Source organism: Stegodyphus dumicola, chromosome 5 (assembly GCF_044657685.1).
Source record: "Stegodyphus dumicola isolate Sdum_Otavi_A_Nest chromosome 5, ASM4465768v1".
In the NCBI taxonomy this organism is placed as follows: domain Eukaryota; kingdom Metazoa; phylum Arthropoda; class Arachnida; order Araneae; family Eresidae; genus Stegodyphus; species Stegodyphus dumicola.
Genome location: NC_140772.1, coordinates 35,393,753 through 35,523,143, shown reverse-complemented (window position 1 = coordinate 35,523,143; position 129,391 = coordinate 35,393,753). Strand labels below are relative to the sequence as shown.

Here is a 129,391-nt window from a genome sequence, read left to right as displayed (position 1 = left end):
CAGAGCTTGATTTTGCTAGCCAGCGCACGTTACTATTTTGTCCTTCTTGTTATTATGCGGAGTTGATGATATGCCTTTTTGGCCATTTAATAAATATATCGGCGGGCAGGTTGTTGAGTCAGCCTATATGATTTGTGTACACTATTAATACCAGAACTCATTTATCTCAGAAAGTCCTCTCAAGTGGTTAATGGTAAAAAAAGAGGGGCGGGAGAACCTCGGACCACCCCCCCCGGGGTGTTCTCCCTCAAAATTGGGGTGGAAAGTTTAACAGTTAGCTAGGTTCAGCAATACTTCAATCACCTGTGGTACTACGGAGGTGCTGGCCTAGCTTCTACCTGTACCTGTTGAGTTAGCCCAGTTAGCCTCAAATTGTTACTCCAGCATGACTAATCATCTTTGAATTGATTGTTAAATTATTCTTAAGCTACATCGCAAGTCGTCGGTGTTATTGTAAGTACGAACTACGTGCATTTATATTAAGAGTTTGACAGATAATAAAGGTTTTATTTTACCCTTCTTCTGTACTGGTATTACTCACACCTGTGCGAGATGTCGCCAGGTTTACTAGTGAGATCAGTTTACTTTACGATAGCGAAGAAAGATCTTACAAGTTTGAATAACAAAAGTGGTCCGGCATCCGATAGTTCGGCATATCCCATTAATCCGCACCCCTTTCAGAAACATTTCCATCTTCAGACACTTCTTCTAGTACAATTCAAATTCAGGCAATAGTACAATTCCATTCGGCAATGTTCAGAAACGTTCGGAGTTAGTTCCTTTGCGTCATTTGTATTCGCGGCTTCTATTGAAAATTTCTCGTTTTTATATAGATTTCTTTCATTATTTATGTAGAAGGGTTTCCGAAACTTCATAGAAATGTAGATGAGGGAGTACAATGAAAAAGTGTGAAAATGCACCAGAAGCTGGATAATAGTAATTCAAACAATGGATCAATGAGTTTTCAAAACTTTTATATAAATATAGTTGACCGTTATCACGAAATTTATTAAATTTTGATTATAGTGTCAAGGGTGTCTGATCTCAGGTTCAATTCAGTACAAAGATTTCATGGCTGCTGTTGTTTGGAAACACATAAACAAGACAAGTTTAGAAAAAGCTTGGCGAAAATTGGTCAAATGCCATGAAGCAAAATTCTGCCGAAGGTCAAAATATTACATGTCCTATGACCAATCACTCAGAATTATTCAAAACTCTTTCTTCGGACGATTCATTAATACCGTTTTTAGAAGATGAAGTTATTGATGGAGCAGAGAGTGGTAGAAAAGAACCCACTGGGAAATAATTAAATGAAAATTCCATAATTCAATATATATTGAGTCCACATATAGTAAACTAAATGGAAAATATCGAATGAGATGGACATTCCACAAAGATTACTTGGCGTGACCAAAGACAGGCAAAGCATTAAACACATTTGTAAAGTTCGCCGAAAAATCCAGTATCACAAAAGTGGAATTCTTTTCTGAAGGAGAGGAAATTTTCTGAAGCAAATAGACATTTGAATTCTATATGGAAAGCCTTCACTTATTGGTACTATTGATGACTTCATAGTAAAAAATTGAATAGATATAATTAAACTATAAGTAATTTACAAATATGTTTGAAGAGTCACTAGATGCATTTTTTCCATTTCTCAGTACATTCAGTAGTGGGAAAAAATCGTTTTAGAGCATTCTGCAGGTTTAGCCAAATAATTCGGCATTGTTACAGTCCCAAAGTGTCGGGATTTTTAACGTTTGTTTGCATGCTGCTGCGAGCTGAGTCTGTAAAGATCTTAATGGCTGTGCCAGATGTACAGAAAGACACTTTATTGAAATAAATGCAGCTCTAACAGCAAGGTAAACAACTATAAATAGCTCAAGAGGGAAAAAAACAAATGTAAATATTCCCTAAAGGGACTCGCACACCTTAAATATACATAAATTATATAAGAAGAATATTTTAACTTGTAAGAATAAGGATAACTTATGTGTTTTAAAAGCAACTACTTACACGCACTCACAGATTAACAGCTAGATAGCCTTCATATACTTTGATAACTTGACCACAAAATAATAAGCCTTCACAACAAACTATGATTTTAAAGTTTATCCTAAATCGAACTAGGGCACTACTCCTAAAGCTGTTATTACAGCTAAAAGTATTTGGAAAACACAATTCTTTCAGGCAATTGTTGCGCTTTGCCGTCTCATCATAAAAAAAAAGGCAACCACTGCGGAGTTAGAGTGTGAAGAAAAGAGCAAGGGCGTAGCTAGTTTCCAGCGCCCGGGGACAACTGAAGAATTTGCGCCCCTTTCTGGTGCCAAGAATGGAAAACGTTTCATTAAAAAATTTCGTAGCATGAATTTGGCGCCCATTGGATGCTGCGCCCGGGGACAGATACCCCCTTTGCCCCACCCTAGCTACGCCACTGGAAAAGAGGGTACTCTATAATAGCTACAGAGATGGAGCTTTTAGTCAGATAGTTGAATGGTTAAACACGAACATCTCTGCAACTTTTCGCAAAAAGGGAAAAATGTCGCGCGTCTTCCAGTTCGATCACACGTTGGAGCGGAAAGAGGTAACTAATCAGAAATGAGTTCAGAGACGATACGTCGGCCGGAGTCAGTTTTTTTCCCCCTTTTTTCCTTTTTAAAAGATTCCTAAACTCTCGATACTTGTCATAAGTCGGTAAACATTATCAACGTATTAAAAGAAAGCATACCTTAGCAATTTAAAATGCAAATTTTAATTATGAGATAGGGTTACGTGATACATTAAAAAAATAAAACAATTATATACTTCTTCAAATCCTTCGGCAATTTTTTTTTTTTTTTTTTCTCGTTATTCTTCACTCGAAGTATACAGCGATCTGTTTTCGCTTTAAAAACATCGCAGAATTACGAGAACTCGACTTCGTACAATCTTCGGCAACATCGGCTATCGAGAAAAGCAAAATTCTGTATTCTCACAGAAATTTTGCAGCAGTTTTTTCCATTGCTGGCAAATTCTACAAGCTTATATTTTAAAACTAAACACAGCACTAAAGTACAGCTCCCTACTCGGTCCGCTCAAGACACTGAACTTAGCTTACTGTCGATACTCTCCATGATACAACTCAAGATACACTCGACGGTACATTCATGATAGACTCGACGATGCGTTAACTCGATATACTCTGACGAGACACTTCGATACTAGACTGCTACTCCACTTACAGGCAGGGTTTATATAGCTTTTGGCCTGCCTTCGAGAACATTCTGGACCAAACCGGTAAGAATTCGTTCTAGAATCTTCTGTCTCCGTCCATGGGGTATCGCCAATTTTGTCGCCAAATGTGTGATTTCGGCCAAATATGGCAACCCTGCCTTTTCTTGCCATTTTCTTGCAACCTAAGCCTGCCTTGCGGTGAAGCTATCTTACGCGGCTGGACATTTCATAACGATGTATTTTTTATTATATCAATTAAACCAATTTCATTACAAGAGTAGATATATTATGCAAAAATTTTAGGGTATTCTACCCCATGAAAAAAAACTCTTTTTGAAATAAAAGTATGAAATTACGAATGTTTATTTATCATTCAAAAAATTCATAAGTAAATAAAATAAAATAGATGTACACAATGATCTTTTTCTGAGATATATTTTTCCTAATCCCTTAGACGAATCCTTTTTTAGAACATTCTGTTGAAAATTAGTGTTCTCCTTTTTTAAAAACAGTTCAACGAGAGCTAGAAATTCATCGAATTAATGAGGCATCATGCGAAAGTAATCAAATTCTTTGCATGTCGTTCAAGCGCGTTTCTTCAATTAAATTGCTTGCACCTCCTTGCTGCCTGCATCCATCGCTCACATATTAATATAACCCTTCTCACTCTCCTTGTACGTAAAGCACCAAGTGAAATAACTTTTGAATATAACAGAAATTGCATCCATTTTGCTATAGAAATGTAGATCTAGAAAGTCAAATACCTCACAAACTCGCACGTCCCTCTCCAAAAAGTTTCTGATATGAACAGCCGTAGTGAGCGCCCATGGTAACATTTCGAGGGAAAGTTTCCGCCCTAGTGGTGAACTGACCTACGTCGAAGGCACTTTTTCCGCGTTTCCTACTTTGGCGCCGAAGCCAGAATGAAAGCAGCTTTAGTGGTAAATCCCGTACTAAATTGTTCGTAACAGGTTGGTTGTCTGAAACAGAAAGATGTATGATAACGGTTTTAAGGGCAGTAAAGATTTTCTTTTCTGAAGGCAAAAGTTGCAAAGTAACATCAGCCGCTCATAACAACGTCAGAAATAGCGGTCATATTCGTCTGTCAAAAAAGATACGCAATCTAAAACTGTTATCAGACCTGCAAGCTATCCGTGACAGCGCGTCGAAAGAAACTTTTTCAGAAACGTTTTCTTGGTATCTGGTTGAGTTACGCGAAAATTTGAGCAAGACAGAACTAAAAGCGAGACAGTTCCGCCGGCGTCGCTAAATATTCCACGTAAATAGCAGGGACATAGCTTCCACTGGAACTATTTTGGCTAGTAACTCTCCCATTGAAATCAGTGTCTAGAGAAACTCGTTTCTCGAAAACGTTTCTTCTATCGTCACGCATCGCTAGATACAGTGTCTCACAAAAGTGATGGGACACTTGTGCTTTACAAAAGAAAACTGTAGTAAAATAAATTAAGAAAACATGTATACATTTTTTGTGGGTGTGTTTCATACTTAAATTTAGTAACAATTATTGCATAACATACATTTTCTCAAAATATTAAAATATTAATTTAATAAAAATATAATTGTTTAGAATGGAGCAAAAAATGGCTCACATAAGTGATGGGACACTTACTTTTCCATCAAATATTTATCCAAAAATTTTACTTTTTAAAAGGTTTTAATATTTTGTTGGATTTCCTTTTACTTTTAAAACATGATTTAATGTTCTTGGAATGGATTTCTGGAGTGATTTTACCCCATTCTTCTTGAAGCACCGATTTTAATTGTTGTTTTGAAGAAATGGTGTGTTTGCGAATTCTTGATTCCAATTCTTGTCAAATATTCTCTATGGGATTTAAGTCTGGAGATTGTGGTGGTGTTTTTATTATTTCAGGATAGTTATACAGCGGCCAGAGTCTAACGTTCAAAGCAATGTGATTGGGGTCATTGTCCTGGTAGAATTTAAAATCGTTATGAAGGTTCAATTTTCGTGCTGAAGATTTCAAATTTTGATTTAAAATGTCAATATACTTGTACCGATCCATTATACTGTCAATAAAAGCAAGATTACCAACTCCAGCGGACGACATACACCCCCACATCATAACTCCTCCTCCACCATGTTTTACTGTTGGCACTAAGTTCTGGTTACGAAATTCTTCCCTGGGTTTTCTCCACACCAAGATTCTACCGTCAGAACCAAATACGAGTATTAAATTTACTCTCATCAGCAAATATAACTTCATTCCAGTAATCAGAATTCTTATTTAAGTTGGATTTTGCGAAAGCCAGTCTGAGTTTTCTATTCTTTTCACTTACGAAGAATTTTTTCCTGGCTGCTCTACCGTGATATCCAGCAGATCGAATTACTCTTCTAATAGTCTCAGGATTAACAATTACTCCATATAATGCTTGTAAATCAGCAGCAACTTTAGGAGCACTCATTCTTGGAATTTTTTTTAATATTTCGAACGATAATTCGCTTTATTCCATTGGATAGCTTTGATGATCGGCCAGGTCTTCTTTTATCCTGAATCATATGATTCTTTTTATATCGTTTAATGATCTTGAAAACTGTTGAATGACTCAAGTTAACTGTTTCAGCAGTTTTTCTTATAGATTTTCCACGTTCAATATGTAAATTAATAACTAATTTTCGAACTTCAGGCAAAGTTTCATTTCGTTTAGTATTCATGGCTGCACAGAGCTAAAAAACACAAAAATTCCAAAACAAACTGGAGAAAAATACTGCAGACAATTTTATAAATTATTGCCAATTGCTTTTGAGTAAAAATAGAAACCCCCAAAATAATTTTATTGTAGTACGTAGTAGTATCTAATGGTGTCCCATCACTTATGTGAGACATTTTTTGCTCCGTTCTAAACAATTGTATTTTTATTAAATTAATATTTTAATATTTTGAGAAAATGTATGTTATGTAATAATTGTTACTAAATTTAAGTATGAAACACACCCACAAAAAATTTTTACATGTTTTTTTAATTTATTTTATTACAGTTTCTTTTTGTAAAGCACAAGTGTCCCATCACTTTTGTGAGACACTGTATAGTAACCCTGTCAGCCGTTGTGTGCTACTGTCTGCGAAACGTAAAATTTAAAATTCAGAAATTTTCAATCTATGCTCCAGAGTTTTGTTCCAGAATACTTTGGCTTATTACTTTCCTCGCATATTCACCCCTCTCCCCTTTCTTTTTACTACCTTTATGTTAGAAAATTGAGAGGAGAAATCAATTTCCTGGTCACAGAAAGAACATAATGAAACGTAGTCGCGGAGAAACTACAAGTAACTATTCCAGTATCATTTCTTTAAAAGAAACCTACATTCCAATAAGAATACATAATAATGCTAAAATTACAATATCTAATAAGATATCTTCGTTTCTGCTTCCATGTAACTTAAACCTCTGTCGTTCTTGTTGTTGTCTCTGTTACATCTTACACTTAAAATCATCCAATGAAATGAATGAATGGTGAATGTGTAGCTGACTGAAAGAAATCGTACACTGAATGTCAGTTCGTGCTTGCTTTTCTGTGATTCTTCGGTTCTTGCATTAGGTTGGTATGAAGTTCAATAGTTAGAAGGTAAAGGTTCCGCATGCCTTACCTAGAGAGTTTGCGAGAGTTTATCTTTGTTTGAGAGTAAGACGAAAATAATCACTTCCATTTTAAATGGACAAATCCAATTTTTTTTTTTTTTTTTTTTTTTTTTTTTTTTTTTTTTTTTTATTATTATTATTATTATTTAAAAATGGAAAAATCTATTTTAAAATTTAGGCAAGCTCGTTCTATGAATGCGTTGAGGAAGGAAAACTTACGCAATATTTTTAAAATTTTCAGAACTTGGCGATAAAAACCTACGGGGGTGGAATACACAAGGAAACGCGATATAATGAACGATCGTCATTTTAAAAGAATACGCCATTAATGTGACGATTTCGTTTATGAATGAAATGGTTTCACATGAATCGTCATTTTAACAGAATAATGTCGTATACTCAGCCATGATATATGTCGTATACTCAGCAATATGTCGTATACTCAGCAATGGTTTCATATGAAACCATTTCAATCATATGCCATTTCATTCGTTATGAATGAAATGGCATATGATGAACGAATGAAATGGAAATGGTTTATTTCATTTGTTCTTAAGCATTGTTTTATATGTTTACGACGCAGTTCCTGAATTGGAAGTGTGCCTTCGAATCCGTTTGTATTTTAATCTAAGAGACAGCAATCTTAGTGCTGTCTCTGACAGTACATTCAGTGGATTAAATTATAAAGCAACGAAACAGAAAATCATGACGTGAGATTTCATTTTTTCTGTTATTTCCTCCCACAACAATGGAACTTATGAAGGTAGACAAACTTAAATACTAGAATGAATATTTACAAGCAAAAGTCGGCATCCAGTTATTTTAGTCTTGCACTGAACTAAGCAAAATAAAAAAACAAAAGTGCTTCATATGTATAAAAAAGAAAACTGATTCATTTCCAAAACAGCCTTTTATAGAAATTAACAGAGTTTGAAATAGCCCCAAACAGAAAAAAATTTAAAAAAAAAAAAAAAGAGCAGGTTTTTTTTTTTTTTTTTTTTTTAGAAGCATAGTTGGCAGACGATAAAACAAGTTTCTCGTTTGGAACAATCGCTGAAAACAGCAGCAGGGGGGGCATAGATTCCGACAATTTTGCTCTTTCATGCCTGAGTATACGACATTATGACGTCAATATGAAAAGAGTGTTTATAAATAGATGTTCAGAACACGCTTTTTCCCTCACCTTCCTATTTCCATTTCGAAACAGTAAGCTTAGGGGGCACCTAGATCACAAGGTTAAGGGGGGAGGGAAACTGGAGCTAGGGAGGGTTTTTTAACCCCTAGTGGTTACACCGCTTCGCTATTGTTATTTTGTTTGTTCTTAAGCATTGTTTTAGCTGTTTACGACGCAGTTCCTGCATTGGAAGTGTGCCTTCGAAACCGTTTGTATTTTAATCTAAGAGACAGCAATCTTTCTAACAGCTGTTACAAAAATAATATCTATGAAAAATTGTTTGTAACAGCTTAGTGAATTAAAAGCTGTACGGAAAATACTATTAATATAATTTTCGTTGAAAATTATATAACGAAAATTATATAACGAATAATAAATTATATTCGTTACATAAATTATATAACGAATCATTCTGAACTGAGTTTTCATTTTAGATCGATCGCATTTTCGCTTTTACTTTTCTCGTGCCAGTTTCCTGACGCCTACTGCTCTTTTAACCGTTGAAATTATTGTTATAAAGATGCAGTAAAGGTATAAAAGTGATAAAAAAGGAGAGAATATTGTTCTTTATACTGTGAAATTCATATTAAAAATGCACTCTCAAGAGTAAGAAGTGTTAAACTAACCAAAAATGCACTCTCAAGAGTAAGAAGTGTTAAACTAACCATTTCGTTATATAATTTATTATTGATATGAAAATACTATTAATATAATTTTCGTAATGCATGAAGAAGACTTGTCTTGTGTTGCTTAGGATTCAGAATATTGTTTTGAATCATAATAACACAGAGCAATTCAGGCTCATTTTATTGATAAGAAATGCACTCAGCAACACTAATTGAAAATAAGATTTTTTAAGTTTTTCCTTTTTCTTTTCCCAGATAAAATTAGTTACTGACTGAATGTTAATTGATTCCATGAAAGAAAAGCTGCAATTGTTTTTTGGAAAGAATGTGTAACCCGACTGCACGAAAAAAGGGTAAAAATGATCCATCTGCAAGACGAATTTTATGACATCATAAAGCGAACTGTACGAAAAAAGTTATACTCACCCTTCAAATACCACAGAGGTCTTCACACTTACCGACGCAGACATCTAACAAACTCCTCTTCCCTTACAAAAATTTGAAGTGTTACTACTAAATTCTGCATTTCGATAAAAAAAAAAAAAAAAAAAAAAAAAAAAAAAAAATAGTACCCAAAATGAGTAAAACGGATGAAGAAAAACAAAGAAATAGAATTATTGGCAAATAAAAACAAAAACAATTAAGGAAAACAGAATATATAAAATAAACAAAACAGAATTTCCGTATTACATATATAACAGCTAGAGATATTAGCATAACTTAGCATCCATCTGTTTTCACAGATAATTTTATTGAAACATCAGATTAGATTGGAAAATAAGCTGCATACTACAGAGCGAGCTGCATGATTAGTGGGATGAAATTATATCTGATGTGCAACCAGTGGGGAAATTCTGGTGTTCCGCCCTCTCATATATGTATCTGTAGACGGCCTGCAAATCGCAATATGAAAATGTATGGTCTATACCGGTATTCTTCAAACTGTGTTTTGCAGAACGTTGGCGTTCAAAGCAACTCTTTTAGGCGTTCCTAATATTAAAATCAAAATTAGAAAGAATGTTTGAACAGCACATGGACTGCAAAAATTAACTATCTAAAACAATTAATTAAATAATGTTTTTTTATTCTATTTTTACCCGAAGTAATATGAAGTATTACGTGTATAATGAGATACATTCCGCAAGAGAAGAGGAAGATCCATCCATCCATCCATCCATGTTGCTATGGCCGGTGTGCAGCTAGTAGATGTCGCTTTACCGGCTCCTGATAAGTGGTGGCACCTGAAAACAGTCGTTCTTGCAGGTAGGTGGTGGTAACTAAAGGTCAAGAGAGAAGGGGGTGACCCTGCGTCACAGTATGCGAATCAGACTAATTTGGAGAGCGCGGTGGTGAGAAAGCGTTATCCATTCCTGATAACTGGGCAAGGATTGCAGAGAAAATACGTAGAATAAAGCATATGAATAAATCAAATAAAATAATAAATAAACATAAATACATGCATATAATAATAATTCTGGGATATATAAGAATACAGCAAACATAATAAAATAGAGTTCCTAAAAATAAAAGAAAATTAAATATAATACATATGTACAACACAATGAAAAGAAATACTTGACAAGTAATAATAAACGAATAAAAAAGCTGGAATAAATGCATAAATCTGGATTAGTATATAAGGATACAGTTGCAAAAAATATAATATATACAGATATGTACAAGTAAAGTTAAGTTGGAAAATTTTGGTCACAGAGGTGGGCCGCCCAGGGTCTCAGATCTCTGTCCTCAGATAATGCTGTATAGTTGAATACTTGGAAGTGACTCATGAAGGGGCAGTTTAGTGCTTTGTTGAAAAATGTATCATTAGTCTTCAAGATGTAGTCTTTAATATAGTCAATTTTTAAGTCTTTATGAAGAGTTGTATTCGAAACATAGAAGTGTGCGTCAGTGATGAGTCTTAGAAACTTGTTTTGCACTATTTGAATTTTCTTAATATCCTTATTTTTGACAGTAGCCCAGGCAGGTGAAGCGTAACAGAGGGTGGGTCTGATGATGGCCGTGTAGAAGAGGAAGAATGACCTTGCTTGTTTGCATTAGCTGTACATAAGTCACGTGATCTCTGAGGTCAGCTGCATTGTTTGTTTATAAAAGGTATACATAAGTCACGTGATGAATGAGGTCATCGAAATGTATCTCATTATAATCAAACAATTATTTTCCTTTTACTTTCCACATAAATAATACGCAGCATTGAAATATTTTAATTCTTGTTTTTTAATTTATTTTTCTGGGGATTATAAGCGCTCCTTAAAAGAAAATAAAACTTGAAGAGTGTCACGAGAGTATAGTTTTTAATAGGTCCTTAAAAAGAAAATTATGGTTTCAGGCGTTCGCATAATCGACAAAATTTGAACACCACTGATCTGTACTTTAAGTCAACCTTTTTAATCGCACTTTCTTCCCTTCTGTTATATTATCAGGGCATTTATCACTCATGAGGAATGTGATTTGTCACTTCTACACTAAATTTTATAATTTATCACCAAGCCGATTGAGCAAAAGCCAACTCTCAGCTGTTTCATTTAACGTGGTATTTCTTTGTCTTTTAATACCATTGCTTTAATACCGCTGCTCTACATTAATTGACAACTCTTAGAACCCAGAAAATTGTTTGAGGCTCTAGGCACTTAAAAGAGTTTGATTCCTCCTTCCATATTTACATCAGTATAACGCCTCTTCTCCCTCCATTTCTTCCCTCTCGGTCTTGGTTTAGCTGCACCATACAATCCACCGCAAAACTGGCACTGAGGAATATTTGTTGGGTCCTTTTCTTTGAGTATATAGGCACCTTTTTGTGATGTCATCTGTCTTTGGCCCTAAGCACGTGCTTAATCCAGCTCTGCCTAGAACCGTAAAGACAGACCGCGATATAAATGTGAATGATATAGAAAATAACTACATATCTACATTATCATTCAAATGTTGATACGTGATTACGTAGTGACGGAGTTCGGTGCCTGAGATAGTATGTTACAGTCGAAATGGTTAGTTTAACACTTCTTACTCTTGAGAGTGCATTCTTAACATGAATTTCACAGTATAAAGAACAATATTCTCTCCTTTTTTATCATTTTTATACCTTTACTGCATCTTTATAACAATAATTTCAACGGTTAAAAGAGCAGTAGGCGTCAGGAAACTGGTACGAGAAACGTAAAAGAGAAAATGCGACCGATCTAAGATGAAAACCCAGTTCAGAATGATTTAGTTTTGGTTAAACTTCATTTGAAATGATTAATTCTAAGTTTCGGTTCCCAAATTTGATATTGTTATTCGCTGATGCATTATGTATATGTGCCTGCGTCATTAACATTATGCAAGATTGTATGATATAAGTTAATTCTGAAATGACGCAGTTAACAGAAAATTAAAAGTTCTAATTGTAATTATTTTATACACTAACGTCTGCACTCGAAATTAAATCTAAGTGAAACGATAAAATTTTGCGGCAACATCTACATATTGCAAGCCTCTTTGTAATTACTTCTTTTAATTGTGTTCAAATGCCAACACATGTTTTTCTAATATTTTAATATTCTTTCGTTCATATTATTCTACGTTCAGAAAAAGAAGTGCAGAAACAGGACTTGGGAGCTTTGAAAACTGAAATTCTTTTCAAGAATTTGAAAACTGAAATTCAATTAACAGCAGTAAAAATTAGATATATAAGTTGAGGGCATTAGATATTATTTTTATTTAAGAAAAGAAACAAAATATTTTCATAATTTAGCTGTATTTTTAAAGTTTAAAAATATCTTTATTGTTTATATGAAATTTTCAGATTTCGAGTCAATTTTTTAAAAATTATTTACTGAAAAATACAGATCACTTCCAGAGATGGTCGTCTTAGAGAGATCATTGCTGTGAGATATACGTATATTCTCTGTCAGTTTTTTTATTCATAGTTTACATTATTTTAAATAATGCATAGTAAATAAAGACTAGAGTACTAGACCGATCATTATTACTTCATCAAAATTTCAAACGTAACTTAATAGTCCACGCTGTGTGATAGCTATTCCGCTTCGTTTAAATTCAACTGTCACGTATACTGCCTCTTTCTAATTTTATATTATACAAATTCTAAATCTTTGATACAGCAGATAATCGTCAGTATAAATTTTATTGGCAAATTTATCAGGTTGAAAAGAATTTTTTCTAAAAAATCAGACATCTTAACTACTCGTATTTTTAGAATATTTAAAATTAAAAATTAAAAACTGGAGTTTTAAAACTCTGAAATATTTTAACATGTGGAAATTTTCTGAAAAAACGCGATTTTTTTAATATAACGTTAATTACAAGCTCACCAAATAATTTTTTGGAGGGAACGCCATGTTGAAAATTAGCGCCAAGTTATAAATGTAATATCTCCGAAATGGCTTGTATGATTTTTATAAATGTTGGTAATTATGGTCTACTATGAGGAGGAGAGTTAAAATATGAAAAATGTTTGGTATGTCATTTGAGGAAAAAAAATCATTATTGTGACCAAATAATGCATTGCTATAGGTTAAGACGCATATACAGGGGTTGGACAAAAATGTGGAAACACCTTTAAAAAACACGTTTCTTTGCTTAATATGGTGTAGGAAACCCGTTGGCATCCAAAACAGCTTGCAGTCTTCTCGGAATGGATAAATACAGTTCCTGTATGTTTGCCAAGGGAATATTATACCATTCTTCCTGCAAAACGGTGGCAAGTTCAGATAACGATGTTGGCGGGGGATAACGAGAACGCACTTTCCGTTCCAATGTAGACCACAAAGGTTCGATAATATTTCAGGTCTGGTGACTGTGGTGGCCAGGGGAGATGGAACAACTCATGCTCAGAAAACCAGTCCTGGACAATGTGAGCTGTGTGAACAGGGGCTTTGTCGTCTTGGAAGACACCATCACTATCGGGGAACAAAGTTTGTACCATGGGATGAACTTGATCGGCCAAAATGTTCACATAAGTCTTGGCAGTCATGTGCTCTGACACAGTTATCATGGGGCTAGCAGAGAACCACGATATGGCTGCCCAAACCATAACAGAACCCCCGCCATGTTTCACTCTTGGCAACAAGCAGTCTGTATTATAGGCTTGAGACGGCGTTCTCCAGACATAAACTCGGCCAGAAGTGGGAAACAATGTGAAAGAAGACTCGTCAGACCATATTACTCGCTTCCACTGCTCTATAGTCCAGGCTTTATGACTTAAACACCACCTTTTCCTGTTACGGGCATTAGCATCACTGATGAGTGGCTTCTCAATTGCAGCACGGCCAGCAATTCCATGTTTATGAAGCTCCCTTCTAATTGTTTTGGTACTCACAGGGTTCGGTAACACAACATTCATTTCAGCAGTAACTTTTGGAGCTGTGGTCTTCTTATTTTTCGTCACAATTGCCCTTAATGATCGTCTGTCACGATCACTCAGGGCACACTTTCGTCCGCGCTGTGATTTAGCAGATGATGTTTTTCCGATTTTCAAATATGCGGAATAAATCTTCGATACAGTACCTCTTGAAACACTAAACACCTCGGCTACCTTGCTTACGGAAGCACCTACCATACGTGCTCCAACAATTTGCCCACGTTCGAAGTCTGTTAACTCTGACATAATGCAATGACAACCTCACATAACAGTATTCCGACAACAACTGAACTGTTTAGCACATTTACGAAGTTGTATAGGTGGCGTCAGTAGTCAGAAATGCCAGCGCCACCTATTTCATATTTCATTAAAATCAATCTTTCTTTTCAAACATGCATTTCACAAGGTGTTTCCATATTTTTGTCCATCCACTGTAAATGCGATGCCATGTATTAAGAGGGGCCAAACTTCATGTCGATAAGAGCCGCACGTTGGAATTCAATAACCTCGAGAGCCGTAACTAGATTTTCCAAAAGCCACAAACCCATATTTGCATCATTGTAGTGAAAAACGTTTCAAAGGGAAATGTCTGATTGTAAACAGTCATTCAATTACTTCATGTGTTGATGCGTCGAAGACAACGTGTAGTCTTGTGACATCTTGTTTTCTCTAATTACACCTTAATGCGGTGAAAAGTACCTCTTTTAAAGTTTTTAAATATTCCGATTCTTCCACGATACCTTCTTGTACATGATGATCTATCATAAGTTTGTTATGCTCATGGAACTTCGCATTCTTCTTAAATCTCCTCCACAGTGACTTGAATCGTTTATCTGCTGTGCCAAAATTATCCTATGATTCGCCTGCATTCTCATTCTGCGACAAGCCGTATATATGTTGTTTTCAAGTTTTATGGATTCTCGAAATTTTCTAAAGGTAACGTTATCTTTTAAGCTGGGATTATCATCAGATTGATTAGAAATTCCCGAAGCTTCCAGTTGTTATAAATTTCGCATTGATTCAGACGTCAACTGAGCTTCTAGATTATTTTGAACTTCTAGCCAGTTCTGTAGGATTTTAAATATTTCTGATGCAATACACGCGTTTTCCTTTCCTCTTACAAACCACCCTAATTTAGTTTCTACCGCTATTTATGACTCAGAAACTCGGTAGACCCTTCCTGTAAAACATCCACAAGCAAATCTAATTTTTAAAGATTTTCTTTCAAATTTGTTTAATAAAATCAGTGCAAACTATTTATTGTTTTAATGTCTTTGAATAACATTATTCTTAAATAACAAGGAATGAAATAAAGTAAATTACATTATTGATCAGTTTATATTTGATATAAAATATTGATCAGTTTACCACGAAGTGAAACAAATAAATTACTTTGTTTTGGACACTGAGTAGTTTTAGCTTTTGTATAAGAGCCGCACCACTAGCCGAGAACAGGGTTACGGCCACATGACATATCCACGGAAGGATCTCCTACTTTGAAATTAAAGCATACTTCAATGATAAATTCATGTCGGATTTCAACCAAAACTATATTCGGTTAGATTTACCATTTGCAAAATTAATTAACAGTAAATAATACGGAAATAATAACCGCCGACGAAATTAGTTCAAGGTTGGTTGCGCTACAGCATACGTTTTTCTCACCCTTACCTTCAAAAACCTGCCTCGACCTAGTTACAGTTATAAAACATTCGCGGACTGAAAGAGTTGAAATAATTTTAACTGAAGCAGAAACGGGAAATATGTGAGCTCCTTTCTATCATCAAAATGTTAGTTTGAAACAAAGAAAAAGAAATCTGCGATGAAAAATACTTTTTTTTAATTAAATACATTTATTATTAATACATTTAATTAAATCCACTGGCCACTGCATAGAGAAGTTCTTTAAAAAAAATTGAATACGAAACTATATAGCCAGTTAGCAAACTTAATAAAACCAATTTCGACTATTTCAAAACTGCCTTCATCGTTTTTAGTCAGTTATTCCTAACCTCAGAACTTCTGAATGGAACATTGTTAACAAGTATTAACTATAAATAATTAAAATGTTAATGATATCCGACTTTTAATGGCGCTCAAGCAGCCGAGCGGTAAAATTGCTGAACACTGCGGTACTTCGGTCCGAGGTTCGAATTCCGGTTAACGGGCTGGCTGTACGAGCGTTTTTGTGGTTTTTCCTATGTGTAACATGCATACCAGCCAGTTTTCCTTAGAAAGTCCTCCAGAAAGTGCTCTTTTTAGGCAGATAACCCTCGAGTGCTTTTCTATAGCAAAATAAACCAAACCAGACCGTAGTTTATCCAACCATTTAGCTTGTTTAATAAGTCAACCATAGGTATTTGTATTTTTTACCCAAAAACCTTCACCACAATTCGATACAAATATCAATACTGCAAGAACAAGAGCTTAATTGACCATTTATAACAATCATAGGTATTTGTATTTTTTTACCCAAAAACCTTCACCACAATTCGATACAAATATCAATACTGGAAGAACAAGAGCTTAATTGACCATTGATAAATCTCAGTTTTATTCAACCAGTAACAGTACGCTTTACCAGTAGCAAAGTTAATGTCACTCTAGCGCTTTTATCCTGTATTCGATTAGGATTGCTTATCACAAAGGTGTCTATCAGCTTTCTCCAATGTATGGAGAAATCCCAGTATTTATATTCTAATCAGCTAGCTTCATTGGAAAGTTCTTTACGAAGGCAACCATTTCTTTAGGCAGATAAATTAGTCATAATTAAACTAATATTAACGTACCGAACTGGAATTTTATTTTTTTAAATACTCTCTTCATATGATGCGCTTGAACATATTCCTGAAACAGTTTAAAAAGGCGATTTTAAAGAAACAACTCACAGCAATCAAATAGTAAAAGGAAACAGGCAAGCCAAATTCTTCTACCAAATTTTTTATGCTGCATGTGTATTAAAATAAATGTCCCTTGCGTGCATTTCTTTTCTTAGTTACCTTAAACTCTGAGATAAAAAAAAGTATTTTGTCCAAATTCTGAGAAGGGTCAAGTCTTATCTTTGAATAAGAATTTTTTCTGCTTTTATTTTTATTTTTTTATTTTTTCTGCTGCTGGGTTCACGAGAGTATCCATGTTGTTGGCAGAGTAAAGCTTCTATTAGAAGTTTTTAAGCGAAAGGAATCGGCACGTTCGAACTCCAGTAAATACGTCATGTTTTAATACGAAGGTTGATCCAAAAAAAAGTTTACGAGCAGAAGCATTTGAAACGTAATAATTGTGGAGCGAATATTTCCACCCAAGGTGGTAGACAGATGGTGCTAGTTGTCCTACAGCGGTTCTACGAGTAAGTAGCATCAGTACGCAGACACTTAAGAGCGACAGTAATGGCACGACGTCTAGAAAAGTGGTCTCGCATAGAGGTGCGAGCCGTAATTCGATTCTTATGGGCCAAGAATGTGGCCGCATCCGAAATTCACAGACAAATCGTTGAGGCATACGGGGACAAAGCAATGAATGGACAACAGGTAGCGAAATGGTGTCGTTCTTATTAAGCGGGCAGGGAGCATAAGGAAAACCGCAATATGGAAGCGAGCGGCCGTCCAAGTTCTTCAAGGACGGATATCAACACGTGTTGAAGAAATCATCCAAAGGGATCGATGAATAACTGTGCGTGAGATTGCTTCAGAGTTGGTAACGTTCAGCGTATCGTAACCGATGAGTTGCGATATTCCAAAGGTTGTGGTCACTGGGTTCCACGTACGTTGTCCGCGGAGCATAAGGCCACTCGAATGATGTGCAGCCTCACACTTCTTCAGCGATACCATTCAGACGACCAACACTTCATTGATCGCATCGTTACCGGTGATGAAACACCCACATCCAAAAGAGCCACGATGGAGTGGAAACACGCTGGGTCACCGACGAGGAAGAAGTTTAAGGTGACACCCTCTGCCGGTAAAGTGATAGCAACCGTTTTCTGGGATACGACTGGTGTTATCCTAATCGAGTACTTGGAGCGTGGCCGTACCATTAAGGCCGATCGTTATTGTGCCACCTTAACGAAATTGCGTAAAGCCATCCTACGCAAACGGCCTGGATTACTAAGCAAAGGCGTCATTTTTCTGCATGACAATGTCAGGCCCCATACAGCTCACCAGACTCAGGAATTGCTGCAAAGGTTCAAGTGGGAGGTCTGGAATCACCCCCCATACAGCCCCGATTTGGCTCCAAATGACTATTTCCTTTTTCCGGCGTTGAAGCGATACTTATCCGGAACACGGTTCACCTCAGACGATGTAGTGAAAACAGCTGCTGAGAAATGGCTCAATGAGCAGGGCCCTGATTACTACCAAGACGGGATAAACAAGCTGGTTGAACGTTCTGACAGATGCCTAAACAGGTTTGGCGACTATGTGGAAAAGTGAAGGCCAGATGTGTCTCTTAATTCCCATTTGTTTCTTGTTTCTATTGTCAATAAATACTTTTTCATTTGCCTTGTAAACTTTTTTTGGATCACCCCTCGTAGAAACAAATCCTCGAACATTAGAAGCTTAATTAAAAAATTAGATAGCGAAACATATCTTCGCTCACTTCTGGTTATACAGTTTCACCCTAATAAAAAACAAGACGGTACGCCAGGGTTTAATTTCTAAAATTAAAAGTACCGGAGGCCTATGGAGACTGTAAGGAAATAAATAAAATAGCTAAAAATTAAAATAATTAAATAATAAATTTAACTTAATAAAGTAAGTAAATAAATAAATCAATTAAATAATAAATTTAAATTTTAAAATGTAAAGAGAAATCTAATAAATTATTAAATTAATTTTAAATAGTTAAATAAAAAAAAGTATCGGACCTTGTCTTGTTTGGGGCATCGACTGTATTCACAATTCCAATTTGATGCTAAGCAGCAGCTCAGCCGATCTCCGTCTGAGTTTAATAGCCGATTATACGTATAATGTTCTATTCCAGAAGATGATAGGTACCCCACTTTTTTCGCAGCACACTAAGTAAAAAATGACAAAACGATTGAAGCTAAAGAGAATAGTGCAATTTCTAGAAACAGTACGAGGATATGGAAGAAAATTTAACGGAAAAGTGTATAAGGTATTTCTCCCGCCTTCTTAGCATGCCTTCGTGGTGTACTGGTCAGCACGATCGACGCGAATTCGAGAGGTCCGTGGTTCGAGTCCCGGCGAGGTCATTGGTCATTTTTCGACTCTTCCTCCAAGCCTGTACCAACCACGGGAAATTCCCAGCGTATTACAGACGTTTCCTCAGACGGGACGTCAACTGTTCTTGCGGTTTTCGCGGGGAAGACGCGGACGCACTTCATTACCTGCTCTCCTGCCCTCTGACAGAGCACCTTCGACAGCAGTTCTTTCCTTCCGACTACATCACATATCCTGTGAATAGACTGTTCACGGACTATTACTGCAACAAGGGCATCTTAGAGATAATGAAGCAAGTGAATGAAAATAATTATATCCAAGAAACTACAGATTAAAGTAAAATGTAGAAAGGCGGCCTAACCGTCAGATTGCTAGCAATGAATAGGATAACTTCCTAACCCTGTAGTGCCATTAACTCAGTTTGGCGGAACAGGTTAAGTAAAGTGACCATATATCTCTCTTGCTTCGAAATAACCTAATGTCTCTACAGTGGCACCCGAACTAAAAGGTGGTGAATGATGATTCTTCACCACCAGGATTTGGCGATTGGGTCCCCTAAAACCCCAGTCGCCCTTTAAAAGAAGGAGCATATAAAGTATTTCTCCCGCCTTCTTAGCATGCCTTCGTGGTGCAGTGGTCAGCACATTCGACGCGAATTCCAGAGGTTCGTGGCTCGAGTCCCGGCGCTGATTTTTCATCTCTCTTGCTTCGAAGTAACTCAATTTCTCTACAAGTTTAGCTTTGAAAATGAAAAGAGAAGAGTTTAGCACTTTCTAATCGCGATGCCCCGTTGATGTAATTCTAGGCGTCAAAGAGAAATTTTCCCTGAATACTTTTCGTGAATAAATTTTCCTGAATACAACGTGAGAATAAACATAAGACTTCCCTGTACAAGCGACAGCAGTGGTGCCCCTTTTGGTTACATCATTCAAAATTTCTGCAGTAGGAAGCCACTAGCGTGGAACGTGCACGACCAGGGTATCTCTTTTAGTTCTTTAAGGAATACAAAATTTACTCGCTCTTATAAATTCATTGCATATCCTGGAGAATAAGCCTTTGACATATGATTGGGGACTTTTCTTTCCTTAAAAGTCTCATCCTCTGTGCAAGGCTTGAGTGAGAGGGAAAGACAGACCTGCATTCAGAAGTTAGAATTGATTTTTAAGGCATATTTACTATTAAACAAAATTTGTGTCTTAAAATGTGATCACTTACATGAAAGAAGTGCCGGAACCCTTTTTATTTTGGGCTCCGATGCACTCCGGCTGAAATTATAATTTATCTCGAAAGCTGAAAATTACTGGAGCCGGGCCCCGGCGCAATTTAAACTCTGCGGTACGCTCTAGCTGCACTTTTATCCGCTTCTAGAACTTTCACAAATAAATAAAAAACTGCCTCAAATATATCCCTTTCTCTAAAATGAATTATGTTTTTTATTTAAACTGCAGATCGGCCACTGCAGAACACCAGTCAGCTTTCCCGAATCAAGAAAAGCTCCACATATCTACATCGACGATTTACAAAATCCTGACTAATTCCTAGAATATCTTTTCTTAATCTCTGGCCAAACAACTTTACGAGAGCTGAAAAGAAATCTCTTCAAAATTACTCCTCTAGACTCCGCATAAATTGATTCAGAAAATAACTGAAGAAAAAGAAGATGTCATCTTATACTTTCCAGTGGCGCCCAAACTAAAATTCCGTACAAATTCCAGCATAGCGCTTTGTATTGCACCAGACCTTCACGCTGCGTCCGCTGGGCTGAGGACCATGAAAAAAGAAAATGTAAAGCCAGATGATAAAATCTGAAAATTGTGATACGTTCTACAAAAGGCATTATTAATGAATTAAATAACCTACGTTGCTATACAAAACATATAACCCAATTATGCGATAGAAGAGACAGTAAACCTCTACCTCTCTTTCTATCTGTCTAAAACCTAAACAAATAAAAATATCTACATCTTGGAGTACCTCAAGTTCAAAATGGCATCACTCCTCAGACATCTTGGTCCTGCACAATGTTACAGGTGCCAGAAATTCCAGCACAGCGCTTTGTATTGCATCAGACCTTCACGCTGCGTCCGCTGGGCTGAGGACCATGAAACAAAAAAATGTGAAGCCAGATGATAAAATCTGAAAATTGTGGTACGTTCTACAAAAGGCATTACTAATGAATTAAATAACCTACATTGCTATACAAAACATATAACCGAATTATACGATAGAAGAGACATTAAACCTCTACCTCTCTTTCTATCTGTCTAAAACCTAAACAAATAAAATTATCTACATCTTGGAGTACCTCAAGTTCAAAATGGAATCACTCCTCAGACGGCTTGGTCCTGCACAATGTTACAGGTGCCATAAATTCCAGCACAGCGCTTTGTATTGCACCAGACCTCCACACTGCGTCCACTGGGCTAAGGACCATGAAACAAGAAAATGTAAGCTGAGGGAACAAATCCTCCAAAGTGTGCACTTTGCTTTGGGCCGCACCCAGGTAATTTCTCAGGCTGCCCACGAAATCCAGGGAACTTCAATAACCCAAAGACCTTTCATCTCGCACTCAACCTTAGTCGTAATGGACTTTCATCCACTACCGAATACTGTCACTACTATCGAATATTCTTAAAAATGAACAAGCAAACCTCATTAGCAATAACTTCTCCAACTTTCTAAAAATATGCACTCCCATCACAGACGGCAAGCAAAAACTCACTTTGGACAGATGAAAAAATTCTTTATAATGGCGGAACTGCTACAGAAATTAAGTGCAAATGTCTAATCTCACCGTCAGGAATAACACTAAAGACTTAGTCATACTCTCATGGAATCCTAATGCCCTGTTAGAGAAGAAGGAGGAACTCATCAGTTGCATTTAAAAACTTGATCCAGACATTATCTTCATCCAAGAGACGCACTTCAAGCCTTCATCCAATATACTCCTTCCAAATTACCAGACCTAAAGACAGACTTGCAGAAAGAGATAGTAGCACCCTAATGGGAAGAAACACGCCAACCTTTACTGGAAAACAAATACACAGTAAGTCTTTTGAATGCACACTCGTCACACTTATTCATGACAATAAATGACCTTGCTAACATTTACCTACCTCACAGTAGTACGGTCTATGTTAATGAACTGAACAGCATTTTGCTACTCAACCCTTCTAACTTCGCTGGCGAAGACTGGAACGATAATATTCCTATTGAAATAACTCCAGCAGAAACGCACGAGGAACAAATTTTATTCAACCTGGCTCTAAGCTTCCGATACACCATCATCGTATCTGATAATCACACAAGATACTCGGTGAATAGTGCAAGCACAATTGATTTCTTTATCTGCAATATTATTCCCTATCCATTGCCATACTGTGTCTCATAATCTTCTGTCATCTGATCATAATCCTGTCCGTCCTTTAATACCCTCTCCTGCATAAATACTCTCTTCAACTCCAATCCTCTCATAAACTGGACTAAATTCAAAGAACATCTCAAGACAATTATGCAAAGAAATTCTAGAATCAACACCAAGGACCTTGACTAAGAAGTTGTTAAGCTAGCTTAAAATATTAACATGGCAGTTCATACTTTAGTAACAGTATGACAAGACCTCCCAAAAAGCTTGTCAAAAAAATTCAAGTAACTTATAAAGCGAAAGAACAGAGCCAGGAAAACTGGCACACGACTTGGGAAACAGACTGGGAGTATCAGTCTAATCTGTTATACAATAAAGTTAAAATAGATTTTAAAACCATCAGACAGAAATGGGAACAATTCTTGAAATCTCTACTAACTGAAGAATTTCTCAGTTAACCTTAACAAAAAATTTACTAAAAATTACATGCCAATCCCTTCACTCTACAAGCCCAGCAGAAATAGTTTTTCTGAGACAGACAAAGAGAACTGTCTTGTTGATGAATTGGAGAAAACTTTGCAGACAACCCCCTGGCCATATTGCGATAATATCATCATTAGTCAATAGAGAAATTAACAATATCATACAACACCTCGAACCACGGAACTATCCTCCAATTGCCACCCCATCGTACATTGTTCAACAAAGAAGATCGTACATTGTTCAACAAGAAATACAAAAACATAAAACCCGCCGAATCTGACCGAACCAATTACAAGGCTTTGAAGCATCTTCCTTCTAATACCGCCATCAAAATCATAAATGTCTGCTTGTAGCTCAGTTACTTACTCTTCAAACTGGAAAATTTGCACAAGAGTCACGTTTCCCTAGCTCAATAAAAATAACATGCTTTCGCAAAACTATAAGTCTACTAGCTTACTCAACATACTTTCAGAGATTGTCGAAAGAATCATTTTGCATCTGTTATTTGACAACTTGCAATATTACCAAGAAATTTCCTCCTAAACAATTTCATTCCGAGCACGTCACAATACCGCACTTCAATTCCTCAGAGTTATAAACGCAGCAATAAAAGGGTTCAACTAACACATTGGCACTATCTTTTTAGCCATCCCTAAAGCATTTGACAGGGTGAGACACAACAGCTTGCACTATAAAATTATTCAACTCATACTGCTTTGATTATACAAAGAACATCTTCCTTCCTCAAGAACCGCAACGATAGTGATTTCTCACGGAAAAAAGCAGTTAACCCTTTTTGAAACATCTAATCAAACAGGGGAACGAAAATCGTCATTTACACAGTCTTATGTTTGTTCTTCCCTCGGATTCGGGGGGGTGCGGAATTATTCTGCTTCACAGGTAAGACTTCATCGGCAAAGAATTGTGTTTATGAAGTGTTGGGCTCTCTGTTTTCATACTTAGATATCCTCCATATTTTGTTACTTCAAAAGACACTTTAAGGCCACTGCAAGCCCATCTCCATTACGATGTTAACTTACGTCGGCTTGCTCACGAACATTTGAAGCTCTACTTCAAATCAGCCTTTATTCGATCAGTTTTCAGGAAGTGAAACTCGTTAAACGGAAATAAAATGGAGAAAAATAGGCGACTCAACTTTTTTATCAGATAGCTGTTATTTTCATGGGTACGAGACAAGTCGGGTGGCGGAAAATAATCTTGAAGTTTCTATTATAAGGTAAGACTACAGATTTCTCTACTCTTATTAGCGAGGCTTTTAAACCGTTTGATCTTTTTCATTGGTGTGCTAAAAAAAAGAATGATCTTTCTTTCTTTCACCATTGAAATAATACATTATACTGTATATTCCGCCAGAGGCCGACTCTGCAATTTCTGGATTTTTAGTGAAATTTCAATTCCTGCCAGAACACCAAATAAAATGAGGTCCATTACTTATTGTATTACTGAACACCATTATTAATTATTTAAATTTTTATTCCTCAAAATTAGGCAAAACAGCAAAATTCTATTTGCTCATGAAGAAAATGGTCATGTGTCCGATAGCTGTCTAAATCGACTAAAGTTCTGTTCAAAATCAAAGGCAAGATTAATTTCCTTTGCCTAATTTTGAGTTTTACTTCGGCGTTCTCTTCCAATTTTTATTTACGTTTTGACATTTTATTGAATTACATTACTTTCGTTTTTTCTTGATACCCTTCCATAGGGAGCTGGCATTCCTAATTTTAGAAATAAGCACTGCTTGTAGGTGCACTTAACTTTTTCTTCGCAAGCTGTGGAGATTACTATACAAATCATCTCAGCTTGACAAAAGTTAAACCTTCTCAGTTGCAACTAATTTACTTCTAAGATGACACCTAAGTCGTCCGCCTTCACGGATCCAAGAATTAACGCACTTAAGATCCCTACATGTAATAGACTTCTGATAACGAATTTTTTTTTTTTTTTTTTTTTTTTTGTTGGTTGAAAATATCCTTGGTACTAGAGTGATTGCTTTTAGCAGGAAAACTGATCAAGCAGACAGCCTTCTTTAAAAAAATCCTGGACGCTTAGTAAAATGTTACACAATCAATAATGTATATATGCTAAAAAGACTAACTGCACGTTCTCTTACAAACCAATTCTACGGACTGCTGTATACTTTGGAGTTTCAGAATGAGTCAAAAGTACATTTAAATAAGATAGATGTGAAATTTTAACATTACTTTTGATGAACTAGTGAATTTTCAAATACATACATGTAATAACAGACATTACAATCAACTGTCACGTCTCTTCATAATGGGGACATCTGAAGTGATTTCTTGGAGACTTACTGATACTGAAGATCCCATGCCCAGATTTTCTTCTGTAACAAGTCAAGATGCAGAAAATAAAGCCAGAAATTTAAGATGCAAATGGCTTTTTCACCACGTCTCATTCCAAGACTTAAAAGAATGCTTATTCAGACTCAGTTCTGAATAACATTCTAATTTCTTTAAGTTTCACTAAAGCATTTCAAATGATATTTAGAACTACTTTAATCACCTACCTGCTAATCTTTTTTTTTTTTTTTTTTTTTTTTTTTTGGGTACCATGCCTTTCATTGACTAGCGACATTCATTTTGTAGACTTAATTATACAGCACCATTCGCAATTCCCAAGAACTTATTTGGAATAAATCAATTTTTTTTGTAATAAATTTAATTTAGCATCAGTCTCAAACTGCTGCACAATGATTAGAGAAGAATTAAAAAATTAAGATATCCACATTGCTGAAGAGATACCCTTGCATTCAGTTTTCCAGCAATGTCCATGTCGTCTTGTGACTGACTGTACGTCTAGACTCTCTACATGACTACTGAGGGTGTTTACACATTTTTAGAAGGATTTCAATAAATTATAAAAAGCAAATATTTTGGAATAAAAATTTGATTTTATTCTTTCAAAAATGCAACATGTAAACAAGCCATGGATTGAAGCAGTGTCAGATTAAGGTATAAGCTGAGCAAGCTATAGCTCCCCCTCCCATGAAATATTGTAGCATATCCCATACAAAAAATTCAAATAGCTTAGGATCTCAAATCTAAATCAGGTCCTGGATTTAAGGACGTTTGGGTATTTTCTGAAGAGAAATACTCTTATTCCATAATTCAAAAAAGCTGTAAAAAATGCATGGTATTATTAAAATCAAAGTATAAAATTAGCAACATTATTAATCAAAGTAGGAAAAACCATCGATCATTATTTCTGCATAGAAAGATGACTCAATGAATACCCGAAAAACCATGTACTGTTTCTATAGTTAAATCCTAACTCACAACAAAATCAGGTGACAAAGAAAGCAGTTGTAAAGTTTTGACATGGGGACTATATGAAAATTATTTAGCAGAAGGTATATGGAAATATACCAAAAATATCAAAAAATGTACAAAACTGGTTCTGTAAATGCAGAGAAAGCTTCTGCAATTAGAGCAGGATTCTCTTGCAATGGGAGATTAAAAGAAAGTGTGAAAAAATTGTTAAAAATCAACTCAACATATCAAGTTTTACATCCTATATTCCCAGAAAAATTACATTTAATCTCAATGACTTTCAAAAAGAGAAACTTTAACACAAAGCAACAACTCATATTCAGAAGTACCAATGTATTCCTTGAAAAAATGGATCAATACAGATATTGCATTATACCCTTTTAACATATTCATTCAAAGTTCCCCCCTCCGGACACTTCCCCTATGGCCTATTGTACTTTTGGTCTCTACCCCATCATGATTGGTAATCTGGAAAGTAGTGGAAGAGGAAAGGAAATTCTACACCCCTGGAAGTTTTATGAAAAGCCCTTCTATCATGGAAATCATGATGAAGTCTTATAAATTCAGAAGAAAGGCTATCAGAACAAACTAAAAATACTCTTTAAACATCAATTTAAACACCTCAAAATAATTCTAAATATACGTAAACACATTATTGTGCATCAGGCCCACGGAAGTTTTCTACCTGGCCTTATTTTCATAATTTTTAGTCACAGATATATGATTCCAGTTACAAAAATGCTTTAAATAGTGCAAAGATTCGTGTTCTGGCATTTTTAGAGAAATCAATTTTGTAAAAAGTACAAAATTTAACTTTAGAAATGTTCCTCCAGTCACTATATTTTTATATGTAGAAAAATTTTCTACCAGTTATAAAAAAATACTGCAAGTTAAGTCTCCATGATAAGAACTGAACAAGCTATTTGATATAGAAATCGGAAATCATTTAAGGGCCACACACAAATTAAATAGCAAAATGCATTCGCACATAATATTGTTTAAATTTCTAATGTTAAGAGAATATTTGCTAAGCATTTTTTAGGCTGAAAAACACAGATCAATATAATTTTTTCCAGGAAGGAGATTTTTATTCACAGTTAGAAAATACTGGTAGCTTTCAGTAACCAACTCTTTACATTTGTAATTAATAATGAGAAATATTTATATTTTAATGAAATACAAGATTACAAGTCTAAAGTAATAAAATTTCAAGAGAATATTATTCATGTGTTTTTAGAGTTGTAAATTACTTGAGCGAAAATTTTTCGGCATATGAAATGAAACAAAATAAGGTCACAAGTAAATTATATAATGTTACCAATTAGCACTTAAAGAGGAAAAAAAAAAGCCTCGATTTATTTATTAACCCTTTGCAGCATGATGTGCACGTTTGAGCACACCTAAAAATTTCCTCTGTACGCACAGAAAAATTTAATGAGAAAGGATTTATTTTTACCTTAAAATCTTGCCTAAAATCAAACATCAGCTGTTCCCAGAGGGTATTCACTCAGAGACTAGGTCAGAGTAGAAACTGCATCTTTCTCTGCAGCTATCAGTCAGTTCATTCACAATAGAAAAGGTGTGCCCACATCTGTGTTTCATTTCCTGTTTTAACTCTTTTTGGGGGGGGGAAGGAAGGCTTGGTTATTAACTAAGAAATTGTTGGGGTCATTTTCTGAAGGTCAAAAGGTAATTTTATCAGTTAGCTATTTCGTTTTTAACTACATCAGTACTCTTTCGTTCAAGGAAGTTTCGTTAGTGCAACGTTTAATAGTTTTGAGTTTTTATTTTATAGATAATTTTAAATTGCAAATAAAATATTAGTTTATTTTTTGGATTTTTAATTATTTTCCGAATGGATCAGAGAAGGCTGACCATTTCTGAAGCACTGAAATTGCTTCCAGATAGCGAGTTTGATATAGATCCCGGTACATGTGCAAAACATACAATATTGAGTTGTGCTTTTTTAAAGGTGGTGTCACTTAAGTACCACCATGAAAAAATAGACAAAGTGTAAATATGAAACATAAATATTATATACCCAAGTTAATTTTTGTCCATTCATACACACGTACTCATAACCAAGAGTTTTATTAGGGGGTGTAAAGTAGCAGGAATCCCAAGGCACAAACTGGGTAACGGTAAATCTGCAACAGTATTTAGAATATTGTGTGTTTTTTTAATCACTGCAAAATCTTGCTCTTTTATGCGCTTTCCAGAAATGTTCGTTTCAGCACTCTTTTTAAAGCTCTATTAATTCAGTGTGCCCGCCTCTAGGCCTGATTAAACTGTCTACCCTTTTTTTTTTTTTTGAAATTCCAACTTTAAAAGGGGTAGCGTGCTGGAAAGGGTTAACTAACCCTTCAATGCAAATTCAAAATGCCATATTACAACCTTTGAAATTAAATATCTTGGTCAATACAGACAACAAAACTTTCCTATTTTAATTTTTTCAAACATTAAATACAGGGGCAACAAAAGCATGTTAACAAGTTAGATTGTATAAAAAATAAATTTTAAAAATACAATACCAAAAACCTTAATCACTTAAAACATCTTTGAAATTAGAAGTGTTGCGAAAATAAAAGCTGGAAAATAACTTTTGCAGACAAGGCTATAGCTTTCCACAAGCAAAATCTAGAAGTGTAAGCTTCAAGTGAATACAGCTGTTTTCAGTGGCCTGTCACTTCATTACGCTGCCAATACATATCCGTTTCAGAAGAATAACTGTTTGGAACAATTTTTCTGCTTTATCACAACAGCCAATCGCCACAGATCAATTTGGGGTTAACATGTAAAGGAGAAACCGATTCTCCATTACAGCCAAGCAGATAGCCAATTGGTTGAAAACGAACAACATGCAATTTTTTTTCCAAAAGGAGGGTGGGGGAAATCGCAAGTCTTTCTTTCAAAAGTTAAACAGGCAGAAAAGTTATCTGAAACAGTTGTTCCTTTGAGATAAATGCACGTGTGATACAGGGTTTAGAGTACAGTCAAATACCGAAAATCCGCCCACCTGAAATCCACGTTGCCTCTCAAAATATAAACATTCAGTTTATAGGTTTCGGAAATCGCAACATTGAGTACGAAATAACAAAAAAAAACTTACTGAATAATGATGTCATAATTACCAAATAATAATGAGTCATAACGGAAATACCAAATTATTGACATCATGATAAAAGTTTTTCCCCCCTAATCTGCATCGAGGTAAAAAAGCAGACAATTCACTCAACTCTTCTTTCAAACTCACCATTCATTGTTGTATTTCCTGAATTTATTATTTCACGAGATTATTTAGTGCTACCTTTTTTTTTTTATCCGAATATTTTGTGGATAAATTAAGAATATTTCAAATCTCAGCCCTACAATTAGATAAGAAACACACTCATGATTTTACTGCTGTTGAAAAAAGTAAAACACATTACATTGACAGTAATGCAAAAAGTGCAAATTCTGCAAAAGATGGAGACAGGTGCTACTCCTCGGTTTATAGCAGAATTGTATGGAATTGCGATACGATTGTGTTCAATATACGGAAAAATAAAGATAAGCTGTTGAAATTTTAGAGCAATAGTTATTCTAACACTGTAATCCGAAAATCTTTGCACGAGGCGAAATCGGCAAATCTCGATGCTGTGCATATGCAATACAATTAATAATATAATCAATTTATATATGTAATAATATAATGCTTATAAGTTATTGCAATAATGTATATAATAATTTAATTAAATGTATCTAATATGCCTTATTTATTTTGCACTTTTAGTCTGAATATTACGATTTATCTTTTCTATACTGAAATACGCACAACCTCTGGTCCCAAGCTTTGCAGATTTTGGGACTTTTACCGTACTTACCAATTATTAATATGCAGCATGCTAGAACATTTCTTGCTGCCAGTGTGCTTACATTTAAGTGAAATTAAATAACGAATTCTCAATTATGCTCATATTAATCAGGAAAATTTACTCGAAATTAACATTACATTTGAAAATTTTACAGTTTTCATGGAAAAATTATTTTACATATTTTTTTCAAGAACATCTGTATATTAAAAACATTCTTTAATCTTCACAACTTTTAACCTTTACAATTTTCAGATTATATGTGTAGAAAAATGATAAGAGGCTAAAATTCATCTTATTTCAAAATTATGTTGGCAGCAATAAAACATTACTTCAGAATGTATAAAGCGCCAAAATCGCATTTCAAAGAATTTTTTATTACAGGAAAATCAAAGTACACTTAACAGTTAAAAAATTACACCCAACTACCACAATCCACAACTAAGTTAAGCTTAAGACAACACTTAAAATTCTTGGAATGAACAATACTACAATATCTACGTAAAAAACTAAGGAAAACATGTTTAACTACAAATACAGAATGCAATTCTTCCAAAGAACAGGGGCTTATATAAAAGGAGAGAAAAGGGAAAAAGCATATTGGTCCCAAAAGTAAAAAAAAAAATTGAAAACAATCTCTTCAGACTTGGTTACAAGATTTAAAATATTTCAGAGGTATCAAGCTACAATGTTAAAACTTCAAGTATGCTCAAAACATGGGCCGCCAACTTGCAGAGGAAAAATTAAAAAGGGAGAAAAGTTAAAAGCCAAAGTACTTTGGAAATTTAAGTATGGGAAAATTCAAGAGCCCCTTAATGAGGAGTCAGTTCAAGTGTAGTAAATAGTTGACTTCCAACATTCCCTTGAGATGGCAATAAAGTGACAAGTCATTCTTCAATGATGTAGATCATACACAAAGTATCTTCACTTGCATTGCTGGGAGCAAGTTTATGTCCTGGAGCCAACATTGAAAATCCAAGGAACATAAATGTTCGAACCAGTGCAACTGAAAGAGAAAATTTGAAATTATTAAACTAGCAAAACAATTCTTGTGTAAAGACTTGTGTAAAGCCATTTATAAATTATTAAATTAGAGAAAACTATTTTCAATAGCATAAGGTACCTCTATCTGGTCTGCTTTTGCTGAAACACACGATAACATGGGAACACTGCAATTCATCTTCAGCAAATTCCAAAAGTGTCAAGAATCTAGAATGAATATAAATCAACTATAATAAAACTAAATTCTATAATGAAAAATTTAACTTCATAACCTCATGTCTAAAAATTATTTGAAAAAGCAAAAAGGTTCAAATGCCTTTTTTTGCTAAAATCAATCAATTATACAATATTTAACCCCATTCAATCTTCTAATACACTTACATTATTTACTATCTATACAGCCATCAATATAAACTAATGGAAAATGAAATCCCAACACCAAAAAGACATCAGTTTAAAGGAATGAAATGTAGGCAATAACATTTAATGTTTCAAAATCACAGGTTAAAAGTATGTACAAAAAAGGCCAGTTCAAATGTGAAATAGTGATACATTAATAATTGCTGTAGTCAACACAATACTGAAAGCAAGCATGCAAACTTTTATGAACTGTACATACAGAAGCTGTATAGTCAGTCATTTTGTGATATGAAGTTCTACGCCTGTTACACTCTGGCAATTCAACCAGAAATGATCTGCACTGGTTATGAATGATGCTGGATTTTCCATTCATGCCCTATACATATTTAATGGGGAAAAGATTAGGTAATCTTGCAGGCCACGGCATCATTTCAACACTATGCTGGGTGATAACGGCAGTATAGAGATGACCATTAAGTTGAAAAATGATTCCTGGAATATTGCTCATGAATGGCAGCATAAACAATGTAATCACGAGTCCGATCTATAAATTTACAGTTAAAAGTATGAAGATAATGACAAGAATGCTCCTGGTGTAGATATGACGCATCTATAGCAGAAGGCTTGGTTCCAAGCACTCAACTGGCCCTCTAACCAACATATGGCCACCACTTAATACAAATTTAGGAATGGCCTCATCTGAGAACATAAAAGATCTCTCTACCCTCCACCAAGCTCCAGCCTAACATCACTAAAGTTACAGATGGAAGCAATTTTGAGTTAGCAGTAAAGGATATCTATCTTGGAGCTGTCTTTCAAATAATCTGTTACAGTTTGCTAATCAGTAACCAATATTTTAACTATGAAATATATAAAGCCAATACTTTTTAGTTTTATCATTTTTATTAAGAAAAAGTTTAACCTGAGAGATAAGACTGCTTTTAGTCGCTTGACACTACATAATTACATTTCTTTTTTTTATCTTTATGAATGAATTGTTATAAAAACAAAATAAAATAAACACCTAAGTAGCTAATAAATACTGATTATTACATTTCATAAGCAGATACAAAAAGCCATGCTATTCTGAAATTTAATGATTGTTATCATTTCTGCACTAAAAACAAATTTGACCATACTTATAATTCATTTTACCAAACTGAAACCATTCACAGTTGAAACGCAATAATACAGTAAACATTTTAACCATCCAAGCCATGTATATTAATATTTTTGCTTATATTGCTCATTAATATTTATATATTCTCATTAGCATTTTTGCTTAATACTTGTATGTATTCTTACATTCACTTTTTGAAATATGCTGTAATTACACTGGCAGGAAAAATTTCAGTTCCTTTAATTTCATGATTTGAATGATTTTGCAGTTGAATACATGTAAATTGCAGAAGATCTTTATCATGGCAATGTCAAATAGCTACTTCTGTAAAAAATTAATTTAAATAAGAACACAAGAAAAGGCTATAGAAAAGACTTATTACAACTTTTTATAAGCAGAAAAACAAAGGTGTGTGGGTCACTTTCCAAACAAAAGCAAGCTTTACTGCGATAGCCATGCTGAGTAGATTGCCCAGAAGTGTATTTATGATGAATAAAGGCTTGTACCAAGGACTGCAATCTGTTAAGTCAGCATTCTAATGCCTCCCTACAAATTGTATTTAATTTAAATCCCCAAAATATGTGCACCATACCATATACTGGATATCTTCGATCAAAATAATCAATGACTAGTACGGCAAGATTAGAAATGTACATTATAGCCTATTACAACTGCATCCCTAAAACAATTTGATTTTAGTATTCAAACTCGTACCGGTCAAAATGAACAAGTCCATATAGCTACTCAAAATGCCTTCCCATATAGCGATTCCACCACCTCTTTACCAATATCCTGCCCAGATATTTTCATGTTTACCACATTTCTCTTTCCAGTGCCCTCCCCCCCCAAAAAACAGACTCCACTACAACTGCATTACTCACCAAATGCTCCAATCACTGTTAACTGAATACATTTTACAACCCAAGTTTGTAAAACGAAGTTTCTTTGCATTCAAGCCCTCTTTTATGCTGTCACTCATAGTATTATCCGAAGTTGTAGCAGAAGTAAGAACCTTAACAGACTTCAATTCTCTTTCAACTACTACTGTCAAACAATGACCTTTAAGTCTGTTGCAGCATATTTTCAACCTTGATCTGTTTATCTGCCTACATCACCAATGTCTTTAAACAATTTACAGATATTTAACGATACTTCTAGTTTTTCTATCTCTGTCAATGCCTTACATTGTCACAAGCTGCAATGTTCAATATTGCATTCTCTGAAGCTGTCAAACTCCAACAAATTCCATCTCATAAGAAAATTTTAATCTGACTATACCTATAATCCTAGAAACTGAAATATGAAGACCAGTTGCACTCTTTTCTACATATGCTTTCAGCAAATGGAGTAAAAAAAATTCACATTTCTGTGTAGTGAAGGTGAAGTATCTACTGCAAAATATATTGACTTAAAGCTACCAAACAATTATCTTTCATTAGACTTCACAATAAATTAACATAATGCAACTTTAAGTAGCTCCTTAAATTTCTCCCACTAGTGTGTTTAGGTAGCATGCGACATAAAAACAGCCTAGAATAGAATTGTTGGAATTTTTTAATTATGGTCACCAAAACCTATCTTTTTAGAACCTTTCAGATTTCAAACATTTGAACAGCTAAAATGATTTAAAGTTACTCACGAATCTTTAGATCCATCAGACATGCCACTGTCAGGCACCTGGACATACAGCCTGCGTTTCCACAGAACAGAATGCCACTGGGCAACCTTCGAGTCAGTCAGATGGAAATTAAAAGCCAACACGACAGCTTCATCCAAAGACTGCTTTGTCACTTCATCCCACTAGAAAGAAAGCATAAATTTCAAATTGTAATTTTACTTTATTTAATTACTTACTCAAAAAATTAAACTTTAAAGTCTGAATTGCCTTAAAAATTTTTAATCTAAAGACTGCTTTGTCACTTCATCCCACTAGAAAGAAAGAATAAATTTCAAATTGTAATTTTAATTACTCAAAAAATTAAAGTCTGAATTGCCTTAAAAATTTTTAATCTCCGAACATTTCTTACTTTTCTAGAAATAATTTTTGTAAAAGACAATTACTAATGATTATTTACAAGAAATGTAATAAACATGATGCATACATACATTATATTAGTATGAAAACATACATTTGAAACATTATATTAGTATGAAAACAAATACTTGAAGTCTGGTTTTGTTTACTTAATTTTTTATATCTAATATAAGAAAATTGATTTAAAAATTTGCTTCCAACAAGTTTCCTTTAAAATATTTACAGAAAACTACAGCAGTTAATATTTTAAATTTGTGAAAAGTCAATATGGACTAAATTTATGAAAATACACTTGCCTTCACTGAGACTGCTTCAGTCACAGGGGGCTCTTTAAATTTCCCCACACCGCTGCCCTCTGCATTTAATAGCAACACGTTGGCGGCATGGGGCGCATCAGGAGCACCACAGAGACCCTGTACCAATGGATATAGAGTACTTATGTGGCTTCATGCTGAAATCAAAATAAGAACAGAATTAAATATACAATTTTATTTTAATTTCAGGTTTATCAGAAATGCATGTTATTTTTTATCAATCATGAAAAGCTGCAGCCGAATATTCGAGACCATCAAGGACTAAGAATAGATAGATGTGCACACGTACACAGCAATACATTTTGTGGCTCTGTTTATATGGATCATGAAGATAAAAATTCAAGAATATTGCATGCTACGCAAGGATTGAAATTGCCGTTTTATATGAAAATTTCCCTGATCAAGTAACTGCATGAAAAGGTAATATGAACTGGCAATTTTAATATCAACTCTTTCTTTTGAGATACTGAATTCTAAACACAAATGGCAACAGCTACAACATACCAAAATGTCAGATATTTTTCTGAGTGGCAATGATATTTTTAGTTGTTTATGCCCCCTATTACATTTAAATTAAATAATTAAACTTTGAAAAAATTGAAATTTCTCCAGTTTTTATTAAGTTTAAAATCTGGATATTAAATATGGAAAAACCTATTATATTCTACACTAGGCTTAAATACGATTAGCTAAACTACAAATTACATTACGCTGAATATAAATTTAAACACAAACAAGAATATACCTGATAATGCTTTTCTATATTTAGATATGTAAAGATAAGTTTTTGCATCAATCGTCATTTTTGCTACCATCAGTATACATAAGCATAATGCCGTTTGCGATGTTATTTATAATTGCAAGGGCAAATTGTAGAAGGCAAATCGGCACATCTTTTTTCCTTTGTGACCCTTGACAGTAGTTCAGTATGGAAATGTCCCTTGGAAGACCCACTGAGGGATCAATGCATTGCTTCAAGAAGGATTGTTCTAGAATAGAGTGGAGTAAATTGCTGTTCTCAATCTGACTACTAATCAGGCTGTGTTTCTGGAGTCCTTTGTTATTATGCCAATGCCGCAATAAATCTGAGTTATGATTTAGGGAACTGTAGCTGTAAAGTTTATTGAAATGCTTCAATAGGTACACTTTAAAATTATTTTACTGCCAAAGGTAAATGCTTTTTAGGTTACTAATCATTTATATTTCTCAGTCTTATTTTCTTCACACAACTAACTATTTCTCAACATTTAAAAACAAAATTGCTCAGTTAAGCATGTTTTCCTAGGCGAGTTATTTTCTAGGAACTGCCTAACATTGTCTCCTTGCAAACAATTGAAAATTCTGTATGATCAGAAAGACATTCTGATGCAGACAATGCTTTTCACACAATTATTAGTTTGCATCTTGCAGTATGTATATTAACAGGTGCTGGAGATGAGGAACTACTAGAGAAAAGGGAATTGTTCATGGAATATACAGAATTTTGGTAAGTTCTCTCATTATGCAATAAATTACTCCTAAAACCTTCATTAATAGTTATCAGAGGGATTTTCTTACCTAAAAATTCCATATGTAATTTAGTGCAGTATGAATAAATGATACATCAATCTGCGATATGGAAATCTTAAAAAATTAAAACTACAATATTGAAATATAAATAACACTTATTTACATTTAACTTAAAATATTAGTTTGCCTTTTGAAATATAGCATTAATATTTAGAGACCATAATGCAATACTGCTGCATAAAAGAATCTAAAGAATTTTATTTTATCCTGCATATAGTCGCTGAATTGTAAATATGTTTGCCAGCCATTCATGGTCTTTTGTTTCGCCATACCTTCTTTATAAATAATTACATTTGGTAACCATTTTTATATTTTCTACTTGGCATAAAATTTTTTATCTTTTATGAAAGAAAAACACCATTTCTCAGTCAACAGATTGTTAAATATAACCAATATTTTAATAGAAAATTATTGAAAGAATATGAAAGAATGACAAATACTACTAAGAACTTAATTCTTATTTTCAAACTCCTGGAAAGTTAAAATTTGCCAACATTTAAAAAGACAATGGCATAGAACAATATCACACAGTCAACGTGAAAATCAAAAATGTAACAAACATATCAAAGAATTACCACTTCTTTTCTAATTTATTAGAAGTTAAAATGCTAAACAATTTAGTGAGGAAAGAATTACTGAATTAATATCATGCGAAACTCATAGCAGTCAAAACCATCTGAAATCAAAATCAGTTTCAGATTAAAAATCTAGTAATTATATTTACCAAGGCTGCTAACTTATCTTCCAGTTATGGCAATTGATGGAGGTAAATGCGTTAATCATGAAGTACCCTTGATATTTAAACGAATGCAATTAATCTTAATTTACAAGAAAAAGTAACTAGTATATAATTTATCATGATTTCAAATAAACTATCTTAGCCGCAAAGTAATTTGTAAAGTTGTCACAGATTGTTTAAAAAATTCAAACAACTAGCTGACCCTTATTTCAGATATTAAAAATTATTTGAAACCATATAATTAAACTCAAGTTTTACACATATTTTGAAATTTTACTTTCTATAAATTTTTGAACAAAGGTAAAATTTGTATCTGAAAAGTAACGAAAAACTGAAAAAATATGCAGAAAAATTCAATAGCTTTTAAATATATGCTTACACCAGGAATTTTCCAAAATGACAAACTGCAGCTATTTGCCTATTTATCAATCAATTAATGATTAAAATTTTTATAGTCAAATAAAAAATTACTCTCAAATCATTTTTCAGATGAGAATAACAATTTCAACATCCTTTCAAACAAAAAATGGAAAAAAAACTGATATAGGCCAATTAGAAAGCAGTAAGAAAATAACTTTTTGAAGTAACAGTCGTAATATGTATCCTAAATGACACAGAAGATTAAAACCATGCCAAAATATTAGAATTTTACTACTGACTGTACAGGCGTAATCCCACCACATAATCATATAGCTCTGTTCCAATTTTGAAGGTCTTGCACTTTTCTTTAACACCAAACAAGAACTCCTAAACTGCCCCATGCCACACTGACATTATACCCTCACAAATATGCATATTGACTCAGATTTGAACCTAGGCCCACTGATATAATAGCCAGTACTGCTAAACACTAAACTGATCAAAATGGGAAGACAGGACTAAATAAAATTCAAAACTATGCCTTCAGAACTGACATTTCAGGCCAATTTAACTTATAAGCAGTTAAAAGTGGTTTGTGAAAAGCTGCCTTCAACATTTACAACAATAAAAAAGTATTGTGCTAATAAAGAAAGTCTACTTATAGTACGATAATCAAAATGTACACTTTTTACAAAAAGCATACTACAAAAGAAATTAATCACATTACAGCATGCATTTGATTAATACATCTGGAATATCCTGGACGTGTTAAATCTTTCAGCTCATTAAATTAAATGCAAAATGGCAAAGACTAGAGTACCTTCATGGTCCTTAAATTATTCAAGTAAACACTACTACAATCCATTTTCAACTCTGGATTTAAAGGGTTTTCAAGGTCAATAGCATTCCACACTATCAAAACTGCTCTACTGATTTTGCTTATCTTTTTCATCATTATAGTAAGTAAACATTTGAAATTCATGCTTCACATGGCATAAACCTAAACAGCAAAAATCTATTTTCCTAGCTCTAACAGATCATACTTATAATATTGTTAAATAATTCAGGAATGATGCTATAATTTGCCCTCCCTACAAGGCATGTTAAAATGTCAATAACATAATTCAATTTTTCAGTTCACCAATTAAAATTTTAAAAAGTTCAACAAACCAAAAATATCCTTTTACTTTATAGAAAAAGTGCTGGCTTATCTAAATATGTTTCCGGCTAAACTGAAGACATTAAAAGCCTGAAAACAGTTTCAAGTTGTTAAACACACAACTTGAAAACCCACATTCAATAAAAAGTTATGTCTGTCTAATTACAGCCCACGTGTTCTCTGCAAGCCATCCGTTAAGACATTACAGAGATAAAGATCATGACGGCTGTCTTTACCAAGGATGAATAAACATGCCTATAACAAACCCACATTGAAGATTTTTAATTTTTTTTTTTTTTTAAGTTACAAGAAATTTTATATTTCCCAGTATTTCAGAAACTCTGTTAATTAACAGATACACAATACATGGCTAAAGTGCAGAATCGCCCACTTCTTTACTTGGCGATTTAGACAAGAGTAAGAAGAATTGGATTTTTGTCAATTTTCTTTGACTTTTTAAGTAAAAGATAGGTCGATGTGTACATGGATAAAGTCAAGGGAGTGCACAATGCCATTTTTGTGCAATTCTGGGATTTTTTTTAAGTGAAAACAGGTCGATGTGCATTTGGATACCGAGTTAGTGCAATTCTTAAAAACACGCCAAGCAGTGGGCGATTCTGCACTTTTCCCCAATACATCTCAAATACAAAAAATTGCTTAAAACTTGCCAGTTAACTGATACACAAACCAACCTCAAACTCACCTGCAGTTTCTGCCTTGAAACAAGAACTCCAAGAAGAATTGAAAACAATACCTTTCTTACATCAGTTTAAAAAATGTATTTTACTCCAAAGCAGTTGTGTAAAATGCATTTAATGAATTTAGTACGGCAAAACAATTTTTAAAAACTTAATTCCTATAGTACAAAACATATTTTTGTTTTAAAACGAAGTAACAGAGCTGTCATTGGTTAAAGTTTATAATTGGGTGCCCCTTGTTTATTGGCGATTCTTTCTTGACGCCAAGATCGGCGACAGGAAGTCACAATTTCAAGATGGCCGCTACACAAAACCAAAATAAGAAGTCAAAGAATTGCATAAGGGCTTAATCCTAGCATACGGTGCACATGAGAGTTGGCGAAATTCGGGTTTAAGAGACTAATAAGCGCGCCAATTGTGGTAACCAAGCCGATTTTGGATGCTCTGTAGGAGAGTGCATTTGGGAGCATTTTCGCGCATGCTCATTAAATATTTTAAATTGAGAAGTTTTGATTGGTGCAGATGGAAGAGAAAAATTATTTCAAACCATTGTTTGAAGTTCTGTTAATTTTCTGTCTTCAGCTGAACTGAATGAGAAAGGATAACGTATGTTCAGGTAAAATTTATTTATCTTTTATTTTTTGTATTTTTTAAAATAACAGTAGTGGTTCCGCCAAGTTTCTGATTGGTTAATATTTTTTTAATTAATCTGTTTTTGTCAGATACTGAATATAATTTTAGTTTGATAACGTCTTTTATTCTACAATTCAAGTTGCTAACGTATTTTGTTCTACAGTTGGATAACGTTACTTTTCGATTATGATGTGCAATGCTATGAATTGCGAATATTTAAACACGAACTTTTTTTTGAAAGTTAGAACTGGAAGGAAAGCTTGCTGTAATTCAATGGGCAGTAGATGCCGGATTGCTGCCGAATTTTAAAAATCGCGCCATGGCCGCACCGTATACTAGGATTTGGAAGGAACGTGGAGTGCTGTTAAGCGTGGGATTTGAAGGAGACGAAAAAGGTAAGCGAAGAGTTTGACTCTTACTTGGTGGAATATATGTGGCGGCACATGAAAAATAATAAATCGTCATCTGAAAAAATGAAAGACTTTATATTTGCAATAAAAGCAATATATCCGCCACCAGAGTTTGAGTGCCATGACATTTGAGTTATAATATAGACCCTAAAACATATGTGACACTGAGCCATGGTATTTAATTTATTATATTTGATATGTGAATGTTTTGTATTTGTTGCGATGCATGTTGAAAATTATATTTTTATTTGTTATAAAGTCTGTTAAAAATTATTTTCAATTTCTAAATGCTTGCTTTTTTTCTTGTGTCTCACCGTATGCTTAGGATTTATTATCTTATGATTATCATTTTGTTTACTTTTTTTGCCAACTCAAACTTGTGGCGACGCTTTACCTTGAGGTTGCCAAAAATTTGGCGACAAACGTAAACGCATCATTTTGGTGTTGGCGACAATTTTAAAAATCGCGCCAAGGCCGCACCGTATACTAGGATTTTACCTTGCATAAGATCTGTGTCCATGTACACATCGATCTGTTTTTACTTAAAAAAAAACATCCTAGAATTTCACAAACTAGGCATTACGCACTGCCTTAAATACGTCCATGTACACATCAATCTATTTTCATTTAAATAAAATCGGGAAGCTAAAACAAAGTTAAAACTATCGTGGTAACCAGAAGTGAAGTTTCATCGCCAAAATTAAAAAAAAAAAATGTCGCCAATCGAAGGGGCACCCAATTTTACACTAAAGTTTTGTCATTTTATACAGAAAACTGACAATTGTGATACATCAGAATATCCCTAAGTAATTTTCAAGAAATAATGAATCATCTTGAAAAATGAAAGGGTGATATTTGCAGCTAAAATGAGACTTTCTTCCAATAACCTGTAATAAAGAAAAGCCTTTTTTCTTACAAAATAAACGCCGGTATATTTACTTCTGGTTACCGATAAAACAAAACAAATACTCCTATATATTTCACCAAAACAATTTAAAAATACAAGAAATATCACATTAAACTTGCAAGGGAAAAACAATGATGAAATTTAATGTCTGCTTTCTAAAGCAGGTTAAATTAATTAGAGTATGCAATTTATATTAATTTTACAAAGTACAGGGGCTTGTTATACACGGACTTTTCTAATTAACAAAGAATTTCACAAAATTCATTTCATCCATCACTGTACAAGGTGCTGCATCCGGTCAACACTATCCATTAATTAATGTTAAATGAATTTACAGAATACCATCTTTCAATAAATAGAAATCCCAGTAATTAATATATGCACCAATTTTAGATATTAAAGAATACATTCAAACTACTACAAAACTCATTTATTTTCGTTTACGTGCAGCCATGTACCACTACCTTCAGAAAGTCGGTCATTGAACAGTGACGTCACAAGACCTTCAGATAAGAGATTATTTCATTCTCATAAAATATGATCTAGGCTTTTCAGCTAAATAACATAAAATATTTTTTGCTTTTACTCTGTTACGTACACATTACAGACTGTACGTTTAATTAACTCATTTAAAAAAATTATTGATCTATATTTATCCTTTTGCCCTTGATACTGCTCGCCATTGTAAGAACGCACATAGTTATTGTATCATTACCAAACAGAATATTAATGAATGGAAATCCCTTACCTCACTGCGTTACAAGATGGATAACTACTAATAGCAGGCATACTTTCAAACAATTGATTAAGATTTTCTTTACTACGAAATTTCGAAGTAGCCTCAAGTCTAACGCTCATCACGAAAGATGCGCAACCAACTTCTGAAATTTTCTGCCCCAAATGATAAGATATATATAAACAATATGACGTCAATGAACAAAATGCGCCATCTATGACAAACGATCTGTGACTTTGCAAAATTTAATTCTAGAATTTGTTTTCTGTGCTTTTTAAAGTAAATAAAAGAAATACATAATAATCTAAAAGAATGAATTATAACAATTTTAATAGCAGAGTATCTCTAAATATTCCATTTTTTTGGAGTTCACCTGATGAAGCTAAGTAATTAAATCCCTTTTATAGTACAGGAAAAATGTTACGTCATAAATTGTTATAACTCCTGTTTGTTAAGTGTTCATTTATTTTAACATAAGCATTTTAGCTTTACGTAAACACCAATGATAATTTATTAATATAATTTGTGAGTGGTAGCAATATTTAATTTCAGTTTATTGTTGTTCTAAAAGGAATATTCTTAAAATTTATGTATTAGAATACTCTACATAATGCTGTAAATAAAAACGACTTTTGGAATTTTTGATGTGTAGTGTTTCTTTATGAAAGGAACTGCCTTTGTGGATCCTGAAATTCACAGGTACTAGCAAAAAATTCTGTGAATTTTCAAATTGCATCTTACAACAGTAAAATATCCTTAAAATTAATTGGTACATACTATTCCGTTAGAGCGGCGTCAGTTAAAAATGAAGAAAAAATTAGACGAAAACAACACTACAGCAATACGCCAAATATCGTGGCTCGAGAATTTAACATTTGAAATATCATCACTCGTTATTTTTTTGCCATATTTCGCCAATTACCTAATGGCGAAGAGGCTGTCATAAGATTCTTTCAGGACTAAGGAATAATTCGGACTTTGTTCTCAAAATCATCCGTTGAAGTTAACTTTTAATTCAAACAAAGCTTCTATACCATGGCGTTGTTACGTACTTTCTTGTTGTGAAAAGAAAAAAGGATTAAATTGCCATCGATTGAATTTTGCTAACTTCGATAAAATTAGCCATAAGATAATAGATTGGAATAGCTATTTTAAAGTCTTTTCACAAAAAGAAAAAAACAAAGTTGGGCGTGTTCTTAAGGGACAGTGGGACAATGGTTTTGGCAATTTGCGTCATCCACTGTAAACGGCGAATCACTCTTCAAATTGTTGACATCAAATATTACCTCCTATTATTTTTAAAGAAATTAAATAATGAAGAATCTGCGTGTATGTATGCACGCTTCTCGCACTGTGAGAAAAAGACAGTACCTAGAGCCATCAGACTTTGAAAAACATAGTCCTCTATCCGAACATATGCACCTAGCAACCTGAAATTTATAATCCATAATTTATAAACTTTCACGAATTTTTAATTAACTAACTGCACGCTTTGAAATTGACCAATTATAATACTGTACAAAATAAAACATTTTTATCTCTAGCGAGCGAAACTGTTTATCCAAAATTCTAAAGATATGCTATTTTTAAATATTTTGTAATTTTTTTTTTTTCTGTTGTTGTTGTTGAATTGAATTGTATGTGGTATAAATGCGAAGAACATGATACTTAATTACTAAATTTAACACACAAAACGTTAATATAAATACAGGAAAATAGTTTTGCAAGCCATCTTACTAAGAAAACTGAATATTGATAATATGAATAGAGAAAAGACTCAAAAAAAAAAAATAGAAAAATATATGCCAACAGCTAACACTGGATCGGGAATTGTAAACATATGCTGTTATGCTACTTTTGCAATTTTTGCAATTTGTTGTTGAGTTGTATATCGCATAAGTGTGAAGAAAATTATGTTTAATGATAAAGCTAAGAAGGCAAAAGAAATTGATTAGGAGGAGTGAGTGCAACTGCAAACTGGTAAACTGCGAGCTCAGTGAGAGCATAAGTAAACCTTCACAGACCCTTTTGGGGGACCATTAAAATGCGAACTCTTTCACACATTTTTAAATGGTTTTTGAAGAATTTTAGAAATTATTAAGTGAGAGTAGGAAATAATGAAACCAATTATTAACAATTCGTCTTCTTTGAAATAGCTTCTTAATAGCTCACTTTTCAGTGGTGTTTTCTATTAAACAAGAAAGTAAATAAAAATTTTTCGATTTAAAGATGAACTTCAAATATGAACCTCAATTTACAAAATCTAATTGGCAGTTTTTATTTGAGTTTTTTTTGGGGGAGGGAGGAGGCTCTTTATTCTGATAACTGTCACTGTTTTGAATCTTGCCTCCCGTAAGAGAAATAATATACATTTGCCTTCAGCCTCCTGGATAAAGGAGCGGGTACTATTCGGAAAACAGCCTTGGTGGCAAGAGTTGGCTTCTTTAAGAAGTCGTTAATAAGAACAAGCTCAACTGGTAACGGCTGTAGTTAAGATAATTTTTAATGAGAATAGCGGTGAAACCACCTCGGTTATGATTTCTGTCCTTGTGAAGTATGTTGAATGCACGCAATTTGATCCTATTACAGGACGAATATGAGTCTCATTTAGCAGTAATGCACTGTTTTTTGATATAGTTCTTAATTTCACAAAGTTGATTTTAACGTCTTTTTTGTTAAAAACTTAAACTTTAATGTAGCAGTTCCTTGCCTTAATACTGTGTGCTTGATTCGAATTCGTTTCACAGTCCCTGTTCAAATTTGTTTAGTATTTTGGTGATCTCAATGGTCAGCTGCAGTTTATCTATGATAGAATAACAGTTTTTTTTTTTTTTTTTTTTTTTTTTTTTTTTTTTTTTTTTTTTTTTTGCCTTGTTTAGCCAGCCTGTTTATCTTTCTCCAGAAATAGGGATTTTCTCCTCAATTGGTTTTGTTTTAAGATTTTTTTTTTTTTTTGAATATTTTCCGCCCTGGGCCCAATTCTGTGATCGTGGTGAGAGTAAAATTCTGAAAATCATTATCATTAATATTAAGAATAATTGTTGGTTTCAATGAAGTTGTAATTTGTTTATTATTTTTAGGATGCGCTAGATTTCCTTTATATGCTGTCTCGCACCCAGAGAATGCATTTACCCGGGCTTTTTCTTTAGTGTGTCATCCATTTTGCTAAGTTGGATGATACTGAGCGCTCTTGATACACCTATGCTTACTAAAGCACATTTTCTGGCTGTATGCTGTATACATAACGCAAGCGCCTGCGTCATTGTACAAGTCTTACAACGTAAGACTTGCATAATGCAAATCTTACAGGTTTTGAGTGGTTGGCATCTACCACAACTCTCATTGATAGAACGCATGCGAGTTCGTAGGTATTTTTGGCCTTCCTCTCTTCTGAGAGTTTCCACCAGGAACATGGATGGGGGATGACTGAGTCGTTTCTGTATTTTGTTAACAGTTTTTACTTTATAAAAGGGAATGTTTAGCGATTCGTCTGAGAATGTTTAGCGATGTCAGAAATTGTAGTATTAGACATATTTTGTTTATTACTCGCTTTTTACGCTTTTCTGATAACGTAACAGAAGTGTGAAACAGCATTCAGGTATTTTTCAATTGCGTGGCTGTCATCTGATAATCATCTGCATCGTGTAGTTTAATATATCCATATAGGAAATCTTAATGAATCACCGCTAAGATTTCCTATAACTTTCTTTGTATAAAGAGTTCTAACTCTTCTTTGATTTTTCTTCATTTATATGCCCTTTTGTTAAAATAATAGAGGGAATTTTATCTTCTCGTTTGTAAGGAGAGGCGAAGTTTCCAGTATCAGCTTCCTCGTTGGCTGTGGAATACGTGTTCCACAGTTTTGATTCCACTGATAAAGATTCCACAACGTGTTGATAACATTAGGATGCACATTCAGCTCTCTCGCAAATGCGAATTGTCTTGCACCAGCTTGCAATATCTCGACAGCCCTCCATTGTATTTCACTGTGCAAATGGTATCTTCGGCTTATTATTTCAGCTTTGGCTATCCTGGGAAACGGAACTACCGCTGCTTGCGAACTGATGCATAGGTTCGGCATACCCCTTTCTAAGGCTTTGTGATGTGACTGTGGGATTGTGTTTTATGCTAGTTTTGGTTGCTCATTTGCATTTGGCGATGCAACCTCACACAAAAACTCTATGTCTTAATTCCCCTTTTTGCATTCGTACCTTTTCTTTACTGTTTGTTGCTTATTTTTTGTCACAAGTGTATGTAATTGTAATTATTTCACTGAAAATATTTAGAGTAATTGAGATTTGAATTTTAATGTAAAATATTTAAATGTATATGCAGATTTTTTTTCTCATTAATCACAAACAGTTGCTCGATTTTGGTTTCCAGTTTGATGACTGATTTGTAAACAGAATCAAGAACAATCTTGCGACAGAGGTGTAGTACCTGGCGACTGTTTGGCTATGTTATTTTCATATGTTACAGGTTCAAAACAGATGACAGCAGTTTACATTATGGTGAATTTTCAATACAAAGCTGCCACGCGTATATATTTTTTAATCATAAGACAGTTGAAAAGGTAAAAAAGAAGCAAATCGAACTACATTTGATAGAAAATTTTATTAAAAAATGATGATACGAAGATGATTTTTTTTTTCGTATTTCAAAAGTACTCATTACTTTTGCTTAATTAAGTTAACTCAGGAAAATTATAAAAAATTTGTAGATCTCAAAGGGACTAATACTTCCAAATAGCAAGCATATGAATATCAATACCTCCAGACACTGAGGAAGAGATCTTCCTCAGTGTCTCAGTGTCTGGAGTGTCTCAGTGTCTGGAGCGAGTCTGCTGCATTTCGAAGCAATTTATATTCGTCTTATTCAAAGACTGACAGAAGTGCTCATTTCCATGGCGTGTTGTAGCCACAAAAATTGGACAAGCCAATCATGATATTGTGAACTTTTAACACATGCAGTGATTTAATCTGCCCTAGATTCCAGAAGTCAATTTATCTGGCGCTAATATAAAACTGCATTATCCTCCCAAAGTAGGGTAAAAAAGCATATACAAGAGTAATAGGATTCAGGTATGCAAATGCATCATGATAAATGAAGAATGCATTAATCTGAAAATGCGATGAAAACTGATGATCGGTATTGAGAAGAAGTTTTGTAACGCCATGGTCAATAATTACGTGGTGCTGTATAAGAATAACTTCTTTTAATGAGAAGCATAAATACTATAAAAACAAGTAATGTAGACTTTTCTAGACATCGCGAACATTAAATTGCATTGACTGGCTAGAAACCTCTTCAAGCCTTAAACTGCATCAAGATCATAAGAGACGCATTGGAGATATGCACTTCGATATCTTGCAAATTTGCCTGTTGCTGCATCATTTAAATCCAAGTATATGACGCTGATATAAAATATGCTTCGCGGTTAAAGGTGGATATTTTTTCTGCACTAAAAAATCCCTTCGCCTAGTTATTGGACAGCAAATTAAGTTCTAATCAGTTGAAAGCACTGATAAAATTATCCAACAAGTGACAAACTTCTGGAGGGGTAAGTTATTCAAACAACAAATCGAGATCAGATAGATGTACAGTTGGAAACGCCATCGTCATGTTATATGTTAAGAATATACATATAACATTTCGTCATGTTATATGTTATATGTCAATTTCACACAGTCATTTGCCAAGATTTGGTTGATTTTTATCTGAGGTCTTATTAACAGAATGGATAGCCCAAATAAAGTTTTGCAATGTGATACAACACATAATAACATCTGTGAATGTAAGCCACTAATATTGGTTTTCTCAATGGCTTTTTTGTATTACAATATGAAATCTTTCCTTTATAAAGAAAAATAATTTTAATTCAAGAAGTTTTACTTCTACCATTTAACGCTATAATAACACACAAGTACAAGAAAAAAGTATTTTTAAGAATAATTATTGGAAAAACAATTAACACAAGCACAGACATAACTGATTTTTTATTCAGTATCACAAAACAAAATTGTAAAAGATAAAAAAAAATCGATGATTAGATGCAGGGATGGGAAGATAAAATGAAATAAGCACAAAATCATTAAAACAGTGACAAATGCAAAATGAAAAGATTTGAAATGCATTTATATGGTTTCTTATGGTTTCCATACATTTAGGAAATGCTAGGTGGGAAAAGTAAACATTGATAACTGCCAATTTCCATGTAATACACTAGATTAACAAAAAACAATCATAATGCCATAATTTCAATCACTGATATTTAAACCAAATTTTATAATAAAAAATTAATTTCTCCAATTTGGCTTCCTTTACACTATGAAAAACAAACTCATTACAGAGTACTTAAAGTCAGCTTTCCGTATAACTTAAGATTAACATATAAGTGAAAAACATTATTTTATTCACCAAGATACACTGCCCTCCAAAACAGCATGTTTTTGTGTCTAATATGAGAACGAAGCAACATAGAAACACGAAATTTACAGGACATGTTCACTAAACAGTTCTTTAATGGATGCGTCATAGAATGTTTCTATAATTCAACACAAACATGAATTACAACGAAAAATTTCGCTCTTGGCAGAGAAATACAATCTTGGAGAAAAAGTATATCACGGTTTTTTGAGAAGAAATGGGGTGGTAACATAACAAAAATGGGTTCTAATAAGGGAATGTGTCCATCCCTAGCTGCAATACATAGGCGGAAGCGACGTTCCACGCTGTCAATTAAGTTGTCGGTCAGTGAAATGGAAAGCAACGACCAGACAGGGAATAATCTTTGTTCAAGTTCATCTAACGACCTTGGAGGAGGACGCAAAGCAGAAACCTGTCTCCCAAGATAGTCCCAAAGATGCTCTATCGGATTCGGGTCTGAGAATTGAGCTGGTAATTCCATCAGCACCATACCGTAACCCTCAAGATATTCTTCAGCAACTCACGCTTGGTGAGGTCGCTTATTGCCGTCCATCAGAAAAAAATCTAGTACCAATAGCAGCGGCATATGGGAGGACATATTGATCAAAGATTTCGTCTCGATATCTTTCACCGGTCAAAGTTCCTCCATGAGACACATGCGGGTCAGTTTGACCACCGAGAGAGATCCCAACCCAAACCATTATTCCACCATTTCTGCAACTGTGTCTTTCCCCAATGCGGGATTGGCTGTATCTGATGCGTTGTTCCCTCCAGAGCAGCTGATGACCTCAATCACTCTCCAGTGTGAATCTGGACTCGTCTGTGAAGAGAACAGACGCCCATTGTTGACTGGTCAAGGAGACGTGTTCTCTTGGCCAACATAAACGGGCACCTCTGTGTCCTCGGGTCAAGGGGACACAAGCAACCAGTCGTCTTGTATACAGATTTGTATTGTGCAGGCGACAGCGCACTGCAGTAGCTGAGATTCTTGTTCCTGTTACCACGAAATGATCTGCCATGAGACATAGTAATGTTACTCCTCTCTCGGGCCGAAAGAGCTAAATAACGGTCTTCCGCAGGTATTGTAACTCTAGATCTGCCTGGAACATGTCATCTAGACATAGAATCCTCGGATTCAAACTGATTCCATAGTCCGCAGACCACACTGGAGAGACATTGAGACGTTTAGCAATATCAGCTTGTGACATCCCTATTTCCATCGATCCAATCGGCCGCAACCTCAACGAATCTGGCAAACGACTTATCCTAGACATTGATAGACTCTCCTGGATATTGGCCACGAAACTGTAATATTGTTTTTGCATATATTTTCTTAAACTTTGTCACTGTCATGCATATATCAACTGTGAATTTAAACGTTACTGACATTTTTGTAATGGTGAGCTTTGAAAAACATGCTGTTCCTTAACCTTTGGAAGGCAGTGTATAATAACTGCGATATTAGATAGGTCACAGATGGTGCTCGAAATATCGGCTACCAGCTGCGGCGTTAAGTCTGATATCAGCACTGAATGGAATCGCGGATGTTTCGAAGTGTTCCGGGCATTTCTTGGATGGCCGCCACAGCACGCGGAGGCGAGAGACATGATCTTCCTCACTGTCACTCGTATATAGTACATAAAATTTGGTATGTCTGGTCCCAACAGGAAAGATAGGTCCACAAATCAATGAATGGGACGACCACGCCCGATCCACTGCTCTCTAAATAACGAATTTAAATGTCACAGCTAAGGAAGCTACTACACCTAGGAAGCTACTCATTAGGATCTGTACCTAGGCAATCTCGGCCACGGGGGTATAAAATGTCTTCGCAGGACTAGAATCATCGCTAGCTGATTCGGACTCGACTTGTCCGTTCCTTTGGTTGTGGTGGAGCTACTGTACTGCTGGCCCCTAAAATTGCAACACCATGAAAGAAAGCAAAGGCAACCCCTGGCAGCTAAAACGGCCTTTACCCGGTTAGGCATGAAGTCGAATCGGGCTTAGATGACAAAAACGTCTAACTCATTCCATACTGCTTCAAGTCTATGCCATACTTCGTCAACCGAATTAGCTAAAGAGGGGCGGCGAGCTGGCCTCTTAGCAAGCCATGACCAGATGTTTTCAATGAGTGACAGGTCTGGACAGCGTGCAAGCCAAGGCAGCAATCGAATACCCTGTGCACCGAGGGAGGTCAGAACACGACGTGCAACATGTGGTCTTGCATTATTGGAAGATGGCGTTTGGCTGACCTCGAAGATAGGGCACAACCACTGGGCATAAGATGTCAGAAATGTACCGATCTGCGTTTAAATTACCATCGATCCGAAACTCAGATGTCCGTGTCGTTCATCCAATGGCTTCCCAAACCATCATACCAGGTGCAGGGCCCCTATGCCGATATCGAATGCAAGCAGGCGACGTGCGGTCTTTTTATGGCCTCCAAATACGTATACGGCCATCAGAATACTACATCCAGAACCGGGACTCATCTGAAAAGATGACATTGTGCCACTCCTGTATCCAGCTTTGTCGTTCGGCGCACCAGAATCCGTCTCTCTCTATGCTGCATTGTGAAGAGAAGACGAAATAATGGTCGCCCTGTTGATAGTCCACGCTGCTACAAACGTCGACGCACTGTACGAGCGGATACTGAGCGTGGTGAAAACATGCACATTTTCTGACTAATAGTTCGTGTGGTTGTACGGTTTTGCTGGGCTGACCTTACAATATCCTCTCGAGCATTAGTCAACGGGAGGGCGTTGAGATTGTGCATGGCGTTTAGTATGACTCTCAGCTATCCATTGATTCCATATTTGGCTGATAGTGGTTGGATGTCGACCAGTGCGACTGGCGTTATCCCGGAACGGTAATCCATACTCTCGATAGGGAACGACCCTGCCTTTAGCGAATTTCGACACTTGCTGATAAGCATTTCTTCACATTATTCGAAGCATAACACGATATTCTGATCAAACTCCGACTTTACAAAGCACTTTCCGAATGACAAATCTACTACACAGCTTTTCTTTTAAGCAGTGCTTCAGATATCGTTTCTCCCTCCTGCGTCGTCTAAATGCGCTAAAATCTAAACATTTGCATATCCAAACCTCTTTATCCTTTTATGTGATTTTGACGTTCGTCAGAGTATTACTTCCTGGTGCTGCAATTTTAATAGTCAGCAGTGTATACAGGGTGCCCACGGTTTAACTGTCGAACGGCTGCAGCTATAGTCATAAAAGTGGTTAGACGAGAAAGCAATATAGATGAGATTGCTTACAGTGCCACCTGGTGGAAAACGGTTCCTTCCTGGTGCTGCAATTTTAATAGTCAGCAGTGTATACAGGGTGCCCACGGTTTAACTGTCGAACGGCTGCAGCTATAGTCATAAAAGTGGTTAGACGAGAAAGCAATATAGATGAGATTGCTTACAGCGCCACCTGGTGGAAAACGGTTCCTTCCTGGTGCTGCAATTTTAATAGTCAGCAGTGTATACAGGGTGCCCACGGTTTAACTGTCGAACGGCTGCAGCTATAGTCATAAAAGTGGTTAGACGAGAAAGCAATATAGATGAGATTGCTTACAGCGCCACCTGGTGGAAAACGGTTCCTTCCTGGTGCTGCAATTTTAATAGTCAGCAGTGTATACAGGGTGCCCACGGTTTAACTGTCGAACGGCTGCAGCTATAGTCGTAAAAGTGGTCTCTAGGAATAGTGAAGTGGTTAGATGAGAAAGCAATATAGATGAGATTGCTTACAGCGCCACCTGGTGGAAAACGGTGAAATTAGCGTCCCTGTCTCGAAAACAATACGAGAAAAAGCGTGTATATACATTGCTGGCCATTAAAATTGCAACACCATGAAGGAGAGTAAATACAACCCTTGGCAGCTAAAACGGCTCTTACCCGGTTGGGCATGAAGTCGAACTGGGCTTGGATAGGAAGAAAATGTGAATTACAAAGTTGTAAAGCATCGTCGATTTAGTACGAAAAAACATCTTGTGGATATGAATGTTAAAAACAGAACGCTGAAAACTCATATTTGTTTCTTCGGGATTTCCGAAACTGTGACGTCATGAAACTTGAGCGAAAGGAGAAAAGATAATCTTTCGGAAGAAACACGAGCCCGTATCGCGGCACAGTAGTATGGCTTGTAATTCACAATCGAGATGACTGTGGTTCAAACCCCACGAGGTGCATCCTTGTACTAATTGTCATTTCAGGCATAGTAGACAACATGCAGATCGTGCACAATCGTCTCCAAAACGCTTCAACTCAAGCTTGGTGTGCGAATTTTTGCATTATGCAAATAGTATATGAAACATCACGCATGTTCACCTGAGACAACTATAAAAGAGGCATCTCCTCAAGGTTGTATGTTGAAGCTCATGGTCATGGAGCGATTTTCAAAAAATGATTAGCATGAGATGGTTCTACTTTACGATGAATGTGGGTGCAAAGCACGATCGGCAGCGCGGTTGTATTGACAACATTTTCCTGCAGGCCAGCATATTTCACACAAAACCCTTTTACAGGTTGTAAAACGTTGAAGGAAGACAGACTGCGATCCGGCAGACAAGCTAAGGTATGCTCAGCCAAAAGATGTCGTATCATATGCCCCAGAGTCGTAGCTAGGGTTTTCAGCGCCCAGGGACAACTGGACATTTCGCACTCCCTACTGCTTGCCAAGGATGGAGAACATTTAATTCTAAAATGTTGTAACATCAGTTTGGCGCCCCTTGGATTCTGCGCCCGGGGACAGGTGCCCCCCTCTAACTACGCCCACACGTATCTAAACAGCAGCACAAGAGAGATAAGTGAAAACTGTGGTCTCTCAAAAAGTCGCGTTTAGAAAGTCCTAAATGAATTAGGTGCTCATCCATACCAGCCAACACCTAATCAGGCGTTACTAGACGGGGGACGGGGATGCCGAGAGACGTTTCGCATGGTGCAACTTCGTCATGAATCAGATAGAGGTCCAGCTAACATTCTTGGCAGATATCGTGTAGACGGATGACGCATGCTTTTCGCGGAATGAAAATATGCAAAACACCCATTACTGGGCACTGAAAAAATCCATCCCGTTCTGCCGACATTCGACATCAGATACGGATTTCGATTAATGTTTGGTGTGGAATTTAGAATCTCCCGAATATTTTATCATGGTAAGTTAACAGCCGCACGATATTTAGAACTTCTGCAAGACATACTACCCAATTTTGCTGAGAACTTGCCATTGCCTCAGCTTCGAAATGGATGATTCTAACACGACGACGCGCCTGCGCATAAGACGTCCCAAGTGAAGCAGTACCTGATGGAGGAATGCGGAGAACGAATAATCGGGTATGGTGGTTTCGAAGAGTGGCCTCCACGTTCACCTGACCTGACTCCAATGAACGTTTTTCTGTGGGAATCCCTCCACGAATATTGCAGGACCTTCAACGGCGTATTACAGATGCTTGTGCAAACGTATCAATCGTTATGTTACAACGCATGCAACATAAAGTTTCAGCAAGGAACCAGATGTGCATTTTAGCTGACGGAGAGAAATTTGAACATCGAAAATAAAGGTAGCTTGTGGTAACTAGTTGTTTCTTGATTCTAAGATAGTTTCATGACGTCACAATGTAAGAAATCGCGAACAAACAAATGCGCATTCATGTCCACAAAGTATTTTTTAGTACTAAATCGACCATGCTCTACAACTTCGTAATTCACTTTTTCTACCTATCGCGTATAGTTTTCGAGATAGGGACGCTAACTCATACTTTCCACCAGGTGGCGCTGTAAGCTATCTCATCTAGTAGCGCATAGCCACTTTAGTATATGTAGACACCACTTTTACGATTATTTAGCTGCAGCCGTTCGGCAGTTAAACGGGTGGTACCGGATTGTAGTCCGAACCCTGTATATTGTGGTGGAGTCAGATATTCATGGTTGTCCCGAAGAAATACTCCTGTCGGTGGAGTTGGCGAGCCCTTAAATTGCTTGAGGTTTTCAGTGGGCGCCTGGAGCCTCAATACTGCATATTCATATTCTTCCTTGGTTTGTCTACCTGGGGGCGCCTGGAACCGACGTGTGTATACCATGACATAGTATTAAGAGGCCTGATTGGTGGCCCGGTCTGTCTGACAATGTTTTAGATGCTTCGTTCTGCTGTGCGGGGTTGGGCGTGCAGTTGGCCGTGGGTTGGGGCTCCTGTTGATGGCAGATGTTTTTACATTCCCTGCAGAACGGGGAAGTGGAATGTAAATTGCTGAGTATGTCTACCAGCTCGGTTTAGTCTGGGTTCGACCCATAGGTTAGCGGCTCCTTGGATTTCTTCTAGGGGCTGGGGCGTTTAACTGTGTTTAGGCAGCCTTGAGCTAGCCAAGTCTGGGTACCCCTTCCTCCTAGCGACCTGCAGAAACATTCGCTGCTGAAATATGCGTTGTCAGTGAACAAGGCAAGCCGAAAAAAGTGCCTCTCCCACACCCTTCTTCTAAATTTCTATGGATAACTATCAAGCCATAGTAGCTACGCGTGCTACTCTTGGTATGGGTGAAAGTGGTTCGAGTTCAGGATCCTCTAAACCGAAGGGGTGGTTTGGGGGAAAACGGGAGTAGCGATTGCTTGTGTACTGCCCTGTGGAGAGTCTTCTGTATGACGAAGAACCATCTCTTTGTTTTAAGAATCATCTTTTTATTCCCCATTCATAGCATGTCTTTCGAAGGAACCCGTTTCACATAATCTTTGATGCAGCTGTATGAATGTCTGGCGGAAAAGCTATCCGATGAGGTGCGGAAATACACCTCAGCGGGACAGTTTTCCCAGTGAAGTTGCACACTGGTTCTTCCATTACAATCAGTAACTCAGTATATTAGATGCATATCTACTAACTTCGCATTTGTTATAACTTCCATCCTCTTACCTCTGCAGGCAGTTGTCGAATGATAATTTTTTGTGCGGACGTTTCACTGGTTTCCTAATGATACCTCTTTTTAATGTTGCGATTGTGTTTTCGACTCTGCATTACTATTTCATCACGATTCATATTTAAGTAATCTAACCTCCCAGAAGATAGCAAATGGGGCAGCAAATCATCCTGTATATATCATTGTTATGCCCTGAACATCACATCAAACAGTGTACCACTTTCAAACGTTAACCTAATTACTTGGAATGAAAATAAAAATTCTCGCTACATAACAGGAATAAAAAAGTTTACTTTGACAAATGCAGAAAAAATGCTTCAGCATAAATTTCCTGTAATATACAGGATATTATAATGTATTATATTCAGTTTTTAGAAATTCACAGTTGTGCTGTATTACAAAAATCAGACAGCTATTGCATATTTACTTCAATTCAATTTATTAAAATATTTCTAACAATACGGAAATAAATCTGAAGAGAAGAAAAAGTTTCTTAAAGACAATATTTCACACTTATAGCTTCTTCATACAAACTGTTCTATCAACACGTTACAAACATCAAATACAGAAAAAACTTAATTAAAATTTTCAACACAAATATATAATACTAAAATTTATATTACTAGCATAACTTTACACATTTAACCTCCTAAAATTCCCTAATAGAAATTTATACACTGAGATAGAAAGCTTCAAAATTTACTGAAAACATTTAGCTAATATTAAAGCTATAATAACTGCAAGGAATTACTAAACTTGAAACTGTAAGCGACAAAACTATTACAACATATGCAATGTATTGCAATTTTACATACGTGTATATATATACACTACAGTAAAATAAAAAAAGAAAATACAAACAACAGTTGACATACCTGGAAGACAAATCTATAAAGTACGAATAAATAACTGCAAATATAAAATTTTCTTCTTTTTTCCCCCAAAAAGAAGAAATACATATGAAGTAGGTAAAAATTGTACATTTCAGATTGAACAACATGGTAAAGTTTCACTGTATAAGTTCAAGGCATCACTCAGTTATTCCAAATGGAAATTCATTTCTGAATTTGGCACATAAAAAGTATAAATGCAGAGATGAAAAATTCAATTACAATGGTCAAATTATGTATGAAAATTTTAACTGATGAAATATTAAGACAACAGGTATAACCCACTTTATGTACATATATTCAGTGTAACTGTAACAGGAATTTGAAACTATCTGCACCTGATAATTGTAAAGTTTTATACTGTGCATTTTTCCTTAGCCTTAACTACAACTGTTTTATAAATACATTTAATAAGAAAATATTTCATTTTGAGATACCTAGTGCAGGCACATTTAAAAAATAATGTATGGTATACTAAGAATCATATTTTAAAATCAATTTACATACTGCATGCAGCTATCAAATATGTTGAGGTATTTAAAATTCACTGAGACTTTTGATCAACTATTGGAATTTATTAGGCATAATAAAATCCCAGATACAGTACATTTCGCTTCTATAATAACGTCCAAGATGTTATACTAAAACATATTTTAAGCAGAAAAATTTACGTAAATTTAAACAGCAGCACAAAATATTTTCTTACATATTACTTGTCTTTATTTACAACTTTTCTGTACAGATCTCCCCCACTTTGTTAAGTCAGAGCTATGATACCTTTTTCTAAGTGGAACAGTGCAAAGTAAAGATGCAAGTGATGTGATAAATATACAGGATCCAGTAAGCCAGTATAGGGTACTATGTGCAGTGCTCTTTCAGAGACCCACAATGCTCTCTTTTAATGTTTTTATAAGGGAAAATTAAAGATGTGGAAGAACAGGATATTTTAAGACACACTAAAACTTGGGAATTTTATTCTGGACTTTGTGAGTTTTGGCAGCTATTTGACTCAGTCCATAAAAACAGAAAGACATTTAATTTCTGATCCACTGAGCCCTTTCAATAAATAAATACGCTTAATAAAGATAAATAGAAAAATTACTATTATAAAAACATCAGTGTAAAACAAAATTGTCTATGGAAAGCACAGAAAGGAAATGAAAACTATATGGTCATTGCTATAAAACTCACTGCTGGAATAACAGCAGTAACAGCAAATAATATCACAATATTTGGGAATTGTTTTTATCCATAGCAATGTAATTTAATTGAATTTAATCCAGGATATTTAAGCAATGCTAAATTATCCATTCATAATAAATTGCTCAATCTTAAAAGTAAGATAAGAGCACAGCCATTAACATCTTATTTAATCTTTTTTTAGAGTTATGTAAGCAAAAATAATCAACAAATGCATAATAAGATGAAAATTAAACAAAAACAGGGCCAAGGAGATGGAGAATTTTCTCTCGTCAAAACTGAGAATTTTTCATTCCCAACTTTCTAGGATTTTTCAGGTGCACAGGAATTCCTGTTACAATTATACTCTTCTGAGACAATTTCATAAAACAAACACTGAATAATGTTTTCACTATATTCGTAAAAAGAAAAGTACTTTTAGAACTTTTGATGAAAATGTACATTTATGTTTTCAGTTAATGAAAAGGTACTAATTTAGATCTTTGATAAAAGTGAGAAGTATGTAACAAATGTTTTATAAAGTGGGGGATATCTATTTTATAAAGAAGATAATTAAATCAATAATTTTTATAATTCATATATATTAAAAAAGATATAAAATATGTTTCATTGCACAAATTTTACTTCTCAGAAATTAATTTAATTACATATTAATTGCTGAATTTGATGCTTCCTAAATGTTTATATTTAATTTAAAAAATGGGATATACTTGTAATAATCTTAATACAACCACCGTATTTTTGAATGCACAAGCATGTTAATGCAATTTATTTAAACTTATAAAATCTTAAAAAAAAAAAAAAAAAAAAAAAAAAACACTCATATAATGCACTTTCTATATGTTGTTATTAAACAGTATATAAAAATATTCTTGACTAGATAATATATATGCAAAAGAAAAAAATACATCACATTTAATAAATATACAATTCCTATGAATCTATACATCTTTTAACCGTTTCTTAAAAAAACTGCATAATAAATTTTAACAATATCCTCATGAATTCATAATTTTATGAATACTACATTTTAGGAACACTCATATTTAATAATGTACAGAGATGGTAACCATCTATCTACATGGCTGTAAGGCATGATTACTTTGAGCAAAGCTAAAAAATACTGTAAATTTACATGAAATTCTTATGATACTGATTTTTTAAACTCTATTTTTATTGACAGGAATGTGACTAAATAACAGGTACAGAGTGCAGAAGTAAATTTCAAAAAATTGTTAAACTGCGGAAAAACTACCCTGTAGTTAGTCTGTGAATTTCCATTCTTTTGAATTCTAATTCAGAAGGCCCATTCCTAATGGGGTTTATCTGAGCTAACAGAGACAACTCACGTAGCCAACCCATCTCCAAAACCAGTTTTTCCCCACAGAGCAGCAAGTTGAAAAATATGAACTGCAGGCATAGCAACACTAGTTGACACAAGAAACTGACTCCATTAGCTCATAATGGAACGGTCCTTAACCCAGCAAACTGCAGAGCTCAAATACAAACATCAGTCTTTCCCTGAAATTTCATATCATACTTTAATAACGATGATAGTTAACATTTAACTTTACAATTTAAACTAATTAGCTTATAGTATGCTATTCAGTTACTTTCCAGTATTTTATACTATCACATTTACTGTAGGAATTTATACAGTTCATACACGCATTTTATTTTAGGCATTTTTGTTTTAAGATGTTTGCTAATAAACAGTTAAACTATTTTTTTAAGAAAGGGCAGGAATGTAATACTAAATAAATGAACTAAAATGAAAATATTAGGGTTTACATTTAAGATGCTTGCTAATAAAGAGTTAAACTATTTTTTTAAGAAAGAGGAGGAATGTAATACATAAATAAATGAACTAAAATGAAAACATTAGGGTTTACATTTCCATCTTATAAGTCTCTATAAAATTATCATTATGTATTACATGTATGTTAAATATACATTTTTAAGCAAAATAAAAGCTATACAGACAATTAAAAAAATCAAATGCATTATAGTTGGGATGCAGTTAGGCTTACATCTAGATCCAATTTGCTGTCAAGAAACTTTAGAATATAAAATGTTAGTATCAGATTCAGCAAATGGAAACTAAAACTCAATACACTGAAATGGTCTGCAGTTATATGTAGCGTCACAGGACTCTTGACCCTATAAATAATATCATTATCAAATTTATGATTTTACTGGTAATAATCACTCTCCTATAGCACATTGATAAAGTTACTATAAATTATTCTAGATGAAATGGTCAAATTCAAGATCCACACTACAAATATGAGGAAGAAAAGATATAAAACTCTTAGAAATATGAAACTCAGAAATTCTATGTTTCATGTCCTCCTCACAGTTAAATGAGTCGCAGTCAAAACTCTGACTTCCATAAATAAAATTAGGAATTATAATCCTTTGGTTAATAAATCCTAAAAAAAATCCGAAAGCATAATAGCTATCCTTATTCAAGAGACAGTGTTAATGATCATTAGTTTTCTCATTCAATGACCTCAAAAGGCTATAAAAGTAAGTAAGCAAAATTTCAACTGATAAGTATTTGCTCTACAAAAGGATATGTTTTTAAAACTTTAAGCTTGTTTTCAAACCTTAAGCCTTGTTTTCAAACTGCAAAGACTATTTCCCATTTTTTTTATATACAGTGGCTCCCAAAAACGTTCGTACACTTATGATTTTCATTGAAATAAGGCTCTATACATTAATGAAAAGTAAACGTTCTGAATGAGATTTTAATAATAAGATCTATAATCTATTCATAACAAAATTACACGAAATATTTTTTAAATATAGCGAAACTTTATTTTTAAGAAATTAATAATAAAAAAATGACAAACATTTTATCTCACAAAAGTCTTCATACACTTAAAAAAAATCTTGACATATTAGTTAATATTTTCATTTTTGTTAAATTAATATTTAGTAGGATATCCTTTTAGCATACACAGCAGCTTTTAAACGTCTGGAAACAGATTTTACTAGTTTTTTTTTTTTTTTTGTAATTTCTGTATCATTTTTCATCTATTCTTCCATCATGACTGTTTTGAGTTCGCTTTTCGTTTTGATGTAGTGTTTTCGTATTCTAACCTCCAGTTCTTCCCAAATGTGTTCTATGGGATTTAAATCTGGCAACTGAGGTGGTATTTTCAAAACCTGCGGACAATTATAGAGACACTACAGGCGAACGTTGAGAACCGTATGCTTAGAATCGTTATCATGATTAAAAATAAAATTGTTTCCAATAACCAAATTTTGGGCCGATAATTTTAAATTGTCTCTTAAAATATTTAAATAAAGAGAATGATTCATTATGCCATCAATAAATACCAATACCTAGTCCTGATGCTACCATGCACCCCCACACAAGAACACCTCCACCACTATGCTTAACTGTTCCAATTAAGTTCTTTGAATGAAGTTCCTCATTTTATCTTCTCTATGCATTATTCGACCATCGGAACCAAAAATGTTAAATTTGCTTTCGTTAGCAAATAGGACATTATTCCAGTACGTTTCAGGTGTATTTATCATTGATTTTGAAAATGAAAGCCTAAAGCTTTCTGTTTTTCTCACTAACAAAAAATTTTTTACGAGCAGAACGCCCATGTAATCCAGCTTCTCTGAGAACTCGTCGAACAGTTTCAGGAGAAATTTAAGTAGAAACTTTGCATTAAATTCTGCAGAAACTTTTATAGCACTGAAACGTGGGATTTTCACAAATTTTCTAATAATAAATCCCTTATCACGTTTCGTTAACTTTCTCGATCGACCTTTTCTTATCTTGTTTTCAATCCGATTTTCTTTTTTAAAACATTTTATCACATACTGCACATATAGAATGGGATATATATAATCACATATAGAATGGGATAAATTAACTAATTTAGCGATATTTCGAATTGATTTACCACTACTAAGGTGAAAAATTATCAATTTTCGAAAGCTGTTTGTAATTTCTTTACAACTGCAACCCATTTTTCAATAATAAATAGAATATAATGAAGTGGACAATAAAAAATTAAAGCAAACGATTTTTTAAATGCGACCACAATGCAAAAATTAAAAAAAGCAGCAAAGGATAATTCTAATTTTGATTTTATCAAAAATATTTCAGTGTATGAAGACTTTTGTGAGATAAAACGTTTGCAATTTTTTTATTATTAAATTCTTAAAAATAAAGTTTCACTATATTTAAAAAATATTTCATGTAATTTTGTTACGAATAGATTATAGCTCTTATTATTAAAATCTCATTCAGAAAGTTTACTTTTAATTAATGGATAGAGCCCTATTTCAATGAAAATCATAAGTGTACGAACACTTTTGGGAGCCACTGTATATATATATACAAGGTACCTTACAAAAATCTAAATGCAGCTTTAAACATTAACTTTGACCTTTATATGTGTGTATCTGTATATTGTATGTATTTGTATGTTGTAAGTATTTGTATAGTGCAATCATTATTGTACATTGTAAGTACCTGGTATACAGACAATTTAAAAAATGGGTATTAATAGATCAGGTAAACTTGGTTAACACTGTGCGTAAATAATGCTTTTATGGAAGTTTACATATATTAATTAATTTTTGGGCAGTAGTGTTGAAATAAATCATCAATCACATTTGTTAGATAAGTTTAGCATTAGGAGTAACTATTCAACAGGCAGGGAAATAGGTTTACACACCATATGATGTAAGATAATGGTTATGTTGAATACCATAAATGTGAACTGCACTGCAGTAGAATTTTAGCAATAAAGCTTTCACACACAGTTTACACTAATTTTATCATGTGCACATTCAAAGTTCACAAGGGCTAAGACAAATACTGTGCATATAGATAATACATTTCTGCCTTAGCTATTGACAGTTTTTGAGAGGTTTTTAGATTTTTGTGCTTAAATATAAATTAATAAAAAGAATTAAATACTTATCACTTAGTATTAATGCATTATAAAATAATAACAATCAAAAAGTTAACGCTCATAGACTGGAATTGCATAAACTGATATATCAATTTAAATTTTATTCTCAATGTAAAATGCTTAGATTTCATAAAATCACACATTGATTTTGGTAATATTTTTTTAAAATTCAGCATTACAGAAAACAAGAGTAGCTATAAATGGTTATTAGGTATAAACTTAGTTAATTTCATATATATATTCCAACTTAATCCTAACTGATATTTTAAGAAATAAAAATATAAAATTATTTCTATATTTCATTTCTACAGATGTTTTAATTACATTTATCAAATCATAACTACACATACAAATAAGAGTATTCAGTTTTACAGAATGTAAATAATATTTTAGATCCACAGACCAAAGATATCAAACATTAATCATGCTACACCACCAACTGCTTCTTTAATATTCAATGGAATAAAACATTTTCTTATGTAATATAAACTTTTCAAATGAATAAAAAACTGAAATATTTTTTTATAAAAAAAATTGTTATAAAAAGTTAATGAAAACTATAATATAAAATTTTAAATGCAATGCAAAACATAATCACCAGTTAATCTCTCTTTACTAAATACTGCATTATCTGCTCATTTTCCTATTCTGTCAAAATTTAAGAATTAAGGAAGAAGGATTATGCTAGCTTCCATAAAATCATTTAAGCTTACTGAAACAAAGCATAATCAAGACTTACACTTTTGAGCTTTCAAATGATAACAACAATAAAAATCAATAGTGAAATTTATAATTACACAATTACGTTTGGGAAAGATGCATAGGGCTAGATTCAAACATAGTTGAATATAAGCTATGAATAAGAGTATCAGTTTTCAGAAGAGATCGGCTGAGCTGTTCTCTGGAAAGATTACTGAATAAAGTTACATTTTTTTTTAACTATTAACATGTTTAAATTATATGAGCTGCCAAATGCATTAATTACCTAAGATGCCCCCCCCCAAAAAAGGGAAAATAGTCAGAATATTCAATAAGAAATTTTTAAAAACAAATTTGATTTCTCTCTTTTAAGGTTCTTCATTTTTTCTTTCACATTTCACAAACAGATAAAAACAGGTGTTATATCAATACTTTTATCCTTATCTAGTAAAATATTACCATTCTTTGTACTGAACAAAAATCATATTTCAAATGATAACAATATAATAAATACACAAGATGATCACAATAGTAATTAAAGCTTGCTTAAATGTCCAACAATCACTTCAAATAAAACACATACAAACATGAAATCAAAACACACAACTTTTTCCATACATTTATACTATAAAATAGCTTCAACTAGATATATGACAATGTTAAAACAAATAACATAATATATGTAAAATAACGTAACTTGTCTGATATATGGAATAAAATCTAAGATAAACAAATAACACAGCTCTGACCAAAACAAAAAACATATATAGCTACAACATTAAAATGTATTATAAGCTAAAAATATACGAATTTAAAAATAAATTTTCAAAAAGAAACATAAGCATTTCCCAAAACACATTTTGATAAAGCTAATAATTTTACTATAAATTTACATGCAACATGTAATCATTGACATGACTTCAAAAGCAAACATTACAAAGTACTTTTGAACATGTTGGAATGTAAATTTTTTAAATACTCAGTTTAATACTGTTTTTATGAATTAAAAAATAATGCTAAATAACATATTACAATATCATTTACTAAGTTTTAAATAAAATGTATCTAAATATGTAAAAAAATAATAGGGGTTCAAAAACATTTAACAAAATATAAAGAGAACATTTTAAACAGAAATATAAAACAAAAGCATTTAGGAAATTAAAAAAAAACTATGGTTTCATGTCAAAACTCAAATTCAACTCAAAAAGAAATTAGTATAATTTGTTTGATAAAGTAGACATATAATACGAATCATGTTTAAAACCAGCATGATGTTTTGATTGCAGATGAGCATGGGCACTGATCCTACTGAATAAGGTACCGAATTTTTTAAGTATACAACATAAAGATTAATTTACTTACCACGATGATGAATAAGAAATAATTGTTTACTTAAAAACACAACAACTGAATGTGAAAAATAAATGCATACTCTACATTTTAAGAAAACAAAATATCCCAAAATTTTTAATGATTTAAATGATCCCTCCATTTGAAAAAATAATACTGTGCAGCAAACATAATTATTACATAATAACACTCTTTGTGATTACATGTTTGTAATTATATCTTGTGACAATTCTTAATTTATCACAGAGAAATCTTCACATTTGTCCATTAATTAATTTGTTCAATTTATATTTCAAACCAGGAATTTAAGATCCTTATTAAAATTCAAGATATTATTTCATTTTCAGTCTTATTCACAGCATAAATAATCTTTCAAAAATATATGGTTCAAAATTGCTCCCATAACTAGCAATGCATTTTTAGCAAACATACTATAAATCAATAGTATCCTCCATCAAAGTAGTGCTTGCAATCATATTTAATGATGCATGAATTTCTGAAAGCATAAATAATCTTTCAAAAATATATGGTTCAAAATTGCTCCCATAACTAGCAATGCATTTTTAGCAAACATACTATAAATCAATAGTATCCTCCATCAAAGTAGTGCTTGCAATCATATTTAATGATGCATGAATTTCTGAAAAGTGAGGCCTTTTCTGAGGATCATATTCCCAACATTTACACATGATTTCATAAACAGCAGGAGGTGTATTATCAGGAGCATGTAAACGATAGCCTATTCAATATAAAATCGAAATAAAACTTATTAATATAAATTTCAATGACTTATATACAATTTAAGCATAATAACTTATTATAAAAGTATATATATTATTAATCAGATATATTTTGTAAATTTAATATAGTTAATTTATAAAAATAATAAAGTTTGAAATATCAATAAATAAAATTTAATATAGTTAGTTTAAATATAAAAATACTTTCAAACTATTGCAAGATAACATCAGCATTAGTAAAATAAAAGTGGCTCTTGTTCATTATTCAGCACTCACTGACACTTCACAATCAATCTGTTGGTACCTTTTAGTAATGAAAATTAGTTTTTATTTTTTTATTTTGGGCAAGTATTCCTTGGTGTGTGATTATGGCAAAGCCTCAAGGGCTATCTGCCTAAGAGGAGGGATGCCTTCGTGGAGGACTTTCTAAGGGAAACTGGCTCGTATACATGTTACACATGGGGAAAACCACGAAAACACCCATGCAGCCAGCCCGTTCGCGGGATTCGAACCTCGGACCGAACTACCAGTGTTCAGCGACTTTACCACTCGGCCGCTGGTGGGCCCAGTATTCCTTGGCAATCACATTAAAAATGGCATCAGAAAGACTGTTAATCTATGCCTCTATATAACTCTGATAAGCAAGAACACAAATGATGATGGAACTTGTACCACATTTCTGCTTATTTCTCCATTTTGCTGATTCCTACACACATTCCACTACTGATGTGGAGGCCAGTCTCGGGATCAAAGCTGGCATTAAAATTAGAAGTGGGAGAAGAGAAAAGAAGCCATCAACCATGCTCATATAGTGCTCCCAAAAAAAGAAAGCATTACTAAGAAAAGAAATTTAAAAAAAAAAATTCATCTTTCTAGAAGAATCTATCACAGTTTTTACAGTTGCGAAATGCTAGCAAGAATCACAGGTGGTCGGCAGGTACCAAATAACAAAAAAGTGCCTTAATAAAACTTAGATTTTAATAAAATAATTAACAATAAAATTAAGAAAATAATGGTTCTTAAATAAAAATTAATACCTTAATAAAATGAAAGTTTAATAATTAATTTACAGGAAAATGCTAAACTCAGTTCAGAATCTTTAAATGATTATGCACATAAAAAATCTTGATTTTGGTAATGAATATATTAAATTGCAAAATCTCTTTCAAAAATGACAAAATTTTTATAAAATTATGTGCCTACCATTTTCCACCAACTCTGCTGCTTTATTATTTGACAAGCCAAGATAAGGAATACCACCCAATGAAAATACCTCCCACATAAGAATACCATAACTCCACACATCACATAAAGAAGTGTAAATTCCTAAGGAAAGGTTTGATAAAAATATATAAAATGAAATACATATTACAGCTGTAAGATAAAATTTTAAATATTATTTAATATTTAACAGAGAATTACAAAGCTTAAATTTCTGAACTATAAAATACAACAAAAAATGAGTCACAGTAACAAAACTTACATACATTAATTTTTATAAGAAAATTTAAACTTGTAGTTTTAGAAGAACTTAAATAAATAACAAAATAAGAATAATTAAATAATTAAGACACAATAACACGCCGAATAAATACTAATTCAGAAGTCAAACAACAAAAATCAGCGTTATACCTACAAAATTTTCACAGGACTAGTTTCGATGGTTTTACCAAACCATCATCTTCAGCTGCAAAACCGCAAATGAACAAGATAGGAAATAATGATTAGATAAGATAAGAAAGCCTGGACAAGAATAAGCAAGTGGCGCCATCTGTTGGCGAAACCAGAACTAAAACATAATTTCTCTAAAAGCGGAAGGCAAATTTGGATTGGAATTAGGATCGTTAACTAGAAAAGAAAGATTTTTATGAATGTGAAATGCCTCTAGAAAATCCAGTTCTCCAATGGAAGATGTTTTTTGAATAATTTTGGCAGCAGAAAAATTGAAAGAGTGATTTTCGGACCAACAATGTTGAGCAACAGAAGACTTCTGTGTTTCCTTTTTTCTAACATATGCCTCATGTTCTTTGACGCGAAATTTTAAGGCTCTCTTAGTTTGGCCAATGTAAATTAAACCGCACTGGCAAGGAAGCCTATAAATACCCCAGGAATTCATATCCGGAATGGGGTCCTTGAGTATAGAAGTTGGAATTTTATTGATGGGAGAGTAAACAACCCGAAAGTTAAATTTCTGCAAAATATGTGCAACTTTATAGCTAATTGATGGAAAGAAGGGAATGACAACAGAATTTTTATAATCTCCTAAAATAAGAGTGTGGCTTTTAGTGTGTTGAGATGAGAATTTTTTAACTGCTTGATTAATAATGTTGGGTGAAAAGCCCCTGTCAATAGCTATTGCTTTTAAATAATTTAGTTCTTCATCAAGGGCTAGTTTGGAGGAGCAAACTTGAAGAGCACGGAAAACATAGGAATAAAATGAAGCTAACTTTTGTTTAGTCGGATGACATGATTTAAAGTGTGGTGGACTAAGCTATTGACAGGGGCTTTTCACCCAACATTATTAATCAAGCAGTTAAAAAATTCTCATCTCAACACACTAAAAGCCACACTCTTATTTTAGGAGATTATAAAAATTCTGTTGTCATTCCCTTCTTTCCATCAATTAGCTATAAAGTTGCACATATTTTGCAGAAATTTAACTTTCGGGTTGTTTATTCTCCCATCAATAAAATTTCAACTTCTATACTCAAGGACCCCATTCCGGATATGAATTCCTGGGGTATTTATAGAATTCCTTGCCAGTGTGGTTTAATTTACATTGGCCAAACTAAGAGAGCCTTAAAATTTCACGTCAAAGAACATGAGGCATATGTTAGAAAAAAGGAAACACAGAAGTCTTCTGTTGCTGAACATTGTTGGTCCGAAAATCACTCTTTCAATTTTTCTGCTGCCAAAATTATTCAAAAAACATCTTCCATTGGAGAACTGGATTTTCTAGAGGCATTTCACATTCATAAAAATCTTTCTGTTCTAGTTAACGATCCTAATTCCAATCCAAATTTGCCTTCCGCTTTTAGAGAAATTATGTTTTAGTTCTGGTTTCGCCAACAGATGGCGCCACTTGCTTATTCTTGTCCAGGCTTTCTTATCTTATCTAATCATTATTTCCTATCTTGTTCATTTGCGGTTTTGCAGCTGAAGATGATGGTTCGGTAAAACCATCGAAACTAGTCCTGTGAAAATTTTGTAGGTATAACGCTGATTTTTGTTGTTTGACTTCTGAATTAGTAATTAAATAATTGTTATGAACTTAAAGGGCTTTTATGATTATTAGTTATAGAACTGGAAGTATTGTTAAAATGTTTGAATTTGTCTAATTTTTGTTTTATTTTGTTTTTGCTTGTAACATGCAGAGTGTTTGACCAGATTTAATTAAACTAAAGTAAGTATGCCAATGTTCAAGAGAAATACTGATGTAGAATTTGGAATAAAAACAATAAAAATATTCAATGACACATGAGAATTTCAAGAAAATAATTTTTAGCAACACATGTGCAAAATATATCAATTTTTTTTCATAATTTGGTAGTCAACTAGTACAGTACTGTAGTCACATCTGGTTCTTAGATGTAACTTTAACCATAGTATATGCATTCCAGTAATTTCAAGAAATGGAAGGTACTAGGGATTTTTTATTAGCTGGGGAGGGACTACATAAGTCTGAAAAGAGCATCAGTTTTCAGTTTCTCAGTTCAGAGTCGACTACAAAGTATTGAGATATCTCTATGTAAGCTTCGCTCTTTACATTTGGGTTGCATTGCATTGCGTTTAACATTCTTAGTAGTCTGAATTAAATAAGAAATCAGTTACAAATGTCTTTTTTTAAATAGACTCTTGGAAAGAAGAAAATTGAAATATTAGCCAGCTACATATTTTACTATTTCTGAAGCATTAATTAATTTAACAAAAATCTGCTAAATTTAATAAATAAATATTTCTATTGTTTTCCTTTTGTGAAAGAAAAAATATATATTAAATAACCAAAAATATAACATTAAATTGATTTAAACACTAAAACTGGACTGAAAATCATGTGATAAAATAATGCACATGTATAACATTGAAGTCACAGTTTGATTTCTGCTATATTAATTCACAACTGTAGCTCTTGGATTCAGACACAATTATAGCAAGATGAGTTTTGGTAACCCACTATATTTGTTGAACATGTATTACTTAAGAAATTTTAGACATAGCTCATCTACAGTTTAAGAATATATAAAATTAATAATAGTAACATCATAAATTATTCTACATAATCAGAAACAAAAGCAAATTAAAAATGTAGAAAGCCTTTTTTTTCTAGATTTAGAACCATTTTCTTGCATAGGTTAGCATGAAATATTTTTTTTGCCTGGTATCAGAGTTTAATAACTAGTTTATAAATTTATTCAGATAATTTAATCTTAAAATTTTATACAACTTTAAAGTTTTATCCCATATTTTGTAATTACAGTCAAAAGTCATTAATCCGGACTCGTCGGGACTTCGGCGATTCCGGATTATCGATTTTTCCGGATTATAGATCATCAGTTTAAATCTCGTAAGATGGCATGCAGAAATTCTAAAATTAAAAATATGAAACCGTAATTTATGAAATAAATTATGATCCAAAGGGTATCAAAATTTACAAAAAAAAAAAAAAAAAAAAAGCTTAATATTTATTTGTTTACTTTATTAAACATTTCTTTCAGCATGCGCATATGTAAAGCTTACATTACGCATAGTCGAAATTAGAAAATTGCAACGAGTAAACTATTTGATGTATATTCGTGATATTTATAATGATGAGGAATTTGATTTAAATCATATCAAAGACGGAGTACAACGAGATGAAATACTACATTTAGTAAGGAATTATAAGCCGAATAAAATAAAAATATCTTCCCTGAAGATAAGGATAGTGTTGACGATCAACTTCCAGTTCATTGCGCGCTGCAATGAACTGGGCGTGAGCAGCGTGAAATTGATAAACAGATTTCGGAATGATTAGAGAAACAAATCACCTCTCTGTCACTTTCTTCATACCTTTATCCATTTTTTGCAGCTATTCCACTTTGTGTTTGATGGACATTGAAACATACTTTCATTTTGTAGATCCTTTGGGAGCTCCAGCATCGGAAATTCTATTTGACATAATCGAAAGTTCACGCTTACTTTTATAAAATTGCTCTTACAGTCTGCAAAAAATAATAAACCAGATCCAATTCGAAGATTAAGAAACAACGCAATCATCAACATTAACTGAAATAGATAATTAGATAATTTTAGCTTATACCGTCCGTTATACATTAAATGCGCATGCGAAAATGTATTCTGCACTTGCGCACACGCATATGCACAGTCGTAAAGGTCTTACGTGCATGCGTAAGCGCCTATGCGCATGTGTCAACACGGTGCATTCGCAGAAAGTTTTTAGCTTTGAGGTCCGGATTATAGATCATTCCAGATTATGGGTGTCCGAATTAACGACTTTTGACTGTATACAGTAAAATAATTAAATTTTGATAATTTTTTTGTATTTCATTTCGAGCCTCATTTTAAAGTTTCATGTTTTTTTAATAGTATTTCAGCCAGAATTATTATTACACATTAGATTTTTCATAATATTTTATGTATTATAAAAAATATTTTATTATTACTTTTATTACTAATTTAAAAGCTATTTCCTGTTTTGAAATAAACAGTGCACGTTCATTTCACTAAACACTTAATGATCACCTTTCTCTTTTCTTTTTAAACATACACATTTTCTAACTTAATGATATACACACTTTATCTTACTTCTTAGATCTTACTTTATTTTACTTCTTTAGATCTTTTGGATTAAAAATTTAAAGTGACCTACTGAACATTATAGCAGAGTATTTAAGCAGAATATTAAGCAGTAATATGAAATTTACACTCACATTTATTCACAAAATCAAACGTTTATAAAAATATTCACAAATAAATAGAAAAAAAAATTTAATGTACATATATTACCATAGTTAAGAGCTTCAGGAGCTGTCCACTTTATTGGTATTTGTTTCATTCCATCAGTGACAACATATTGTATTGTTTCTCGAGACATTCCAAAGTCAGATATTTTTACCACATTATTCAAACCAACAAGGCAATTACGTGCAGCTAAATCTCTGAAACATTTAGTTTTTATATTTGTATTCTGGTATTAAAAAAAAAGTGAAAAAATGTTGAAGAAATGAAAAAAAAAAGTTATTCACCGATGGATGCAATTCTTGCTTTCTAAATACTCCATACCCGAAGCAGCATCAATACAAAATGACAGCAATTGATTTAGAGTCAAACTATCATTATGTTTTTGGAGAAAATTTAAGAGTGATCCTCCTGTAAAACAATGTTAAACATATTGCAGCGAAAGCAGTTAGGAAAGCAGTAGGATAGAATTACAAAATTGAAATTTTAGATATTAATTAAAAAAAAAAAAAAAAGATTAACTGTTACGTGAAAAATATCAGCTAGAAAATGCGAAGTAAGGTAATCATCCAAAAGCACCACCAATATAATCAACTATAATTTTAATACAGTGGAACCTATAAAATTAAGCACAAATCAATACTGGATTAATATTAATTTCTCAGAAAATTGCAGTTAGAAAATGTTAGCTAAGGTAATTAATGAGAAACACCATTGTTATTTAGTCAAATTATAATTCTAATACAGTAAAATCTGTAACATTAGGTAAAAATCAACTTTGTATCAATTTCAAATAGATTTTGAAGGCAGCAAACAAAAGTCACTCTTCTTCAAGGAACAAAGATATTCTGAAATATGGGCAAATAAACTGATGCTGTTTAATAAGAAGATGGAACTGAAGAATGTGATGCCATATATTGTGCAAATAAGATAATAATAATAAAAAAAAGATAACCAAAAATTAGGAAATTATGATTTTTAAAAGCTTTGAGTAAAAGTGAAGTAGAAGTAACATAATTAATAAAAGTGGTAGATTCTGTTGAATTCATCAGCTGAAGTTTTCTGGATAATTTTAATTTTAGCAGAACTTAAAATAAAAGTGGGATATTAGAAGTATTAATAATTACTTAAACGAGATTTCTTTCTTTCTAGACACGTGATTCACATTTGTCGTTGTGGAATTAATGCTTTCTTAGTGTAGCTGATGTAAGTTAGGCCATACTGAGAAGGATTGCTATACATTCTCCAAGAGTGAAAAGCTGAAATTAAATCTTTTACGAATGAATAATGAACCTAACTAATAGGAGAAAAAAATTACATAACTAATCAAACGAAAAACATAGCAACAACAAGTTTATCATGATTTTTTATTTCCTTGTACAAAGTAAAAGAAGTATTGTAATCACAGAAAATTTTGGGTATCGTATTTCAACAAAAATATCCACTTGAGCCGCTCTCGAAGGCATTCGACTGAAGTTTTTGTATGACATCTGTAAGTACAGACAGAATAAAGGATTGTTTTTGGCAAAAAAAGATTGCAAATTGGATTTAAAATGGATTCAGAGGAGACTTTTTTTTACATCTGTATGTCCATATGTATCTCGCATAACTCATGAACGAGTAGCTGTAGAACATTTAAATTTTGTATATGGGACTGTGGTAACATGTAATTGTGCAACTCTCTTTTTCGTTGAAATTGGCTGCACCAATCATATATACATACATATATATATATATAAGATAAAAAATATGAAAGCAAACTTCTAATTTCTCTTTTATTTTTTATTTAATTTGGGGACTTTACCTCTCTTTTAAAAATAAAATTTTTTAAATAAAAAAGTCTCTTAAAACATAAATCTCTCTTAAAGTCTAAACTGCATTATTCAAATTAATCATACGATCCTACATAATGTTCAATGCAGATATCTCTTGCCCAATCAAAGTAATTGTAAACCAGAACGTTTTTACTCCCTCCCTTCTTCTGAATCGATGCGTCACTTTTTCACTTCGGCTTCTCTCTGTGCACTGCTTGGATGTAATTTCGCTGTGCTCACTTGCTATCACAACACTTATAAAAAATGTAATGTTCTTTAATAGGCAAGAGTAGAGGGCAAGTGAATTGTGGCCACAAATGAGAATTTAAATAAAAATAGAATTAAAACTGCCTCAACTGCCAAGTTCGTAGTTTTACGAATTCTAAGTTTTAGTATCAAGTATTTTCACAATCAGCATTTCTACACATCTAATCAAAATCTACATGCTACTATTTGTTTTCTGGTTCCATTCAGACTTTGCATGAGATGCCAGACAGAGCTCTAGTTACGTCTGATGCTATGATGAAAATTTTGAAATTTTTGCTATTCAGACAAAGAGGAAGTTTTGTGTTTGCAGTTTTCTAGAAGATTCTTCTTTTAGGCAATGAAGAGTTTTGATCCTTACCAGCTTATTTTGTCTGAATATAAACACTCTCCAAATTCTATTCTTCAAATATGCATTCTTTAAGTATTTTGCAAGACATAAGATATTCTTTGTAAAATTTATTAAATATTTGTATTTCAATCATAAATATCTTATGAGCAATATTTGGAAGCATGGAAAAAGTTGAGAAAGGTTAAGCATAGAGATGTTGAAGAAGCACTTCTGAAATGGTTCACTATTTAAAGAAGCCATAATTTTCCAATGTTTAGACAAATGCTTCAGGTAAAGGCAAATGAATTTGCCAGACACTTTGGAGAGATTGGAATGAATGAACAACAAATTTAATAAATGCACATAATAACAACTGCAATTAAATTTTAATAGTATTTTTAATTATATTTATTATTCAATTATTTTGGTAGATGTGACAATGTTAATCAGCATAAAAAATTTCATTTAATTTTTAGACATTTTTGTGAGATAATCCCTTATTCTTATCAGATCAGATATAGTAAACCAAACTTCCAGTCTCTTTAAAGTACATTATAGCCGGGTTTAACTTTAGTTACATAATTACATGCAATATAAAAGCATAATTACATCAAATTATGTTATTAAAAAATCAGTCTTTAAATTAGATAAACAAGCAGCTTTAATTTGGTGCAGATTCTGAATAAAAACGAAGTTTTATTCAAAAACTTATGACAGACTTAAGATCTTTATGACAGACTTTCTGCCCAATTTTAAATTGCTATGTTTCTTTTCCATTCGAAAAAGCCTTCATTCAGTCCTTGTATGTATTCTTTCATTATATGCTACTACTGTTGTCTCCAAAATCTATGATAATTTTTAGAATTCTTTCTGCAACTTTAATAGATGTTTTATGTTTTTTCAGTGGTTGTTTTTTACGTACTTATTTACATAGTTTATCAAGCTAATTTGAATTTTTTCATTCTGCATACAGCAGTTTCCAAATAATTGTTTATCATAAATTTGCCATTCAAGTTCAAACGCATAATGCTTCAATTGCATGCCCCTGTTATTAGATTTACTCAGATAATTATTCTCAAACCAGAAGTGTTTAGTTTATGGTACCAAAATGCTGGTACTAAAATGTCATGGTCCAGGTTTCAACAGGCCAAATAATGTGTATTTATCACATTTTTTAAACAAATGTAATGACAATCTATTATATGTTTGATACAAATGTCCACTATAAAATTCCTCTTCTAGACTATTTGCAAGATATAAATTCTATGCCTTTTTAAATGAGATAATTTTTAATATGTTTTAACATAATTCTTTTAGTGCCACCTGGAATAATTCTTGTGACTGAGTAAAAAACCGAGAAAATGGTCATCACACATATAAATCTTAACCTTACTTAAACAGCAACTTAAAGACAAGAAAAGGATATTAAAATCTATTTAAACCAAAATTTTAATGAAAATGAAAATAAATTTCCTTCATTTTTCTCAAAAAATAAATAAATAAATAAATAAATAAATAAATAAATAATAAAAAAATAAAAATAAATAAATAAATAAGAAAGCAAACATAATTTAACCATCAGTTTACATGTTTAAAAATATTTTATTATTTTTATATCTAAATGTTATAGCAATTTTGAAGAGAAATAGGAATTGGTGTGTATATCAGGGTATCTGTCATGGTGAGGGGGAGGGGGAAAACTCCAAGAAACACTGATTGATCTATATATGTGCACGCAGTTTAAATTTCACATGTGTATGAAGTTTATGTTTCTTCAACTAATAAAATTTTTCTCAGTTTCCCATTGCAAGATATTTAATATGCTTATTACTTTTAATTTTCCATCTTATAAAAATCATTAAAATGGCACAACAAAATCACAGGAGTATGGCTGGCTCACCATGCTACTCTAATAGGGAAAACCCAAGAAAGAAAGTGGAAAATGTAGGGAAAACGTAGGGTAAAATTAGCTTTTAATTAATACCTTGGCTAATTAAAGTCCCGCGAAGACACAAATGGCCAAAATGGTGTGCCACGAACCTGCAGAATCCATTGGTGTGCTTCGCTAAGCCCGAGCCAGCCATTTCAGAGGGGATGATGTTACTTTGCCCCATATATATATGAGGCTTAAATATCTGTTTGTCACTGATAGTTTATTGCTTGCTTGTGTAACTGTACTAGCCAATGGAGTGAAATTGCCAAAGCACAGAATTGCCATTTCATTTGAGACCTAGACAATTTCCTGTAAAACTTGCCTTTGCTATGACCACCAATAAGTCTCAGGGCCAAACGCTTAAGCGTGTTGGCATTTTTTTACCTGAGCCTGCATTTGGACACGGTCAACTTTATGCTGCCTGTTCAAGAGTTCGTGAAAGAATGGACACAAAATTAAAAATAATTGATGGTCTTCTGCAAGGCAAGCTTAAAAATGATGGAAAGATCTACACAAGAAAAGTTGTGTACAAAGAGATCTTTGACATGTGAATTAACATTTTATTATTTAAATTAACTTCATTTATTTAGCGGTGGCTCTTAAGAAATGTTCCATCAGTAGTTTCCTTTATTGCACTCTACTTTAAGCAATTAAGCAAGTAGAAGGGGAAAACCCCGTGGGGCTGTAAGCAAAGGGGCGTCTTTGCCGCCTGACCTGGGCAATTCAGTTTGAATTAGCAGACATCTTTGCACAAATCATTTTAATTACAATTTATAATATCTAGAACAGTGGTCATTTCAAATGACTGCCAGGCTTTCTAGTATTAAATAAACTGATACTGTAGCAACTGAATGAATTGCTTGTATGTATCAGTCAACTGTCAATTTTTAGTGAAGAATACAATGTGAGAATTTATATCTCTCACCAAAGCCACTATAACAAGATTCCTCATTTATTTATAATTTAGGAAAAAAAAAAAAAGCAGTTTATTTTATTATTATTGTTTCTTCTTACACTCTAGAATTACAGTCTTAGGTTTAGAATCAGACTCAAGATTTAGGCTTTAAAAAAAACAAAAAATCATATTTTCAGCTAAGTTTCATTACATATACATTACATGACATATTACACAACTGAACAAACTCTGTTTTTATAGTGGTTCATGAATATATTTTTGAATTAAAATAGAATAAACTAAATTATACTGTTTTTATTTCAAGAGAAAGGGGTAGATTTGGAAATAAAAGAATCAAAGATATCTATCTCATTCTGTGCTCCTGAGAACCGACTATTTAATTTTATTTATTTATTTTTTATTAAAAAAACTAAAACTTCTGCACATTTCTGATTTAACTGTGTTATTGAGTAATATACTTGAGTTTACTCGGTGCAAAATGTTAATTAAAATGAAATTTCACTATCATTTTTTAAATTACATCAATTACAAAGTCAGATTCAATTAAAAAAGTTGCATAATAAGTTTTTTTTATTTACGAATCTTATTTAAGGACACCTTTTAAGAATCCTAATGTTTTGCAAGAGTAAGATTCTTACAATCAGTATAGATAAAGATGCTCATTAATGATATATAACAGTACAAATATAAAAAATATTAAATAGCAAAAATGTAATATAAATTTAAATACTTTAAAATCATAAATTTAAATAAGTTTGATTACGTTGCATATTACTTTTAAATCAAAGTAGAATGAATAAATACATCCTTAGCATTATTATTCAGTCAGTTCATACCTGGAACAAGTTCCATTACAATCATGAATGGATGTTTTTGTACACAAATTCCAATAAATTTTACTATATTAGGGTGATTATAATCCATCAAAATTCGTCCTTCTTGTAAAAATTTCCGTTTTTGAGCATCAGGTAAGTTTACATGACAGGTTTTAACAGCAACTTCATCAGGATAATTCTTTAAGTGTGCTTTATAAACATCTCCAAAGTTACCCTAAAAATTTCAGGTTTCTCTTATGAGAAAAATATAGAAAACTATTAAAATAAAAAGTGCTACTTATGAAGGGCAGATAATAAGAAAATGCATATGTGCAATAGAAATAAAACATATAAAATATAATTACATTTTGTAGCTTATTATAACAATGATAATCTACATTAATTAATAAGCTGAATACATTTTCTAATATTAGGGGAAAATTCCTGATGCTTAATAATGATAATTTTACATTTCAACATGTATAAATATATTTTATTCAATCAAATAAGAACAGCTGACCATGACTTTAATTTCTTAAGGAAATGGTATAAGTAAGTGTAACAATGATGTATAGTAGACAAGTTTCTTCCAAATATCGTAATTCTACTAAAATTATGATTTTTTTAGTGCTATTAAATTTTTAATGAATTTATTATAAAGTTTTATTAATGATTAATCAACATAAACTTTTTTTTTCCAGATTAAATCTGATTAAAGTAATTTTACAGTCCATTCTCTTTGAATGTGAAGAAAAATCTAATTCTAGAATTCAAAGGCAGAAATAACACTGACAAAACTAAAGAGAATGTTTACACATTTTAGAAAGATTTTAATACAGAATAAAATTTATAATAATAATAAAAAAAGAAAATGATTCGAATAAAAATTTTTGGCAACAGCTTATTACCTAAAACATCATCTGCTATTTTAAAATTTATTCTTCTTTCAAATTTTTACATGTAAATAAGCTGTGGATTGAAAGATATGTTTTCATACCTTCCACAAAGAAATACTGTTTTCCATAATTCTAAAACATTATGGAATGCATGTATTAAAATTTCTAAGTTCAAAACAAGCAGCATTATTAATTAGAAAGAAGAAAACCATTAGACATTATTTCTACATGGAAAGAAAATCCAAATGAATACCCCCCTAAAAAAAAGGCATGCACTGTTTCTAATGCTTCTAGAGTTAAATCGTTGGTATCAAGGGAAAAATCTGTTGATACAAAAATGAGTTGCAAATTCTTTAAATATATCTATAACAGCAAAAAATAAAATAAAATAAATAACTAATTTAAAAACATTTACAACTTAAAAAAGCTAAAAAACATTATGTTCATCAGTTTTTTGCTGAGGCATGTTGCTCAATGCAGAACAATTTGTAGAACCCTGAACAAAAACTCTTTATCAGACAATAAATAAAAATACATGTGCACTTGATGATGCATGATTTACCTAAATTACTGCAACAATAGAAAAATATTATAAAATTAGAAAAGCAACAACCTTGCATTTGGCAATGGCCAAGGATCATTAAAATATTAATATTCTTATGACTTTTAAGGTGAAATTAATTGAACTTTTACTATTGTGTTTTACTTAATGTTCATTCAAATGTTCTTGTGATATATGAAAGAATTTGAGTAAAATACATTGAAGCAGTAATTCTGAATTTAAAATCTGACAAGGGAAGCATCAAGAATTAAATGCCTTCATAGGAGGCAATTACACAAGCAGGCTTTGACGTTGCTTTATGATATCGTCTCTGATTATTGATTAGCTTTTGCATGCTAATCAATAATCAGAGTCACAATCCTATGGTCTCAATTGCCTATCTATCACATCCATTATGATATAACAATTTTAGCAGGAAAAAATAATCACAAAAGGTAGACTAATTTTGCATATTTTCATCTGCCAACAATGTGGAATATTATACAGTTTCAAAATAAATAAGGACATGCAATCTTAAAAGGAATCTATTTCGTTTATTCCCTATTCTTTTTAAGATACAAATTTTTTCAATTAGCTATTCAATAACATGCACTAAATAAAAAGTTATTTATTATGATGTGATTCTTTAATTTTCTCACCTTATTTGATTATTGCAAATTCATTGCATTTTGCATTAGTATATTTGTTGCCTTCATATTAAAAATACAATATATTCTATTGTGGTGAAAATCTTCCCAAGGCAATCATTTTAGAAGGAGACTGATATTTCTAAGAACATGCACCAACATGGATATTATATTCTTATGCCCAAATAGTCTGACAAACAAGAAAAGCTTAATTTATCATCTGTTTGCATTTGATTACATTTTTGATTTTCTATTGTTAATGATTTTTCAGCTTTAGGACCAGCTCTAGCTAGCGTGTTTCCCTGGCACATTTACTGAAGTGTTTGAATTTTCCATACACCAGCAAATTGTGTTTGAATTCCGCTGAGCTATTTTCTGTTTTTTTCTCCCCACAGAAAATAAATGTTTTATTATTTCTGCATTTCTGTAGTTAGCAGAATTCTGTTAATAAAAAATTATTCAAATTTTTATATGTAACATATAATAATTTTATGTTACGTTATTATTATACATAAAATTTTATATCAATTAATTATTTACACAATAATTTTATATTAATTACACAAATGTAATTATTATATTTTTATGTTAATTATTAAGTGATGAAATTTGTTTTTCCTCTTTCATGTACTTGAAAATGATGCTTTATTATGAACCTAATTATCAGTAATGTATGTTATATTTTATGCTATATATGAAGTAATTGATTATATATATATATATACACAATACATTTCAGGATTAATTACTTTCTTCCCTACTTCATTAATTCTATTATTTTTTTAATTTACAATTTTTATTTTTCATATTTTGCATTTTTAATTATTCTTACTTTCTGTCTGCTATTAAGCCTTCTGTTTATTATTACTATTAATATTATTATAACTTATTTTTTAAATAAAGGTTGAATTAAAACTTTTAAAATAAAGGCAATATTGTAACTTTGTAAATTATAACGTTTGTTGTATGATCAATGGAGTTCTCCTTTTGCATGCAAATCATAGTATCTGCTTTGACTGCCTTAGAAGCTAGCTCAAAGTAACATAAATAACAAAATCTCCCAGTGTGGACAAAACACTGTATGTGACATGTCTGCAAGGAAGGCTTGTTTAGAGATATGTCTCCTTGTATATATAGGCCTTTAGAGGAGAATGCAGTTTTTCCTTATACCTATGATTCAAACCATAGCTCATGACTGTTCATCAAGCAAAATTATAAATTTTATATCCTCAGCATTCATAATATAGGGAAAAGTGCTAATGATCATGAGGCAAATTGTTGACATTGAGCATAATAAATACATACACAAAACTTTCTACATTTACTTCCAAGAGTTAGTTCAAGAGCATAAGCATGGACATAAGCTATAAATTTCCTCAGGGAAATGTTGTAGGTGTTATTTCAATACAAAAACAAATATATTAAAAAATACGTCATGCATTAAAAACTTACAGCTCCTATTTTTTCAATCAGATCAACATCATCGTTGTTCAATTCCCATCTTTCACGAGGTATTGGTCGTTTTAAAACGGCTCCAGATTTCATGGTGACTGGCAGACCAGATTGAAACTGATGCATGATTAATTCTTGAATGGTAGAAAAACTAGGTCCTTCAAATCTGTATTTTCGCTGTGGGGAATTTAGAATAATTTTTGCAAAATTATGGTAAAGAAATATATAACAAAAAATTGATGGGTATGCAAGAATATATTCTTGTAATGGAGTTAAGAGTTTTTTTTAAAAAAATAGGTATTTACTGATTAGTCACACAAAAGTGATTTCATGATGGTTAAGAGAAAGAAATGTGACAAACTGCTATATATGATATCCTTTTGCAAGAATCTGAATACCTATCATTCATAATATATTTATTACTCGTGAGATGACAGCAAAATCAACAACTAGGTTAATAAAGAACAAAGCACTCATTAGTCTCTTAAAAAATAATGGATACTCCTTCATGGATTAGAGTGATATATGATTCCTATCTATTAAGGTGCAGATTGATATATCAAACTGTTTTTTTGCATTGTTTAGGTTTTCTATGCAGTTACTAAGTTAGCCAATTCTGATCTGTAGAAGATATTTGTATATTTCATGAATTTGTATATCTCATTTGTATACCATTTGTATTTCTCATGAATCACTTGCACCTGATACTTTGAATCACCTGCACCTTTTCTTTCCTTTGTATATCTCATGAATCACTTGCATCTGATTAATGAACAAATACCAAAATTTAAAACTTGAAGTATACATTTTTTCTTGCATAACTGTCTTTATCCACAAATGATTTTAATTACAATTAGACGTTTTGCAACCTATTTAAATTTATTATTTGTCAAAACTTATGTATGCAAAAAAGATACAAAAATGACAATTACTGACATTGAAAATGACAAGCATTTAATTTAATAATTATTATATAAAATTTAACATTAATTGAATTATTAAAGTTTCACTAAGAATAACTGCAACTTTTCAATATCAATTAATTAAGAACCTGGAAAATTTAATTTTATTTACATTGGTACTATATTCTACAGATTTTATTTATTACAAAACAATATCAAATAAATTAGAATGGATGGCTTACGTCACTTGTCATATGTACAATGAAGTGTTTATAACCTTGAGAACAGACAGACAAAACCAGCTGTTTGGTGTCATTTCGAATTGTTTCCCTAACAAGAAAATCCCCTTCATTAACTAAAAGCCTGACAACTTCTTCACGAGGCAACACTCCATGAAACCAATCTTCAGACTGATAACTTGTATCTTTGATCTCCTACAAACAAAATATTTCACCTCATTCACAAAACACATAAATTTACATATTAAAATATGAATAAAATTTATGTACAGATAGAAAAAGTCCATGCTTATTTTTAACCCCTCCTTATTTAAGTGCTTTTGAGATATTTCTGAGCATATCCCCACAAACATTTATGCAGCTTTGTGTGACAATTACAACTGTTTCTGTTAAGCCTTTCAGTTGTAATAAGGCAATATTTAGTCCTACATGCTAGGCTTCAAATGATCAAAGGCAAGATGGTTTCAAATGAAACTCATTCTATTATTTTTAATCAACAAAATAATCTGTTCTACAAAACTTTCTGTGATTCCAATAAACTGACCCTCTCTAAAAACATATTCTTAAAACATGCATGGTTCAGTATTAAACTGTGTTTACAAACTCAAGACTTAACCTCTTAACAAAAAAGATTCTGAGAACATGAAAATTCCTAGCATAATACAGTCAAAAGTCGTTAATTCGGACACCCATAATCCGGACCTCAAAGCTAAAAACTTTCTGCGCATGCGCCGCGTTGACACATGCGCATAGGTGTTTACGCGTGCGCGTATGACCTTTTACAACTGCGCATATGCGTGTGCACAAGCACAGAATACATTTTCACGTGCGCGTTTTATGTATAACGGACGGTATAAGCTAAAATTATCTAATTATCTATTTCACTTAATGTTGATGATTACGTTGTTCATTAATCTTCGAATTGGATTCGGCTTATTATTTTTTGCAGACTGTAAGAGCAATATTATAAAAGTAAACTTGAACTTTCGATTATGTCAAATAGAATTTCCGATTCTGGAGCTCCCAAAGGATTGTGCAAAACAAAAGTATGTTTCGATGTCCATCAAACAAAAAGTGGAATTGTTGCAAAAAATGGATAAAGACATGAAGAATGTGACAGAGAGGTTAATGAAAACGAAAAAATTTCGATTGAAAAGTTATTCGGTATTCTCTGCACAGCAATTAACGGGACTTGAACAGTGGAACTTTGTAACTGAACAAGAAATTATGTCTGTTTATAGAATTAAAGAGAAAGTATTATCGCATAAAACGAAGCAACTTAAACAACTTACATTGAAAGAAATGTTTAATAAAGTAAACAAATAAATATTAAGCTCTTTTTTTTTTGTAAATTTTGATACCCTTTAGATCATAATTGTTCTTTATTTCATAAATTACGGTTTCATATTTTTAATTTTAGAATTTCTGCATGCCATCTTACGAGATTTAAACTGATGATTTATAATTCGGAAAAATCGATAATCCGGAATCGCCGAAGTCCCGACGAGTCCGGATTAACGACTTTTGACTGTATATTACATATAAAAGATAAAAGTTAAAAAAAAAAAAATTATTTTTGAACACAGTTGCATATAATGTAGTAAATTTCTATCTATTTTCTTCATCCCTAGAAAATAGAAGTTTTTAAGCATTTATTATATATATATAAGATATATACTTACTCTCCTATATGTAATTTTTTCACTTTCCACAACATTATCTAAGAAATCTTTATTTGGAGGAGAAGGAGGGCAAGATGTAGCCTATGTGGAATGAAAATAATATGCATAAACAATATAAAGTATTCAGTTCTTAATGAGTGAAATAAAAAAAATGTGATACATTGGTGAAAATACTGGACACTTGTGAAAAAGAAATACAATGAAAAATACATGGCTGATACATACATACTGTTTGAGATGATATTTTTATTTTATTTTTATTGATAGTGTCAATGATAAGAATAATAACCAATCCAAAAATTTAATCCAGAAACCCTTCTATGAAATTACAAGACATAAAATAAAAAAAAGAAGAAGAAGAAGAAGTATATTTTTACAGTCTTTGCTTAATATGCAGAAAAATTTTCTAGCTACCTGCAAATATATTATATTAAAGAAATTTTTTTATATTGCTGAATTTTTAAATTGAAAGCCTAATGATCGAAAAATTACTCTCAAACTTCCCATGCTTGATTTAACTTTTCTCATTCTTATCACCTTATCTTAGAGTATCACTGGCTTGTCATTTGCACTTTTGTTGCTGAAAAAGAAGACTCTTCACTTAAATCTTTAAAACTAGTCCTGAAAATTTAGGAATGTTATGCTGATTCTTGTTGCTTTAATTCTTCCAATAAACTTTCTATAGTTTTCTATAGTCTTTTACTTTCATAATAAATGAGCTTCATTAACTCTTTGTTCTCAGCATATCATACATAACATATTTCAGATATTCTCCGTAGATTCACTATATTAAATGTGATCTAGGAAAAAATGACACCCCTAATATATACCTAATATGCTCAAATAGCATGTTTTATTTGAAAACTTTGAAGCAAATGAATGATGTTATAATGCCACAAAATTTTATCAAATGGAATGTCTTTAATCATTTTCTAGTTTGCACTTCAAATGTAAAATGCATGATGTTGGTCAACATATAGTTCAGGATTCAGAAATAATTTATATATATGAGTGAGAATAACATATAATATGCATGCATCTTTCAAACTTTAATTTTCCTGCCTAATAAATGCATAGATATAATTTTAATGGATAATCATTATTAGTAATTTACATTTTATCTTAATCTTGATTTTCCTTTTAATTGCTTAAATCAGAATTTCCCCCTATGTACACAGTGTTCTGTTTTCACTTTAAAAAAAAATCAAACACATAAATTCAGTATCCATACAACTTTGGCATTACACACTGGCCGAAACAACAGACATGTGTTATGCACATACCTGGGGTACCCCGTAACTACCTTTTGACAACACACTGTTTTGAATCATGAATATTTTTTGTGACATTTTGGCAAGAGGAATGGATAATCAGTAAGTACCACATAAAATATAAATAATAAACAAGAGCCCAAATAATTAAGACACAATAACACACCGAACAAATACTAATTCAGAAGTCAAACAACAAAAATCAGCGTTATATTCACAAAATTTTCACAGGACTAGTTTCGATGGTTTTACCGAACCATCATCTTCAGCTGCAAAACCGCAAATGAATAAGATAGGAAATAATGATTAGATAAGATAAGGAAGCCTGGACAAGAATAAGAAAGTGGCGCCATCTGTTGGCGAAACCAGAACTGAAACATAATTTCTCCAAAAGCCGAAGGCAAATTTGGATTGGAATTAGGATCGTTAACTAGAACAGAAAGATTTTTATGAATGTGAAATGCCTCTAGAAAATCCAGTTCTCCAATGGAAGATGTTTTTTGAATAATTTTGGCAGCAGAAAAATTGAAAGTGTGATTTTCGGACCAACAATGTTGAGCAACAGAAGACTTCTGTGTTTCCTTTTTTCTAACATATGCCTCATGTTCTTTGACGCGAAATTTTAAGGCTCTCTTAGTTTGGCCAATGTAAATTAAACCACACTGGCAAGGAATCCTATAAATACCCCAGGAATTCATATCCGGAATGGGGTCCTTGAGTATAGAAGTTGGAATTTTATTGATGGGAGAATAAACAACTCGAAAGTTAAATTTCTGCAAAATATGTGCAACTTTATAGCTAATTGATGGAAAGAAGGGAATGACAACAGAATTTTTATAATCTCCTAAAATAAGAGTGTGGCTTTTAGTGTGTTGAGATGAGAATTTTTTAACTGCTTGATTAATAATGTTGGGTGAAAAGCCCCTGTCAATAGCTATTGCTTTTAAATAATTTAGTTCTTCGTCAAGGGCTAGTTTGGAGGAGCAAACTTGAAGAGCACGGAAAACATAGGAATAAAATGAAGCTAACTTTTGTTTAGTCGGATGACATGATTTAAAGTGTGGTGGAAGGCAAACCGATGAAGGTTTACGGTAAACTGTAGTACTGAAGTTGGATGTGTTACGTGTGACCAGAATGTCGAGAAACGGAAGAGAATTGCAAGTCTCAAGTTCAAAAGTGAACTGAATAGCAGGATCAATAGAATTCATTGTTGAAAGAACTTTATTTAAATCATCTTTATTACCTTCAAACAGGGTAAAAGTATCGTCTACGTAGCGGAACCATGCCGGGAAGTTTAAAGTTTCAAACAATTTTGATTCATAATAATGCATGTAGATATCAGCCAGGATGGGACTGAGGGGGCTTCCCATGGCTAATCCCTCAGTTTGCTTGTAATATTTATTTTGGAAAACAAAATGTGTTTGTTTCAAACAGAGTTGAGTGAGAGAAATTAGCTCATCAATTTCGATGCAAGAGAAATGAAATTCACGAAGTCTGGTTTCTAGACATCTTAATGCACCCTCCACTGGGACATTGGTGAATAATGATTTTACATCAAAAGAAACCATGAGTAAATTACTAGGAGAAATGTTTTTAACCTTTTTTACAAACTCTATTGAATTTTTTATGGTGTAAATGTTATTGTCTAATAGAGTATGACGGATAACTGCATTCTCCGTTCTAGACCAAGACTTTTGTTCAAGGTGAGTGAATTTTGGATATGATTTAGCGAGTTCCAGATGAAGCTTATAGAGTTCATGTTCAATTTTGGACAACTGTTGACGTGTATTCCTTATCACGGACCGAAGTAAGGCAAGCTTGCAATTTAACAGAATTCTTGAAACGCGACTCGAAGGCTTTTGATTAGATTTGATTTGAATAAAATTGGGGATCAATTTTTTACATTTACATTTAAGTAAAAAGTCAAGATGATTGAGGATTGTATCAAATTTAGGTACTGCCTCGTATCCATTAGCTAAATATTTAGTTTCTAGATTTTCCACTCTATTAGACAATAACATTTACACCATAAAAAATTCAATAGAGTTTGTAAAAAAGGTTAAAAACATTTCTCCTAGTAATTTACTCATGGTTTCTTTTGATGTAAAATCATTATTCACCAATGTCCCAGTGGAGGGTGCATTAAGATGTCTAGAAACCAGACTTCGTGAATTTCATTTCTCTTGCATCGAAATTGATGAGCTAATTTCTCTCACTCAACTCTGTTTGAAACAAACACATTTTGTTTTCCAAAATAAATATTACAAGCAAACTGAGGGATTAGCCATGGGAAGCCCCCTCAGTCCCATCCTGGCTGATATCTACATGCATTATTATGAATCAAAATTGTTTGAAACTTTAAACTTCCCGGCATGGTTCCGCTACGTAGACGATACTTTTACCCTGTTTGAAGGTAATAAAGATGATTTAAATAAAGTTCTTTCAACAATGAATTCTATTGATCCTGCTATTCAGTTCACTTTTGAACTTGAGACTTGCAATTCTCTTCCGTTTCTCGACATTCTGGTCACACGTAACACATCCAACTTCAGTACTACAGTTTACCATAAACCTTCATCGGTTTGCCTTCCACCACACTTTAAATCATGTCATCCGACTAAACAAAAGTTAGCTTCATTTTATTCCTATGTTTTCCGTGCTCTTCAAGTTTGCTCCTCCAAACTAGCCCTTGACGAAGAACTAAATTATTTAAAAGCAATAGCTATTGACAGGGGCTTTTCACCCAACATTATTAATCAAGCAGTTAAAAAATTCTCATCTCAACACACTAAAAGCCCCACTCTTATTTTAGGAGATTATAAAAATTCTGTTGTCATTCCCTTCTTTCCATCAATTAGCTATAAAGTTGCACATATTTTGCAGAAATTTAACTTTCGAGTTGTTTATTCTCCCATCAATAAAATTCCAACTTCTATACTCAAGGACCCCATTCCGGATATGAATTCCTGGGGTATTTATAAGATTCCTTGCCAGTGTGGTTTAATTTACATTGGCCAAACTAAGAGAGCCTTAAAATTTCGCGTCAAAGAACATGAGGCATATGTTAGAAAAAGGGAAACACAGAAGTCTTCTGTTGCTCAATATTGTTGGTCCGAAAATCACACTTTCAATTTTTCTGCTGCCAAAATTATTCAAAAAACATCTTCCATTGGAGAACTGGATTTTCTAGAGGCATTTCACATTCATAAAAATCTTTCTGTTCTAGTTAACGATCCTAATTCCAATCCAAATTTGCCTTCGGCTTTTAGAGAAATTATGTTTTAGTTCTGGTTTCGCCAACAGATGGCGCCACTTTCTTATTCTTGTCCAGGCTTCCTTATCTTATCTAATCATTATTTCCTATCTTATTCATTTGCGGTTTTGCAGCTGAAGATGATGGTTCGGTAAAACCATCGAAACTAGTCCTGTGAAAATTTTGTGAATATAACGCTGATTTTTGTTGTTTGACTTCTGAATTAGTAAGAGCCCAAATGTCTCAATAAAAAGCACGACACATTTTTTGTTATTTAATTTACTTGTTTTCAATGTTAGATTTAAATAGCAAAAAATTTTGGGGCACCCAGTGACATTCAGTGCTCCAGAGTCACAAGGCCACTGGGGAACTTCACTTGCAGGGGAGGATTAAAAAAGTTAAAGAAAAGAAACAAACCATTTAATTTTATCTATAAAAAGTTGTACAAATATTGAGAATTTTTTGAAAAATTCACATTGTCCTTGCTAGTAATTGAACTCGGCTATTTTATTTCTGGTTGACCACTACACCATAAAAGCAGGAAAGAAAAATGTCTTTAAATGTCTTTACCATACACAGTTTTTTCATATTACTCTTAAATAAAATTAAAATTTCTTATCTTGGAAAGCTAATGTTCCAAAGGCATTTCTAAAAAATTTGAATCCACTTTCATTGACCACATTTTTTTTATTGATAAACTGTAATATAACATAATAATTTCAGTAAAAAATATATGAATAAAAATTCTTTAAACTGGCTTTCCATGCAGATATATTACAAAATAAAAATTTAACTACTTTAATTTCCTATCTTTTTTTAATCAAAAATAATAAATCAATTACAGTCATTTTACGAAGGACAAGGATAAAATACAATAAATTTCACAGAACTTTCAAATGATACTTAAATGTGAATAAAAATTTATGACACACTTCCAAAAGAGCAATATAAATGAAGCATTACACTTTTTAACATGAGTAAAAATTCAGAAGCACATAATGTGAAATTTAATATTGCATTAATCAAAGAATATACTTAATTTAAAAAAATATTTTTTAAACATTCAGACATTAACTCACTATGGTGAGAATAAATTGAATAAACTTGCGAACATTTTAAAATTTATTTTCATTATAATTGTACAAATTTTAGTTATTTTTTAAGGCGATGTGAAAATTTAATTTCCATGAAATACTACTAAAAAATCCTATTAAGCATTACTCGGAGACTTCTATATAAATTAAAAAAAAATATTGTAATACTTATTATTCCTTTCTTAATTATAAGAACATGTTTAAAAAATAGAAAAAATATTGTTTTATAAAGAATACATTTTACTTACATGCTTTTGCTTTAATGTGAAGAACGGTTGCTTGAGTTTCTCCATTATAAATTTTGATTTCTTGCTTAAGGTTTGATTTGAATCTTCTTTCTGTATTACACAGTACATAAATTATGTCTTAAATACATATTACATAAATAAAAACAATATTACATAAATAATGTCTAAATGGTTATGAATGTTAAGTCAGCCTATAGATTAAACTACTAGTGTTCAAGGCTTAAATACCTGGTCTAATATCTTTACAGAGAACATGTTGCTTAATAAGGAACTTCTATGCAACAGTGGACTTGGTGAGAAACAGTTGCTGATACACACAAGCAACTCATTCAATGTTTATGGTTATCAATCTGTACATGTGCACTTAGTTTACATTTTAATTGTACATACAGTTTGTTTTTTTCAGCTAGTGCGAATTTTCTCTATTTTTCTCAATGCTAAATATTTAATAGGGGACAACAAAATAGCAGAACACAAAACTCAGGAGTGCAGTTCACTATTACCTGGAGTTGTAATAGCAGAATTTATGTTCAGGCATTATAACAGTCATGATAATGTGTCTGATGTATTATCAACAACAACTGCTGGTCATCAGATTTACTTCTTTGCACCAAAATGTGTAAAATGTGCTGTTTGCACAAAACTAGTGATAAAAAAAGGCACGGATTATAAGTCGTAGTAACTGTAAAGAAAGTCACCTGGCCTCATATTTTGTACTGATCTCTATGCAGATCATTGTGCTTTATTTCTATACAGATCTCTAACAGAATCTAATACATAACTTATAAAAGGAGAGGAAGCAATATGTCTTCCTTTCTCCATTTATCCAAAAATGACTACTGGATATTACTTCTCAGAACTAACACTTCTTCATGATATGGCGCATTAATAACTCAGAAATCATCCACATGATAAATGTGCGGATAATGTTATAGGGTGGGTTCTTAGATATCATGAACCTGTCAACCATTTGCCTGTTTAACCTTCCAGCATGCGCATATGCGTAAAATTTACGACAATTTCAGTTTTTAATACACATTTTTCGCATATCGAAGCTGAGACATCTGAAGCTCATTTCTATTCCTCCATTCTACCCTTCCCCCACATCATAGAATATGCAAACAGGAAGTTATTTGACTTTTTTTTTTTTTTTAACTGGGCTTTTGTGCTATGCGGCAGCTTTTTCACAGAAATTACGACAAGTGCGTGGTCGTGTTTTAAAATTTGGAAAAATTTTTTTTTTCTCAAATAGTTTGTAATTTTGTGTTATTAATTGCCATGTATTATTTTAGTTTGAATACATTTGGCTCTGAAAATTTTATATCGGTTTTCATAGCAAAAAAATATGTGCAACAAGCTGATTTTGCTCGGATTCTTCAAGAATTATCTGATGAAGAAAAGGAAGACAAGGAAACCTTTGGATGGCAGAATAGCGATTTCCTTTCCTTATTTTCTTATATTTCTTTCTTTCTTTTTCTTTTTTTTTTTTTAGAAATAAATAAAAACATTAAAGTTCGTTTTTGTAAACAGTAAGAAGTAAATTTCCTTGCAGAAGTAAGTAATGCTAAACTTACTTTTTTTCCTATCAAGGTGTTTTCCTTTTTTATTGTCTATACTTGTCTTTGATGAATATTAAAATTAGCTTCAATTTTAAAATATAATTATTAAATAATAAATTTTAAATTTTCTAAAAAGAAATACATCGTTGCATTTCCATCTAACTAACATAAGAACTTCAAAATAATTTACTTATATTTGAATGTGATATCATTTGTATTTCATCGTTTTTTGGTAAAAAACGGTAAAATATCAGATGTCATAAAAAATACGATGCGCACATGCTGGAAGGTTAAAATTCATTTCAGATATCTCTTTGCATGTTATTTATTTAAATAAACCGCTTATAAAAATATTATTATATAAAATAATAAATACAAATTTATATTAAATTCCCTCTATATATGTATATTAAATATACTGTATACTGCAAACAGTGAATGAATTGTTTATATGTATTGATAACCATCTGTTTCTGATAACCATCTACAGTTCACAGTAGTATATAATCATGAATATTTTTCATTTGTTTTGTTCTTAATATAACCACATGTTTTGGAAATTAAATTATTCGCAAAATTTTCCTATCTCAATTTTTGTATAAAATCAGACAAAAAAGGTGGAATACACGAATAAATACAACATTAACAGCTACAATATATAAAATTTATCTCATGAAAATTTAATAGCTGCAAAATAGAACTTTTCAGGAGGAAGATGTTATTTTCATTTTAAAAAATATACTTCAAAGAGTAAGAAAACTAAATTAAAAAAAATATATATGTAAGAAAGAGAAAATAAGGTAAACATACTTGTTCATTGGCACAGTTTTGAGAAGCTCTTAAGTCATTTAATTCAGAAGATAAGGAAGGACCTTCTTGGCCAATATATGACAAAGCAAAATTGACAAGGTGAAGTTGAACATTTAAGATATGTTCAATGCATTGTAAATGACTAAGATCTTTAACTAATATATCAACAGCACGTTTTTTAACTCTTAAGCTGAAAGAAAAAATACTTGATAGATATTTGGTATAAAAGCTATAGAATGAAATGCATATTATTAATAATTACACAGAGATCCATATTAAAAATATGCATAAATCATATATAATTATACATTAATATATTTTTGTACAAAATATCATCAGCAACAATTTTGCATCAGTAGTTTTCGAACAAAAAAATTACAGAGGTTACTTTAGGTAAGTTTAAACTGCAAGAAAGAAAATGTTCTTTAAAAATGCAAAATTATTTAAAGAATTAGTGAAATTTTACATTATCTGAAATCACTACACATATAGAAATCAAGAAAAAGAATACTACAAAAATTTTTAAATATGATTAATAAAATAATAACCCTATGCAGAATGTACTCATAATATTGTAAATGTCTTAACACAGGTTAACACAGTTTAACAGAAATAACACTCAAAAGTAATCCAGAAAAAGTCATATATTGCAAAAAAATCATTAATTTGAAAATCTTGCAATTCATCAAAGTTAAAAGAAAAAATATGCAACAAAAACAAGTATAATTGAACTGAAATTTGTATGAGGGCTTTCATACTTTTTAGGCTGCAGATTTATATGGTAATTCCTCATTAAGTATTCTCAATATTCATGGTTAAAAGAAAATTGAAAAAAATTATAAACATATGTTTGTTGTTTTCTGCAAATGCAAGCAGCTACATGGTTAAATTTTGCTAATTTATAAATCGAACATAAAATCTTTGACAGATAAAAATCTAGGCCAGTTGCTAGAATTCTGAATGACTAACAGAAAAACCTGGTTCACAAAATAAATGCTTAATAATTAGGATGAATGACTTCATTGCTGGTAACTTTAAAAACACACTTCTAAAGATACTCTAGTTCATGGGTCAACACAATGTGGCGCTTGTGAAAACATTTTAAAGCTTCTGTTGTTCAAATATCTTAAAACTAAATTTTAAATAGTTGGAGAACAAACACTCATAATTGCAATGAAAAATTTTTAGTAAAAATTCTTACTTTATCATCGCTATTTTAATAATTGTAGGAAACATAAATTAAGCTTTTGACAAAAATTCAATTCAGTGACATCTAGATAACACTACATGACTAGATAAATAAATTTTTGACTACTGGAAACATCTGATTGCACATACCATGAAATTTCTGCCCCGATTATTCTTATATTTAGTAAAAGCCCAACTAGCCAACATTTAACCTTCAATTTCCTTTTCCTCTTTTTCACAAAAAATTAAGCAAATAAGAGATTTGTAACTCTACTAAACAGCACGTAGGATTATGACTCAAATCAAATAAAACTGTAGTAAAAAAATTTAAACTTCAATAATGACATCACAACCCATTCATAAGGTCTTTGTCTTTATGTAAAATGATTAATTCTGAATAAATAAGTTTTTTGCAAAAAACTATACAAGTCAACTGCTTCTTATCTGTTTCTGATCACATTTTGAAAACTATGGAAGTCTTAACATTAAGAAAAGTGTGACTTACGTGAAAAAAGATAAACACTGGCTGTGCAACACAAGAAATTATTAGTGATTCAAGTTTTTTATACATTATGTTCCTTAACTTGTATATTTTGATTACCTAACTAAATAAACAGTGACCTGTTCCTTCTAATTTCTGCCAGAATGACTGGTGAAAGTTTGGAGACATCTTCGCCAATTTTCATGGTCGACAAATATTCACATCGAATATGATGTTTTACTTCAGCATTTGTGTCTGAAATACCTATTTTTCTTTTAAAATCACACAAAATTTAAATAGAAGTGTTTTATATTCAAGTTTATAGCAAATAAAATGACTCCTTTTATAATATTAGATTTGAAATTTTTCCTTCCATTCATTTGGCTTTTCTATTGTGAACTACATTTTCTATTCAGAATATGGCATTTCTCAAACTTTCTGGATAATCAAGCTTTTACTGAATTGTCCAACCATGGTTTGGTATGCTTTAAATCCAAGAATTCTGCTCATACATAAACTTGCCATTTAAAAATTTGTATTTTGAGCTGTAAAGCACAGTACACATTTATATTTTCAAATTAAAAAAAGAAAAGATACAGACAACATTACTTTGGCAATTGCTGGTACTAGTAAAATAGTTTCGTTTCAGCTGATTGTTCTGTGTCAACAACTATTTCAATTTTTTTCCTCGGCTAACAATATTTATGAACAATATGCTATTACAACATTTTTCATATATGTTTTTGCAATTATAAAACAAATTGCTAGAACATTACAACTATCACAACACATATAAATTAACTTTATTTTGATATTATTATATATTTAATGAATTTTTATTTGAATTCATTCAGGTTAACACCCTTTTGGACTACTATTCTCGAAACAGGATGTCTGAATCACTTTTCAAATTGTTGCCACGAAATATTATTGACCTGTATTACTTTTAAATAAATTAAATAATAAAGAAACTACATAAACGTATGTATGTTTCTTGTACTATGAAAAAATGATGGTACCTAGGGCCATCAAATTTTGAATAACGTAGTCCTCCACCCGCACATGTGCACCTGAAAACACAAATTTTCAATTTCATATTTTGTAAAACTTTAATGTAATGAACTTTTAACAAACTCAAAGATTTGAAAGCAAGCAGTGGCAACACTGAATAGGTTAAAATGTTGTCATCTCCAGTGCTTGAGATTGTATATCGGAAATTCTAAAGCACACAAAACGTTAATAAAATGACATGGAAAAAAGAAAAGTGTCTTACTAAGAAAACTGTACATTGATATGATAAACTGAGAAAAGATTGAAAAAATAGAAAAATATTTGCCACACTGTATACTTAACACTGCATCGGGAATTCTAAACAGATGTTGCTTTTAATATTTTTGAATTTTGCTGTTGAGTTTTATATGGCATGAGCATGAAGAAAATGATGCTTAATAATAAAGCTAAAAAGACAAAAAGAAACGGATTAGCAGGAGTGAGTGCAACAGCAGACTGGTAGACAGTAAGCTCAGTAAGTATACCAAAACCCTAACAAATCCTTTTGGGTGACTGTTAAATCTGAGCCCTTTCAGATTACTCCTTGAATTTATTATATTATTTTTTTATTATATATTTATTTTTATTTAATATTTTAATTTTATTATTATTGTAGCTAACCCATGATTAATGCAGAACTCCTGCATTTCAGAAATATGCCTTGCTAGTAAAGACCTCTGGTCTAGTTCAAAAACAGTGCTTCAAATCTATCATGAGATTATCATTTCATGTTGGCAACCTTAAGATTTAAGGGTAAAGTTGTTTAAGTGCCGCTAAGCCTAATAATTTTTTTGACGGTGGCCATTGCTTGTTTACATTTGAAACAGCAGAATAGTGAATTTGTTGCAAATCTAGAGAAACTTAGCTTCGCAACAACAAAGATAATGCCTTCATTTAGTATTATGAATTAAATCATGCTTAATCTTTCTGGAACTTTTTCGATGAAATAAGTGTACTTTAATAAATAAATATAAATAATTTATATTTATTTATAAAAATAATTTATATTTAATAAAAATATTTAATAAAAATTTTGAAATAAGTTAATTTACTTCATAATTTTTAATACAGATATTTTGAGTTTTTATGTATTTTTGCCTTGTCGCGAAGGGAGAAATGAATTAATTGAATGAGAAATACTCAATCGTCTGTGAAAAACTGTTTCTTTTTTGTTTTATTTGCTTAATTTCTTTTATACATCGTTCTAGCTTTATTATAGTATTTGAATAGAACATGTGGCAATGATTAGATAATTCTTTAAATGATATAAATTTTGTGCATTCTGAGTTATAATATGAATGAAATATAATACTGTTAAGTGAACCTAGTGCCAGAGTGTCGCTATGGTAAACAAATAGAGTGAATTTTAAGGATTGCATTTATTCTATTGTGGTTTATGCACTGTCGGCAAAGTAGATTTAATTCAATCCAATAAGTTTAAATGAAATGCAAGAAAAAATGTGTATAATTTAATATTCCGTACAAGGAAGTCATGTGGTGTACACATCAGATTTTTTTATAACTGTGTTTGAGTATACTTTTTTACCATTCTAACAGGAAATTTAAATTCCCAGAACCCAAAGTTTATATATACACTGGCTATGGTTACTGAGAAGTTTCTATCAAGGTAGAATATTTCTGACCTCATCAATAATACTTCAACAACTTTCTCATCTATAAATTTTCAAGTGCTTATAGCTTATTATAAAAAAACAAAGAACTGGTCAAGTGTTCAATTGTGGTTACCATAGATTCTTGGAAATGATACTTGACCATAAATTTGAAAAAAAAAAATCTTTATTATTATGATATTGTATGACTTGTTGAAAATATCCATACACCAGTTCCATATCATCTAGATTAGTGGTCTCAAACTCAAACTGCATGTGAGCTGAATGCACAATCTGAAAACAGTTAAGGATAGAATTTTTTTAAAAAGGGGGAACTAATTTTTAAATTTCCCTTATTAAGTGTTTATCAAAACATATATAAAAAATAATAGGAAGTCAATTTGCCATTAAGGGAAAAACATTAAATTTATTTTCATTTTATATATGAAATCTTACGTTTGGTACTTGCAAAACAATTATTTAAATCACATTTTGTAATTCAAATAATCCGACAGGTGTGGCACTTGCAAGACATTTTTGTCAATCACACTTTGTATTCATATATACTGATATTAATATTTCAGACTGAAATTTATTTCCAATAATTCTCTTAATTAATCATTGAATAACTTTCTTGATATAAAACATAAACAGATTATGAAAACTTAGTTTTTGGAATGAACTTTCATTGAAGTTTCCAGAGAAAAACTTCCCATGTAGCGTGAAACTCGAGAATAAATAACAATGACCTAGCTTCTTTTTCTCATTTATTAAATTTTTCTCCACATAAATTAATACACATATCTTTATATGTATATAAACATAAATTTTATAACTAAATAAAAAATTTGTTTGTAATAATGTCTGTGTACCAATTACTAGAATAATTACTAGAAGTTACTTTCATCATGCATTGTAGATGCTCATCGGTCAATTGGGTTCTTTTCTTCCTACTAATTTTCAATTATGGGGGCAAAAACTCCTTCAAAACCTATTCAGCCCACCCCCAAAAACCTTCAAATAGTCCTAAACAAAGCGACTGATTATTTTTAGTGCAAAAACTCATAAGAGTGTACTTATTTTTTGACAAGTATGAATAAAAGTTAATCAAGTCAATACTTTGAAATATCTTTGAATAACTTTTGTATCGCACTGTAAATTAATTAGCTCAATTTATAGATTTTCCGGTGCATTATTCACATCAGTTTTTAATGTTAATGAAAATGATGTAAACTCTGACTTCAAAAATTGAAAATCTTGAAATCTTTTCAACATTGTACTTGCAACAAATACATAATCGAAATACATTTACAGGCTGTATGCATCCTGTGGGCCATCAGTTTGAGATCACTGATCTAGATGTTTTACAATCTCTCTTAAAATCACGGTCAGTTATTAAAACCTGCAATTCTCTATTAGCATTGCCTAGAAGGGGTTTAGTTCCAACATATAACTTGGCACTACGTATTTAGTCTGAAACAAGGCAAACTTCCAGTTCCCAGTAATTTTTGCACATTCATTTTTGATACATGCCCCCCCCAAAAAAAAAAAAACTGGGCTCAATCAATACATAAATTACTTCACATTTCTAAACTCATGGCTACTTGCTTAAAACGGACTTCAAATTTTAAATTTGCTAGTAAATACATATAATATTTTATGCATTTTGATCATTTAACTAAATTCTATTAAATCTAATTGACAAAGCAGAACATTTTTAGCACCTCCTGCTCTTGGAGTTTAGCCATAGATCAGAATTTAGACTACAGTGAAAACAATGAACAAAAGCAGAGAAAATAACTTGTGTTGTGTGCAGGAATTATGCTATTGTTGAAAGTACAATAAAGAAATGGTTCTAATGATCCTACAAAAAGCAATTTGATTTATGTGACGATAAATGTTCAGTAGACCATCAAAATTTGATGAAGATTGCTTAAATCAGTGTATAAAGTGAACAAATTTGAAAGAAGATGAAAATTCCTTTGGTATGCCTATTTTCACTATTAGTAATAATGACTATGAAAACTGAAGCCTTAATTTAAAAGGAAAACAAATGCATACAAATTAATTGTGAATGGATAAAAAAAAATGTGAATGAATGAAAGTTCTAGAAAAAATTATAGATATATCAAATAATTTATTTACTTAAATTTTTGGATTTATAAATGATAGCTTTTTATAAACCATAAATTTCAAGGAAGGAAAATACATACTTTGAGCAGTCTCGTTCATCAAATTGAGAAAGTTTTATTTCATCTTCATACTGCTGCAAATCCTCTTGTTTGCGCAACAGATCTTTCTCACATTTGCTAAGTTTTAATTCTAGATCTTTTTTCCTAGAAAGGAATTTCAAAAGTTACACAAAACATAAAACTGTAGTTTAAATTCTTAAACATTCACAAAATTTCATAATGACACAATCAAGTTCTTGCATTCAGATTTTGAGATATTAAGCCGAAAGGTCGAAAGTAATACAAGCTTTTGTGTATTTCACTTTATAATTATCTATGAGCTCGAACAGGCATGACTACTGGAATGGACACTATTGCCATAACAAGCAATCAACAACACTAATGCTAGCCTTGCCATTGTCAAGCATGCATTTCAGCTAGAAGATATCATTAATCATTATCATTGCACATCTTTCCATCCCATTTGGTCCTTCAGGATGTGATGATTGTAATACATGTGATTTTGTTATGACTTTACTTTACTGTTTAATGTGTGGTCTAGTAATTACATACAAAACTCTTGGATCAATTCCATGCAAATCCATGAAATAGATTTTGTTTTATTCCATGTTTTGCCTTTGTTACTTATTTTTTTTAGCAGCAGTGTAATATAGTCAGTGAAGAAATGCTTTAGACAAATTTGAAAGTGATTTTTTTCATAAACCCTCATTTGCTTTATTTTTATTTCACATGTCATATAAATAAAATCAGACAAACTATCATTAAGGCCCTGAATAAATTGAAAAATGTTAAAAGAAATATGTGCTCTTTTGGAAATTTGAAGAACCTAGATTGTAAAAGAAACAAAAAAGAAATAATAATAATAATAATAATAACAACATGAAATACAATTTGAATATTTTTCTCAAACATTTCATTAAGACAAGACGTATAAAATAAAAGCATTAAAATACTGGGTAAGTCAAAATACATGCCCCAGTTTCATAGGTGCACTACACAAAATATAATGTATGTATTCATTTAAAACATACATACATGCAGAGTTAATATAAGCAAGTTTTGAATGTAATCTTCAAAAATGTTTGATATGTTCTCCTTTTGTTATATGGTATACATCAAGTCTGAAATGTAAATTCTTGTCAAACTTTGTGCAGCATGTCTGTATTGATGACGACAACAGCTGTGATACAGGCTTTAAAATCAGTCCTGGAAGCACATGCATGTGATCTTTTACGAACCTCCCACAGGAAAAAAAAAAAAAAAATCCCATCAGGTGAGATCTGGGGATCATGGTGGCCAAGGCAACTGTGAACTGTCTGCGGTAGATATGCGATCAATCCACCATTACAGTAATGTGTTATTGAGGTGGCTCCGCACTTCAGTTATAAAACATGGTGGTGCACCATCCTGCTGCAGAATAAAGCTAGGCATACCCTCTTGTAGCTGTGGCAGAAGCCTTAATTTGAACATATCCAGGTACACTCCTCTGTCACAGTGGTTTCAGAAATGAAGGACAGACTGTACAGTTTCATGGGATATTATATAAAACACATTAACTTAAGGGAATCACGCTGGTATTGCATTGGTGTATGTGGATGTTCAGCATCCTAAATTCTCACATTATGTTTATTTACTAATCCAGAAATGTGAAATGTCGATTCATCACTGAATACTAACTTTTTCAAAAATTCGTCATTCTCTATGCATGTGAGAAGTGCCTCACAGGAAGATAATTGACGTGGCAGATCTTCAGGCTTCAGATGTTGCACCAACTAAAAGTGATACCATTTCATTTGCCCTCCTAAGAACTCTTCACAGAGTTTTCTGGGCTACTCACAGTTTTCATCCAGCTTGATATAGCTATTTTTGAGGATTTCTCACATAGCTGGCTCAATATACTTAACTACGCCTTCTCCTACTGAAGGACGACCTGTTAATTTCCCTTTACAAATGCAGCCTGACTCTTGAAATTTTAAAAACTAACGACGGACTGCCTATGATCTGTCACTGTCTGTCCACATTTTGTTCAGAACTGGCCCTGAACACTCAAGCACACAAAGCATTTTTTGCTGCTGCATCGCCATTTTACCAAGGTGTTTTTTTGGTCCATTTTGTTTATGCAAAAAAGCTGATGACAACTGCTCCAGTGCCATCTACTGATAAATATTAAAACTTGCTTTTATTACCTCTGCATGTATATACATTTATTACATTTTGCATAGTATACATATGAAATTCAGGCATTCATTTTTTCTTACCCTGTACACAATGAAACCCTGCTTAATTGAATTTTGATCTGAATCCCACTTAATCAGAACAATAGAGAAAAATACCACTGAATTATTGGAAGAGACACACCAGTCATCTTTGTTTTATTTTACAGTTTTACTGTTTGAAGATGCAAATATAATTTATAATGAAAATAATGTATCTTAGAATACTGTATACAGAAGACAGTGAACTGCACAAATGTGTACTCAGGAGAGGTCTTTCATGTTTACTACTTGTCAAAAGGTGATCCAATGTAATTGTAAATATTGCTAGAAAGGACTCAAAAGATAACTCACTTAAATAATGCTGATATCTAAAGAGAGTGGAATAATATTTTGCCTTAATCATACAATATGTATTTATTTTAACTTTTAACTCTTGAAAATTATTCATATGAGTTATACAAAAAAAGCGATCCAAAATTAGTTCTACCCAAGACAAACTGGGTTCTATCTTAAAATAATTATAATTTTCATAGCGTGTTATATACTCAAGGTTTCTCTTACTTCTCAAGAAGAGCATCTGTAGTATATTCATCAGCTATAAGTTCATTTGGTCTAAGAGGTCCTGTAATATCCCTTAGCAAAGATGTATCATATTTGAATTCCATGGGAAGCAAGGGCTCTGTCCTGGAATTTAAATAGAAGCAAATATATTTAAATATTAATTGCAATTCAGGATGAGTAGGAGCAAAAACATTAAAGAAACAAACCTGTTTTTTCGAATGAAATCATTGTATTCATCTTCACTATCAATGACTTCAATACTCTTACTTATTCTTGTATGCACAGCTTGAAATTGGTCAGAAGTTGGATCAATAAATTCAAAAAACTCATGCAAAATTGATTTCCTTAAACAAACAAACAAAAAAGTCTAAACACAATACACTGGAAAATACATTTATTATTTTCCTGATTTAATTAATAAAAAAAAATGTCTTTTGAGATTGCATATCACTGAAAATTTATAAATTATATAAAGAAAAAAAACATTTTATTGAAACATAATTCTTTTTATTTTCTGAAAAGAGGAGAGTAACAAAATACAATCTTCCATCTTTTCTGATAATTGGTTATAAGAAAGGTAAAAATATTGATTATTCATTGACAATTTTGTAAATTCTGATTTTCTCAATCAACACTTTCCATTATATTTACAAAATATTTGAAGTGCATATTTGAAATATATCTTTGACATATTAAAAAAAAAAAAGCTTGAAATTCGTCAGAAGAAATTGGTTATTACACTTTCTAGGAAAAAGTATTCATATGTTTAAATAAAAGCAGCATAGAACCCTGCCATTGCACTTTATTATACAAAATATTATTCACAGCAGAGGTTAAAAATTTCCAAACACTGCTTACACAAGAAACTTTTTCCATCACTGTTACTGGATATCACTAATACAAAATACCTAAAGGAAGAGTGTACAATTTTAATTTTTATAAAAGTAGTCTCTGTTCAAAGTCTTAAAAAAACTGCAATCTGAAATTTCAGATTAGAATCTAAAAACCTAGAAAAATTAACAAAGTTTAGAAAAGAATTAAAAATTAGTGAACTTAATTAGAATTAAATTATAATACTAAATTGAAAAGTTAAAAAAAAATATGAAATATTTACCATTTGTTTAAAATAAGCTTTTAAAAAACTATTTTTAAAGTTAATGGTTTTTACACCCCTTAAATTTATACTAAAAACTTTGTATGCAGATTCCAGTTTAATGCTTTAAACAATTTTAATCTAAATATTTATAATTAGCAAACTAGCTTAAGAATTAAACCCTCATCATTTCAAAACAGAACATAAAATCATAACTTTAAAATGGGCTTTTAAAAATAACAATGGTAAATGATAGAACTAAAAATTTGCTATTATATTATTTCATGACAAATTAATATTATGTGCAGACTTGCATGTACCATTTAGAAATGGCTCAGCTATACATTTATTTCAGTGGATTGCTAGGGCATGAGTTTTGCAAGGATAATAAATTAGCTTACAATAAACACCCCTTCAAATTGTTTAAAAAGGTACAAGTTCTCTTATATTTGAGATGTTAAGTCTTCAAGTTGTTGTATATCCAAATTTATAACTAAATTTCTTGGAAGGAGGGGCAAGAAAGAAAAGAGATGTAAGATATTAGTGAAAAATAACAGAAATGAAATATAAGAGATGGGATGTAACTGTATAATGATGAAAAACAGAAAACGTTTTAAATACACCTTTAAAAAAATGCTGCATGGACCACATGAAATAAGCAGTGAAGTAAAATATTAGAGATAATGGTAGGAGATGCTCTGTAAAAATGTAGTATTCCAGTGAAAGGGCCTTCAGATGAAACATTTAACAATTTTACCTAAAAGTTTATCATAATACAGAAGATTGTGTAAACATCTTCACTATAATGTCCATACAATATCACTGATAACATAGATTCTAATAGTTAATATTTAATAAATGAAATTGTATGTAATTCAATATTTTTACCATGTTTCAGCAGAGTCCTCCATAACAATCTGTTGATAATACAAGAGACCAGGCAAAAGAGTAGTTCTGAAATGCCTTTCATATTCTGAAGCTTCACAAAGAGTAAGAATTAAATCATTATGTAAATTATGCAATTTTCGACCCACTTTTTGATAGCGTTCCTTTGCATCTTCTACTTTTTTCACTCCTTTGCCTTTTAAAAAAAAGTGAAAGTTACATATAAAGAAATATGCATGCAGGTATGAATATCCCCATGCATGTATATATACATAAATATAATTCTAACAATAACGAAAAATATAAAACTTAGTTAAAAAAACAATTGAAATCTCACAAATTGCCATGAAATGGATGCAAATAAAAGAGAATAAATTTAATTTTAATCTACTTGATAGTGGTTAGCTAGCTAACATAAAGAAAGCAAAAACCTGGGAATCAATCCCGAAATTAAATGTAACATTATGTTGTAATTTTGCATTTAATTCTGATACAGGTGTCAGCTTTATAATGTCTGCATTCTAATGAGAGATAGCTAACCACCATCAAATACACTAAAATTCTATTTATTCTTTTACATATACATATTTGCAAGATAAAAAATATTGCAACATTCCCTTAACTCTCTAATTTAATTTGGCTGCTTTCCTTTTCTGCTCTAAAAGCAATAGTTGCATATATTAAATCATTCTGAACTCTGTCATTTCAAAACTAACCTATGTCATATGATTCTTGTATACTGCTGATCAGGCATGCACTTATATAAATGCTTTAGCCAACAGCAAGTTTAGAAAATAGTTATTAACCTACATGAACCTTCTGAGACATTATGTTAAACCTTTGACTTTGCTGAAGGTAACTTTTTGTCACAGTATAAGTTATTTTCTCCTTTCTTCCAGCATGCTTTCATGGTGTAACAGTAACACACTCGGCATGTAATCAAGAGGTGGAGGTTCGAGTCTTGGCAAGGGTATTCCATATTTTTCAAATCTTCTGCTTCACATAAAAAAACCTAACGACTCTACAGTGACGCTCGAACTTAAACATTTCCAGTTGGCCTTTAAAAGGGGAGTATATAAGGTATTTTCTCCCTCCTTCCAGCATGCTTTTGGGGTGTAATGGTAGCACACTCGGCGCATATTCGAGACGTCCAGGTTCGAGTCCCAGCGAGGGCATTGCATATTTTCATATTTCCAGCTTCACAAAAGAAAACTAATGACTAGGTAAAAACATGATTCCAAGATCAAAGTGGAAGTCCAAGAGCTACTTTTCAAGCAGACAAACAGTATTCTTGTACAGAATACCTGTTTTGAAAAGTTGGGTGAAATAACCAGACAGGCAGCTGAAAGTTTCATTTTAGGGTAGTTGATACTTCCTTGTTGTTTACAATACTAATTTGCAATGCCTTTATCACAGGCTGTAAAATTTCAATTCCATATTTATCCAAAATGTTAATTTGCACTAAAAATTGTAGTCACAGGAAAGGGATGGGAATATGCGATGAAGGAAATTAAGGACCATATGGGACAAATTTGAGCTAAAATTAAGAACTTTTTATAAACCAAAAATCATTTAAAAAAGAAAAAACACCTAAGCATTTTTAAAGACCACATGAATTTTGAGAGACTGAGAATTGAGTGATTTTCTGACACATTTGCAGGAAAATTCTATTAAAACCAGAATCAAATTACTCTAGAAAAAGAAAACTTTACCTTTAATATATTGATCTTCATATTTAGATTTAGCATCCTTCCACAATTCTAAATACTTTTCATATTCAGTCTTCATAGAATCTACTGTATGTTGTAACTGGAAGTAAAAAAAAAAAAAAAAATGTAAAATACTAATTTTGCCAGCAAAGGTAATGATTTAATAAATATAGTAAAATTTTTATAAAATAATGCATAGCCAATTTAAAACATAAAATTCTAATAAACTTTTAATTAATTTCATGAATAAATAGTGAGGCATGTAAGTCAGGATAGATTTCTTTTAAGAATACAAAAATATAACACTACATCCATCGCCTGTGAAGAAATATCAGTAATATGCTTCATTGTATTTTATTAATAATACATTTTCAACTACAAACATGTTTGCTTTCCTTGGGAGGGGGGGAACTTGCTGAATATGATGTCTACAGTTACATGGAATTGTACACACACTCAAACTAAATGATACTGGCAATTTTATTTCACTAGAATTTTTCAACTTTATAGACATGCATAAATTGAGGTTAGGGTTACAAAATGAAAGCATTGTCTTGATAATAAAAATTCTGAACTAAATTTAGTTTTTAACAATGATTGCTCTTCACTCAGTATAACAGCAAAATCAGTATGGAAATATCTGATTCACATCCTAAAATTAGGTTAATTAAAAGTCATCAGTGTACAAAATATTAAAATCAATGCCAGTATAGTATGTATGTAAAACGCACAAAATTATTACAGAAAATTTATAAATTACCAAAAATTTAGACTTTATACTGGCAAAAGCTTTTGCTTGCCACAATTTATTTTTAGAAGCATGGCCAAGGGAAGCAAAAATTTAGATTAGGCTTTTTTACTTTTATATTCTACACTTGATGTAATTTTAAACTTATGTTAAAAACTGTTTATCTACTCTCTAGTTAGTGCAGCCTTGTTCCCATTCATTTTCTGTTTGTGCAACTATCAGGTCGACATAGTTTTATTCTAGATTTTAGCTTGCATAAGAGTCCAGGTAAATGAATAAATTGCTAGAGAATCTCTTAGAATTACTCTAGCAATTTAGTACCTACTGCATAAACTCCTATAATAAAGTAAAAAAGTGCATGTAAATAAATACCCTTGTTAACTCTCGATTGAGTGCATCATGCTCTTCAACATAATGTTTTTTTAAAGCTCTTTTTTCAGATATCAAACTGTTTATAGATTCCACAGTTGAAGATGTTAAACAATCTGCATTTCTTCGAATGATTTTACTCATGGTGTCCATTTCTTCAGCTATTGCATACCAAGCCTATAAAAATAATAAAAAATGATACAAGAAATAAAAAAAGTGTATTTCAAAATACCTTAAACAACAGCTAAATTAAATAAAATAACATAAAAAAAAGTAATACTGTTTATGCAAGATAAAATTTTTGAGATTAACCAATAGAAATAATTTTCAAACTTACAATTTTTTGCTACGTGTTAATACAATTAAAAAAAAAGCTGTACAGGTAGCAGTTTAACTGATTATACAGAACTTATACCACCATCTCATAGTCGTCCATTCTTACATACTTTTTAACAAGTAAAATCAATTTTAAACATTTTAAATGCTCCAGTTCCAGCCATTAAAAGGTCAAATTATATATTATTACATTCTCTCTCATATAACCAGAGATACTTTTTCAGCAAACTGTGCAAATATATTTTTACACATTAGTAACATTTAATATCATTAAAGTTAACTAATTATACAAAACAAATTTACATATTATCTATAGAAAGACTTGTAACAAAAGTTTTAACTATGAAATCAAGACAGAACATTTATAATGTCATCTGAAACTTAGCACTTAATGGCTTCTCCTTCAAGTAATAATGATGATATTATTTCACACAATCAGTAGGTTAGGTTAGATTAATTATTCAGGCAAAGAACATGAAGGCTACCTTTGTAAAATACTTTCAAAGAGTAAGTAAAGGACCATATTATACACTAATGTGCAAATTAAGAAAATTTCTGCAATAGTTGAATTTCTGAAAAACTAATGGACAGATTTTAATGAAATTTTGTACGAATATACATTTATTTTAGAGAAGATGTACATATCACTCAAAAGTCATTTTATATAGTGTGATTACCCTTAAAGCTCACACTGCAGATATGTCCAAAATCCATGTTATGATATCGAATTGAAAATGAGTCTAATATAGGATATGGTCCCCCCTTACAGCCAGATAGGTCACACAGCATGACGCCATAACAAACAGGAGGCAGTTGAGGAGTCCCTGTTGCAGTTGATCCCACTCCTGCAGCAAGACAGGTTTCAACACAAGGATGGTCATCGAAGGGCAAGAAGAAATTGCCTTCCAAAGAGCATTGCAAACATGCTTTCTGGCTGGCCAATCCATGCAACAAATATTCTCAATTTCCAGGTAACCATCAACCAGCTGAGCCGTATGTGAATGAGCACTGTTGTCCATTAACAGAAGCCCACGACCCACAGCATCCTGAAAAGTTGAATATAGGCTTTAAGATCTCCTCTCTATAACTTACAGCAGTAACAGAGCCTTTGTCAAACATGTAGGAATGAATGACAGTCCAACGTAATGCTGGCCCAAACCATTACACTTTCACCATCATAATTCTTTTTCCTGATGAGGGAGGGATGGTATCATGTTTCAGGCTTTCTTCAGATATAGGTATGACGAAAATTAGTGTCCGTTTTGAATCACGACTCATCTTTAATAAGCACGATAATCCACTGTCCAAGGTGCATGTTGTCTGCACCATGCTAAACACGCTCTCTTGTGTGCTGCAGTGAGCAGGACAAAACAGTAGGTCTTCTGGCATATAGTCCTATCTCATGAAGCCTTCAGGCAACTGCAGACTGAGTAACTTGAGTTCCAGTGACATTATACAGCTCTTGTGAGAGCTATAAACCAGTAGCAGTTCTGTGTCACTGCGCTGAAAGAGCCAATTAATGATTCTCATTCGTCATTGCGGATCTTATTTGACCTAGTTCAGGTCTTCTCAATATGAATTCAGTGTCATGAAACTATTTTCACAAATTGCAGATGATACTGGGTGTTACACTGAGCTCTGAAGCCATCTATATTTACGATTGGTCTGCCTGTAATCTACTGACAATTCTTCATCTCATTCTGTCATCCATATGCTTGTGGCTACTCATTTTACCCAATTCCTTATAAAATTTATGCAACTTTTGTATGAAACATAGCAAATGTTGTGAAGGAATAAAGCACACAAATTGCCGGAAACCCCTCATATGATTATTATCCCCTCACAATCACAGTTCTGCATATGCATGCTTACGTACTTCATTCTGAACATTTGCATAGTTCTTCGGTAGCACAATTAGTACCTTTACTTCAGTACCTTTCATAAAAATAGACATAATTTGAAAATTCTCTTAATTTTGCTTATTGTTGAATTCCCCCCCTCCAGGGGGTTGATGTAGAGAACTCTATGAAGCTACTACTGGCTAGGATTTGTACCCAGGCAGTCTCAGCCATGAGGGTATACAAATTTTTGGAACCCGGTGGTTCTGAAGGCCAGGACAGGTCATTTATTGGCCGGCCCATGGGCCTGGCAGGTCCTAGAATGAAGTGGCTCTAGTAGCATCCTGGGCATACTGGGTAATGTCCCTCTGCGATGGGCAGCCCAAGCGTCTGGCAGGTAGCATTTAGAAAACCAGCATTGCTGCATGGCAATTAGTGTCAATGTTCTCCAAGGTGCAGGGAAGGGGTTGAACCTTTGGAACTGTTCTAAGAGTGCACTGGCCGTGTAATGCTGGCACCTTGCATGGTGCAAACATGTAGACTGAGAACTAATTATGATTGAATTTTGAAATATTTTAAATGTATTTATATTTTACTTTCTTGACAACACTATCAACACTGCATAAAAAGGTATTTAAAGGAAAAATTAAGTATAATATAGCATCAAATTTGCAAAAATATCTATAACCCATTTTTATTTTTAAAATACAAAGTACAAAGTCCATAATCCGGACTCGTCAGGACATCGGCGATTCCAGATTAGGGTTTCTTCTGGATTATAGATCATCAATTTAAATCTGGTAAGATGACATGCAGAAATTATACAATTAAAAATATGAAAGCGTAATTTATGAAATAAAGAGCAATTATGATCTAAAGAGTATCAAATTTTACAACAAAAAAGCTCAACATTTATTTGTTTACTTTATTAAACATTTCTTTCAACACGCTCATGTGTAAAGCATACATTATGCGCATACGTAATGTATGCGCATTCTTTACGCACATGTGTAAAGTTTGTGGCTTTGAGGTCCAGATTATGGACGTCCGGATTACAGACTTTGTACTGTATAGTATTTTTTGACTGAAATGTTAAAACATTAGAAATTCAAAAAAAATTTCAACATGATAGACATGCTAGATAGAAAGCTCAGAGGGGGGGAAAAAAAAGACAAGTAAAGGAAATGCATGGTGTGCCCAAATGTTTTACAAATAAATGACTGATGCTTTATTTATTTTTTTAATAATGCAATATTATTGTATTTTGTATTTAAAAGGAATCGATCACAATTATTAATGTCAACAATATCGATAATATGATTTGTACTTACACAATATGTTTTCCTATCTGAGTAGATATTTTGGTTATAGTATTGGTATAATTTAAGGGTGACCCTTGAATCATCGCTAAGTTGTTGTGTCATTTATAGTAACCTGAGTAGCTAAATGTTATGGAAACCCTATTATGACAAAATTGGTTGCATGATTGCGATGATTGACTGATGGGTTGGTGTTGGTGTATTTAATTATGGCAAAGCACACGAGGGCTATCTGCCTAAGGGGAGGGATGCCTTTCGTGGAGGACTTTCTAAGGGAAACTGGCTCGTATACACGTTACACATGGGAAAAACCACGAAAACGCCCATGCAGCCAGCCTGTTCGCGGGATTCAAACCTCGCACCGAACTACCAGTGTTCAGCGACTTTACCGCTCGGCCGCTGGTGGGCCCGATTGACTGATGGGAAAATATTTGTTGGATGTCAACTGGGAGTAAGTCGCATATTCTGTGCTTTGTATCGTAAAATGGCTGTCGGTGGTAAAGTGGGTGTTTGATAGCGGGAATTTTTTTTTGAAGTGGTTCAGGACAGAAGAAAAGAAACTTTCTTGGGTGTAATTCAATGGAATTAGTGTCCTCTTTGTACAAAGGAAATACATATGGTCGAATGTTGGAGGATACTGGCAATACGGAGAATAATTTTTACTCTTTTTTTTTGTGAATTTATATGGCAATGCCAGTATACAGATTCTAGTTCAGATAATTTTAGGAAGTTTTTGGGTGCTGTTAAGGAATTTTGTTTGACTGAAGACACCAAAATTTCTAAACAAGGTAAGTGGATATTTCCCTTGTGTAGTGCTAAGATGAATTTCTTTTTTTATGTTATTTCACTGTTTGATTTAAAATGTAGTTTATTGAGGTTATATATCTTTTGTGTGACTCTAGTGTAGAACTGGGTGCTCCTTTGACTTTTTAAGTGAAAATAAATCGATGTATACAAGGACAAAGGGTATGCGCAATGCCAAGTTTGTGCAATTCTCTGATGTTTTTTAAAGTGAAAATAGGTTGATGTGTACATGGATGAGTTTGTGCAAGTCTTTCACTTGTTATTTTGGATATGTGTAGCGGCGATTTTTGTAGCAAAAATCGCTACTACACAAACCTAAATAACAAATCGAAGAACTGCACAAACTCGGTGTTCATGTACCACCAAAGGGCACCCGTAAATATATTTTGACCCATACTTGATTTTTTTTTAAAAATCATAGATCGTAAGTTTGGACAAGTCATGGGCGCTGCTCTCATCTGGACGTATGCTCTGCACTTAAGAGTTTGAACTGTAAAGAAGTATTGGAGAGCTCATTGCCTAATGACCTGATGGTCAATGGCCAGACATTTGATAAATAAATAATATAAGAGGGGGAGAAATATGTGAGTAAATACAGTATTTTAAATTACAAGAATCAATTTAATCATATATTAAATTGGTAACATCAATGATGCACATACTCCTTAATGATTAATTAAAAATAAAGATTCAAATCATTAAGGGGTATGTTTATTGCTTTAAATCACTAAATATGTTAAGCAGTTAAGATTAAATTTGAAAGATACATTGGTAATAAATTTAACACACGATTTTATTTTCTGATGGATATATTCATGAAAACTGGAACAACAAACTCTATCAAAATTTATACAAAGTATAAAATTCTATTGAATTTCTTAAATATTTTTAAGAGATAATTTTTTTTTGAAAATGTATGTTGATATTTTATGTGATAGCCTTATAACTCTATCAGCTACTTTATGACTATGCCAGTTTTTGATTTAAAAAAATCCATATAAGTGTCAGGTTGTTATCCGCTGAATACTGATAGTTTGGCTTGGGTTCAAATCATGGTGAAAAACTTGGCTGAATGGAAGTTTTTATAATTCTTTTTATATGTAACACATAACACAATTTCCTTTAAAATATTCTTCTATGAAGATATCCCTCGCTTTATGAAAGAATGGGTAGAGTATACTTTAAGGTACCCCTTGTATTATGGGGAAGTTGTTGTTTGATTTATCGCCAAGTTGTTGTTTGATTTGTCGCCAAGTTGTTGTTTCATTTATGGTAGCCTGAGTAGTTGAATGTTACGGAAACCCTATTGTGACATAATCGGGTGCATGATTCTGGGAAATTTTGAATCACGAATGTTTTGTAAGCGTTTTTGTGGGGTGTGTTGCTTTGATTCTTTAGATGGTAGAATGGCCGAATGTAGTAAGATTAATTTGAAGTTTCTGTACAATTTGGAGCAAAAGCGGAAAAGAGCTTTAATTGACTGGTGTGTAAATGAAGGTTTACTTAGTAGCCATTATAAGTGTCCTGAATGTAAGAAGGATATGCGTCTAGTCGAACGTAAAAACCGTTTAGATGGATTTGAATGGGTTTGTAGGAAGAAAGGTTTGATCAGAAAGAGTACCTGTTTTGAAAAAAGTCATTTAAGTATGATAGATATTTTGATTTTTACGTGGCTCTGGGTGTACGAAGCGAACTCGAAAATCATGGTAAGTGAATATTTGCTTTTGGTAATGTTTAAATGTATAACCTGTTTTTCCTTTTTTATGTTATTTTATTGTTTTGCAAGGGCTTTGGCGGTGTGTGTTGCTTAGGAAGTACATTGCTTGTTTCATTGTTTAGACGGTACAATGGCTGAATATAGTAGGATTAATATGAAGTTTCTGTATGACTTGGAAAGAAAGGGAAAAAGTGCATTAATTGGCTGATCTTTGGAATATGGTAACAGGTAGTTTGGTGACATTTTGGAGGCGATAAAGGTTACTACCTAGGACTTTGAGAATAATGTGAGAAGTTTTCAGTTCCGATTACGCATTATTTTGTGTGAGGGAAATGAGAGATAATGAGATATGTCATGTGACATTAATGGACTTCAATCACTGTTCACTAATCACTGTTCTTTAATCGGAAAAGGGGGTATATTGTAAAAATATCTGCTGTACTTTATAGGAGTAGTTTCATTCTATGTTCTGTGAAACAGTGTTGTTTAATATTTGGATCCCATGGTCGTATATAAAGTAAATCCAAAATTTTTATTACATTTATGTGTAATTGAAAAGAATTGCTTAATTGCAGATAAGTATGAATGTCCAATATGTGGGAATAAATGAGATTGTGTGAAAGGAAAGATATTACAGATAGTTTGAATGGCAGTGCAAGAAACCTATTGAAAATGGACATTTTGTGATCCGCCATGCACTCAAGATTCTGTAGAAGATTAGGTAAGTTAGTATTTTTAATTATTTGAGGATATTATTTTTATGCATTGTTCTAAATGTAAGAAGTAAATAAATTAATATGGTATTATTGGTAAATTGTTATTAGCACTGATTTAGTTTAAAGTAATTAGGATCGTAAGCTAATTTTTATTAATTTAATGTATGTGCTTATTTATATTTTAAGTAGTATTTTTTAATTTAATTATATTTTAATTTAATGATTGTGATTTTGAGAGTTATATGTTTGTAGTATTTTGGAATACGTTTGAGTAGAAGTAAATGTGCACAGAAAGAATTTAAGTATTTGACACTAAGTATTTGTAATCATTTTTAATGTTTTGTTATAAATTCGTTGGTGACGTTTATAATAGATAATTTAGAGGTAAAAGTTTTTGTATATTTTATTTATTTTATACGTGCAAATGTCCAGGGTATATACATTTTCGCGATCAGGTAATTTCATATATGTCCTTTTTACCAAATTTAAAGATTCAAAAATTTTTCATGCATTTTCGTGAAATTTTTCTAATTTATGACAAAAAAGCAGTGTACATGGATATAGTGAAGAGTGTGCGCAATGCCATTTTTGTGCAATTCTGGGATGTTTTTTTAAGTAAAAATAAGTCGATGTGTACATGGTTTAGTTATATTTTAATTAAATGATAGTTATTTTGCGAATTTTATGTTTGTAGGAATTTGGTATTCGTTTCAGTTGAAGTAAACGTGCATGGAAATAATTTAAATATTTGACACTAAATATTTGTAACTATTTTTAATGTTTGCATATAAATTCGTTGGCGACGTTTATAATATTATAGATAATTTAGAGGTAAAAGCTTTTATATATTTTATTTACTTTATATGTGGAAATGTTCATTCTTGGAAAGAGTATATACTTTTTCGCGATCAGGTAATTTCATAGACAGTCAAAAGTCGTTAATTCGGACACCCATAATTCAGAATGATCTATAATCCGGACATCAAAACTAAAAACTTTCTGCGCATGCGCCGTGTTGACACATGCGCAGAGGCGTACACGCGTGCGCGTAAGACCTTTTACGACTGCACATATGAGTGTGCGCAAGTGCAGAATACGTTTTCGCGTGCGCATTTTATGTATAATGGACGTATAAGCTAAATAATTATCTATTTCAGTTAATGTTCATGATTGCGTTGTTCCTTAATTTTCGAATTGCATCCGGCTTATTATTTTTTGCAGACTGTAAGAGCAATTTTATAAAAGTAAGCTTAAACTTTCGATTATATCAAATAGAATTTCCGATATATATTTGTTAATATGTAAAGGATCTAAAGCGAAAGTACGTTTTGAAATCCGAAATCTGTTTATCATTTTCACACTGCTCGGCGGCGGGCGCGTAATGAATTGGAAGTTGATTTGTCAGCACTATCCTTATCTTCAGCGCAGATGTTTTTATTTTATTTGGCTTATAATTCCTTACCAAATGTAGTATTTCATCTCGATATGCTCCGTCTTTGATATGATTTAAAACAAGTTCCTCGTCATTATAATTCGCTTCCGATAGCGAAGAAAAGTGACAGAGGTTATTGAAAACAAAAAAATTTCGATTGACAAATTAGTCGGTGTTCTTGACACAGCAATTATAGGACTTGAACGGCGGAACTTTGTAACTGAACAAGAAATTATGTCTGTTTAATAGAATTAAAGAGAAAGTATTATCACATGAAACGAAGCAAAACTTAAACAACTTACATTGAAAGAAATGTTTAATAAAGTAAACAAATAAATATTAAGCTTTTTCTTTTTGCAAATTTTGATACCCTTTAGATCATAATTGTTCTTTATTTCATAAATTACGGTTTCATATTTTTAATTTTGGAATTTCTGCATGCCATCTTACGAGATTTAAACTGATGATCTATAATCCGGAAAAATCGATAATCCGGAATCGCCAAAGTCCCGACGAGTCCGGATTAACGACTTTTGACTGTATGTGCTTCTTACCGGATTTAAAGATTCACAAAATTTTCATGCATTTTTGTGAAATTTTTCTAATTTATGAGAAAATAGCAGTGTAGATGGATAAAGTTAAGAGTGGGTGCAATGCCATTTTTGTGCAATTCTGGGATGTTTTTTTAAGTAAAAATAAGTCGATGTGTAAATGGTTTATGTGTATGTGGTATTCTGAAAAACACGCAAAGAGTTTGCGATGTGCACTTTTTCCCAATTTTGCAGTTAATATTTGTCATGATTAAGCAGTTTTGTTACATAAAATTTCTAGCATAAGTATAATTCGGCTAGTAGATTGTTGGAAAAAGAGTTGAGTAAATAAAAAAAAAAAGAAACATGTCTTTACTTCGTGAAGACAAAATGGCGGCGGGAAAAAAAAAATAGAAGGTTGCTGTAGCAGAGTTGGTCGCCAAATTTTCGCCAAGTTACCATAATCCAAAGATCAACCCATTAATTGACTGGTTTGTATATGAAGGTTTACTTAGTATCCATAGTCTGGAACTACGTAGTATATATTTGACTCTTATTTTTGTGAATTTCTGTTCGAGGCTGATATATGAATTGTAGTTCAGATAATTTTATAATATGGTTAAGGAATTTTGCATGCCACAGACTGAAGACAAACGAATTTCTAAATAAGGTAAGGAGATATTTCCTTTGTGCAGTGCTAAAATACATAACAGGTTTTTCCTTTTTTTGTGTTATTTTACTGTTTAGTTTAAAATGTAGTTTATTGAGATTATGTATTTTTTGTTTACCTTTACTGTAGAAATGGGTGCTCCTAAACTTTTTAGGTGAAAATCAAAGTGTACACGGAATGACTCAAGGTGTATATCAATGTGTACACGGACTCAAGGGAGTGTGTAAAGCATAGTTTCTGCAATTCGGGGATTTTGAAGGGAAAATAGGTCTATGTGTACATGGCTACCGAGTTTGTACAATTCTTAGACTTGTTATTTTGGCTTGTGTAACGGCAATTTTTGCGCCAAAAATCGACAGCCAAAATAACAGGTCAAAGAATTGCACAAACTCAGTATCCATGTATCGCCAAGGGGTACCCTAAAATATACTTTTACCCAACTATGAAATCACCCATCACACTTAACTTAACAGAAAGAAAGTTGAAAATTAGAACTGTAAAAAGAAACAAATTAAGAGGCGCATTCAACCATTCCAGTGTATTTTAAACAAAATGTTATCAGTTCATGTATATTTTTTGATTTAATAATATATTTCAAGATTTCATTTAGGATGCACATTAAATTCACTTTTTAGTTATTTTGCATTATTTGTACAAACTTATGCATAAATGGTATACCGTAACGGTTGATCTTTACAATATGGTAACTGGTAGTTTGGCGACATTTTGGAGGCGATAAAGGTTACTACCTGGGACTTTGGTAATAATGTGAGCAGTACTCAGTTCCGATTACGCATTATTTTGTGTGAGGGAAATGAGAGATCATGGGATATGTCATGTGATATTAATGGACGAATTACAGTTCTTTAATCGGAAAAGGGGGGAAATCGGGAAAAAATCTGGAAATTTTGTATTTGGTTTATTCTGTGTTGTGTGAAACAGTGTTCGTGAATTTTTGGATCCCATGGCCTTAACTAAAGAAAAGTTTATCAGACACGTAATCAAGATTCTGAAGAAGATTAGGTAAGTTAGTATTTTTAATTATTTGTGGATATTATTTTTATGCGTTGTTCTAAATGTAAGGTGGAAGTAAAGGAATTTGGTATTATTGGGAAGATTTTAGTTTAAAGTAATTAGGATTGTAAGGTAATTTTTATTAATTTAATGTGTGTGCTCATTTATATTTTAAGTAGTGTTTTTGAATTTAATTATATTTTAATTAAATGATAGTTATTTTGTGAATTTTATGTTTGTAGGAATTTGGTATACGTTTAAGTTGAAGTAAACGTGCATGGAAATAATTTAAATATTTGATACTAAGTATTTGTAAATGCTTGCGGTATGAATTCGTTGGTGACGTGTATAATGTAATAGATGATTTGGAGGTAAAAGTTTTTGGATATTTTATTTATTTTATATGTGGAAATGTTCATATTTGGAAAGGGTAAATACTTTTTCGCGATCAGGTAATTTCATATATGTTCTTTTTACCGGGTTTAAAGATTGAGAAAATTGTCATGTATTTTCGTGAAAATTTTCTAATTTATGAGAAAAAAGCAGTGTACATGGATATAGTGAAGAGTGTGAGCAATGCCATTTTTGTGCAATTCTGGGATGTTTTTTTAAGTAAAAATAAGTCGACGTGTACATGGTTTAGTGATATTTTAATTAAATGATAGTTATTTTGTGAATTTTATGTTTGTAGGAATTTGGTATACGTTTAAGTTGAAATAAACGTGCATGGAAATAATTTAAATATTTGATACTAAGTATTTGTAATGCTTGCGGTATGAATTCGTTGGTGACGTGTATAATGTAATAGATGATTCAGAGGTAAAAGTTTTTGGATATTTTATTTATTTTATATGTGGAAATGTTCATATTTGTAAAGGGTAAATACTTTTTCGCGAACATGTAATTTCATATATGTTCTTTTTACCGGGTTTAAAGATTGAGAAAATTGTCATGTATTTTCGTGAAATTTTTCTAATTTATGAGAAAAAAGCAGTGTACATGGATATAGTGAAGAGTGTGCGCAATGCCATTTTTGTGCAATTCTGGGATGTTTTTTTAAGTAAAAATAAGTCGGCGTGTACATGGTTTATGTGTATGTGTTATTTTGAAAAACGCTTAAGGAGTATGGTATTGTGCACTTTTTCCCAATTTTGCAGTGAATATTTGTCATAATTAAGCAGTTTTGTTTGATAAAATTTCTAGCATAAGTGTAATTCGGCTACTAGATTGTTGGAAGAAGTGTTCAGTAGATAAAAAGAAAAGAAACATGTCTTTACTTCGTGAAGACAAAATGGCGGCGGGGAAAAAAAATAGAGGGTTGCTGTAGGAGAGTTGGTTGCCAAATTTTCGCCAAAAAATCGCCAAGTTACCATAATGTAAAGATCAACCAAAGTAACATATGTCACAAATTTGTTGAAAGTGAAATGCCAGTGAACCATTTAATCAATTCATTTTGGAATCTAGATTTTCATAATTAAATTTTCATGATTTCAATTTTAAGAAGATATATCTAAACTCCATCATAAGATACACAGTTCAAATATGTACAATGCAACATGAACTTTAGCATTGAGAAAGATTAAATAATTGAAAATGATAGTAGGGAAATCTGAAATAAAATTTAATTGCCGTTCTAAATTAAGAAAAGTGGATTTACTTACTCTGGCAATAGAACTCCCTTCCAATTCTTTCGATTGATCAAGTTTCTGGGCCTGAAGGCTTACCATCGTCAAAGCAGATGCATAATCTCTGTCACACTTTGCACGCAACAAGACACACTTTTTCATATTTTCTAACAGTTTCAGTTCTGCATCTTGTAATCCAACAAGAGCTTCGTGAGAAAATGCATCCTGAAGGTCAGTGGAAAACCCCATGTTTCTAATATTATCTGCTCTTACGGAAGATGGAAATCTTGTTTTTTCAAGCGATGAACATACAAGCAAACCCAGTTTTAAATCCAGTAACTGACAAACATTACGACTGTCTCAAATTAAATCCTTTAGTTTCTAGAAGCAGACGATTATATATTATGAATTAAAACAAAAACAAAGCACGCAAAAAAAATATGTATATTGAGGTACAGATAAACCTACCATTCTTTTCTTTCACATTTCACACAACCTAGTACATAAAAAAAAAACATGGAATCTACATATTCCAAACCTATCCTTACTCCCGCATAGTGCAACTAAAAGCAATAACAAGACAGAGAAAGTGGAAAGATCCCTTGTTTCGCACCTACTAAGTCTTTTGCCCGCATGAACAAAAAATCAAGCTTAGTAGAAAAGGAACATGTTTCTATCCAAGGACTGTAGAAAGACGGTTCTTGGAACCTTGGTTTCTATCTTCCTTTTCCTGATGATTTAGCCTAAGAACAACTAGATATCAAGTTGAGTGGATTCTTTAGTAGCCGAGTGGTCAAAGCCGCTGAATGCTAGGAGTTCGATCCCAAGTGAACGCAACGAGATATATACCATAATTTACCAAATGTTTTACACAGGTTCTACACGGGACTTTTAGCCTAGATACACAAGTGTCTCGACACACTGTTCCACTGGAGTGCATTTTTTGGATTTCCGTTGATTCGTAGACTCAAAAAATGCCTCCTCAAGCATCTGGGAAAGCTGTAAAGAAGGCCAGAAAGGCACAGAGCTGGTGACAAGAAAAAGAGGAAGAAACGCAGGAAAGAATCTTTCGCTATTTACAGCTACAAGGTTTTGAAACAAGTTCACCCCGACACTGGCATCTCGAGTAAGGCTATTATGTCTATCATGAATTCATTCATTAAAGACATCTTCGAAAGCATTGCAGCAGAATCTTCTCGCTTAGCTCATTACTATAAGAGGAGTGCTATCACTAGCCGAGAAATACAAACTGCAGTACGACTATTGTTGACTGGTGAACTGGCAAAGCTGTCATTAAGTGTACCAGCTCTAAGTAAATTTTCAAAGCTTTCCCCATAAAAAAAGGTCGTTGAGTGATATGAAGTCGTTGAGTTAACGTGCACACACACACGGATCGTATTTTATTCTCGAGTGTCAAGATGTAGAAACATCTTTTTACTCGACTTCTGATAAGGATCGGGTAGGAGGGGAAAGAGTAGGGTGGAAGGAAGCGTGGGAGGCGGAGAAAAGAGAGTGAAATCTGCACTAGCGGAGGCGAAAAGACGGGGGGGGGTCAAGTCCAGTGTCGTTATAAGATGTAGCCGCGGGTGGTAAACCGCAGAGTCAGTTTAGCGTGAATGAGTCAATTAAGGTTGTTATTCTTATGTGGGTAGGATATCACATGGGTACCGATGTTTTTCTCTGCGACGCGGGGAGTGTCTGAGAGTGCTAATAAGGCTATTACTGTGGATTTGTACTGAATAAAAGAAGTTGACCGCTAATCGTTTAATGTACTCTTGAATAAGTTCGATTCGAAGTAGTAAACGTGCTGGTTGCATGGTTGATTTTGCCCTTATGTAACTTAAAAAGAGCCACTTCTCTTAGGCAGTTCTCCCCACAGGCATTCGCATCCACCAGCTTTGGCACTGGTCACAGCAGAGAGCCAATAATTGTATATATGGACCAGGAGGTAACAATTTCTCTGTTCTTTATCAGAATTTATCAGCCAAGCTAAGACGCGCTCTCAAACCGCAAGAATATAACTTAAAAATTATGCCCACTCGTGGGAAAGAAAATGTTGTAGTGGATACGATATCAATCAGATGATGTCCAAAAAAAAAAAAAAAAAAAGTCAAATGCGCAATGTTAACGTTAAAAATTTTAAACTCAGTAGAAGAGAGAGTTGGAGTCGAACCACGAATTAAAAAATATTTACACAGATCTTAAAGATTCTGATAGTTTTGAACATCATTGTATTACGAATAGCGCAGTAAATTATGGAGTTGATAAACTGATGTTTTACCATAAGGGCCCCCAAAAAGTGTGAAATAAGAATAGTTATTGTAGTGAGATCCATCGAGTAAGAATAAATATTTTGAATGAATTGCAAGATGGGCCAATTAGGACACTTTGGCGTCAAGAAAACACTGCAGAGGATAAATGAATAAGCTTCTTTCCATCGGTTACAGAGATACGTAACTGAGTATATCAAGTTCTGTTATACCTTACTGTCAGCTAATTAACGGTATCAATTATACACAATCAGGTACCTAAATAGCGTTAAACCACTTTCCTAATGCAGTTGTAGAAATTGATAGGTTAAGACCTACACTTCATAGTGAAGAAAATAAAAACATGTTTTGATTAGTGATAGTTGACCATTTCTCAAAATGGGTAGAATGAAATCTCCCCAGGAAGGCATGAGCGAAAACTGCTGCAAATTTATTTAAAAAAAATATCTCAAAATACGGGGCTGATTCCATTAAAGTAATATCCGATAATGGACCATTCGTAAATTAAATATTTAAGGAAATATGAGCAGCCATTGACATAAAATATTTCAAAATAGTCCATTATCAATAATAATCGAATTTTGCACAACAGGTAAATAGAAACACAGTTAAAATTATCCGAAATTGTGTAAAAATTACAGTTTATGCTGGGGTAGCTACCTTAAGTTTCTCAAAGTGCGAGATAACAGCCAAAATATCTGCAGAGTTATTCTTAGACAGGGAATTGATGGATAAACTCTTTTTAGTAGAAATGATCAACTGTTTTAGTAGAAAAGATGTGAGACACATTTAAAATAGAAAATATTAAGAAATTAGTCGATGAGGCAACTAGTAATTCCAACTGTCTCAAATCTCATGGCTCACTTCGTCTGTCTCCGCCCACAATCTACAAAATAACTTATTTTTGGTAGCAGATACCAAATTGTTTTGTTTATGACTATGTAGCGATCACATGGTTCATGAAGCTTCGGCAGTTGCTTGCTTGTGTCGCCATCTATTAACACCAGTGAGAAGTGTTGCATCGCGAGAGCAAGACTCGAACCTGGGTAGTTTATTGCGAGTCGAATTCTTTACCGCTATTCCAAAAGGCCTCCGTTGCGCTAGGTTCAAGTATTACAACTCTTTCAAATTTGCGAGCGTTGAGCTGTTCTCAAGATCGCTACAATTATAAAAAAAATTGAAAGAATATGGTCGCGTTTGAGCTTTCTTATTCATTACTTCGACAAACCATTGTAGTAAGTTGTGTGTAGTATTAATAAAATACTAAGAATGTATTTATTTAATTTCTCTCTACTTGATTTCATATATAATTTCATATATAATATATAAGTTAAACTATAAGTATAATATATAAGTAAAACTAAAGATGGAGATGCACCTGGAACAAAGCTGCCTTCTGGATCCGAAAAGTCTGCAAAAAGGTTCGGATCTATTCAAGGAGCCCTCTCGAGATAATACACGTAAGAATTTTTGCTTAACTAACGGTTTCAAAAATTCACTTCGAAGGTTTTTAATTGAGTTAAACAGAGTTACAACACCAATAAAGCTCGTACCAACAATAATTTCTATCATAATAGAAAAAGACTGACGGAAAATTTTGTGGCTAGAGATAAGGTGTCGAAATTGAGACAAATATTCCTTATCTTTTGCACCTCAGGTTGGAAAGTTCTGTCACAGGTCTGAAGGCACTTTCGTATGCAGCGTATCAGTTGTATCTGAATGGTATATCTAAAGGTGATGGCGCAAAAATAATGTCAAATGCCGATCAGGTGAAAAATTAGTAGTAATGCTCCTTTTGGGTGTGAGGAAGGCCAGAAGCCGGTAGATGTAACAGGTCAGCCTAAGAATGAGGCGAGCTTTCAAAGAAAAAGGAAGAAGATCGAAGATGGAAGAACTCCTTATGGAAATTTTTATAGAGCAGGCACTTCAAAACTTTTTCTTATACCGATTCCTTTCAAAAAATAGTTTTCTTCATCGATCTCCTTACCGTTTTCTCTGTTATATCGAGCATACAGCATAGTATTAATACAAATAATTGTACATAAATAATTTAAACGTAAGATTAAGAGCATGAATAAAATGCAGCTTTGTTTGTGTGACGCTCAACATTAAATATATATCATCCATGAAGAATGTATGCTTTTGAATTTTATTAATTGTGTCGCTATAGGTTTGGCAACTTCAAGAAAGAATTCTATTCCTGTATTGAAAAGTCGCTGTAAACGCTCAAACTATTACTTTTGGACAGTCAGCGTACCTTGTGGAAAGAAGCATTGTTTTGACTTTAATCTTTGTGGTCACAAAGTTGCACATAGCTTTGATAGCATTTATCGCTTTGATGCGTAGCTTTAAAACGGTATAAAGGTCTTCCTGAATATTTTTAGTAACTAAATTTTGTTTGCGTAAATTGCAGCGAGCAGTCCAAATGTTAGAGATCTTTCTGAGATACATAGGTCTCCATATTTTCCACCAAAAGCTGATGCACCATCATATGAATCTTCAGTAATGGTGGACAGAGGAATATTATACTGGTAGAAAATATTTTCAACACAATGAAATACACAATCTTCTCCTCTTATGCACTGTGTGCTCTGCTATTCTGTATTAAGTCACTACACACGTTGTTATACTACTAGACAAGAACTATTTCGCTTAATAATATCATAAGTCATCATCATATTAACAACTTTTATATCAAACAAAAATAAGTTACAAGGAGCAAGCGTCTGCATGCGAGCGAAAGCGAAAGGACACATATAGTTACAGTTATATACAGTTTCTTCACAATTAAAGTCACAAATTTAGGTAAGTTGCAAACCTTGTAAAATTGTTTCCGGATTGATTTTCATAAATGTAGTTATCACTTATCGAATTACTGGTAATAATAAATTTTCAATAAGTATACATGTGGTTAACCTTCGTTTGGAATTAAGTAGAAAATATAATTCAATACGAAGCTTCGAATCTTCCTGCATAATTCTTGATGTCATAAATGAAATTTAAAATGATGCTTCAAAAACGAAGAAATTCTTCTCTTTGAGTTCATCGAAACTTTATCTTTGAGATTTCCAAAGTACTCTAAATTGCTGTGATTTTTTTTATTTTATTCTTATTAAATGGGCTTTCATTTTTGACCTTTTTTTGCATCATTGTAAAAAATTCTTTTGCAAATGAGATCATATCCCGTAACGAAATAAAGCCCAATATTAAAGATGCTTCGGAATATTGTAGACGTTTCCTTTCTTCATGTGGCATCGTTGATTTCTGAGAACCGATAAATTTAAGTATTCAGATTTGATAAAATTGACCTACCCTTCTTATAACAGCGTGAAAGTGCATACAGTAAAGCTGTGAGCTACATATACACCATGAATATGATCACTGAATAACTTTCTATTGCGTACTTTGGTTTCCATGTATATAACAGTTCTCAAAATGGATGTGTTAACACGGTGCAAAGGTTTCTTCTGTTGTTGGAAGGAGCGCAGTAGTTAGCTTGTAGTGTTCTTGTCAAATGTAAAGAATATACTTACATACTGATGACATAATTGCCATTTCCGTATAACTTTTGTCAAGAAGTTCCGACGACTTCCCTTTCTTTGTATTTTTGATTGTGTTTTCATGTGTTCCTGAGTTTTACTTTTTTATATTGCATTTATTGTTTAAAAATTTATATGTTTAAAAAATATGGATATAAAAAGTATATTAAATAATTTTTGTATATTTTCCCCCTTATAATTATTTTTATGATTTTTTCATGCAGCATTATATAGCTTTATGTCAATAAAAATGAATTATCAGTTTTATTAATAAGAGTTTAATCAATGAGATATTGATTATGCCGATTAATTACAGATACACATTCCGATGCACTTTGGTCATCATTCAGCTTTTTAAAAATTATCGCAACTCCACGGAGTCTATAGCGACCCTATTCCAAACTTCTGCTATTTAGAAAAGGAAAAATAAGGTTGCAGAGCAATCAGCAAACTTTCAAAGCGCAGGTCAACCCAAGGAGCATGGATCTGAAACAGAGGTTCCCAACTTTCTCCAAACCACAGACTTCTTCACAAGGAAAATAAATTCCAACGTCTTCCATAATAGTTAATTTTAACAATTTGTTGTATATAACCTATACTTGTTTTATCTGACTGTCTATCTGTTTAGAATCACAAAGAAGAATGACCATAAAATGTAGTAAAAATTAGTAAAATTTTAAAATTAAAAAAAAAATCGAGCTGTCTGAGGTTGGTAGAGTTTTAATAATTTGTTAATCTTATGTTGCAGTATCGTTAGTCACAAATTGCCAATTTCGTGATGTTCAGTTTGTTCCTTTTCTTTGACAGTACATTAGCTACTGTACTGAACCTGTACTTGGTATTCATTTTTGAACCCACTTGTACTTGGTATCCATTTGTAAACATCGCTTTTAATTCTTCAATAGTTGAGTGTTCTACAAGCTCTTTTTCTAAATATGATTACGCTACTATATCTGCATTCGCAAAGAGATCTAAAATCCAAATCAGTATATTCATGTTGAAAATATTCTGGGATCGCTCCGCAAAATAAGCATGAAGAACTTGTAAGTGTTGGCAGTAAGTAAATCTTCTTGTTTTGCAGAGACCGTTGTTAATATGGAAAAGTGGCTGTATTCACATCTACCCAGATTTCCGTTGAACAGAAGTTTTTCCACAACAGCTATAACTTTATTTTTAAAATAAAATTAATCTCACTACTTTGCAATTGTAAATTGATTTTGTTAAATATTATAAATATCTCTGTTGAATAAGGGATGCTATGTTTGGGTGTAATCAGGTTTTTGCTCAATATCTCCTCTCTGTGTTCATGGAAGTCCAATCAAACAAATTGAAAAAAAAAAAAAAAAAAAAAAAAGATTTAAATTCAGAAAAAAACAGTTCCTTTTTGGCAGCCAACAAACTATGAATGCAGCAAGAAGCGATTTAAATCTTCATCATTTTCACTACAAAGTAGGCCAAATAATCTATCATGCAATGGATTGTTTCTAGCCTTATTGATTTCTCTAATAATGTAATGAAGCGAGGAAGGCAGGCCGTTCATTCAGAGGTTTTTCAACCAAATGCTGATGATGAATAACACAATATACAGCGAGCACATTTTGTACCGCTTATTTCAAATGCGCTATGAAACCCTTATGACGTCTCGTCGTTGTTGGAGCACCATTAGTTGCAACTGACCAAATATTACCAATAAGAATTTCTTTCTCTTGAAAAAACTTGTATATGATATTAGATATCGATTCTCCCATTCTATCGGTTTTCAAATTTTTAGCAAATACTAACTCTTCATAAATAATTATCTTCTGTTTGGATCGAGCATGGCACCTACAAGTAGGATAAGGTTAAAGAGGCATAAGGCCAATACAGGAAATAAGGAAAGAAGGAGCAAGTCAAGTGGCCAGGGAAAGGAGTTAGTGAAAAAAGAAAATGATAGGAATAGTCTTCAAGGTCGGTCAGCAAACAACAGGTTACCATCAGCGGTCGACGGAAGGGAAGCCGTAATAAGTACGAAACAACGACTCTTAACGAAACAACGACCGCAACCAGAGTTCCACCAGCGGGTCAGCAGGAAAGAAGCCATCACAGCCGGCCGAAGGACACAAGAGTGCTACCCGGCAAACGACAGAGGCTGGATGATGGGGAACAGGCAGGTGACAGGTGAATGCAGGGCCCGGACATCCGGACGGCTTAATATGACAAATCGGGTGTCGTCCGGTACCCGCACCTATTTAGAACAACACAACCCTGGCGACTTCCTGAAAGGGCTGCATCGGAAATATATTAATTGAGAATATGTGGTATTGACGTGGCCAAACAAGGGCGTGTGCATATATATGCTTCAGTATACAATTAATAAAAAGTTTCATACATAGGTACATTGGTGGTATAGGTACATTGGATACATACGTATATTGGTCTAAGGGGTTAATGAGATAGGCAAACAATAAACACTTATACATTAAAAGAAATGAAACACTGGCGCAATAATGCAGAAGATGACAATTAATGAATACACGTAATCGTGTGTCATCCTATATGACTATACATAAACTACTAGAAATGATATGCATAAACACATACAAATGATGGCGATAGCCAAACGGACGGTATTCCACCGCAGCCCACGGACAACGTGCCCCCCCAAGGGAGAAAAAGATCGCCTTTTTTCCCCAATGGCGGGCGTTTGCCTATGCCGGCATTGACCACTCTTAATAGGTGGGCCACTTTTGAATCCTATGAAGGGAGAGACAATTTTATATCCATGCCTTCTCCGGGATTTGAACCCGGGCCCTTCGGTAGCGCAGTCAGGCTTCCCTAACCACTATACCGTCTGGGCGGCGGAAACGATCAACCTTCCCTTCCTCAGGAAGTCAAGATGGTTAGAGGAACGTTCCAGGAAAAGGAAGTTTGAACCCGTGCCTGATGAACAATGGGCATCCAGACGTCAGCGGGTAGCAATTATAAGAACATTTCCTTCGTGGAATGAGTTTGCAAAAACGCATGACGGACTACGCCAACTTAAAAAGATATGTAAAATTTGACTTCATTTTCAAGTATTCAGTACTGTTATGTCTAAAAGTATTTAAAATGCTTTTTAAGATTTATCTAATTGTTTTGCCTCAAACGAGGTTTTATTACGTACGCAGCAAGTAGCCGAAAAACTTATTCTCTATGAAATTTTTGTTCGCTTTAAGAATTACGCCGTTTGGTCGAGAGACTGTTTTATGCAAGTTGGCGAGATAAAATGATTTATTCCTACTAACTTTGTTTAAATTTTGAATGTAAGAAACTGAAAAGTTGTATATATACATACAGTATTTTTCAACTGTATTTAACGTACATGTGTGTTTCTGAATGCTAAAAATGTGTAACTTTTGTAAATTTAAAAGTTAAATTTAAAAGCTAGCTTAGGTATTTTAAATGCTAGTTAGGCTCTCCTTCTGAACGCAAAGTTGATGCATATTGAATAAGTACTACACTAGGACGAGTTTGAAAATAAGGAGTGTGTTGAAGTCTAGTGTGTCTGAGATTATTAACATGTAAGCTGCCGGTCCGGGGTAGACGTTGTGATTTAAATACACCACTTTTGACTTGTGTTTGAAGATATCAGTATATGCATATGCTGGAGAGCGAAGGATGGAAAAAAGTTAAACTTGTGAAAGTGAAAATGAAAATGCACGAATTGCCTATTCAAATGCATGCATTATAAAAAATTTTCCACTAACATTAGTTTCTCCAGATCCACTGGAAGAACATGAGACTCAACAAATGTTACTAGACAAAATGACAATTATGTTCCTGGAATTTATATTGTTAAATTTCAAATTTAAAGTATTAAGTAGATTTATATTGTAAGGCTGGCTCTGAAAGTTTAAAATTTAGAATTAAAATTTTTCCAGCAGGTTGTTTAAAAACCTTAATTTCAAATATTTAAAATTATGGTCGGAAATATTGTGAGGATTTATTTTATTCTAACCAATTACTTTTAGTTTGACTTTCCTGTCCTTCCTGATTTCAGTTTCCTGCTGAAATGTAAATTTGTTATGACGTAGGATTCGAATTTAAATGTGTTTCAGAAGCAGTATTTAAGCTGCGTGTCAAGAGTTCAAGAAGGGTAGTAGCGGACTTAGTTTCGATGTTTATGCTGCGAGTTTAAAATTAGCTCTCTCGTTTGGAGTTCGACACTTTTCAATTATACTGATATTTCTCGGCTCGGTTTTGCTGTGTGCAGTCGATTTAGCGTTAGTTTAAGCTAAGGAGCCAGTCATTAGATATCTTAATTTACTAGTGATTTGTTACATTCTTATTTTCGTTAAACTACGTAGACACAGGTAGTGGTGATTTGAGAGTACGAAGTGCGTGCATCTGTTTTCATTTAGTTATTTAAACCTTTCTGCTGTAGTATTTATTCTTAAAGACATAGCGAGAATTCGCTACTTCGTCTTCGACGTATAAAGGAATATGTTACTAAAGAATACAGATAGACTCTATAACGTGATACAGTCAAAAGTCGTTAATCCGGACTCGTCGGGACTTCGGCGATTCCGGATTATAGATCATCAGTTTAAATCTGGTAAGATGGCATGCAGAAATTATAAAATTAAAAATATGAAACCGTAATTTATGAAATAAAGAACAATTATGATCTAAAGGGTATCAAAATTTACAAAAAAAAAGCTTAATATTTATTTGTTTACTTTATTAAACATTTCTTTCAATTTAAGTTGCTTCGTTTTTTATGTGATAATACGTTCTCTTTAATTCTATAAACAGACATAATTTCTTGTTCAGTTATAAAGTTCCGCTGTTCAAGTCCTATAATTGCTGTGTCTACCGACTAATTTGTCAATCGAAATTTTTTCGTTTTCGATAACCTCTGTCACTTTCTTCGCTATCGGAAGCGAATTATAATGACGAGGAATTTGATTTAAATCATATCAAAGACTGAGTACATCGAGATGAAATACTACATTTAGAAAGGAATTATAAGCCAAATAAAAAAAATCTGCCCTGAAGATAAGGATAGTGCTGACAGATCAACTTCCAATTCATTGCGCTCCGCGGCGTTAAAGATAAACAAAGTTCAGATAAAAAAACGTTAAAGTTTAGATAAACAAAGGATCTGCCTTTATCCATTTTTTTGCAGCAATTCCACTTTTTGTTTAATGAACTTCGAAATATACTTTCGCTTTGTAGATCCTTTACATATTAATAAATATATATCAGAAATTCTATTTGACATAATCGAAAGTTCAAGCTTACTTTTATAAAATTGCTCTAACAGTCTGAAAAAAATAATAAGCCGGATCCAATTCGAAGATTAAGGAACAACGCAATCTGCAACATTAACTGAAATAGATAATTAGATAATTTTAGCTTAGCTTATACCGTCCGTTATACATTAAACGCGCACTCGTAAGCGTATTTTGCGCACGCGCACAAGCATATTCGC

The 129,391-nt window shown here is 32.6% G+C and overlaps 2 protein-coding genes across 4 annotated transcripts; both read right to left on the bottom strand.

The window, feature by feature from the left end:
• Positions 1-30,550: 30,550 nt before the first annotated feature.
• On the bottom strand, positions 30,551-35,157 carry Oda (Ornithine decarboxylase antizyme; the record flags this gene model as incomplete). Its single annotated transcript, XM_035368882.2, has 4 exons — positions 30,551-31,200; positions 31,318-31,403; positions 34,316-34,476; positions 35,008-35,157. Coding segments are annotated over 4 exons (516 nt in total), but the record flags the coding sequence as incomplete, so codon positions are not given.
• Positions 35,158-55,996: 20,839 nt separating this feature from the next.
• LOC118191420 (tyrosine-protein kinase Fer-like) lies at positions 55,997-118,746 on the bottom strand. Of its 3 annotated transcripts, XM_085816573.1 has the most exons (19): positions 118,599-118,746; positions 118,167-118,511; positions 106,133-106,306; positions 105,016-105,112; positions 103,307-103,499; positions 101,532-101,669; positions 101,326-101,448; positions 98,570-98,692; positions 92,028-92,217; positions 89,659-89,748; positions 83,793-83,873; positions 82,114-82,305; positions 80,970-81,146; positions 77,455-77,668; positions 71,648-71,771; positions 71,409-71,560; positions 66,606-66,728; positions 65,239-65,401; positions 55,997-59,185 (listed from the first exon to the last, which is right to left on the bottom strand). In XM_085816573.1, coding segments are annotated over exons 2-19 (2,568 nt in total). In that variant the 5' UTR covers positions 118,380-118,511; positions 118,599-118,746; the 3' UTR covers positions 55,997-59,184. The 3 variants fall into 3 exon arrangements, with proteins under 3 accessions (XP_085672699.1, XP_085672700.1, XP_085672698.1); XM_085816574.1 differs by lacking the exon at positions 65,239-65,401 and having other exon boundaries at positions 118,167-118,720; XM_085816572.1 differs by lacking the exon at positions 55,997-59,185 and having other exon boundaries at positions 65,238-65,401; positions 118,167-118,720.
• Positions 118,747-129,391: the final 10,645 nt, after the last annotated feature.

Bases quoted from the DNA above. Each gene is read 5' to 3' on its own strand.
- LOC118191420 (XM_085816573.1), bottom strand. From the start codon at position 118,379: ATGGGGTTTTCCACTGACCTTCAGGATGCATTTTCTCACGAAGCTCTT. The intron at 105,113-106,132 runs GTATTTATTTAC...TTTTACTTCCAG, and splicing joins TCAATCGAGAGTTAACAAGG to TTACAACATACAGTAGATTC. The intron at 77,669-80,969 runs GTAAGTTTTTAA...TGAAATTTTTAG, and splicing joins TGATTGAAAAAATAGGAGCT to GGTAACTTTGGAGATGTTTA.